This window comes from Agelaius phoeniceus, chromosome Z, assembly GCF_051311805.1.
Source record: "Agelaius phoeniceus isolate bAgePho1 chromosome Z, bAgePho1.hap1, whole genome shotgun sequence".
NCBI lineage: Eukaryota > Metazoa > Chordata > Aves > Passeriformes > Icteridae > Agelaius > Agelaius phoeniceus.
Genome location: NC_135303.1, coordinates 73,516,312 through 73,660,490, shown reverse-complemented (window position 1 = coordinate 73,660,490; position 144,179 = coordinate 73,516,312). Strand labels below are relative to the sequence as shown.

General features: G+C 38.4%; 1 protein-coding gene across 3 annotated transcripts; it reads left to right on the top strand.

Moving 5' to 3' along the window:
- Nucleotides 1-58,010: 58,010 nt before the first annotated feature.
- On the top strand, nucleotides 58,011-129,335 carry RNF180 (ring finger protein 180). 3 transcript variants are annotated; one of them, XM_077171504.1, is made up of 7 exons: nucleotides 58,011-58,141; nucleotides 62,919-63,057; nucleotides 65,257-65,352; nucleotides 68,933-69,877; nucleotides 104,979-105,204; nucleotides 109,838-109,963; nucleotides 126,147-129,335. In XM_077171504.1, the coding sequence occupies exons 2-7, from the start codon at nucleotides 62,956-62,958 to the stop codon at nucleotides 126,344-126,346; spliced, it is 1,695 nt and encodes a 564-aa protein (XP_077027619.1). In that variant the 5' UTR covers nucleotides 58,011-58,141; nucleotides 62,919-62,955; the 3' UTR covers nucleotides 126,347-129,335. The 3 variants fall into 3 exon arrangements, with proteins under 3 accessions (XP_077027619.1, XP_077027620.1, XP_077027618.1); XM_077171505.1 differs by having other exon boundaries at nucleotides 126,144-129,335; XM_077171503.1 differs by lacking the exon at nucleotides 58,011-58,141 and adding an exon at nucleotides 58,231-58,614 and having other exon boundaries at nucleotides 126,144-129,335.
- Nucleotides 129,336-144,179: the final 14,844 nt, after the last annotated feature.

The window sequence follows — 144,179 nt, the reverse complement described above, 5'->3', positions numbered from 1 at the left end:
TAAATACATGGTTGACAAAAGGAGATTCAAGGATTGTCACCATCATTTGCTGAATGTCTGAGGGAGCTGGGTTTGTTTGGTCTCAGGAAGAGGACGTGCAGGAAGGGACCTCACTGCTCTCTAGAATTCCCTGAAAGGAAGGTGTAGCCAGGTTGGGGCTGGTCTCTCCTACACTGCTGCAGTGAGAGGTCTTGAAGAAATGTCATTAAGCTGAGACAGGAGAGATTCAGATTAGATATTAGAAAACATTTTTTCACTGTTGGGGTGGTCAGGCATTGGAGTAAGTTTCCCAGGGAAAGGGTGGAGTCACCATCCCTGGAGTTGTTTAAGAGGCATCTGGATCTGCTGCTGGGCAATACGGTTTAGTGATTTAGAGATAACAGTGGTGGTGCTGAGCAGACGGTTGGACATGATAGATCTTAAAGGTCTCTTCCAACCTTGATGATTCTGTGATTCTACCTGGCCATTCACTAAGTGATCGGTAAGTAAATAAGGTTCAAAAAGTGATAAATGCCCATCCTTCCTTTCTATCACCAGAAATCCTTTCTTTAAGTCTCCTGGGATCCAAACACCATTTGTGTCTCTCCCCAGCACTTGAATGCAAAAAATCAAGTTGGTTGTATAGAAATTACTGCAGTGGGAAGAAGCTCCACTCCTAGAGACAAAAGATGGTTGAGTGACCACAAACTGGAGTTCAACAGGAAGGCATAAGCCCCCACTGGGCAATTATGCACGATATACCTACTGGAGAACTTTTGAGAGATTTTGTAGTACCCCACAGTTAATGATTAATACTCAAAAACAAGACATAATGTGTTCATATATCTTTCTATACATTTTTTACCCTAATGTAATTAAGGTCATTAAAACATCAGGTTCAAAAAGAAAGGATATTTTGCGCTTGGCCCTTATTTAGTATTTGGTAAAGTTTGAATAGTTGAATTATATATTGTGTAAAGGATTATAAATGAGTTTTTACATTTTTAATAGCAAGCCTTCTATTTGTACACTAAGAAAAGCCTAGAAACAACTTCTATATCTCTATTTTATCTGTCTCATATTTCTCCGTTGTGATTCTTCAGACATTTTCCCATTAGAAAAAAGCCTGTAAAGTTCTTTTTCCAGAGAGGTTTCATTTTGATAAATGTGAAATATTCACCTGAGGAGGTAATTTAGTTACTGTTTCCAATAACAAATTCATTATCAGTAACTAGTTTTATAAACAACTTTTCTCTTTCCTTGGGCTACCTTAGTCAGTGAAGGTAGTTTGGAGCAAACTTTTATTTCTGTACAGTATTTGGTTTCACTTGCACCCATCTTTTTGGTGGTTAGGTATAGAAATTTATTTCAAGCCTTTTCAATAAGTAGTAGCACTGTCCATATTTTTAATTGAGAGGGCAGATGGAAATTCATATCAGTATTAAAATTAAAAAGTTTAGAAAAATGTCCCTGGATTAAAAACAGTGGAATAAATCTAACTCTTAAGAGATGTGAGCTTGCTTTCCTAGCTAGAAATTTCCTTCACTGGAAATCAGGATAGCTAAATCAAAATGTAATGGCCACAAATTACAACAAACCTGAGAACACAGTAAGATTGAATGGAGTTTGTGACAGCTAAAATTCAATATCCTCAGTCACATGGACACAGGCAACATTGCAGCACTCATTGCTGTTGAAGATGGTGGGTAGGATGTGAGTGTAGGATGAAGTGAGTGTAGGATGAAGGTCTTGGCTGCTGTACCTATTAATACATTGTGCCATGTTTAAGTCAGTTGAATGGAAGAAGGTAGACTGAAAAAATTGCTGTTGAATTGTTTCTTGATTACTCTCTTCCACAATAATAGTTGTGTCTTTTTCAACTAATAAGCATTTTCTACCTTTCTTAATGAGATGCAAGTGAAGGACATAGTATCAGATGCAACATACTGAGTGCAAATGTGTCATTCCTTTAAAGCACATTCCTTTAAAAATGCATAAATCCAAGACTAATGAAATCCAGTGCATATATCCAAGACCAACTGCAAACAGTTTCAAATCACGGTTTATTTCTCTGTGATGCCTATAATCCTGAATGCATCACTATTCATCCACAGGATCACCTCTGTTAGGGCTACATTCCTGACTTTGGGCAAATACCAGTTTTTACTGTAATGTTTGTCACTTCATTCTGTTGGTGTTTTGACCAATGCTCACTCTATATCTGTTGTGACCTATATACAAATCTGTTTGCCTGTTGTTTTGCAGACCATTGCAATGAAGGCCACCTCAAAAACAGTTCTGGTTATGGTATGTACATGCTACTTTTCTAACTTATTTTTCCATTTTTTTATTTGCCTTCTGTTCGGGTTCATTGAAAGCAAATCTTTATTAGTTTAATTATGCTGTATTAGATTACTGTTTTCCTTCATACTTGAGGTGGATCTTACAATTCCTCATAGGGTGATGCTCACAGAATGGCCATAGCAGGAATATAGTTAGTCATAACTTAAAGCAATTTGTGCTTCAGGGTAACTACCACTGATTTTAGTGGAAGTTCTACAGCTACAAGGGCAACAGGTTTACCAAGTATATACGGTCAGCTTCTCAATACAATTTTTCTACAGAACTACATTAAAATAAAGACTGAGGTAAGCAAAAATCAATTAATAAATGGATTCTTGGAATAAGAGTCTTCATCAAATAACAAATAATTTTCTTCTGTTCTCAACTGGTGCTTATTTCAGCCAGAGAGGGTTGAGTATGCTGGTTTTGCAAAGCATTTTAAGCACATGTGTAATACTCATAAAACATATAGTTCTGCATGCATGGGTATGTCCCTCTGATATATATAGACTCCCCCAACAATATTCTAAATTCAGACAGAAGTAATAGATTAAGCTCTGATCATTTTAAAAACAAGATGATTTTGCAATGAATACAATTTCACTGGCTTAAGTAAGGACTTTAGTCCTCACAAAAAAAGTGAGGCTTTTTTCCAATATTTTATATTCATGTTTATCATTGCTAGGTGACACTAACTTATTCCTCATTTCTTAAATGGGTAAGAATAGTAAAACAAGGACAGAGCCAGAATTTCTCTCTCTAATTTTCTCTTAATCAAAAGTATTTTAATTTCTGTAAATAAATAAAGATTTATTAGTCCACAGGGAGAGTTATTCACAAGCAGGATCACCTTCTGTAGACAAGGCTGCTGAGAGTCTTATCCAGCTTGACCTCCAGAACTTCTGTGAGATGGGCATTCACAACTTCTCCAAGAAACTTGTTCCAGTGCCTCACCACACTTTTGGTAATTAATTTCTTCCTAATATCTAATTTAAATCTACCCTTTGTTAGCTTAAAGCCACTCCCCTTTATCCTAGCACTCCTTGCATTTCTAAAGTGCACCTTTCCATCTCTCTTTTCAGTACTGGAAGGTGCTACAAGGTCCCACCAGAGCCTTCTCTTCTCTAGGCTGAACAACCCCAGCTGTCTCAGACTGTCTTCACAGGAGAAACATTCTAGCCCTCTGTTCAACTGTGGATTTCTCTGGACCGGCTCCACCAGGTCCACATCTCAGAGTCATTGTAATCAGCATTTCTGCACTAGGATGGAGTTTTCCCAAAAATTTAGAATAAACCAAACTAGACAGGTATTTTCTTCCTGGCAGATCAGTTGTGGTAAATTAACATCTTTCTCTGGATTTGTAAGGGTAATCAGGTAATGGCCTGATTTTAAAGGTCCAGGATGCACACTTGTCTCTACACTTGTGATTTTAGATGGTAAACCATAATTTGTGTAAGAGACCAGAAGTTTTGGATATCTACAAGCTATATCTTCTTTTTCCACAACAGGATCCTTAACTGGACTAAATTGGACTAAAATTGATCGAAATGTGCTGGGCGTGGGTATTTGGTCACAACCTCTTTATCTGTTCACTGGATACTAAGTGTAGTAGGTTTGTGTTTTTCAAAAATATCAAGCTGCAGCCCATAGCTGCATAAAATGGACATAAAATATAAAATAAAAGATAGGGTAAAAATAAAATAAAGAGAGTTTAAAGTACTATTTTATTTGTTAATGGTAGAAGAAATATTCTCTTCCCACACTCCAACAGACTTTCTTGTGCATACCCTGGGGTGCACACACCACTCTAAAGACCATTGTCCTAAAGTTCTGTCATTGCTGTTTCTTTTTCTAAGCAAAGTCTTGTGTAATTCACAAGTCCCTATCTATGAAAATGTTTTTCTGCATTATGCTTTAAATGTTGGGGAGTATTCAGCAGTTTAAAGTGTACAACAGTAATGAAGCAAAGCCTGCCAGCTCGGCCATCAAGGTTTTTATATCTAAGAGTAAATGTCCTACTTGTTGCTCAGGAAAACAAAGCAGAGCTGTTTTTTCTGCAAAGACATCACACGTCACCATGTCAAACAATTGCCAGCATACAATTGCAAATGAAAATGTAGATCTCACTGTAGACACCACATATGACACAAGATATCTGTAAGTCAGAGAAAGAAACCAGAAAAGGACAAAAAATAATCTAATAGATAAGAGTATGAAACTTGTAAAAAAAATCCTAGTTCCACTGAAATTCAAAGTTCTCACACACTCCCACTAGGTTAAAATTCTGCATCAAATACAGATTGTGAGCAGCAGTCCCTAAGTCAAAGACAGGCAGCAGTCCCTAAGTCAAAGATTTCAAACAGGAACACTGGAAGTTAGATCAATGCATATCCTTAGAAAGATAAAATATGTTTTATTTGCTGGAAAGACACTGCTCTGGTTGAATGCATTAGGTAACAAGCTGTCAGAAAGGAACTCCATCTTTTGAAATTGAATGAAAATGTGCTTAAATGTATTTCACCTGGCAAATAGAAACTGCCAGCTTAATTAATTTTTAAATACATCTCAGCTGCAGGAAGGCAATCCAAATTTTGAGAATTCCATTTAGAATTCAGCTAATAGCTATGAAAAAAAGCATAGAAGAAGCAAAAGCTATGCCAGTTCTCTTCAGAAAGGTATAATGTGGAGATTGAAGTGGAATGGTAGATGTTCTGCTTTTGGCAAGCCTTTTTTTGAAGAGTTTGAAGCCCATAATTAGAGTAGCAAAACACATCCTTTAACATATAGTGATTCCAGGGACCAGAGATTATTTGAATGATGAGTGATAACTCCTGATTCAGCAAAATACTTACAAAAGTGTTGAAACTGCAGGCATTTACATTTTTCAGTGCTAGTGAATGAAATCACGCAGCCTGCTTGATGTTACAGATCAGAACTCTTCACTGATTCAGTGGTGTTTCTGCCTTAGAGAAGCACATAAATCTGTCATATCTCTAAATCAGATCAACACATTAAATGGTGATATGGACACAATAGGGAGTTACTTGAGCAAAGTAACAAACAAAGGTGGGTGAGAATGTCTTGAAACAAAGGTGGGTGAGAATGCCTTTAATATGTATGTGCAAACAGTGGCTGGGATGAAGCAACACACTGCGGTACTCCAGACAGGCATCTTTAGTTTTTCCTTTCAGACACATGTGATTAGCAATCAGTTATTAGGAAAAATTCAAGAAGTCTTGGAATATGTAATACCTAATCCTCAGAAGTTCCAGGATGAAACACTTCAGGTTTGATCTTGACTAATAGAATTTTGTAATCTTCCTATAAAGTTTTCTCTCTCTTAGTCATCATTTCAGTTCAGGTTAGTAATCCTAAAATTAAACCAGATCTCAGCTGCTGCCTGGGCTGCGATAAGGTACAAAGAATTGTCAGAGATGCTGCCAATACCCTCACGTGCCTCTGACTGAAATGGGTTGAAATTGATGTGGGAACTTACACAAACTGCTTCTACCTTAACAGAAGTGATCCAAGCACTGCAGCACCAGTGAAATTCATTGAAATAGATCTAAATATCAAATGAGCTCAGCTTATGTCATATAAACTCTAGGGACAACTTGTTTATTTGGGGCTGGGAAGGGGGATTTTTCTGTTGATGAAGTAAAAGGTATATTTGGTATTAGTGTGTATGGGACTGGGAGAATATAGGTTAGTAAATGTTTAAAGGGGAACCTAACCAATTAATTACAGACTTCGGGAAGTCAATTTCACAAAGACAATAGAAGCATCAAGAACCATTTTCACAATGTAGAAGAATCAGTTCATCAGCACTCTAATGAAAGAAGTGTCCCGGCTGACTTGAGCTGCTAAAATTCATTGTTTAGCTGGGAAACTGCCAAATGCTCCTCATATACACAGAGTGGAAATACAAAATAAATGAATGAACAAATAAAGGCTGGTAGGATATTAATCTCTTATGCAAGTAAGTCTGTGAGCATAACAGAATTAATCCGGGGAGAACTTTGTCACTAAATTATTGGTAACTGAACTTTTAATACCCGGGTCAAGGATTTATGCTATGTGCATTTTACAGCTAGAGTTGAAAGTACAATAAAAATTATTAGCTGAAATGAATATAATCTACCATCAAAGAAAGTAATAATTTAAAGAACAATCCTTCCTTTAAAAGGAAATGATCGAACGATTTTATGTAATACAGCATAGCTGCATATATGTTATTTATGGAAATACTGGAGCTTGTGAGTCAAAAACAGAAGACCATCTCTGCTTCAGAAGTCCTTTCTGCTCATACTCAGTAAGTTTCTCATCCTGTAGGCATAGAGGTCAAACAGTGCAGAATCTGACTATGTGCTAGTGTCAGGGTTTGACACTGGCACAATGCCAGTGCCCCCATGAGAATACCCTCTCCCTGGTTTCTGCTGTGAGATGTGACCAGGAATAAGCAAAGCAGGCTCCCACTTAGAAAAAAAAAAATTAACTAAACTATAAGGGAAAGGAAAAAAAAAAAAAGAAACACACAAGAAAAATGAAAACTTCACAAATACATCTCCTCCTCCTCCTCCCCACCAAATCCCCAGTACAATACATCCCCCAAATCATTGATTCTCAGTCCGGCACCACCCTTCAGAATACTCAATCCTCAGTTCATCAAGAGGAGAAGGAGTCCTTCTTGTGCCAATGGTGACCTCTTCCTTTCATGTCCAGTGCTCTCACCACTGAACACGGACCAGAGCTGCTTCTAGGGTCAACTTTTAAGGATGCTTTGTCCCACTCCAAAAAGGCACAGTCTCAACTTTGGGACATCTGTCCCCCCCATATTTTTCACCCCCTGGGGCCGAGGGGTACCCACACTGAACCCTCTTGGTCCTGAGGCATTGCCTCCCCCTAGAATGCAGTCCCTGTATCACAAGGAGCATGGTTCTGTCCATGGCTACACAAAGAGTCCAGCATAAGCTACTCCATCATCTCTTCCACCTGAGTTCTTCTCTATTTCTCTCATGGCCCATTTCCTCTTATCTCATCTCTATCTCTCTTCTCCTTCAGCTCTAGGAGGATTAGCATTTGCAAGGTTTCCATCATCCAAGGAAAGGGTTAAAAATCTGAGGGTCTGTCTGTCCAGAACTCCCACGGCTGCCCTGCCGGGCACCTTCTTGCTGCACCCCCCCTTCTCCTTCTCGGCCGGCCACTATTAAATTTCAAGGTGGCACAAGCACAGGCACAGGCTCTCTCTCTGTCTCTCCCGGGGGGTGGGTGGCTGCCCGATGCCTCTCAGTGCTCCTCCACCCTTCCCTCCTGCAGGGGCCTTCCCCTCCCTTCTGTCCAGGGCCCGGCCTACCTCACCCAGCCGCATGGCTGCCTCTGGGCCTACCTCACCCGGCCGCATGGCTGCCCCCGGGCCTACCTCACCCGGCCCCATGGCTGCCCCTGGGCCTACCTCACCCGGCCCCATGGCTGCCCCTGGGCCTACCTCACCCAGCCGCATGGCTGCCCCTGGGCCTACCTCACCCGGCCTATGGCTGCCCCTGGGCCTACCTCACCCGGCCCCATGGCTGCCCCTGCCCCACCCAGCCCGCAGCCGGGCAGGGCAGCTCTGAACCTTTCCCTGACCGGAACCCAAGAGAGCCTCCCAGAGGAGAGCCCTGCTTTAACCCCGTGCTCTCAGAGGCGGATCCAATGTCCCAATGGCCACATTAGGTGCCAATATTAAAATCTGAGCACCAATTGGCCTGCCCACAGCGTCCCAGAAAACATATTTCCTGTCAAACCACCACAGCTAGGACCAAGGGACAGCCAGCTCACATGTTTGTGTATACTCTCCAGGATCATCTCCCCTCAGGAAGCCAGGCTGATTTTGACAAATGGTGATAAAATGGACAAAAATATGTCTCATCGATTTTTAGCTACACATATCCACTATGTATCATTCTGAGATGTGGGGTCACAGTTGATGTGAAGTAAAACACACATTTTTGTAATTGGTTAATATTTATGGGTTGGGAATTTCATGGACATCAGGGGAAGAAATTAGGCTAATACTGAGTACAACTAAAAGTGTTTCTCTAATGGAAAGAAAGCAGTAGCAGAACAAGTAGGCATTTTATTGTATTTAATTACTACTTCAGTTCTTAGTTTCTATTAATAATTTAAGCAGTTTGGGAATCATCAGCCATTGACAGCACCTAGTTCCATAACCACATTCAGTATAAACTGAGGCAGGTGGCTCACACTCTTCCAGCCAGTTATACTGGAATGCTCTTGGGCACCAAAATGAGATGTGTGAAAGGCCCACAGCTGTGCTGACAAATTCTTAGCACCCAGAAGGTGGGAGCTGATACAATATCAAATCTTTTAGTGGTACCACAGAGGCACAGGAATAGGCTGGAAGTGCAAATGACCAGAGATGAAGGCATCCCAGGAGAAGTACATCTGAGGAAAAGTAGATTCCAGTGCATGGGCATGTTTTAGCTACTGCTTAGCAGTTGGGAAGAAGTGCTAATTCAGGTGTATTGCTACAGTGCAGCACCTTGAGTGCTGTGTCCAGTTCTGGGCCCTCAGTTTGGGAAGGACCTTGAGACACCTGAGCAGTTCCAGAGGAGGCAACAAGGCTGGTGAGGGGCTTGGAACACAAACCCTGTGAGGAACGACTGAGGGAGCTGAGGGTGTTCAGCCTGGAGAAAAGGAGACTCAGGGGTGACCTTATCACTCTCTGCAACTCCCTGAAAGGTGGCTGCAGTCAGGTGGGGGGGGTTGGTCTCTTTCACCAGGCAGCAACTCACAGAACCAGAGGACACAGTCTCAAGCTGCACCAAGGGAGATATAGGTTGGATGTTAGGAAAAAGTTTTTTATGGAAAGAGTCATAAAGCTCTGGAATGGTCTGCCTGGGGAGGTGGTAGAGTCACCATCCCTGGATGTGTTTAAAAAAGATTGGATGTGGCACTCAGTGCAGTGATTCACTTGAGGTGTCAGGGCATGGGTTGGACTTGTTGATCTTGAAGGTCTTTTCCAACCTAGTCGTTCTGTGAATTCTGCGAATTTGTAACTTGATGCCCAATCTATATACAAACCTGAATACCTACTGTTGCACACTTCAAGTATTTTCTGTGATGAACTGCCCAGACTCTGGGAAAAGAGGGATTGCTCCTTTATCTAAACAGATACAAATTCATATAGCTCTAAACATTGTTTATCTACTTCACTTCCACACCCAGATTTTCTTCTGTTCATTTTGTTTCACATTGGTACTAAACTAGCCTGAAGCCTTGGCACAGTATTGCTGCAATGGGATATTACACAGTATTGCTGCAATGGGAAATTAGCAATATTCATAAAATGAGAAAATGTGCAATGGCTGGTTGTGCAGAATCCTCAGCTAGTGAAAGTTCAGGTTTAGCAGTAGCGAAAAAAACGCCAACTTTTCCCAGAACTTTATAACAATAAATCCTGAAGGAATTTCAGATCATTCAGCCTCGTCCTTTACATGGCACAGGCTGTTCTGTTTCTGCCAATTACCCCAACACTTATCCAAATAATTTTGATTTGTAGGCATTGATCATTAAAAAAGCCCAAAACTTTGATAGTTTGTTTCAATATTTCATACTTATTTTGTTACAGCCCATCATCAACATCCAGTTTTAATTAGTCTCATTTCAGTTTCAAGTTCTAATTTACAGCAATTACACTTCTAAATTATTTTTTTATATAGACAGAGAAAAGAATGCTTAGTTGTAGACTATTCCACAGCAGGCAAATTGAAGGATTATAGTAACTTTTAGAATAATCATCTCTCCCAGTTTTGAAAAGCCTTTCAAAATTTTGTGGTACATTATTTTACTATACATCTCCTTAAAGAGTCATATTTACCAGCAGGTTTGGAGGTATTTCTACATCTGTTCATAAGCATTCAGCTGCTTCCCCTGGTTTATTGTTGGATCATTAAAGTACTCACCCATTTTAAAAATAAAAACATTCAAAACCACCTTTCTTTTCAAGGAAAAATCTGTATTTAGTGTATTTTTAACCTTAACAACACCTCTCCCAGTCTGTGAATATATAATCACTTGTAAAGTATATTCACACTAGCTGGATATGATAAATGCATATTTCATACACAAACTTCTCTGAATATTAAAAAAAAAAAAACCAACCAAAAACCTGAGATGTCCAGTGGCTTATTTGCTTTGCAGATGTTTTGGGGCCATCTGCAGAGTACCGGCCATTTCAGGCAATTTGAAAACTGGTAGACTCAGCGCAAAGACAAGGGTTTGGCTGCAGTCAATCAGTAGTATGTTACCCTGCCCCTTCCCTTCTTCTTTCCATGGTAATTTTAGTAGTTGTCATATATGGGTTTGCACCACTCCCACAATAAACCTTGTTTTGGCCAGAAGAGCTTCTTGGTTTTATTGTGCATGATATGCTACACACATCTGTGACTACTTATTCCTACCTCACACCTCATTTGTTTTTGCACAGCTTGGTGGAATCTGCAGATTTAATCACTGAAACACTGAAATTTCCCAGTCTAAAAAGGAGTGAACAAGGAATAACATTTTGGGGTACACTTAATTCCCATGGCCTAGGGTGCAGCCCTGCTCATGCATTCTGGCAATGCCAAAAGTGAGTGGTGACAATCTGCAATGTAGAAATAAGAACATGCATCCTGTCCTGATTTTGGCTGGAGTAGAGATCATTTTCTTCCTACTAACTGGTACAGTGCTGCATTCAGCATAAGAATAATGTTGATAACAAACTGATGTTTTAGTAGTTGTTACTTTGTGCTTATCCTAAATCAAGGACTTTTAAGTTTCTCATTCTCTGTCAACAAGCAGGTTCACAAGCACTGGGAGGGACCATGGCCAGGAAACCTGGTCCAAACTGGTCAAAGAGGTGCTCCATAACATAGCACATCATGTCTAGGATGTAAATTGAGGGAAGGTGGTTAGAAGGATGGGGAATGGGCTAGGAAGTGGTCAGCAGAGGGTAAGACCTTGTATTGTCTGTCACTTGTTTCTCTTGGGTTTTATTCCTCTCTCTCAGTCTCCCTCTCTCTCTCTTTTTCACAACGGTCATTACTATTATCATTATCATTATCACTAATATTGTTGTAATAATGGTATTTTTCTTCTCCTTGATTATCAAATTGTTCTTTTCTCAACACATAAATTTTACTTTTCTTTTCCATTTTCGTCCCCACTTGAGGAGAGGCAGGCAGCAGGGGAGTGAGCAAGCAGCTGCATGGTACTCAAGTGTGGGTTAAACCATGACACATGAAAGGAGGACTTTTTTTACCAGTTGGGTAATACTTGTAAAAATAACTTCAACTAAGGCATTAGTCCACAGTTTCATGACACACTGAGTCTGACTTTAGAGCTCCCAGTGCTAGATCAAAATCAGTACCATCACATGACACAAAGCAGTGAACCAGCACAAATTATTGGCATCTTGAGATATTTCTACACCTTTTGATGGGCTGACTTTGTACGATAAAGCGAGTATTATTTAACCTCCCATATCTGGCTTTTGGCTCAAAAGCTGTCATGAATTTCACAGTGTGCTTTAGCTAAAGCAATATAAACACAGCCATAAACTTCATGCTTGATTTGAATCAATTTCCTATAAATGAGTGATACAATAATGTGGTTTCTTAGTATTGATGACTATGAAGCTATGGTCTCACTCTAGAATGATACACTTTAAAACAGCAGTCATTAGAGATGTGCTACAATTATCTCACTATTATTTTAACTCTGACATCTGATATAAATTTCCAGGAAAAGGTGGTAAAATTTCCAATTTTACAGAATTTAGGAGGGAAGGGAGCTGGTCAAGTCAAATACCACCTTTTCTGCTATAATACACATACATATACTTCAATTATCCACTACTTTTTCTACTCAAGTATAGATTGGGTACAATAAACTGGAATCTTTCTCTGACTTAGGGATTGTGTAAGCAGGACAATGTTCTGTTCCACTCTTTTACCCTTTCTTAGCATGAATTCAAATAGCAGATTCTTTGTACCATATCATAAAGAATTATGTAATCTTTCTGATGACTGTTGTTCACATTATTCACAAAGGAGCAGTCTAGCACAATGATGAAGGAAGGGTTTTGTCCACACATTTCTCCTTGTCTCAAATCACTCTCTTTACAGCCCTCACAGGAAAAATGGACCGAGGATTCTACTAATCTAATGTCTTACAACAGAGAAAGTACATAAGGTTCCCCCAATATCTTGCCCCTTCACCTCAGAAAACATACTTACACAAAAAAAAATTACTGATAGAAATGTTAAAGGGACCCCCCTATCCTTGTTTAATCTAATGAAAAGCTTTGGAGTCACATCTCATGGAACACCACTGCAGACTGTATTCCTCCTTTTCACACCGAATTGTAGGTGGTCAGACATGCCTGAATCTCCACTGACACATTTCCAACCAAAAAGCTAATGCAGCTGCACTGCGGGAGCACAAAAGGAGTCTGCAATACCAAAAACAGTTGGGAAAAAGTTCACAGTTGATTTCAGAAGCCCTTTTCAACGGAGAAAATCCACAAAGGAAAAATAGATATCAGGAATATCTTGTTTTGCTGTGATGAAATTATTCTCCATTTGTATGAATTGGTGTTGCCAGTTTAGACCGCCTGATGGTGTGTTTAAGTATCCTCTCCCTAGCAGTAACAATATGGCCTGTTGTGCAGAATAGGACATTAGCTGTTCTTTTAAATTTGCTTTTTCACTGTCATCTTGTAATAATAGACTCTATCCCTTCTGTTCACCTCCCATCACATTCCAATAGTATCTCCCCTCAGAATAATCAGTTTTGTGCTTTTCCCCCACATATCTTATATATGCAGGGCCAGGACTTGCTCTCAATGATCCTGATGGATCCCTTCCCACTCAGTATATTCTGTGATTCTGTAATTCTGTGCTTATGTGATTATGCTTGATTGCTTGTTCCTAAATGGACACTACATCTTATTTCATCTATACAGCCTGGTTTGTTTTGTTTGTTTTTTTAAGTTACAATAGCTTTTAATCACGTCAGTTGTGCAATTAATAATGAGAATCTTACTCAGATATTCCTCAAAAAATACATAGACATCTTTGTCTTGTTGTGGGATTTAGTGCAGGGAATACCAGGGTTACTCAATTCTGCGCAGATGACTGACTGCTAATTAAGACATTTTTCCCTAGTGTCTACATACTCATGCCTTTAATTTAAAGAAAAACTAACCCTTAACAATATAATCTATACAAATAAAACTGGTATTATTTGCCTTTTTTTTTAAATTTGATTCACAAAAGGAATCCCAGGAATGTCCTTTGCCGTTTCAACTCTATTATAATAAGAACACTCTGAATGCCAGTCCTACTCTCTTCCCTCAAAAACATTTAAAACCTTCAGTATTCCAGAAATATCTGCAGACTTCCTCAATATGTTCTGTTTTCCATCCTGCAGGCCTTTAACTAAAATCTTGAACAGAAGCATGCTCTAGACAGGCTTATGTAATACTGGAATGATTTCCCAGACTGATAGCTACAGTTGAGAAGGGTACAGTGTTTCCCCACTGGATTACCATTTCATCTGGGCCATCTTTCCTTAATTTGCAAATAAGAATGTTAAGCAGGATGATGACGTACAAAAGCTACTATCTCATACAACCTGTTTGTCTCTCATCTTTTCAACCAAAAGAGGAATTACATTGGGTTGCATTATTTGATACTAGGAAATCTACTTTGGAGAGTTAATTGGTATTTGGTCCCACAGACACTCACAAAAGTGGTGGTTCTAGGACTTTAACCAATGCTAACATTAGGCTGAAAAACTTAAATTCTTCAAGTTTTTTTCTTGACACTTTTTAAGTTGTGTTCCAGAGATGCCTTATCTTTTTCACATTTGAAGCAGTAATCTCAAGCAGTTTCAAGACTGCTCAGGATTTTTTAAACAAACAAAACTGAGCATCACCAGCTCTTGCAACCTGTAGTCATGCAGCATATCCACATACTTTAGTTTTCTTTATGTTATGGTCTGGCTACCATTGTCAAGAGAATTCATTAAGCAAGTGGTAATAAACAGCTCTTTGACAGCTGTTTTGTCCTTTCCTGCACCTATGATTATTTAACCATCACTCCCCTTTACAGAATAAGTCTCAGTTTCATTCTCTTACAAAATAATGCCTGATTCTCAATGGGGTTTTTTGTTTCATTTATTCTCATTGAGCCTATTTAATTTTGACCTTGTATATCTGGTTTTTCTCATCCATTAAATGGCACATGCAGCCAAATTTCTTCCTTTCTGTTACTAATTTTTTTCCTCCACAGCAGGTCAGTTTGCCATCCTGATTTCAATACATTTTATTTTATATTTATTTTCTCTTATATATTCCTTTAAATGATCACGCTGAGAGCCCACTGACTAGCTCTTTGCATTCATTCAGGTGTCCTTGCAGGAACGTAAGAGCAGCTGAATTCTGTCTGATATCAAAGTACTCTCAATTTGTAGTCTAACTGTATTCTTACTTCTACTTTCATGGTTATGACTAATAAATATGTGAGTCTAAACAGTTTCTACTTGCTATATAGTAATTCCTCTTCCCTAAGAAATTTTCCTTTTTTCAATTATATTGTTATTCCAATTGGTTCTCTGATATAATGCATTATTAGCAAACACCTCCTACTATGAAACAGTTGTTTCCCAATTAGTTGTTTCCTAATTATCTATTTGTTTCTCCTAGAAATTACTCCAGACACAAAATCAGAACAATACCAGATTTGTTCAGGATCGTGTCTTGCAATAAAAAGACTTAGAGAAGAAAATATGTTATCCCTTATCTCAAGAAAACACAGATGATTCAAGCCAAAAGGTAATAGTGCTGTAGTTTGTGGGCTACTTATGTTTTATGCTATATATTGGGGGAACACTCACATGATTAGTAGATAAGATGCTCTGGTGTGGTATTCCACAGAGGTAATATTCTCACTAATTTGGTAGGCTAAATTAAAACCAAGCTGATTTATGAGTGATCAGGTGGATTTGCTTTAGAAGCAGCAGTGCTGTCAAGGAGCTAGCTGGAAGGTTAGGTCAGGAAGGTGTTTGATTTTGCTGTGACATCATCTGTGATATGTTAAAGGGATGCAACTGTGGTGAGTTGCTCGGGACTACTACAAATTTCGGCTCAATGCAGCCATTAGTTTAGGACTTTGCTCAGCAGCAGATTTGTTCAAAAATCCATCCTTCCATGTCTTCTTCAAGACTAATTTGAGCATTAGCAGCGCCCAGGTTTTACCACACCTCCAGTGTAGGCCAGGTGGTGAAAACTTAAAACACTTCCTGTCTCTAAGTACTTCTGGGTTCTCCTAGTGCTGAAAGAACAAGTTTTTATGACTTAGTGTTTTGTCTTTATTGTATGTAAGTCATACATGCCCAGTGTAACAGGGCAGAACAGACAGACTTGTGCTCAAATATTACAAAAGTATATAATCTTTAAAAACTCATACACATAAGTCTGTACTACACAGAACTTATTTCCCTCCTTGTGGATGATTTCATCCCTTATTACCCATAAAATTCTCCACTTTACAATAATACATAGCAAATGCTAAAATGCTGCAAATATCAGATGAAGTATTTTATGTTTCTTCTGCTTTGATGCATATCATATTATGCATGATAATAGCGACTTACTCTGTTAAGAACCTAATCTTCATATAAAATGTAGCAATAAGGAAGTTTCTATTTCACATTTCTTAAATGAGAATAGAAAAATGACACTCAGAGTTTGTCATTTTTGTCTGCCTAAAGGTGGTGAATCACTCTTGCTATGCAACACTTAAAAGCTGTCAGCAATATCTTTCAGAGGCATCTAATATTTTAGAAATCTCTTTGCAGTATTTAATGATTATAGAAATAATATACAGCTGCATGCCATGCATCACATGGGAGAAAGGGTCTATTCTTTAACATAGATACATAAGTAGATAAGATGCTCTGGTGAGAATAAATCTATCTAACATAGATTTATTCAGCCACTGTATAATAGTCTTTGCAGTGGAACTCATATTTAGTGATAGATCAGTTTCTACTGTATCTGCATGAAATCACTAAAATAATTAGTTAAGATTGAAATGTAAGTCAAATAAACTATTAGATGCAGCACCAAAGCTGTGTTAGTCTCTGTTTCTTTATATTTTTCTGGCTGAACAGGTTACCAGAAAAAGTGAGGCAGGTACAGCTTCTCAGAATTATACAGACTTTATGCAGTCAGAGACATGGCAACTACACAGCCAGGCACACAACATTAAAGTAAAACTCTTTCCATCAGCAATCCTCATGCTTGTTACAAATGAATCTCATTAACAGGGAAGGAGAAACCCCTTAAGTTGTTCCTCTTTCCTTCTCAGCATGTAGATCTGTAACACATTGTGACATCCTCCAAAACAAGGCAATCACCATGTTTCCGTAAGCAGGATCCCAAAGGCCACGCTGATGCCACAGGTGGATTGCCATCAGTTCCCTTGTGGGTGTTGCACCCAGATGTCTAGCAGGACTCATCCATTCACAGGTCTCCACTTGTGTTATTAGCATTTTCCCAGGCCCTCTTCTCATGTGCCCCAGGTAATCCAAATGGCAATACAATGGCATGAGGGAGGATGTTGTTATTGTCCCTTGTTGTTAATGTTTGCCAGGTGTACATTCAGAAGGAATCTGCAAATTCTGGCATATATTTATGAAAAGTGTAAGTATGAATCTTGCATGTCATTCACACTCCCATTGAACAGTTATACTTCCCTCCAGTACCTAAGAGCTTGTTTAGGGATTTTTGCTGGGTTAAGTAATTCCTGGAGATGCCATCATGTGTGTCTTCTCCTTAGCAGCTGTTCTGATCCGGGCAGGAAAAAAAAAAATCACCTTGTTATCACAGGTGTTAATTCCATGGTTAATCAAACCAGTTATAACTAACCTGTTTAATCTGTGGGAAATGCTTACCCCTTCTCCCCTGGGTTGCTTTGTTGTCTCATTCTTTTGCCTGTGTCTTTGATGATGACATTTACTACTTTTATGGTCAGTTTTATACAATTATAACTCAAGAAATGTAACTGACATTGAAATCCCAAACATACTTCCCAGTTTTCTCTTCCACAGTGACCTACACAAGCATATTTGTGGCATAATCTTCTAGGAATAGAACTTTCAGTACTATCTGTGAGAAGCAAATGAATATCTGCATGCTAATATTTTTCATGTGCTCTTCCCATGAGAACTTCAGGGTCTGTTTTCCCTTTAGTCAAGACACTTCCTTCTCAATGTTTGCCACTGGGTGATGTGGATTCTGTACCACCAGCAAATGTTAATAAGTATATTTTTATTCACCAGTACATAACAGTACAAGGTTTTGAATGAAGATGGACAGAGATCAAAGTGAAATATATGCAGGAAATATTTTCCCCAAGCCCAGAAAAGCAGAAAACACAGCAAATGTCTCCAAAATTTGCACAGTTAAAAAATAGAAAACAAAACATTAAAATGACATTATTATAATGAGCAGTTTCCTCTTTTTTTCTACACAACTCACAGCAGTGAAAACAACTTCTTTCTTCTCAAAAAAGGGCTTAGTTATAGCCCTAGTGATGAAAATATTGAATATTTTTACACCTTTATCTGTATCCACAGTATAAAATTTTATTCTCTTTAGATCACAGATGAGTGAACTTTTGCATTAATACAGAATTCTCTTATGCATTAACAGAAATGTGATTCTGCACATCTGTCCTTTATTTGATCAAAATTCATGGCTGATACACACTGATGTTTTCTTCACCTCTATTTTATCCAGAGTGATTTCTCCTATGCGGTTCACTGGCATAGAGTCATAAAATTAAAGAGCAAAATTAGGTTGTCCTTTGAAAACAGGTCTTTTGACTTCCCTCCAACTGTAGGAACTTTTCCCTGATAATTCTGTACTAAGCATTTACTGCAGTGTTGCTACCTTTAAAGTCCAGTCACCTTTAGATAACTATCTTTTCAAAAAGTCTCAATCAACTTCTTGTCCCAAAGATATTGGTTTGTTTTCTTGGCCATAAAACCTATTAACAACTATAATGTAGCACAGATCCTTATGAAGTGAGGTGGTTTTTTTGTATCTTTAACTTGACTCTTTACACCAGTAAGAAAATGAAGAGTCCATGATATTTAAAAAAAAAAAAAGTTTTGTGCTTTGCCTTAGGGAAAAAATAAACAAAAATCCAACCTTGGTACCAAGCTTGAGTAAAGTTGCACAGTCTTCTAGACCCAACAGGTTCTTACCTCTTAATAAAAAACAGTTTTTCAATATGCAGACATATGTTACAATTCAGGATACCAGAAGTTGTTTAGAGTAAGAGCAACTCCCTGGGAAAGTGCTATGGAGTGCAAAAGTGAAGAAAACAAGGAAGGAATTAGAAAATCAGATTGCAGAAATTTTTGCTCAAACAAGATATGATTTATACTCTAGAAAAACATGCCTCCAAAATTATTTTATTCAAATAATGGTACATTTTTGAGTGGCTAATAAAAGCTCAATCATTTTCCCATTAAGTTCTGTTGATATTTCTCCTTATAAATGTTACTTCATAAAAAGTGAATAGTATCTGACATTAGGATAAGTTAACTTGATATAAAAATTTTAAAACAGAAATTAGTCCTTGACAGTTGAATATTAACAAATCCTAGCAGAAAGGTCACTGTCTTCCAGAACACTAGGAAATAAAAGAACTCTATTACTGCAATATTTTCTTATTTTCTTATACTTCAGGCTTCACATGTACTAGAAAAGAGGTTTTCAGTTTTAGACCAGTGAACAGATAGTGGGGTATTAAGGACATCTTTGTCTTAATAGCTAGATAAAGATGATGAAACTCAGGGGCCAAGAATACTTGAGAACAAAAGCCCATGATAGCCTGATGACAGCAGCACTACTACACCATCCCTGGCCAAACTTTTAGAGATTTCATGTCTCTATTTTGCTCTACTTAAATATTTCCTTTTTCCTTTTTTATCCTGGAAAGTCCCATTCACAATCTATTGGTTAAGGTACTGAACTGTTAAAAAAATATCAAAAGTGATATTTTCCAAGGGCAAATCTATCTTACAGAAAAATCAGTATGATGAAACTGTTTTACAGAAAGCTAGCTCTTACTGGAAGTGTGTGTATTGCATTTGCATGGCCAAGTTTTGGTAGCCAGGGGGCAACAGGGATGGCTTCTGTGAGAAGCTGCAAGAAGCTTCCTCTATGCCTGACAGAGCCAGGGCCATCTGGGTCCAAGACATACCCTCTGCAGGCCAAGGCCAGGCCCATTGGTGACCCTAGTAGTGCCTCTGGCATAATGTACTTCAGAAAGAAGGAAAAAAACTTTGTGCAATTGCAGACAGAAGAAAGGAGTGAGAATATGTGAGGGGAACAGCCCTGTAGACACCAAGGTCACTGCAGAAGGAAAGGAAGGAGCTCATCCAGATGCTGGAGCAGAAATTCTCCTGCATCACCTGGTGAAGAACATGGAGAGGCATCTGAGGCTCTGCAGTCCATGGAGGTTCACAGGTGTCATGGTTTGGGAATGGCACTCCCCAGCTGAGTCCCCCCCCAAAGCAAGACTCTCCCAAACCCGATGCTGCTTGCTCACTCCCCCTGCTCCTCTAGTGAGAGGAAAAAAAGGCAGAAGTAATGGGTAGAGATAAGAACAATTTACTGGAAACAGCAACTGGACAAGTAAACAAACAGTACCAGAAACAATACTGAAACATGTACAAAAAGAGGGTGACTTACCAGCAAAAAACCCTCACCAACTGATTCAATGCAGCACCACCCTGAGACAGTTAACCATGATGGATGGACCCTCTGTGTCTGTGCAAGAAATCCCTTTCTTCTGAGCCCAGGGGTGATATGAGGTGGTATAGAATAACAACCTAGACATGCTCACACAGCTCCAGTCTCTTCCTCCTCATGGCTACTGCAAAATATTGACTCTGTCCTGGCCAAAAACCAGCACAACAGGGAAACAGAGTCCGTAAGGGTAAAGAAAAGATGTGATTTATATGGTTTATTGAGTGCAACCTATTATATGAGCACAGGGATGTCTTAATACTAACTAAACTGCAGAATAAGGACAACTTTTTCTTTGGAAAGTGTTTTGCTCCTGTGTACTTCTGCTAATCAGCCCTAACAAGATTGGATTTCTAAAGCCAAAGTACAAAACATATTTATGGGACTTCCATTTTCTGAGCCTCTGAAGATGAGCATTTTCACATTTTTTACATACTGGTCTTGTATTTTGTAGTTTAGTCATACCAAACTACAAAAAGGCCCTTAATGTAGAGACACTTACATTAGTTGAATACTTGTTTACATCTGTTTTGTATGAGTAACTTATAGACTCAAGTTAACTCAGTCAAATAAAAATTACCTCAATTTATTTTTAGGCCTTTGAACTGCTCCATGTAAACTTCAGTTTGCCCTACTGCAATATTTTGCATATGTGGAAAACCCAAAAGGATCACAGTTTGTAAAGGCTGCCTGCTGTTCAGCACACAAGGACAAAATTAAGGATTTCTGTAACTGGAAGAATCAATGTTGCTGCAATTTGAGCTAAGAATTGGCTCAAACTGCAATGGTTTGAAGGGGTAGGCACAAAGAGGAAATTCAAATATGTATGGAAGCATATAGTCAAGCCAGCCAGACAAATCTATTGCTACATGCTCTCCCACATGTGGGCAATCTCTAGGGTACGTCGAGCACAGCATTGCTGCAGAGTTGAGGAAGGTGATTTTCCCACTCTGCTCTGCGCTGGTACTGGAGGCTGACCTTGAGTGCCATCTGTAGCTTTGGGTGCCTCAGCAGAAGGAGGACATAAAGCTATTGAAGAGTGTCCATGGGAGGGCAAAGAAGACGGTGAAAGGCCTTGAGGGCAGACTGAAGAGCAGACAGCTTGGTCTGTTCAGCCTGGAGCAAAGCAATGGGGTGCCTCATCACAGTCTACAGCTTCCTCATGAGGGCAAGAGGAAGCAGGCACTGATTTCTCTCTGGTGAATATTGATACAACCAAAGTGAACTGCATGAGGCAGTGTTGGGGTGCTTCAGTTGGATATTAGTAAAATTTTTTTCACCTTCAGGGTGGCTGGGCACTGGAACAGGCTCCCCAGGGAAGTGGTCACAGCATCAAGTCTGTCACGGTTCAAGGAGCACTTAGAAATGTTCTTAGGCACATGCTGATTGTGTGATTCCTGGGATGTTCTGTGCAGGGCTAGGAGTTGGACTCAATGACTCATGGAGGTCTTTCCAACTCAAGGTATTCTATGATTCTAAGACTCTATAACATTATAATCTTCTAATATAATTTCATAATCATAAATCATAGTAAATATTAATAGTATCATTGTATTTACCATAAGTACAGAGACTTGATATTAATATAGTATGAAATAGAAGAAAGCATGTGGTATCAAATTCTTAGGCTCAGCTAGAATAAATAAATTCTGTACAAAGTCCAAAGGGCTGTCCATTTTATTGTCTACAGGTTTTCACCAGGAGACCAGGTGAAATTGAAGAAGCAAGAAAAGGAGCAAAACTCCAACAGATGGAGTGGAAGAAGAGAAATCAGGACATGTAGCAACTATCTCTTGCTTTTCCTATTAGAAAATTATTTACAATAGATACAGAAAAACTTCACAATTTACTCTTCTACACAGAAAAACTATTGATAATTTCTTTTTCTCAAACCATATTTCATTTTGGATTGCCATGTTTAGCTAGTTACATCACCTTGAGATTGTTCTTCAAATTATTTGTTTCATTCTACAATGTTTTTCTATGTCCTTCACAGTTACTTTGTCAGATATCAGCAACATCGATGCAATGTTTGAAAAGTTTGAACTCTGGTCCTCACAGATAATTTCTTAAATGTAACAAAAGGAATCCTTCAATGCCAGTGCAACTGTAAGCAAAGTGGTGGGAAGAAATTTCTTTTTCACCTATGATTTGCCTAGTAAATTTGACCATCAAATGAGTTGTTAGGTAAAATAGATAGTTCCAAGCCAAGGCTGCAATACAAAATCTGGTGTATTGTTGTTCCAAAAAGTGTCATAAGAATGTTTTTCTTGTATCTTTAGTGCTCTGCTTGTTTTGTGGCCATTATGCAGTGTTTTGATTTAATTACTTGATAGGCCCACTTTAAAAATCAGAAATTAAAAAATTAAAATATCAGAGTTCATATACAAAGCCATAGCTCAAACTCAAGAGAGTCATCAATATAATACAGTTGCTGCTCTATATAAGAGTGGACTCAACAATTAGTAGGATTCTGAACAGTTGTGCTTTCCCATTTAAAAAGCAAGGAATGATGTTCACTTTTGTATTCATTAGACTTCTTAGATCATATATAAAGTCTGACTCCCACAGATTTCAGTAACAAATAAGCCATAATGTCGAAACTCAAATATGTCAAGAGTTCAGTGAAAATCATTCAGTGAGACAAACTTGCCAGTCACTTTATTGTAATTTATAATACATCAGTATATAATATGGCTATATAATTTTCTTTATATGGCTACTGTATGTATATACTGATGTATATAATACAGTAGCCATATAAAGAACATTTGTGACTGTGTACTGACTACATACTGCAGTTCCTCTTCTCATCCATCGTCTTTTCCTTATGTTCATACTGCAAGTTCCTAATCTGGAGACTCTAATATTTCTTACTAATGCTTTGAACTACTGGTGATCAGTCGTTTCCTGCTCATCTCTCCAGAGCTATACAGCATACTTTACATGAGGAGAAGGATCAAAAGAGCTCTTCTTATGCTCCAAATCTTTTCTTTCTGTGAGTCCAACTGCTTTTGCTTTTAGCTTCTTTTCAGGGTACACTAGTCTAAGAATGATGAAAAGATAAAACTGAGGAAGGATTGCAAAAGCAGTTACATAAGTGTCTGTGTACTTCTTCTGAGGTGTTTATTATTTGTGGAATATATGACTTGCAGTCATTTTGCAATATTTTTTGCCTCCCTTTCTGTCAAATCCAAAAGAAGTAATTGTATTTCAAAAGACTTCCTAATACCTCATCCCTATGCAATTTTAACATGACTTTAATTATAAGGTGAAATGATGGAAATACACTCAACTTAAAACAAATACAGCATAGACTAAAGGTAGATACAGATATTGTCAATGAACAGACACCACACTAATATGCAATCCTCATTCCAGTTTTGTCTATATTTTGTATTAACTATCTTTAGAGGGAAGGAAAAAAATTTTGAAACTGGTATCTTCAAACAGATAATCCTTGAAACTACGGAAGTCTTCAAAACAGTTTTCCAGACAAGACAAAGAAATGCTGTTGAAAAATAGTCCCAGATCTCCCCACATATATATGTGGGAAGGTATAAGGCAGTAAAGTTCTAGCCACTCTTAATTCTGTACCTTCATTATTTGGCAGTTTGATTTTTTTAGAAGCTGCAACTCCACAAATGTAGTATATGACAAGCAGAATACTGTGCTATTCAGGAGGAAGGATGAGGCTGCTTCAGGATGTAAGAAGGCATCAGGAAAAGAGATAAAGAATGCCTTAAGAACTAGTGATTACAAAATGAGACTGGTGTCTTAAAAAAGGAATTCCTTTACTATCATTGGTGATGACATGAAATGTTTGACTACTTATCTTGGACTTTTGTAGAATCTATTTAACTTTGGCAGGTGTGATTAACTTGTAAATCTCTTTCCTTCTATATGCTTAAGAGTTTCTTTGATACCTTTATATTTAAGCACGTAGGAAATCGCCCTTGAGAATATAAGTTAATTATTTTCATTCAGCTACATCATTGTATTAGCAATTGTTTCTAAATAAAACGAATTTATCTCCCCAGAGTCCCTCACGTCAGAGTAGCTTGCGGTTTGATCATCTTCAGTAGTTGACCTAAATTGGATGGGTACGCACAGAACAGACAGGAACCTGTTTAAAAGTGATATTCAGAAACTTAGTTTGTACACTGCCTGGCTTATGTCTTTGGGATTTCTCTCTTATATGACCCAATGAACTTTCCTGCAATAACCTATATTGTCTGTTATTTTTAGCATACATTTTCAGTTTTAGGTTGGTGTTTTCTGCCTAGTTTGAATGAGAAAAGGCACTCACAGATGCAATTTAAGAAGCAGGATTACTACTTTCACACTAGTAAATCTTATGACTAAGAGCTGGTAACTCTGTAACAAGGTTTCTTGCACCTTAACAAGCAAAGAGTTTTTAAAATTAGCATCATCACTTCTAGTTGAGAGTTGAGGGAAGGAGATAAGACTTATGTATCAGTGGTCTTAAGACGCTCAGCCAGACATCAAGGAGACAAGGTCATTCTGGTTGGCTACTCTGAAAGGGGGAGTAAGTGAGCCTTACAAAGTGAGATTGTTACTAGCCCTTCCTTATGCCAATGAAAAAAATCATGTAGTCTCTATTGAGACTTTTCATATACTGCAAGTTTAGTTAAATGTGCCTGAGTTACGGTTGCTGACACCAAGTAGGAGAGAACAGCTTACTTCCACACTCCTAAATAATTTTAGCCTCTAAAGGTGCTTGGGGGCATGCAAACTGACTAGTGGAAATGATCCATAATATATCACAAACTGAGCTTGGAAATTATTTGGAACAGTGCAATCTCATGTGGGACAAGATAAACTAATGACTTGTGCTGGCTTTGGCTAGGGTAGAGTTAATTTTCTTCATAGTGATTGCATGGGGATGTGTTTTGGATTTGTGCTGAGCAGTTAAGAATGTAGGGATTTTTTTTTCACTGAACAGTTCTTTGTCAGCACCAAGTGCCTTTCTGCTTTTTGTAGTGCCACACTGCTGAGGATGTTGAGGGTGCCTGGGACACTGGGAGGAGACACAGTCAGGGCAGGTGACCCCAACTGACCAAAGGGACATTCCAGACCTTATGACATCATGCTCAGTATACATGTGGGGACAAAAAAGGAGGAAGTGGGGGGATGTTTGGAGACATGCTGTTTGTCTTCCCAAGTCACTGTTACATATGATAGGGCCCTGCACTCCTAGACATGCTGCCTGCCCTGCCTGCCCATGGGAAGCAGTGAATTCATTCCTTTGTTTTACTTCGTGTGCACAACTTTTGCTTTTCCTATTAAGCTGCCTTTACCTCAACCCACGAGTTTTTCAGCTTCTACCCTTCTGATTCTGTCCCAGATCCTGCTGGTGGGGAAGTGAGCAGGTGGCTGTGTGGTGCTTTGATTGCTGACTGCTGTTAAACCCCAACAGAACCCCAGCAAAAATTTCACAATATGTGCAATTGAATTTCAGCTCTCAGGAGCACTCCCCAGCACAGTTCAATTTACTAGAGGGTTTCAAAAAGACAAATCATAACAGTGATGTTCTTATGTCCCTTAGAACTGTTTGAGGTGGTTTATTCAGTTATTATAATTATTAACATAATCTAGACAATGATGCCAATGTCTCTGTGTATGAAGAATAATGGCTACACTTTCTTCTTGCAATAACAAACACTAAGACAAGGCGTGTGTTAGGTAGGTATCACAATGAAAGAAAATGGTTTTTGTTTTTCTCTACAAGAAATTGATAGGTATAATTGCATCCTTTTTTGAGCAATTCCATACAATTTCTGTGCAAGAATACTAGTAGCTACAAGGTAAACAGTATTGAGAGGCTTTTTTTCCAACGCTCCTATTCACATCTGTGCAAAGTGCCAGAGAACCAGGCAGTCTCTGATGCAGTAACAGTTGTCCAGACTTTCCTCAAAATTTAAGGAAGAAAGAAGGGGAAAAAAGCCTAGTCTGAAACATTCAGAATTCCCAAAGGTATTCTAAGCAAAAGAAAAGGGCTGATATTTAAGAAGTTCAACTTTTAACTGACTTAAGTATGTCTTTATGATCCATGCCCTTGCTGCTTATCTAAAAGTTTAAAGTGTTTGGGGTATTACTGCTAAAGCTGCATTTAGAAGGAAAAAGTATCTTAAAGATGAAAAGGATATACTCAGAATGAATTTTTTTTATTCCCATCCACCTTCCAGGCCATCTCCTATTTTCATATGAGCCTAAGAATTCTCAAACCAGGAAAAAGTAGAACTAATGAGCTTTCCAGCAGAAACCTTCAATGAGACAGAAAAAGGAATAAAATAATCTTACTTATGATTCTTTCACTGAGAAAATACTTTAAGAGAGATAAATGTCAAATGTTATGAAAATCCCGTTCAACCAAACAGATCAATGGTCTATCTGTGCCTTTTTATTATATCTTAAAATTCTACCTAGTACCTAAGCTTTCTCACTTCCTCTTTCCTTTTGTTTGTTGGGGTTTTTTTTCCCTCTTCTTTTTTCTTTTTTTTTTCCTTGTTTTCTATTTTTTTTTTTTTTTACTGAAGATGAGAAACTTCTCCATGTTTTCTGAATTTCAAAGATTTCTATCAGGACTTCCTTAAATTTTGTGTGCTTAGCAGTCTTGCAGATCAGGCCTTTCAGATTCTATTTCCTCTATATGCAGCTGTGATTCTGGGCTTGAAATGTCTGTGTGATCCAAATGAGAATGCAGATCAGTGATGGGGAACAAAAGTCCCGAGAAAAGACTTCAAATGGCTCATTTATGTCTGAGGTCTTAAATGTGGAGTCAAATGTAGACTTTTGAAATACCAATTTGAAATACCAATACTGTTAATTATGTTATATTCAGATGAGAAAAATTAATTCGAAAGGACATTCTCGGGGGGGGGGGATGATAAATCATTAGGCCTTCAGGCCTAACGTCTCACTAAGAATACAATTACCAGCTCCAGAAGTAGAGGAAACGTGGATGTTACACTGGTGTGTTTGCCCAGGGCTGGGGACTCCTGTCCTCTGGTGAACTGTGACAGTTAACAGAGGGTAGAAATGGAAGAGTTAAGCTTTAGATATACTGATCAGATTTCTTCTACAGCACTTAGATTATTCCACATGTTTTCAATAGTTCTGACAGCAAACCCATGCACAAGGAACAGGATTCTGTGAAAGGCAAGTAGCAACAGTAGCAACCACTTCTGAAGAGGTAGAAAATAGCTTCCTTCTGGTCTTGCTCTGCTGCATGAGCCTACCTCAAAAATAAGGAATTTTAACTGAGGGTTTGGAAAGTACAAAGCACTGAATGGTCTTTTTTTGCAGAGGTAAATATTATATAGAAATTATGTTATATAAATATTATATAAATTTATATAAATATTATATAAATATTTTATGTAGAAGCAATCACATTATATTGCTGGGCAACACCTAGAACAAAAGGACTTTACTTTGCCATGATCCCAGTTTCAAAAAATAGCCACAGCAAGGTGAAGTATAGCTTAAACAAGACACCAGTGTGCTTTCATTCTTGCATTTTCTAAATTGTAAATGTGGGTTTACAGCTGATTTGCCTTATTGCTAGATACTTTTGCCCACCTTCCCTTTCACCATGCTTTAAGGAAGCACTAGCTGTTACAATGACTTTTGAGTAACACCCTTCATTGTGGGAAAGGAGACTGTTGTCTAAAATTAACATGTTAAACCTCTTCCATCCACTGAGGAAGCTCAGGTGACCAAGCCTGAGGCAAATTTCAGCCCAGCTAATTTTATAACAAAACAGCAGAAAAATTCTTTTTGTCATAGGTTAATGGGGTGAGTAATCTGTTTGCCATCCAGTTACCAAAAAGGGAGACTGTAAATCTTAGAGCAGATGGTAGATTTATGCTATAGCCTGTTTTCTTTTCAGGGGATTTGCTACCATATGTGCTTCTTCAATTTTACCATCCTTCTGTTTTGATTACTGATACTACTCTACTGGAATGAAAGAAGGTTTAGGTCTCAGTGTAATGAATCCAAGACAGGTTCCAAAAGAGCAATAAGCAGTGCACTCACTCCTAACACAAAGATGGTATCCAACCAAAAGTTAAAATAATATTAAAGAAATTATCAAATTGATTTCGTTTTCTAGTATTTAATATGCTGTGACCTGGGATTTGAAGTCTCCAAAGAAGTGGGGAAAGGCAACCATAAGCTTTTAAGAATATTCATGTTAAATTAACATTAATTAGCATTAATATCAGCATTTAGCTACACACTCAAATCCATAAGACAGCTGGCAACTTCAAGAAGCCTTCTTGGGTGCACTGTAAGACAAGCATCTCCTCTGTTCTTCTTCATTCCAAGCTGCAGTATTATTACTTCTACTCTTTCTCAATGCCTTCATCCTCTTCTTGTCTGTGCTGTTCTTCATTCAGGTAGTTGACTTCTACAGATGAGGGAGGAGCAGCCAAAAGGCGAACTCATTCCACCAAAGATAAAGACAAATACACCTTTATATCTATGAAAAAGTAAGGGCCTTTCATTTGGTTTCAGAATAAGAAAAAGAATTGGAATATCTCACTGAAAGTCAGAAATAGTCTTGAAATAAAAATACCTAGAAGAGCTCTGTGATCTCCATATCAATTTTAGAATTTTAAGAAGGGCTCTATTTGACAACTTATGACTCAGTGTTCTTCTGTATATCTTCAAAATGAGGAAAAGAATGACCAGTATCTAGCCCTTAAAAAACAATGATGGTTGTGGTGCAATTTGTTTTGGGCTATGAAGTGTTTTAAGATGAGGCATAAAAGCCATCACCCTTCCTGACAGCCACTTGGTTTACTTTCGTTGAAGAAAATGGGCATCCACCTTTAGTTTTTTTTCCTTCAGCAATACTCTGGAAGGAAAGATGTTCATTGAACACTATTGATGGCTCATCATGGTCTTTTGCTATTTACAGAAAAATATGTGGCTTCTGGGCAGTATTGAAGAGCTAATAATCAAAATGTATGTGTTGATTTATTCTGCATGTTTGATGTGATGTAAATTCTAAAGTTATGGTAGGCATGTTGGGGAGGCCAATCACAGTGCACCCAAATACGCACACACTTCCCACAGGAAACCAGTCTGAACCAGTAAAATTAGTAAATACACTCTTGGAGCACCCAGTACCAAGGCACATTCCAGTTGTACTTAAAGAGACACACTAGATAATTAGAGGTGTCCGAAGAAGATTTATTCTTCAAGTTTTTTATATTTTTGATGTCTAACGTGAAAGTTTGGTGCTTGGGAAACCTCACATATACATGTCTGTGAATACTGATCCCCATTCAGCATAAGTGCTAGCAATCATCACGACAACTTTAAAGAAATTAGCCCAGGAACCTTTGACAGTCTAGCCGCAGCCACACAGCTCAGCAGAAAATTAATTTACCCTGGCAAATACTGGTTCTTAGCTTTCAGTGGACAGTTCTTGATTTTCAGGCTAGTTTTGGTACACCTCTACAGTTTAGAGCAGGTCATAACCTTTAAGAGCCTATGGAAAGAACCCCAGAATGATCAGAGCAGTATGTATTCCTGAAAGATACTCTACAAGAGGACACAAGTGACTTTTTTAAAGGGCTGCTAACCCATATCACTTCTTTTCATGGACACGCAGGAGTTTTGGTTGACTGATATCTATGTGTGCTAATATTTGTTTACCATAATTCACACATTGAGCATTTCTTTGAGTGTTTCTCATTATTGGAATTAACTTCCTAAACATTGTTCCCTTAGACTTTTTAGAAACTACACAATTACCACACTTTGCAAACATATTGCTACTACATGATACTCCTACTAACAGTGTGCTCATGGGCACTAAATATTTTAAATTGCCATAAAAGTCAGTATCTTTTCAGGAATAATTTCTTCACGGAAAGGTTTGTCAAGTATTGAACTGGTCTGCCCAGGGAAGCAGTGCAGTCCCCACATAGCACTTGGTGCTATCATTTATTTGATGGTGGTGTCAGTCAGAAGTTGGACTCAATGATCTTGGATGTCTTTCCCAAACTTAATAGTGATTCTATGGCTGTATGATACAAAGCAAGAAAAATCCATCTTCTTTTAAATCTACAACAAGTTCTTCTCAAGGTAAATACTACTGGTATTGAGCTGACAGCTAAATATACCAAATATAAATGATAACTACAGAAAATCTAACAAAACCCACTACATACACCTTAGGTAACTATCTAGAACAATGCTTGACAGAGCAAGGAAAGCCCGTCAGAAAGGTCTAATAGGGAAATAACACTTCTAAAACCACCAATTTTTACTAGTACTTGTTGCACTTGGGAAGACCTAATTATAAACACTAGGTTTTCCCATTTCTTTCATTAGATTCTGCTATCCCTTGAAGCCTGCCACAAGTATTTAATAAATGATATGTTATTAATTCCTGGGACTGGGGGGTGGGGTGAGGCGGGGGGAGGGGAGGGAACCACATGAATAACAATGTGTTGATGATTTCACAAACCATACATTTTTATTTCCCCTTGAAAGTATACAAAAGTTGAATACATGCTTTTTGGTCAATTTGCAATAGCAGCCTGCTCCAACATACACTATTTTCCTTGGAAAAAGTATCCCTAGAATATAAACAATGCCATAATGCCAGTGCAATCTGTACTTCAGAGGATATCTTGGAGACAGTTTGATGGTGAGACGATGATGGATGTTAACATATATGATTAAAATGTCATGATATATGTCACATTTTAAAAAGGTATTTCATTACACAATTATCAAAAACTTAACCTTCTGGTGACACTGCAGGAGATGATTTTTGAGGATTAAAAATCAGTGCAAATTCATACAGTTTGTCAAAATATCCCTGTGGATGAAAATTAATTAAGTATAGATACATGTCTGAATAAAGTCTCTGTCTTGATCTTGTCCTCATATACACCTAAGCCATTTACATCATGCTATTGGGATGCTTTCCTCAGTCTGTTTATATCTATTTTTAAAGAAGAGCAGCCTTTTGAAACACTGCTTAGTATTTTTTCTGATCATATCATTTAGCCTAAGATAAGCTATGAAAATGAAACCCTCCCTCAGAAACCTGTCCCCCCTCTCCCCTAAAAAAAAGGAACTCTCCCAAATATAAAAAATATCCTAAGAATGACACCTGCTGCCAAAACACTTCCAAACACTCACTCTGTCAGAAGCATTCCTTCACATATTAATATCATACTATGTCTTTTAAACTCCATATTTATATTAGGAAAAAAATCACAAGAATTGCTTTCCTCAATTCTATAAAAATAATTACAGAAGGTAGAGTCAAAAATAGCTAGTGGATCACCCACCAGTTATCATTCTGTCAGTATTTCAGTTTGCTCTTGTGGATGTTACATATTGTCCAGATCCAATAGTATAATGCAGAAATCTTCATGGAAATCTCAATAATCATCACATACTTTTGAGAGTTCCAGTGCATACAGTCTTTGCCATCTCTTAGTACTTCAGTTTTTGTTGTTTTTCACTGCTAAAAACTTCAATTTCCCTTATTTTTTTAAGTTTTGATTTTCTGTTTAGATCTAGATTATAGGTATTCTAGTCAAAAAAAGAAATTAAGGAAAATATTATCTAGTATCACCTTGCTTTCTGAGAAGAATACAAATTTGGCTAATATTATCAAACCACTAATTCCAAGCCTTATTTTCAGACTGCAACAGACTGTGAAAATAAGTCACAGGTGTTCATCACTTGATATCATGTTTCTATTTTATTAGATGACAATACCTGTATTACTCACTGATGGTTCACAGTTTCAGATGAGATTTTTGAGAAATATTCTGTCTTGATGTGGAGTGAAGCACAATCTGCCTCCCTGCCTCAGCTCTGGCTACTGTGAAATTACCACAATATTTTGCAAATAATTATGGTGAGCAAGATGCTTCTGAATTCTTCCTTTGAATTTTAATACCAGATATCCTTAATGTAGCTCCTAAAGATCAAAGCCATTCTGTGTTCTCTGGTGGCAGGTGCTGAACAAAAACATAGCAAGTAAGTAGGCAATGTTGATAATTTCCAGATAAATTTGCTGGGGGTTTCCATCTGCTTTGTGTTGAATTCTAGAAGTATTTCCAAATATTAAATGAGTAAAAGTTGTGCACACTTTATAACACGGGTTTTCATAAATTGAGAAAATGCTATAAAAACAATGTAATCCATTCTCCAACCAAATAAAATATCCTTTTGCTACCCATCCCACTGACAACAGTGTAGGTAAGTATTACTTTGGCATTTGGCATGACCTAAAGATCAAAAAGACTAAGCCTCCTTACCTTGCCCAAGTTTCAATCAATGTATACATATTATAGATTGGATTACTTATCCAGAACTCAACTAGGTGTGTTTTAAGTTGTAACTTAGCATTCCCTATTGTTAACAAACATTGCTGCCTTATGCTTTTTGAAAATGGACACACTGTTCTATAATTTATTTTTATCTTGTGTTTTGATCTAAAATGCTATCCTAGAACATGGCAATCCATACATTAAAATGTTATTTGATTGATTAACAAGTTTGTATTTTTTCTAACATTGACTTTTTTTGAATCTTGAAACTTACATCTGCAAAACAATTTGAATAATTTTTTTAGGTCATAATAACCAAGTTTCCAATCCAAGTTTTTTTTCCAGTCTAGAGGTACTAAAGGATTGTTGCTCAGCAGCCTTTTTTTTTTACAGAATTGAAAACTAATTTCAGTAAATTATGGAAGGGAGGAAGGATATCAAACATAATCAAAAGCTGCTTTGGGTAATTTAATTGCTGGGTTGCTTTTCAGGTTCGTTCACTTTTTCTGTCTCATCTCTAGTCACCCTTGTCTGCTTCCAGTCAAAACTGAGAGAAAGCAATAGCTAAATACTTCAGTATAGTCAACACCTTTCTTAATGCTAATTACACCTAGAGATCAATGACTGCTTTCAAAATGTTGACAACTCACGGATAAGTCAATTTGACTTTTCTGTTCATTCCCAGGACGTTACCTCAGGAAAATCTTTGGAGCTATTAATAACAAGCATTATGCAAAACATTCAGAGATTCTTGCCTTGCTACTTGGTCAGTACAAACTGAAAAAAATCCAGGCACTACCAGTAAATTAATTTCTCTTTACAAACATCAGTTTTTATATGTTGGGGTTTTTTTAATAATTTATTTACATAATTATCATAGCTAGTGGTAAAATTTTTGTTAACCAATAAGTATTCCAACAAAAAGAGGTAGCATTTCAGTTTACACTTTAATGAACTGGTATGATAAATTATATTTTCCAGTAATTAAATAAATTTCCCTTTCACAGACTTAATATCACTTCATCAATATTTGATTTGTGGCAATCATGAAGACAAATATCACCACAACTGATTAAAAATATTTCTTGCACAATACTTCACACTTCTGGTTAGCTGAGGTTTGGCTGGCATAGAATGATTTTCTTCTTAGTCACTGGTTCAGTGCTGTGTTTGGAGTCAGCATGAGACTAATGCTGGCAGCACACTGATGTTTTAGCTGCTGCTGAGCAGTGCTTACCCTTAGCCAAGGACCTTCAGTGTCCCATTCCCTGCCAGTGACCACATGCACAAGGCACTGGGAGGGAGCACGGCCGGGACAGTGACCTGAACAGGCCAAAGGGACGTTCCACACCACAGAACATCGTGTGCAGGATGTAAACTGCAGGGAGCTGGCCAGGAGGGGCTGGCTGCGGCTGGGGGCTGGGCTGGGCATTGGTCAGCAGCTGGTAAGCAATTGGATTGTGGGTCACTTGTTTCTCTTGGCTTTTATCTCTCTCTCTCTCTCTCTCTCTCTCTCTCTCTCTCTCTCTCTCTCTCTCTCTCTCTCTCTCTCTCTCTCTCTCTCTCTCTCTCTCTCTCTCTCTCCTTTTTGTTGTACTGTGTTCTGTTATCTGTTCCCCCCATGCTCGGTAATGGTTCTGCCCCGGTTCTTCCTCCCCTCCCTGTTAGTGTCTGTCACCCTAACTCCACCCCAGTTGTCATTGTGTCTTTTAAAACTCCTACCCAGTTTCCCTAGAAACCAATGTATCCTTTCCTCAACCCCTCCCCGGTGCCCTGCCAGTCACTCTCCATTCCCACCTTTGTTGCTAGAAGTTTCCAGCTGGAGAGTTGGATAATTGGTCCAGGGACCGGGGCCCCTCCTCAGAATTGTCCCCATTGGTGTTTTCCCCATGTCAGTCCTTTGGACCCCACTCCCCACTGTGTCTTTATTGGTCCAAGGACTAGCACCTCCCTTACATCCTCCACCCTTTAAAAACTGCTGTAGTCCCCCCTCCCCATCCTCTCCTGCTGGTTCCTGTGGGATTCATTAAAGCCTGGATTAACCGCAGTTGGAGTCTGCCCTCTTACTCCGCTGGTTGCAGCTTTGATACAGCCTCGTCCTGCACAAGGCAACGTCTACAGCCGCAACGCTGGCGTTGGCCTTAGGCGCTGTCCTGAAGCCGAGCTATGGGGACAAGTGCCCCCCTGTGCTGCTAGGGGTGCTGGCCAGCTAGCCGGATGTCTCTCTCGCAGCCGCACTGCTGCAGTTCCTGGTGCCCAACGTGGGGCCCAAGAGCATCGCTGGACCCTGCGGATGAGATTTTTAATCTCACTGGCCGCCGAACTACCCCTGTGGGAGCAGACTCCTTTCTGGTGGGTGGCGCTCCGGGGGACCGGGAACGGTGGCTCCTCGCGCCCAAGGAGTCATTCCCCCAGTGGAAACCACTGTTTTCAGATTTCTTTTGGCCTCCACTGGATTTTGTAAGTATTTCTCTTTTCTCTCCCTGTCTTTTTAACCACTTAGTCTCCAAAGGGGTTTTCTCTTTTCCTCTGCTGCACAGCCCTCTCTTGACAGGGACCGGTGTGGGGCTCCTTCTTGTTTTCTTTAACCTTTTTCCGAGCCGGAGGGTGTTCTGAGTCGCGCAGTTTAAAACCTTTTTAATATGAGTGCTCGCTTGTCGGTGACTCAAAAAAGGGCTTCTGCCCAAGTTGTGGGGATCCTTGCAAGGGGGGGTTTTGTTATCCCAAAGAAAGAGTTAAGAAAATTAATAAAATGGATGTCTTCCCAATTGCTGGAGGTTTCCCTGGACCAAGTTTGTGATCCCAATTTTTGGGACGTGGTTTACCTTAAATTTCAAAATGCAATTAAATCAGGGGATTCCTCTTTGGCAGAAATCACCTATTGGACATTTCATATTGTATCAATATTAAAATCAGCATTGAAATTGGGAAGACAATCCTCAGTTACCAGTTTGTCCCCCAGTTCTCCTTGTTTCCCTGCTCCTAGTCCTCTTCCCTCCCCTGCTTTCCCTAAAGCTGGGATCTTGAGAGGAGCAGCTTGCCCCAGCATGGCGCAGGGTGTCCATCGTTCCCCTGGCTCCCCTCAAGCTTCCCAATCCCCCCGCCTGAGGAGTCCTGGCCGGACTCCCCAGGATTCATCTCCTTTCCTCTCTATCTAACAGTTTGTAAGTCCCCAGTTAGAAGACCCTCGGTTCAGTTTTGGCTCCCCTCACAAGATGGCTCCTATGGAGCTCAAGATGGAGGGAGCCACATGGTTTTTCCCGCCCTTGCCGCTTCTTCTTCCCATAAGACTTTTCACTCTCAAAGAAACCCCTTCCTGCCCCCTGACTCCTCTCAACTTCCCTCTGCCCCTCCTCCCTCGTTGGTCCCTCCCATTCCTCCTCCCTCGTACCAAGCTCCGCCTCCTGACTCCTCCCTTGGGGTGGGAACCCTAACATTTGAAATCCCTGCCCAGTCCTCCAACCTCTCCCCTTCCCCTCCCTCTTCCAGTTCCCATGCTTCAGTGTTGGGGGGGGGGGGGGGGGGGGGTGCTGTGGTGAGAACCTGAAATCCAGAGCCGGCTTCCATTCCATCTGCGGCTCCAGTCACCTACCACCCTGAGGGGGAACGAAGAACCCGGGCTCAGTGGACCCCCTTTCCCCACCACCAGATAAAGGAGCTCTGCAAGGCACAAAAGAATTTCTCCCAGGAGAGTGAATACTTCTGGGGGATCCTGAGGGCCACCATAGCAGGGTTGGAGGTCACTCCTTGTGATCTCTGGAGCCTTTTTTCATGTCTCTTCAACCCCACAGAGTTTGTAATGTGGCAGGTGACATGGAAAGGGAGGTGGTGGAGGTCCTCCTATCTTTGTAGGAGAACCCCCGCACAGGACACGATGTAAACAGGGAGATCATTTCCATCGATCACCTGTGCGGGATGGGAAACTGGGCTGACAGGCACACTCAGGCCAGGGTCATCCCACCTGAGGTCCTAAAAGAAAGTGGCAAAGTGGCTGAGAAGGCCTTCTTGAGGCTGCCGTCAGCTGCACCTCATGTTTCATATTCTAAAATGATTCAGCACGCAGACGAGCTATTTGTTATTTTTGTCGAGCGTCTTTGAAAAGCCATTGAGTTGCAGGTGAAGAGTGAGGAGACCAGGATGGAGCTTCTTAAAGAGGTGGCCTCTACGAATGCCAATGCTGCCTGCAGAGATGCCATCCTTAACCTTCCACTGGACCCTCCACCCACTCTGCAGCAGATGCTCGGTGTCTGCGCGTGCAGGGTCTCCTTAACACCAGGTGACCCCGACCACAAGGCCCAACTACCACCTCGGCGAGTTGCTGCCGCAGGTACTGTGGATGTCTCGCCGGTAGACTCTGCTGCTCCTGCAAATGACCATCTGCCGCAGCCCAGCACCTCTGGACCGTCTAGGAAGACAGCTTCTCCATGCCACCTGTGTGGAAAGTTGGGGCACTGGATGCCAGACTGTCCCCTGAGGCTGGAGTTTTTAGACTTTAGGAGAGGGAAAAGTCATCGGGGGAATGCCTCACAAAAAAACTAATATCCGAGCGCAGTCCCCCCCTGCACAACAATACAAATAAGGCGGGCCTGGTAACATCTTGCAGGGAGGGGAAAGGAGGAGAACCGCCTGCGTCCACAACCTCACACAACTTCAGATTACCAGACTTGACTTGTTTGGATTGTCTCAAATCTAAACCAATTTTGACCACACTCTCAAAATCTGCTCCTTTCAGGTTGCAGCTTTCTTGACCGCTCCACCTAAGGAACTCCGACTTCCACCTCTTGACTGTGTGCCCAGAGTGCCCAGACCACTGCAGACAGATCGGACGCTGTAGGTATGTCGTGGTTGGAGACACAAAATTCACTCCACTTGAGATTAACGTTGTCCCGGATCTCCTAACATCAGACCCAGGGAAGTTCTCAATGGGGCTGTACTGTGTCTGCCCTGCCCTCTTCCTCCCCAAAGGCCAGTGGTGGCTCAAGCCATCCCGCTGCTGGAGCTAGGTTTGAGTCCAGAGCTACCTTTCCCATCTCAGCAGGCTAACCCTCCTACGGTAGCCTGGGCTCTGGTTTTGGGGAGAGAAAAATCTAGAATCACCTGTCAGCTTTAGAGGAGAGGAAATCAATCAAAGGTCTTCTGGACACAGGGGCAGATGCGACAATCATTCTCTCTCGGGAATGGCCGTCACATTGGGAATTGCAAGACGCGGTTGGATGCGTGCAAGGTGTTAGGGGCACGCAATTGGCCCGACAATCGAAGAGTGTCATACAAATTCAGGGTCCGGATGGGCAATTGGCGTCTGTACACCCATTTGTTTTAGACTACACAGAACCCCTGTGAGGGAGAGACCTCCTTGCCCAATAGGGAGCCAGAATTGACCTCCCAACAGCTCCCCAGGTTTTCGGGCAGCGATCACTGAAGAGCACTCTCCCCAGAAACTGAATTGGAAATCAGATGAACCACTATGGGTAGAACAGTGGCCGCTCAACAAACAAAAATTGAAAGCGCTCAATGAGCTCCTCCAGGAGCAGCTACTTAAAGGAAACCTGGTGGAGTCCATGTCAGACTAGAACTCCCCAGTGTTTGTAATCAAAAAACCTAATAAAGATAAGTGGCGGCTCCTTCACAACCTCCGCAAAATTAACAACATCATTGAAGATATGGGACCTTTCCAACCAGGGATGCCATCCCCAACGATGCTCCCACAAAATTGGAATCTGGCCGTAGTTGATACAAAGGATTGCTTTTTCCAAATTCCCCTACACCCTGACGACACACCACGTTTTGCCTTCACGGTTCCTTCCATCAACCATGAAGCCCCAAGGAAACGCTACCATTGGTGTGTTCTCCCGCAGGGAATGAAAAACAGCCCTGTCATCTGCCAGTGGTACGTGGCTTCCTTGCTGTCCCCAATTCATACAGCTGTGGAGGATGTCATCATTTACAATTGTGTGGATGACATATTAGTTTGTGTTCCAACTGACGACATACTTACCCATGAGCTTGACCTGATAATCAATGCATTGGTTGCTGCAGGGTTTGAGCTCCAACAGGACAAAATTCAGCGGATGCCACCCTAGAAGTACCTGGGCTTGGAGATTACCAGGTGGACCATTGTTCTGCAAAAATTGGCCATCAAAACTAATGTTAGGACCTTGGCGGATGTCCACCAGCTGTGTGGGTTTTTGAATTGGGTAAGGCCTTGGCTGGGCATTCCAACTGATGACCTAGCCCCCCTTTTCAATTTATTGAAAGGGGGAGAGGAGCTCAGTTCTCCCAGGTCGCTTACCTCGGAGGCACTGGCAGCACTAGAGAAAATCCAGGAATCCATCTTGGCCAGGCAGACCCACAGGAATCAACCAGGTCTGCCATTTAAGTTCATTGTTCTGGGGAAACTGCCACACCTACACGGCATGATTTTTCAATGGGACAAGTCAGCTAGGGGCAAGGACCAAGGCTCAAGAAACCCTCTCTTTATTATCTCAGTCACCATCGGTCCAAGAGAATGACACAGCCACAGGAGCTGGTGGCAGAACCGATCCGCAAGGCAAGATCATGGATCAGGGAGCTTGCAGGTTGTGATTTTGACTGCATTCACATTCCTATTCAATTACGATCGGGCCAGTTCAAAAAGGAAAGTCTTTGATGGACTGCTTGAGGAAAACAAAATGTTACAATTTGCGCTGGACAGCTACACCAGCCAAATTGCTGTTGATTGGCTGGCCCACAAATAATTCAATCAGGATGTCCAATTTACATTATCATTAAAAAGGGTTCAGAGCCGAACCCCTTTGAAGGTTTTTACTGATGCGTCTGGATCATCCCATAAGTCTGTGATGACTTGGAAGGATCCTCAAACTCAGCAGTGGGAGGCTGATGTTGCTAAGGTGGAGAGTTCTCCACAAGTAGCTGAGCTGGACACAGTCATCAGAGCTTTCGAGAGGTTCTCCAAACCATTCAATTTGGCTACAGACTCCTCATATGTTGCAGGTGTAGTGTCCAGGGCAGAAAATGCAGTTCTTCAAGAGGTGTCCAACATCCCCTTGTTGAACTTAGTCTCGAAATCGGTTACATTAGTCTCCCGCCGAGAGCAGCCCTTCTTTGTGATGCACGTCAGATCACACACCAACCTGCCGGGGTTCATCGCAGAGGGCAATCGAAGAGCTGATGCCCTTGCTGCTCCAGTCCAGATGGCCCCACTCCCTGATGTGTTCAGCCAAGCAAAGATTAGCCACCAGCTATTCCACCAGAATGCCCCTGGCCTCGTTCGTCAATTCAACTTACACGAGAACAGGCCAAGGCAATTGTGGCTACATGCCCCCAGTGCCAATCCCATCAGCTTCCGTCCCTCAGCTCGGGCGCAAATCCCAGAGGCTTGTCCAGCTGCGAGATGTGGCAAACGGACATGACTCATGTCCCTTCTATCGGCCGACTGGGTTATGTTCATGTTTCCGTGGACACTTTCTCTGGTGCAGTCTATGCTTCTGCCCACACAGGGGAGAGAGCAGTTGACGTGGAAAAACAGCTTTGGGCAGAGGGCAGTTGACGTGGAAAAACATCTTTGCTGTCCTGGGCATCCCCAAGGTCATCAAAACTGACAACAGCCCAGCGTACAAGTCCAGGGAGCTGAGGAGCTTCTTACAGCAATGGGGAATAGAGCACAAGACGGGCATCCCCTATTCCCTGACAGGCCAAGCCATGGTGGAGAGGACCCACCAGAGCCTAAAGAGAGTACTTGAGAAACAACGAATGGCTGGGAAGGTGGAGTCCCCTCACGTCCGGCTGTCAAAGGCACTTTTTACAATCAACTTTCTAAATTGCTCGTTTGATAACTTGAAGCCTCCCATTGTGGGGCACTTTGGTCACCATGAGCAGCTGCACCTAAAGGCCAGGCCTCCGGTCCTAGTTAAGGATCCAGAGACCTGGAAGACAGAAGGGCCTTATGACCTAATTACCTGGGGGAGAGGGTACACTTGCGTATCCACTCCCTCAGGCTTAAAGGGGGTACCATCTAAGTGGGTCAGGCCCTTCCTCCCTAAGAAATCCAAGCAAGTCAGTGTTGTGGCACAGGTCGAGGAGGTCTGTTGGAGGAGGAAGCGCAAGCCTTTCACTGAAACCTCGACCTCCTCTAGGGGCAGAACCAAACTTATAAATCCTGTTTTTGTTAATTCTTTCTCTTATTGTTCTAGTAACTCCCACCGGATGGCTCCTTTATCGGCTGTTCTTCTGCTGGTCACAGCCCTCTGGTCCCATCATTCCACCATCGGACCCATGGATCATCCCCCAGCCGAAAACCAGCGTCTGGCAGACCTTTGCCAAAGCCCTCAGCCAGGACCATATATGCCTAGACACCAGCTCAGCGGAGGACCCGATGTCGTCGTGCCTTGTGGGGATCCCTCTCCCTCCCGATGACTTTCCCTTTCCTTTGGCCACCTCATTTTCCCCCCTCATCTCTTAAAGAGATCACCCTCCTGTTACACTTCGATTCCGGGGTGGCCTGGAGGAATGGAGTCAAAGGGCTGATCCCTTTAGATTCCGATCCCCTGGAATTCGAGTTGCTCGGCTCTACCAACGCCTCTCTTTGTTTTCAGTTTCGCCCTTTACCCCGATTCCAACAAACCATAGATTTCAGGTGGTTCAGCAGTCTAAGAATGAGTACAGTGCTGAGAAATGGTGTAGAAGTACCATCAAAATCAATGCACCATCTGCCCCTGGAAGCAAGCCCCTGGCTCCACCCCGAGGTGTGTTTTTCATTTGCAGAGACTGAGCTTGGGCAGGCATCCCCTCTCACCTGGTCAGAGGTCCCTGCACAGTTGGGAGGCTGTCGCTGTTTACAACCAACATTGGAGCGGTGGCCGGTTGGAGAGAAATGCCCAGGCCAGAGAAATAGTGTCCAGCCAACCTCCAGCCAGTCAGGCACTGCCCCGACTCGTAGCCAAGGCCCTGTGCCTAAGCGATGTTGTGCTTGTGGGCAGATTGGCACGGTAAGACTCCAAAGGTTGCAGGCGAGAAAAGAAGAGGCGACTCTCAGGTTCTCCGGGTAAGGGGTTTTAATGAGGGGAGGTGTGGAGGCTAGGGGAGGAGAAACTCGAGAGCCCCGAGGCCGGGAAAACCTCGGGTTATAAAGGGAGAAGGAGGGGCCAAGGACAACAAATCAGAAGGGAGGTGAGAAAGATACATTTGAGATTGACAATGGCAAGGGACCAACAGAACTCGGTTGGGGGTAGAGCCCTGGCCCCTCAACCAATCACCCGACACCCTAGCCAGAAGCTTCTGGAAAAAGAGGCAGGGGTGCTGAGTGACAGGCAGGCAGCCAGGGGAGGGAAACAAACAAGATACATTAGGTAACCATAACAACTTGGGAGGGGTACAATGACTGACATAAACTGGAACCTGGGCAGACCCATTAACATAACTATGGGGGGAGAACTGAAAATTAGAGATTGGAAAACGAAAAGCATCACACAAAATTTGGCCGATTCTAAAAGAAATCTTAAGGATCTCAACCCAGAGTGTGACTCTGAAATTAATCATGGGTCGACGGCAAAAACGGTTGCAGTAACATTGTTTTTGCCCTGGGTATCTGCAGCTAAGTCTTTAGGTGAATTGGCCTGCCTAGAGTGTTGGGTTGTTAAGCAGGCCTATCTTACATCAGCCACTCTATCAGACCTCCTAGCAGACGAGGAAATAACAAGGAAGGCGACTCTTCAAAATAGAGCGGCAATTGACTTTCTACTCCTTCTACACAACCATCGTTGTGAAGAATTTGAGGGCCTCTGCTGTTTGAATTTGTCATCAAAGGCCGAGGACACGAGAGCGTCCATCAAAAGAATGCAGGATCTTGACCATGACATTAAGCAAGAAACATCAGACTGGCTAGGGGACATATTCAAAAATTGGGGCCTTTCCGGTTGGGTTGGTTTGATTTTAAGGACTGTTCTTTTGGTTCTTTTAATTTTATTTGTAGTTTCAGTTGCTGTTTCCATTATTTGGAGGTTAGTCAAGAGACTCTTTGTTAAGTTGACATCCTCCCCAGACATCAACCAGGTGATGGCCTCAGAGGATGGACAGCCAGCTGAGCTGCAGGATGCTGAGGAAGAGCAATGGGTGCCAGTCCTGATGAGCCACCCCTCGTTTACAGATCTCTATGCCAACTCAGAACTTGATAATCAAGAGCAGTTTGCTTCCTTTTAGGCCTTCATTTATTTTTCTTTTTTTTTAAACGAAAAAGGGGGAGATGTTGTACTGTGTTCTGTTAAAGTTGGACTGTTCTGTTCCCCCCATGCTTGGTAATGGTTCTGCCCTGGTTCTCCCTCCCCTCCCTGTTAGTGTCTGTCACCCTAACTCCACCCCAGTTGTCATTGTATCTTTTAAAACTCCTACCCAGTTTCCCTAGAAACCAATGTATCCTTTCCTCAACCCCTCCCCGGTGCCCTGCCAGTCACTCTCCATTCCCACCTTTGTTGCTAGAAGTTTCCAGCTGGAGAGTTGGATAATTGGTCCAGGGACCGGGGCCCCTCCTCAGAATTGTCCCCATTGGTGTTTTCCCCATGTCAGTCATTTGGACCCCACTCCCCACTGTGTCTTTATTGGTCCAAGGACTAGCACCTCCCTTACATCCTCCACCCTTTAAAAACTGCTGTAGTCCCCCCTCCCTGTCCTCTCCTGCTGGTTCCTGTGGGATTCATTAAAGCCTGGATTAACCGCAGTTGGAGTCTGCCCTCTTATTCCGCTGGTTGCAGCTTTGATACAGCCTCGTCCTGCCCAAGGCAACGTCTACAGCCGCAACGCTGGCGTTGGCCTTAGGCGCTGTCCTGAAGCCAAGCTATGGGGACAAGTGCCCCCCTGTGCTGCTAGCGGTGCTGGCCAGCTAGCCGGACGTCTCTCTCGCAGCCGCACTGCTGCACCTTTTCATCGTGATGATTAGTAGTAGTAGTAGTAGTAGGAAAAGTAGCAGCAGCAGTACTTGTAGTAGTAGTTGTAGTGTAATAAAATATTATTTTGGTTCAATTATTAAGCTGTTCTTATGTCCTAACATGAATTTACTTTTCCTTTATTCTGATTTTCCTCCCCACCAGGGGGGAATGGGGATCAAGGAGTGAGCAAGCAAGCAGCTGAGCAGTACTTAGTTGTCCACTGGGGTTAGACCACCATGCCAGTTAATCATTATTTTTGGATCTCCTCTTCTAAATTCTTCAAACTTTTTTACTAGTTAGATAAAAATTACAGCCGTTTCAAGATAGTTCTTTTTTTCCGTTTAGGTAGTTTCCATACTGTGTTTTAGCTCTCTGTTTTTGCTGCACATCTTACAAGTTCTACTCTCATGCCTCTGCCGACACGCTGATGCTCTGTCCTCGAGGCTGGAATCAAGCCATGCCGAGCAGAGGGATATTAGCTGAGGAAATTACTCCCTCTCCTGGATATTCGAGCTTCTTGCACTTATTGCAATCTCAATCCAGTGTTTATCAAATGGATCTCAGCTGAGGGTTTACATTTCCTCATGTGTTGGTGGCCCGCTGAAACCACAGCCAGTAGTCATCTCATATGAATTCCTGTAATCAGCAAAAAAAAAAAAAAAAAACAAAAAAAAAACCAGTCTACACGTTTCTGCTCAGCTCAGAAATTAAGAGAGAAAGAGAGAAGTCTGATGGAAAGAGAAGATACTTTGTAAATAAATGAAAGAAAAATGCACTGACAAATTAAAATAAAAAATAAAAATTGAATGCAAATAAGAAAATGGTAGGTAAAAACCAGAACAAAAGAATATTAGCACCATGCCCAAATGAGAGATATATGTGCAAATGGAACAAATGTTTTAAAATAGATACTGCAGAAAACACACAGGATCTAAGCAGGTATCAGAAATGCCTAAAAAATGCAATTAGGTGAAACATGGAAAATTAAAAAAAACTCAAACGCACATACCTACACTGGACAGCAAACTCCTAGAACTTAGAGGGGCCTACAAGAAAGCAGGGGAGGGACTTTTTGCATGGGTGAGTAGTGATAGGACAAGGGGTAATGGCTTTAAAGTGAAAAGAGAGTAGGCTTAGGAATTTAGGCTATTAGGAAGAAATTATCTTCTGTGAGGGTGATGAGATACTAGAACCAGTCACCCAGAGAAGTTGTGCATGTCCCATCCCTGGAAGTGTTCAGGACAGGGCTGGAAGAGTTTCTGATCAACCTGGTCTAGTGGGAAGTATCCGTGTCCATGGTGGGGGGATGGAACTAGATGATCATTGTGGACCCTTCCAGCCCAAGCCATTCTGTGATTCTGTGGCTACCCCAAGCCTGTGCTTTTTGCAAGGCAAGGTTAGAAATGCACGTATCCTGTGCAGTGCAGGATCCTAACTGTGCAGGACCATCAGCTTACATCAAGGCTGTACTGCTGTCATTCATTGACAGTCCAGCTTCTGGGAAGAATATGAATAGCTGAATTCAATTCAATTTTCCTGACATTTATATTTCAAATTTGTAATGTTAAAAATATGCCAAAGCATACATCTAATTTCCCATCTTAGAAGATGTGTGAACGTGGTTATGGACATGACTCAGACAAGAAAATCTATTTGATGCAGAAGTAGCATCTTTAGTTCTTTTGGTCTGTGATGCAATATTTCAAGGCCTCAGCACAGATGGGTTGCTTCAGGAGGTGCCTATGTCTCAGGATCATTCAGATGCATCCAGAGCAGTGTCAGATGTGCTGCCCACACTCAGAAAGAGAAAACTTTAGGGCAAGCATGTGCCTAGGAGGGAGAACTCCAGTCCACAAATTTCTCCAGCTATTGTCCTGGAGTACTAAAAACAATAATACACTCTACACCCTACAATAATACACTCTACAAGCATTATAAAGGTGGGAAATGTGACTCTTTGACACATCAGTGGTTTCAAATTGAAAGAGAGTAGGTTTAGATTAGATATTATGAAAAAATTGTTTACTATGAGGATGGTGAGGAACTGATACAGATTGCTCAGAGGATATGTGACTGCCCCATCCCTGGAAGTGTTTAAGGTCTGGCTGGATGGTGCTCTGAGCAACCTGGGCTGGTGAAAGGTGTCCCTGCCCACAGCAGGAGGCTTGGAATTAGATGATCTCTAAGGTCAGTTCCAACCCAGGCCATCCTGTGATTCTCTGATTCTTTACTGTGAGGGTGACAGAGTAGTGGAACAGATTGCTTAGGGAGGCCATGGAGTCTCCCTCCCCAGAAATATTCAAAATCTGACTGGATGCAATACTATGCAACATGTTTTAGGTTAACCTGCTTTAACAGGGCATTAGACTAGATGACATCCAGAGATCCAACCTCAGCCATTCATCCTGCAGCTTTGTGATTCTGTGAACAGACCCAGTTTCCCACCTATTATTTGCAGCAGGTATTTATGAACTCAGATATTTCTGGAGGCATTTTATCTGTCTAACATAACAGACTCATATTCTCTTGTGGGGCCACTTCTCAGTCTCATCCCAGCTCCTCTGGATGACTTCCCATTTCTCAGGTGTGCCAGTCACACCACTCAGCTTGGTGTCATCTGCAAATTAGCTGAGGGTGCATTTGCTCTCTCTGTCCTGGTCCCAGTATGGACCCCTGGGGACACCAGTCACCACTGATCTCTGTACAGACAGTGAACTCTTGACCCTTACCCTCTGGATGCAGCCATCCAGTCAACCCCTTAACCACTGTCCACCCATCAAATCCAGCTTGGAGACAAGGATGATGTGGGGTACCCTGCCAAAGGCTTTACAGAAGCCCAGATAAATGACATCTTCTCTTATCTACTGAGTCACTCTATCATAGAAAGCCAGTGGATTGATCAGGCAGGACTTGCTCTTGATGAAGCCATGCTGGCAGTCTCAAACCACTGTTATCCACAACCATCCCTGTTGTCCATGTGCCTTAGCACAGCTTCCAGAAGGATGTGTTATCATCTTCCCAGACACAGAAGTGATGCTGACAGGTTGGTAGCTCCTTTCATCCTTTTTAAAAATGGATTCCATGTTTTTCTTTTGTCCACACACCCAGGACATCACCTGACTGCCATGAATTCTCAAGTACCACAGAGAGAAGTTTGACAACTCCACTGGCCAACTCCCTCAAGACTCTAGGATGTACCTCATTAGGTCCCATAGACTCAAGTATGTTCAATTTACTCAGGTGGTCTCAAACTTGACCTTCTCTTACAGTAGGTATGACTTTGCTCCTGCGGGTGCTGCCTTGAGTTCCATTCACTTTAGAGATGTGAAAAGAGAGAGTTTCAGAGAAGGCTGAGGCAAAAAGTCTGTTAAGTACCTCAATTTTCTCCTTGCCTACTGTTACTGGATGTGTTAACACATATTTTACTGATGGATTTGTTTTTCCGTGGTAGACATCAGTAAGGTGTTTGGGTGATTGTTCTAAAAAAACCTACCACATAGAGAGATTTTATGACTGGTTTTATTTTTCATTTTTTCCTTCACTTCCTTCTTCTCATCTTCCTTTTCCTTTTCCTTCTTTTCTCTTTTTTCATCCTTTCAATTTTTTAATCTATTTATTTTATGGCAATCATGATAATTAGGCCAAGTTTCAAACATACGAGGAAAGACAGGAAAAAGTTTCTTGAAGTTCAGTCTGCTATAGCTTTTCTGTCCCATATATTGTAAGATTCTTCTGATATATGTCAAATACTCATCACCTACCAGCTCAGTATAAATCCTGATATTTTTCTCATATTTGGAAAGTCTTGTGTATAAAATGTTGTGACTAACTACTATGTATTTTGGGCTCATTCAACAGTATCTGTGTCCTGAGACATGACAGGAAAGCATATTTATCACAGAGTGAAATGTATGATGCATGCAGCCAACTCTACTGGACTAATGAGGCTGCCTAACTTCAGCTTCCTTAGTCTATTTTAAAGTCTGGGTTTGGCAAAGCAAGCAGCAGTCTGGGGAGTGAAAGCAGATGGAAATAAAACTTAACTGCAGACAACTGTTGTCTTACGGAAGAACATTTTCATTATCTTCCCTGGAATGTTTTTTATCTGCAGATTTTCCCCCCACTATTAACAGCAGATATTTTTTCTGTGCCTTGTTAAAAATTTTGACACTAAGCAAAGTTCCTAGTTTCAGCTTAATAAGTTTCATGATAAAATTAATGGGCATGTTTTTCATATGTACACAAAAGAGGGAAATTACCTGTGATACCAATCTGCATTAGAAGTCCTGTATGATCTCCACAATTGCTGGAATTTTCTCTGGGTGTAAGAAACTCAGGAAAGAGTTCTTATTGGTCCTCATGGACATACCTGGCCACATTTCAAAACAGCAAGTCTTCCTACCCTACTGATCTAAAGGTGGATTTTTGATACCTTCTTTCAAAAATGATGCAACAGTCAGTAGCTCCAGTGAGGAGGACAGTGTCCCTGTGTTCTCACTTCTGATGAGAAGGCAGACAAGAAAGAAATTTGGCTTTTGAGGGCTGACATAAGGGACAGACCCCAGAATGGTACAGATCAAGTACATAGGCTTCTATGAACTGTGTGGTTTTTCCATCGTCAGGTCAGAGCAAGTTCCCAAGAATTTCTGGGTGCAAGCATTGGTTTTGAAAAACAAGATGGAAACAGGAGGTCTCTCCCCATAAAAGGCCACACAAACACTTGCAAAGACTGGGGATATAAGAAGACAGTACAGACTGATTGCAGATGCTGTGAGCTCCCATATGTTCAGAAGCTCTTGCCAGGCTCCTGGCTAGAAAAGCTCTCTTTTCACACACCACAAAGAGCTTCCACAGCAGAGTTCCACACAAATACTGCTTGCAAGACACCCAGATTATGCTGGGAAGATGTTTACAGTGAAGAGCACATTTGCTAAATCCAGAGCATCCGTGAGGAACAGCTTGATTTAAGTCACTCCTGTCCTCTGCCCAGGAGATGAAAGCAAATGGGATTATGGCTCTGATCTGAGCCCCATCCTGCCTGCCTTCCACATGCCTAGGGTGGAAAAGGAGATCCTGCACCCCCATCTTTGAGCCCCATAACAGAGGATCAGGCCACAGCCACTGCCAGCAGCAAGATACAGGCTCTGCATTCTGCTCAAGACCTCACAGACAGACTGCTCAGGCATGCTCTGCAGGATGTGGTCTGGCCAGCCTGGAGATGGGCTCCACCTGGCTGAGCTGCCATAACACTTCCCCTTGTGACCAGGCAGCCATGGTGCTTCTACTGTAGTCCTGCTCACCTCATCAGAGTACAGTGACAGTTCTGCACAAAGAGCAGCACAAAGTTGTGCTTCTGCGCAGAAGGAAGTACTGAGTGCAACCATATCAAGATAGTAGTGAACAGAAAAGGCTGGAGAAGAGCTTCAAGATGTCAGCACAGAGTGAGGCATGGAGGAGGCCAGGTCTAGGCTCATGAGCAATGAGGCATAGGTTGAACCTGAAGGCCTCCCTGTCCTGGCAAAGGAGTACGTGGCTGTACCCCATCCCACCAGACAGGCCCCATGCATCTCAGGCTGCTGCAGACACATGAGGGGAAAGGTGTGCACAGAACCCAGAAAAAGAGGAAAAGACTTCACAAGAGGGCATAGCAATAACAGCTACACTATTTTAATGGGAGACCAAGGCTTTTCCTGCAGTTTCCATAGTTTTGTATTCTTTTACAAGTGCCTTCAGGTCCTCTTAGGGGCCAGCACGTTTCCCAGAACTGACCTGCCCCTGGTTTCACTGCCCTAGTGTTGCCAAAGGTATGACCTCCGGGAGGTGTTCTGGAGGCCACTGGCCCTTCTCTTTGTGGGGCACTTGCCTCCAGCAATGTTGATGAGCTGGCACACAAAAATGACTGTCTGGTTTTGTAGAAAGGTCTGCAACTTCCAAACCAAGGTGTCCTCACCCAGCACCACAGATTTACTCTTTTGCCATTTACGTGGCCAAAGCCACATCCACCAGTGGCCCCATACAGCAACTGTTTTAGCCAGGGCAGCAGGGCCACAAGGATCTCTGAGCAGTTCTAGAAAATGTCTGCTGAGACATCAGGCTGAAAGACACCCATGTAAGTCCTGGGCTCTTGCCCCACAGCACCTGGTGATCCTGGTGGCTGAAAACTGATGGATCTGAGGGTGCTGTTGAGCCATCTCAAAAAATTGAGTCCATTGAGTAAATGTTGGTGTTTACAGTCTGCCTGAAAAGGAGGAAACTCTGTTTTCCTCATTGTCCACCACACAATGCATCCCAGACAGGATTGGTAAAGCAGGGAGTAACATAAGCAAGATTCTATTGAGCAAGGTTCTATTGAGCAGATGGGCAGCTCCACCCAGTCTTCACAACCATGTTTGTGTCTTGAAACAGGTCAGAGAAACCTGAGGACCAGGAGCTGCTCCCCTTGGCTAGCACCACAACACACTGCAGAATGGAGAAGACCATCTAAATTCACTGCTTTCTCAGAGGGAAGGAAGAAGAGCCCAGGTCCCTCAAGAAGGATACTTATCTAGCTCCCCATGGCCCAAGCACTTCCCAAGCAGTCCCCATATGGACAGCTTCAAGCTCCGTCTATGGGAACCACCAAGTCCTATTAGGAAGCTCAAAAACAAAAGCATAGTTTACATGGAAAATGCCCTGAATTCAGCAGAAACACATATCTCACTTTACAGAGGTGTTCACTACTGGAAACTGATGCCCAAAAAAGGCATTCTCTGCTTTCGTTTTCCCAGTTGTCATTAAAAACGGAAATATTTAGGCAAATAAGAACAGTTACTTTTTAGGCATCTCAGATACACTTCAATGGAATATTCAGCTGCCAGTAAATAAACTCTTAGAGTCATATGAGATGCCCTCAGGTATGAAACCTGGCTTCTAAGTGCTGCTGTAGAGGACCATGTCATATGTTCCAATATCATAAACAAGAGAGAACTTTAAGTAGCACTGAAGACATATGTGTGGGTATCTCATTCAAGCCTTGCATTAAAATTGAAAAAGAGACTCAGAAGATGAGGTTTAAGCAACTCCTAAGTTGTTTGCAGTTTATAATGTCCATAATATAAACTACGAGATTTTTAAAATATTTAAGCCTAGAGACTGTGGGGACATAGCTTTTACCTCAAGCATTCATCCTATGGCTTAAGCCTGAAGTGAGAGTGTGACTAAACCATGTCAAAGGAAATAAAATCAACTGCAGTGTTAGTTTGTGGCAGTACTGCTTCCACGTGGAGCTCAGAGTCATGGCTACATGGTTGGTTGCTCTTACTGAGAGCTTTGGCAGTGTCCTCCTCAGTGCTGGAACAGAGAACATTTTAAGGAATCTCACTCTGCACTGACTCTGCAAGAATCATAGGTAAAGCAGAGAGCTTCCTTTCAGCTCATCAGTACTTAGTTTTGGTAATTGAAATGGTTACTTTAAGAGGCCTGTTTGTTGGGATAAAACCAGAGCTTACATTCAAGGATTGGAGAAGGACTTCCACGGCAAAAGCAGTGAGGAAAAAATTATATAGAATCTGGTAAGAGATAAAAAACTAATGTGAAAACACTATTTACTGTAGCATATTATATTACATTTTTTTGATAACTCTATTATAAGGATTTTGGATCTCTATGAGATCTGTCAGGAGAATTCCTAGGTATCATTTCTCAGTAATAATGAAAATAATATGCATAATGAGTGTAGGAGGTTCTTTCAACTACAACAAAAGAGTATTTGAACACAGTCTCATGTTAGAAAGCTTCAAAGATCTCTATTTTGGTTTTGTTGTGCCATCAAACTGCAAATAGCAAGTGCAACGTAGAATTTGTTCGACCAAAATTCTCAACTCAGAAACTGAAACAGAAATAATTTTCAAAAAAGTAAAGCTAGAAATTATCTCAAAATTCTTCATGTCCTCAACTAAAATTGGTATCTGAATGAGGATATTGTCTACTGAGTGTAAGACAAGTAAGTTTTTCATAATTATGTGACTGACACTAGAACACATACATTAGCAAGATAATTCCAGAGTAATTTATAGATTAATTGATTACCCATTGATTTATTATGTACTAATATTTTTATTTGCTAAGTTCCAGCATGTTCAGAGAATAGAGTTCAGAATGTCATTAAAAGGAAATAAAAAAATATATACTACAACATAAAAATACGTGGAAATCATTTTTTCTACAAAAATACTTTGTTCACAGTATATATCCACTCAAACAGGTAATATGAAATTAATATTTTGATCTGTTCTCAAGGATAAAGTGATTTTTTAAGTTTGAGTGTCTCCTAAAATCAAGAACAGGTTACATTTTTCTTCAGCAGTCAGCCAAATTAATAATTCTCTCTACTTACTATCTATTTAATATTTGTAAGGAATAAGATTAAATACATTAGGCATACATAAAAGACAAACACTACCTAAAAGATAAACTCAAAACAATTTTCAGTTTAAGAGGACAGTAACCAGGAAAGAAGCTGGAAAAAACCCAGCCACAGGCACTCCCAGCCCAGAGAGCCAAACAAGTCCTGGGCTGCATCCAGAGCAGTGTGGGCAGCAGGGGAGGGAGGGGATTCTGCCCCTCTGCTCTGCTGCGACTCCACCTGCAGGGCTGCATCAGCTCTGGGATCACAGCACAGGAAAGATGTTCTGTTGGAATGAGTTCAGACCCAAGATGATCAGACTGCTGAAGTACCTCAGCTATAAAGAAAGGCTGAGAGAGTTGGGGCTGTTCAGCCTGAAGAAGAGAAGGCTCCACAGAGACTTTTTTAGCATCTTACAGTACCTAAAGTGGGCACCCTGCAAGAGAGCCAGAGAGGGACTTTTTACAAGAACAAGTCGCAACTGGAAAAGAGTAACAGTTTTAAACTGAAAGAGGGCAGGTTTAGATTAGATATTAGGAAGATATTATTCACAGTGAGTGTTTTCAGACACTGGGACAGGTTGCCCAGACACTTTGTGGATGCCCCATCCCTGGGAGTGCTCAAGGCCAGGATGGACAGGGCTTTGAGCTACTTGGTCTCATGGGAGGAGTCCCTGCCCATGGCAGGAAGGTTTGGAACCAGATGATCTCTTAGGTATTTTTCAATCCAAACCATTCTATAGTAATTTCTTTATATCTCAGCCTAAGAACAAGCCTGGTACGTGTAGGTATTAGGACTAATGACCGAAGGAAAATTTCACTCTTTTCTACCCATTCCTATTGAAAAGTTAAACTGATAATTCTAGAAAAGAAATGCATTTCAAACTGTTTCATATAATGCTGCATTAAAAATATATTTACAAAGATGTCATTTACAATGGTAAAACAGAGGATGATGCTGCAATGTTATGAAAGATTAAACTTCACCAAATAGAAATTATTGTGCAGAGCTGTTCAGAATGTTTGAATGACAGCAACATTGAAAAAAACCTGAATTCCTTTATATTCCCTCTGAAGGAAGTAAAAGATGTTTTTACACTACTTAGGAAATATTATCTTTATATATGTACTAAGCACTGACAAGGCAGTGCCTCTCATGGGAAGGGAAATCAGGACTAAGAACACAGAGACAGAGTCATGAGGTAACAAATTACCAAGGATAATCTTATTTTCACAAAAAACATAAAATTAAAAATAAAAGTGCCACCACCAACTTTGGAAAACTTAGTAGGTGGTTTTTTTCTCCAATATTTTTCTTGTGAAAGTTTTCCATTTATCTCCCTGGTAGTACAAATACAACTTTTCAACAACTAAATGTCTTATTGGTCAAATAATTTTGGGTGTTTGTTTTTTTTTTTTTTTTTAATACATTTCCTAAGTTATACAAGGCTGCAATAATATTTTATTTCCTCAATTATGACCTCTTAAGAAAAACTTTGCACAGCATTTGTTTTGCTGAACTGAGTAGCAAAGCCAATTCTGTTTTCCCATAAGGCAGGCTCTATACATTTATTATCACCTTAGTATTTTATTTTGTGCCCAAACTTGCCCAAATTACCTTTTTAAAAAATTTATTATTATCATCACTATCCATATTATTTCAAATTAAAAATTACCAGAGCATTGATATTCACCTGCATGTACTAGAAATGCCAAGACAGAATTATTTTTTTCAGCACTACATCACACAGTCAATGGACAAACATCCTGTGATCAATTAATATACTCCATTACTTAACCTCTTTATTTCTTCCAATTGATGAGTCACCACCTGATAGCAGAAATTCTTGCCAGCAATATCAAAGTGCATAAACTTATATATTATTCACCTGAATCTCATTCATTTTCCAGCTCTGACAGCCGAGGTTATAAAGTAACATTCTTTGCAAGTTCAAATCCAGCTTCAATTTAAGCAGCTTTAATTGCTATTCCACATTCTCAAAAAAGATGTCATCTGCTGATCAGTATTTTTTGATTCCTTTCTGTTCTTTTCTATTTGTTGAAAGTCTGTTGAAAATACTGCTTCAAGTAACAATCCATTTCATTCTAACATTATTTCTGGAAGTATTATCTGTGCTGGGATAGAAATTCTTGGGTTTTTAAAGAAATTTAACTTCAGTTTCAGATATCTTCCCCAAATTCCTGAGCAGTTCAGATTGGCTGAATTTCTTTAGCTTATGTAAGCTCACTTTACAAGTCAAGCACTTAATACTTTGTTTTTCTTCACTAAAAACTAAACTGAACCAACTTAATCAAAAGACTCGATGAAAATTTACAATGATTGGCTTAATGGTATTACTTACACAAACTAAATATTACATAGTACAAAACCTCCTTCAAAGAGTGGTTAGTGCAATTTCATGTCTATTTAGTGAAAAACACTCAAGTTCTTCCTTGGAGATCCCAGACATTCCCTTTCTGATGTAAGCTCCACAATTCTTTGGGCACAGACATTTTTCTCCATCCTGTATATTCCCACAGAACATAAATTCTTTGAAACCATGCCACCATGGAGGAAAAAACCTCCAGTGCTTTTATTTTCAGCTGGATAACTAGTATGTTCTCCCAGGTTAAGGGAAATGTAGGATAAACCTCTTTTCTGTATAAGTAGTTTCCCTTCTAGGAACTAGCTTTCAACAGCTGATAAGCAACAAAGTTCAGTGACTTACTATATTTGCAGTATATGGTTTTTTATGTTTTCTTTGGTTCTCTCTCAAGATGGCAGGATTGACTACCAGGATTGTGAAGCACAGAAAGGATCCCTACATTTAACACAGCTCTGGATTCCATCCCAGGGCATAAGCAACCACAAATTAAGAAAATTATATCAAAAATTACTTTATTAGTAGTCCTATGTGACTTAAAAAATGTTTTCCCAAGCTATAATCCAGCTTATCATCACAATTTTAGATGGATTTGATTATTTTTCCAAAAGAAGAGAAAGCAAAGCAAAGCAAATGTTTTGTTAATTGATGGATAGTCTGTATAGATTTTACATTTATTATAGGAGTATGACAAGATTTACAAATCAAATATAAACCATTATCTTCAAGTAAAAGAGTATGAAATGTCATTTTCTTACAATTTACCTTGTAATAGGAAAAGCTTTTCAGCAGTGTGCTGAATTGAAAGTCAAGCTGTATTCTCAATAGGATAAAAGTACATGAAAATATAATCTCCATACAGTAAAAATGTTTTGTTTGATGGCTATTGTAGTGCCTAGTGTTAACAAAATTTTCCAACAGTTAATCATTGGATAGTGAAGGGTGAAAGAGGCCAAGGCTGCTCATTGGGCTTCTCCTGATACAATGTTGTTCAAATATGCAAGCTGCTGAAAAGAAAAGAAAAGAAAAGAAAAGAAAAGAAAAGAAAAGAAAAGAAAAGAAAAGAAAAGAAAAGAAAAGAAAAGAAAAGAAAAGAAAAGAAAAGAAAAGAAAAGAAAAGAAAAGAAAAGAAAAGAAAAGAAAAAGGGGGGAGGGGGGGTGGGATGGGACGGGGGGAGGGGGGACGACAAACAAACAAACAAACACAACAGAAACCAAACAATAAACAAAAACCCAAACAAAACCAAACAAAAAACCCCCAGCAGGTAATGGCAAAGATGATTTTCCTTCTATGCTCAATATCAAATCCCAAACGTTCTACCCAACAATTTCTATTTCTTCATTCTTTTCTCCTAATGCTCCCTCTCTGGTCATTTTCCAGAACATGTGACCAAAATAATAGATACGCAGATAGATAATCATAATAGATTATGACCACATAATGGAGCACCCTAATGGGTTGAAGAACCATGGATTACAGACTGGGTTAATGCCTTGGATGGTCATTAGTGCACTACTGAATAGCTGCAAAAATGTAACTTCTTCTAATAAAGAAGTATTTTGGTAAAGAAAGGAGCTCTACAGGAATGACAATTAGGTCATCCCTCCCCCTAGGCAGTTATATCAACACAACTGGAATGGAAACAACTTGTTCCTGGTGTGATTATTGGAATACATGACCACTTGTTAGAGGTTCCCATGGAGTACCTGTGAGCTGGATACACTCTCCATTGTCATGACATGAAAACAGAATGTGCCACTGTGTATGCAGCAGTCACTACAGCCCTGCAGGGTGCTTCAGTGCACAATGGCTCACTGCACAGGCCTTCAATGCAGTCCTCCCGAGACACAATCAATGCCTCAGAACAGCAAAGACGCTCTCTGGCTGCTGACTAACTGTGTTAGTTTGGCACTGATCCTTCAACTTCCACCATACACTTAAGGGGTTATCCCAGCAAAAGGCATTTCATACATAACCTGCCTTGGAATTAACTACTGCATCAGCCTGTCATGAGTCCTAAAGCCACAGCACAATTCATCCTCTCTAGCATTCCACAGTCCAGCTGCCTTGTGATAGACAAACACTATCTATAAGATAATTAATAAAGTTACCCACACAGTACAGCTGAATGGCTCTGAACATAGTCTTGTAGCCAGCAGCAAAGTTTCATTCTTCCTCATTCCATTTGCTGTTGCTGTGATGTAAGCCATATAGTCCTTTTCATCTCTTAACCCCAGAGCCACCTTCATGACTATTTCTTTTTATCTATGGAATTCCATTAAATTCAAGTAGTCCAACCCTACATCCTACTTAAACTGAAGCAAATGAGATGAAAAAAAATTAAAATATCTCTCTCCTAACATTTCCAACATTATTCTATGTCAGAAGTTGAGGCCTGAAATGTCTTGAACTCATTATTTTAATCTGCATTTTATTTCTTCCATTCATTGAGTTCATGTGTTGCTCTATAGTTTTATCAACTAAGTTTGCTAAAACTTGCCTTATAAGCTGCAATTCTTTATGACTGACAAATATTGCTTTTTCTAATAGTCATTTCAGTCTAAATTTGAGCATACTGTAGCACACTATAAATTATTTGAATATAAAATAGTCCATTTCTTCTACATATAGTTACTGTACTGCACGTGGCAGAATTAAACAGAATTTAATTATTGGGAGCATCCTACTTGTGATGTTCTTTACTGGGTCTACACTAAGAAAAAGTAGTAATTACCACAACATCTCACGATGTAGTCTTTGTGTACTTTGTAACCTTTGCAGGGCACTTTGGTCTCCATGAGAGCCCAGATGTTACAGCCATCTAATTATATAATCTTGTCTTGACCTGCAGGGATTGTATATTGAAATACAAGAAAGATCACAGAAACTATATATCATAAATATAGGTGAAAGCCTGAAATTAAGGTTTCATTTTTCCAAATCACCTCCACAGGCAAAGAAGTGAACAAACTCTAATTTAATTTTCGTCAGCAATCTTCCAGCCTTTCTTACTCTCACATTGCTTTAAAAATGTTCCATTCTCGTGTTTGAAGATTGTCATTAGTCTCATGAGCACATTGTCAGCACGTATCAGTTCCCGGTCAAGCCACAGTGTCACCGCGAGAGACCAAATCCCCGCTGAGGTGCAAGGGACGCCGCAGGGATGGAAGCGGCCAGCTCGGTTCTCTGGGCACACACGCTCACCGGCCTGGGGCCGCCGTGCCGCCTTTCCTTCCATGGAGCCCCGCCTGATGTGCAGCAATTTCCTACACCGATTCATAAGTGTTCTTCACTCCCCCGCCCCATTTCATTTAATGCATCCTCCTTTCTCTTGCTGTACATTAGGGCAGCCGAGGGCTCTGAGGACACCCAGCCTAGCAGGTGACGGCCGGCGGGCGCTCGCCCGTCTGTGCCATGTCCCTGGCCTCGCTCTATGAGATTACCATCTCTGGGTTTGGGTTGATTCCTCCGGCCTGAGGGAATGCAGTTTCTTCCCCAGTGCCCATTGAAAAGTTATCGTTCATTCCCTTAGCCTTAATTCTCTCCGCCTCTCTTCTCCCTGGTCACAGCTTGCCGCCGGCGCTGACCCCACCCCGCTCCATCTCTGCCAGTCAGGAGACGAGAGGACGTGCCGGCCTCAGGGCTCGGCGCAGGCTGGTGCGGGCATTGCCTTCGTCCCCGCGACAGCAGGACCGGCCCCGCCGCCGCCGAGGGCCCCCCGGTGGCCGTAGCAGCCGCCAGGGCGGCTCGGGCTACCGCCGTGTGCCTCCCGAGGGCAGGGGCCGCGCTGGCGGAGCGCTTTCCGCCGCCGTTTGTCTCCCGTCTCTTCCCGTTCGCGGGAGCAGCTGCTGCTGCGCAGCCCCTTCCCCGCCCGCCCGGTCGCTCCAGTGCCGTCGCCTCCTCCTCGCAGCCTCGCACGGCGCGGCCCGGTGAGCTGAGCGGGGCCGGGGCGGCGGGAGGCGCCGCAGCCGCCCGTGGGGCCGAGGTGGGCCCGGGCCGGGGGCGCGGGGGGCGCGGGGTGAGCGCGGCGGTGCGGACTCCCGCCCGCAGCCGGGGGAGCGGCCGGGCTGTCCGCCCCCGGGTGAGCCCGGCCCCCGCCTGACAGGCAGCCCCGTGCCTTCCCTCCAGGGGTTAACTCGGCGGGGCCGCCGCCGGCCCTAAGCACCCGGCGCGCCCTGTCGGGCCTGGGCGGGCGCGGGGTGTCCGGGGGCAGCGGCAGTGACAGCCTGGTGTCCTGCGCTGTGCTGGGATAGCGGCACCCTGTTCCTGCTTGTTTCGGTCTTTACTTTGTGCAACAACTAGTGCTAGTATGTGTAAGAGCATGAAACAGGCAGCTCTGACCTTGGGATCTCTTGGAAAAACGAGATAACACTCCATCCGTGGTCTTCCAGTGACCCGCCAGGTCTGTTCCCTGTCAAAGCCATTTACACGCTCTATATCCCAGCTGTGCCTGGACGACCTGTTGACTTAGGCAGCATGCAGCAGGGGATTCAGCAAGTCAAGAAATTTGTTGCAAGCAACTTTTTTTTTTTTTTTAACTTCGGTTTATTACATTGGTTAGTCTTGGTACAAAAGTACCATGCTGGCCACCCTCTGACATTAACTTCCATCATACGGAAGCTGATTACACAACGGTTGAACTGCTAGAAGAATTTGTAGAGGAGAAGGAGATGTCCAGAAGCAGATGGTGCATCTTTCTGCTTTTCTTTTTTGGCAGCCTGGAGACTGTCCTTTAAATTTTCTTTTCTGTCTCCCTATCTTAGTGCTATTTTATTGAGAATTATTGTTGAAGTAAGTTTTTTTTAAGCATTTCTTTAATCAGAAATACTTTGGAGATCAGAAAGTTGCAGGAAGTTTTTAAAGCATACCCTAATGTCTTCCATGGTTGTCTCTCTGTCTGGTAAAGTATCAGTTCCTCCTTTTCTGGGAACAGGAACTTGGGATATGGACTCTTGTTGGCTAGGACAGCTCATTTAGCTTTTCTCTGTCACCTTCCTACAAAGCTGACTCTCATCGAATTTTTTTAAGACTGTCAATAACTATTGCTGAAGTTTCAGTGTCCTAGTTTCTTACTACGGTGTAAATAGTATTGTAATTTTAATGGCTGCAATGCTCTGAAGGGGTCATAGGTGATTTTTGAAGAAAAGGCATTGATAACCACTTGTACTGCTACACTTATTTTCTCATTTTTATGTATTTGTGAATGAAGGGCAAGTTGAAATTCTAGACCGGATTTCAACAGAAATTTAGAGGATTGTGTTTCGTTCTTCACTGTGAACATATGAGAATTTTTAATAGGAGTCCTACTTCATGTTTTTTAGCAATCTTTTTGAAGACAGAATGTCCAAAATGTAATATATTATACAATTTGAACTTTATAAGAAATTTAGATGATTTAGATAATTTAAAGTGTTTAAAGTTTTAAAATGTTCTGCACAAAAGAAAAGGAGCAATTTTGTTCTCTGTATTCACAGCAAATAAGGGAAGTTAGAAGAAAATTCCATTTAAGTATTAGGGAAAAAGTTAATAAAAGATAAGAAGACAATGAAATAGTTTGGGAAGGCTGTAAAATCTTCATCAAAGGTCTCTAAGAGAAGATTAGACCAATGAGTTCCAAGAAAGGGAACTGAGACTGACTTGGAAAGGAAGTCTTAGGACTCTGCTATTAGTTTTACTGGGACTAAATAATAAAAAAGAGTTTGGAGGTCATCAGACAGTCACCATGGAAGAATATAGGCTTTTAAACACTCTGATACATCTGCATGCTACTTGGCAGGCAAGCATGAGCTCACACAAAGCAACTGGCCTGAAAGCAGTACAGCCACACGTGACCTAGTACTGAGATTAAAAGGCCCACTCAGGGCCTGACACTATTTTTGGAGTTCCAAGTGAAAAACTTTTTATGTAGACACTTTTTGCTGAAGGAGACCAAGACACTGTGGTTAAACTGCATTTAACTAACTAAAAAACCTTCAAAATTCCATGGTCATATGCATTCATTTGAGCTTACATGCAAAACAAAATAAAAGTGCATACTGATGCGATAAATGAGAAACATGATGTGTGTAGAAACTTCTGCAGTGTGTTGACATGCATCTGTAGAGTTTCTTCTCTCCTTTGTGAGGTCTGCAAAAGACAAGCAGATTTTTAATACGCCTACTTACTTTTTAAATACTCCTAGGCCAGTAGAACACTTTAGCCTGCTGTACCGTAATATTTTAAAAAGGATCCACTTGACTTGGATTTTTTCCATGTAGTTCACTATCAGCACTCTTGCTTACACAAACCACAACAAAATACAACCATGCTATGTGTGTCATTACACTTACACTATGCACTCATTTCTCTTACGTAAGTGTAATTTTAAATAAAAGGTATATGCTGAACTAAGAAGAACCTATCAAAGGGTATAACTAACTAAACAAAATAAATAATTAAAAGATGTTTTATTTTGGAGTAAAGCTTGGAAGATGTTATAGAGATGAGGAGGATGTTTACATCAGTTCAAATGCTAGTGAGATCCTTAGAGAGCCTTTGTTTGCATGATTTGAACCTTGGCTTTTAAATAGAGCAGGTGCTCATCAGTCTTTTATCTGATTATTGAGAGGTCTATCCCCAAGTGGTTTTTGCCCTGCTCCAGTCATCAGCTTCAAATGAAGCAGCTGTTCAAAAGATAGCAAGACATCCTGTTCTCTAAGGGGAACAGAATGTATATAGAGACTTAAATGTGGAGACTTGGATAAAAAAAATACAGCATAAAAAGTGATGCAAGTATGTATCACCTCATATCAAGAAGGTATTTGAGTAGATAAGGATATGGCTGTACCTAAAAAAAAAGTCTGAGCTAGCTGTGTGCAAAATATCTTTCAGTCCATTCTGGCTGATCTTAGATTTGATGCTCACACTGAACTGTTGTAAAATTAAATTCATTCTAGAAGTGTGTTATGAATTTGTGAAGAATAAATTCATTAGAACAGCTTTAAAGTGTTTGAGTGATATAAAGAAATTCATAACTGATAATCACTCTCTCAATACGCTGTGGTGCCTAGTGTTATAACAGCAAAGGGATACAAAGTACTTCTAAAAATTTTCAGAGAATGAATTTACTTTTAAAAAAATCATTCATAGACAGGTTCATTATTTTATATGTTACATTCTGAAATGTGTCTGATACAGAAAGTAGCAGCACTGACAAAGGTAGGTTAGTAAAAACTAGGTTTTATTTAAGTAAAAACTGAAGTTCTGTTTAAGTCGAAGTGTTTGAATCATTCCATTTTTGTCAGGAACAAGCAAGACAGGTTGCTAGTATAAGTTCTTAGCTTTTATGTAATTGTCTCTTGCATGATCTTTTGCTTGTCTGTCCTAAGATTCGTTAATGGACCCTTAATAAAAATTCATTTTAATGGTGATATTGCAAGGAGATATTTAATGTTTACCTTAATTTCACTTCTTAAGCTGAGAGTGGATCCATCTGATTGTTAAAAGCTGCGCATAGAGTCTACTATATGTGTACATGTTTCTGCTTGTCCTTGTCAGACTATATTTTGGACCTTTATTTTTGTAGAAAAGTAAAAAATGTGATGAATGAAGACCTCAGATGTAAATAAAAGATAATAAGTAACCTCTCTTTGTGTTTCATTGTCTTGAATTAAATCAGAAAACAAGGCAGAAAAAGGAAAGGTAGAAATGGGGAAAATGCAAAAGTCTGTATGTTTTCAACAAGGCAAACTGCTCTTCAGACAGCCTTTAGTGAAGACCTCAAAGTTTCTTTAGTTAGTGAAAACTAAAAAAATTTCAATGTTAAAATAGTTGCAAAATTAGATGTTTGGACTCTGAAACTTTTTACACTGATTTTTAGTTTTATAGTCCAGCATGCCCATCAATGAGTGCTATGCACTTCAGCACTTGGAGTAGGCCTGACTCTACTATAGGGCTTGAGTTGCTATGTAGATGAAAAAGATTTTCTTACTTTTTTTCATGTAGCTAGCACAAGAGGGTAAAAACATAAGTATTTTGAAAAAAAAGTTGGAGGGTCTTAAGAGAAAACATGACAAAAAGGGAAGACTTTGGAAGAAGCTAGAGAAGACCAGAGAGACAATCAGGATGCATCAAGACCCAAAAAGAGATAAATAGAATATTTGTCTTGTCCTTCTGGTGTCTTAATGTAGTCCTTGAAAAATGATTGCACCAGTAGTGTTCATCCTTGCACACAAAATAATTTAAGGGAGCAAGCCTCCAGGGGCATGTTGAGAAAGGAATCTGTCATCTATAGTTTTATGTTGGCATTCATTATTGTTATCTGGCATTATATCTGTGTATGTTTATTTATTGCTTAGGGTAGCAATGACTAATTGCTGTGGACATATTCCATAAAAACTGGAGTTCTCTTATCTTTTGTCCAAATATTGGACAAGCTTTTTGTTTGGTTGATTGGTCAGTTTTGGTTTATTTTATTTTGCTATTTATTTTGCTATTTTGGTTTATTTTTTGTTGCTATTTAGTACTTTTTGCAACCTGGAAATAAAACCAGCTGTTTCACATTACTATTAAAAACATCTAAATGCATGCTATATAAGATCAGAGTATGTTTGTAAGTAGAGTATTAGTCTCCACTACAGTGGTGAGAGTATTTATAGACTTCAAGGTCTCAAGAGAAAACTGGTGTTTCAACGGGTGACCAAATTGTATGCTTTGTGGTCTTTACAGGTCAACATACAGAGCTGCGAAATCCCAAGCTGACATAATGAACAACCAAGAAGCTGGTGCTCTCTGTTGCTGGAGATGTAGAAAATATATAGCAAATTCTGTTTTTCTTGCAAAATGTAGTGGGAAAAAAACACCCAAAGTAAGTACAGCTTCTTCTGAGGGAGTTTGTAAGTTCTTCTGGTGCCATTTATTTTAAATGAAGGAGAAGTAGTAGACTTAATGAAGGAGAAGTATTAGACTTAGCCTCACTTTGTAATTAATCTCTTGTATGTAGTAAAGAAGAGACAGTTCTGTAGAGAGTAGTGGAGGAAGTAATTTTAGTGAAGCCAAGTAGGCAGTGATCACCTTCATGTTCTGCCATATGCAGGCTGGCGCTCATGGACACTTGGCTACTAGCTTGTATAAAGCACTACCATTTCTAATATAAAAATGGGGTTTGGTTTTGATGGTTTTAAAGCAGTCTTGTTTTTGTTTTAAATCTCTTAATGGACAACTCTTTGTGTATAAGGTATATTTTAAAGACTGGCTCTAATTTCCACTGTGGTAGTTAACTGTGTGTAAAATATCCCTACATCAGAAAATTTTCCTCTTCATTTTTTAAATACGGGCCATAGTCTGTGCACAAAAATAGCTCAGAAGATTAGTCTGCCCTGAGCAGAGTTATACCCTGCTCAGTAATTTATATGGTTTTTATTAAAATAAACAGAAGGATAATTACACTAAATTAAATAAAATACACTACATTAAATAAAACCATGACAAAGTATTTCCTACTGTTTTATAATGGCAGCTACTAATCATAAAGAGCTAGGGTCTTTCCAAATGTGCCAAAAAAGGCTTACAGCCTCTTGAATCAAAGTTAAAAAGCAAATAGAAGAGAAGGTGGTGATGTTTTTTTATTAATGTGTTAGTAATGAAATAACATTCTTTTGCACACTAGAGAGGGGTACAGCCAATAGATGTAGAAACAAAGTTAGTTTTTAAGATTATGATAGTATTATCAATAAACCCCATTTTAATCACTCTGCTTACAGAGCTTGAAGTTTTAGAATAATTTTCTCACTTTATATTTGATGGTTCTTTTATGCATGGTTTGAAGTGATTTTTAGGGGTGGGAATGTGGAAATTCCAACTCCTTCCATGGAAAAAAAATGTAGTGAAAATAAAAAGATATCTTTGTCCAAGTTCTCTATGGTGGAGCTTTTAGTTGTGAGTGGAGATCCACCCATCATTGCACATGGCTGAGGTAGTTTCTCCTCCATTTGTGTAGATAGCAAATAAAAAAGTGTAATTTAACGCTGTATCTAAAGAGGTTGGGAGGGAAAGACAGTACTAGGATGAGAAGACTAATGTTTTCATCTGCATAAGCGTGTTTTCACAGATCATTTTTAGACCTTCACACAAAGACATAACTGAATAATGAATGAAAAAAAATGCGGAACAAATTTTAAAACAAATGTTGAAGTTAAGAACATGGTCTAAGCACTAATAGTTAAATGCATATTGACGTGCAGATGATCTTCACAGATAGGACAAAAAGCCAGCATAGACATGATAAATGGATCTGTCTTCTGTCAATACTTGGAAAATTTTTAAAAGCTTCTATCTTCTGTCTGTAGCCCCACTTCTAATTTTCAGCAGAATCATATTTTTATTTCAATGACTTTAATAACATGGGCATTGACAACTTTCCTTATTCATAAATTTTAACAACTGATTTTAGGACTTTCTCACCAGTTTCCTTATAATTTTAGCCATCCCTGTAACACTTATTTAGTTAGGCAATTGTTTTTATTTTAGTATCAATTAGTGAAATGCTACAGGTTTTTAGATTTCTTTTCTCTTCACTTGATCACGTTATTGCTGTAAAAACTCTAAAGTTGATAAGATTACCTCGTTACTCTGCTAGTTATTCTAAAAAAAATTAGAAAATTAATTCTACTCATTGCATTTGTGCGTTGCTGATCGCAGTCTTTATGTAAATTATAACTTATATTTTTCTGTCTTTACTGAAAAATTATGCAGGCTCACAGTGATTCTAAAATCAATTTCCAGATATTCTTGGAAGGCCTGCAACAGCATACTTTCTGTTCTTTTAAACAAAACAAAACCACCTCCAGATGCCTACATTTCCATAGGAGTTTCCCAATATTTTTAGATTCAGAAATAGAGAATTACTGACAATATCTATCTGATTTTTAGCTTAAAGAAGCACATCATATTTGAGATTTTTTATTTGTTAATGTTTACTGGTTTTGGGGAACTATCTTCTGGCTATATTCAAAGAATAAAAAGCTTACATAAATTTTGAGTAACAGTACAATTGTTTTATTAACAGATATCACAACCTTCAGCTGCTGCTCAGAATTCTTGCAATGTATGGCATGTGAGCTTAGAAGCCATTCCAGAGTGGGTGAAATGTGTGATTGAAAAGGTAGTAGATTTTTTTTTTCCTTGCATCTTCATTATTCAGCATGTAAAATAGTTAAGGGGGACAAATTTCAACGACACTATTCTGGCAAGGTCCATGTATGTTACAGAAACCTTGTAACTGAGGGAATTCTTCTCAGGAACTTCTATCGTTACCATTTACCATTACCGTTTTTTTCCTCTCTTAAATGCTGTTTAATTTTTGTTTTGCTTTTTAATATATGCAGAAGTGCTACAAGTGATAAATTCTGTTTCCTACTCTTTAACATATGAATGTGTTTATGGCTGTCCAAATAACTGTCATGGGCATCTCTGCATGTTTGTCAATGTTTAATATTGTATTTGTTACCTGGGCTTTGGGGTTTTCTTTGTTTTGAGCATCATATCTTGCAGTACTGACATATAGGTTGACAGGGACAACAGGAAGCATGTTTCCCCATAAAAGTGGACTCCAGATTTGTTAAGAGATCAGTTTTTGGAATATGATGTGTTTTATACTTACGTCTTTTATACTTAATATGCTCTTATGTCATATGAACATAAAGTAGATACTTTTCTGCCAATTCAAAGGTCTGATGACAAGCCAGTGACTGCTTTTGAGTTTTAACTGCCCATTTGTAAATAACAAATCATCTCATAAATTTCCTGTTGTACTGACTGCTTCAGTTGGTATTTTCTCTAAGTTGTTGTAGATCTAGAAGTTAATGTTGTGACATAGATATCAATAAGCAGAAGCAGTGGGGTTTTTTGCCTCACTGATTTTCTTTTATGAATCTCTGATTTTGATGAGTAAATTTTACTTGCATTCCTTAGACTTCTCCTTAGACTTCAGTGTAAAATTTTGCTGTATTTTAAGCAATTTCTGCCCTAAGCAAACCTATACTGAAAATAATGCTCAAAGAGAAAAAAAATTGTTATGACTAGAACTAAGGATACAGAAATTTAGAAAACCTTCATCTTCCTTCTTTGTATTCCTCTATGTGGGATTTTTCTGTTAAACATTAATTAAACTTTTAAATTAGTGATCTACTCTACTTCAATGAATTAAACATTGTTATGTTATAATAGTTATGTTCAGAATACTTATGTTAGAACAGTTATGTTCAGAAACACTAATCTTAAAGGTGTGTTTGAAAATTACGGTTCATGAGTTGAGTTATAGTATGAGTCACTTTACAATATCGCCTAACCATGAATCTTTAGTAATAAGAAGGCAGTTTTTTAGAGGTTTTTTTGCCTCTTAAATGATTTCAGTATAATTGAATTCAATAATCATAGTAGTATTATTCTTTTCACTTTTAGCTTTTAAATTATTATTTTGCACCTTTAGCTTTTGCATTTGAAAACCTGGAGGGTCAAACTGGGGACCGAGGGAATACAAAACCCATTGAATGCTTGACACATTTGCTTAAGGATGCAGAGGAGCAATTCTCCTCCGGTGAAAAAGGCAGACAATGCAATTCTCTGTGTACACCTTTGACACCTTTGTCATCTTTGTGTCACTTAATATCCTTGGAATATCCACTGTTCATTGTGTCACTTAATATCCTTGGAACTCTTGCCTCATTCACTTTGTCTCCTCTGGCAAGATCCTGTGTTTTTCTGGGTAAGGGAGGGGGTTGCAGGGTGTTAAACAATTCTGACTTACCTCCAGATCCTCCTGAGCTCTGAATAATTTTGTGATCATGTGTTATTTTCTCCTGTGTGACTCCTGAATCAAAGGCTAAATCATTCTGCATAAGCGCAAAGTCTATTTGCAGGCTGTAAAAACCCACTGCTTCCCAGCCGGTTCTTTTTTGCCATCTGTCCCTGTTCTTAACCAATCTCCTTGGATTTCATGTACATATTAGTATAGTTAATCTTCAATAATTATAAATACGTAGCTAGTGCTGCTAGTGACCTTTATTGACCTGGATTTTCTGTTACCCATCACTTATTTCTTGTTTTGGTTTCTTTTTCTTACCATTTCCATTTTTCCCTCTTTATGCAGTCCATCACTAAATCTATGTACCCTCAGCTCCCTTTCAGATCTTGCTGATTTTCCCCCTACCACCTCCTCCACTAGTAGGCTGTTACTTCTTTTACTGAGTCAGTGCTTCCACACTCCATTGCCAAACTCATGCTAAATCAGTCCCAGGCTCCTTGGTACTACACCTCATCTCCCAGTCTCTGTGCACATGGGGCATGGAGGTGTCCTTTTTCCTCCTGTGTCTTGCATGTCCATTTTTTCCAGGCTTCTGGCCTTCTGTGAATCACTCCGCCTCTCCATTTGAAGATTGGATGCTATTCCATCCCAGAGAGACCCAATAAAGTCACGAGAAAATGCTTTTCCCTTAATTTTAGTGTCTAGCCTCTGCCATCTGGGAAATGGACTGTGGGAGACTTAAGAGTAAATCTCTGAAGAAGCTTAACTCTTCTTTGGGAGTGGCCTGTGTACGCATTGGTCAGTCTTAGTAAACTGAGAGCGATTGAGCATGTTTACAGAATTCTCAAGAATTTGAAAACCTGTGATTATGTGTAAACTATTTTTTTTGAAAATAACTTTTTCCACACAAGTTGCTGGAGTTTTTTTCTGAAACTGCTAAATTGGTCTTTCTGACATTTTCTGTACTTTTCAATGGGACAAGCATCAGTTATGGACATAGCTGTCCAAATCACCTTGAAGGGCATTTGCAACTGAAAGCAATGCTTAAACTAGAAATGTTGTGTCCCTTCTGTATTCATAATTCTTCAGACACATAGTTCTTCAGTTAAGTGTGACTGGAGTTGATAATGTCATTTCTTATCTGGGCTTTGATCCTACAAACACTTGAATAACTTTAGTCCTCAACAGTACTGCTGACAAATGAATATAATTGCTGAAAATACTAATAGTTGTCTAAATATATAGGAGGACTAATAGTTGTATTAATATGTAGGCATTTATAGATCTTTGATATGTATTTCCTTTTGAAAAAGTGCCTTCAGTGTTGAAAAGAATTCATAGAATTATAAATAATGAAAATAACTGTCTCCCTATATATAGAGTATTAAGGATTTGTCATGGTTTCTGCACAGAGATTATGTTGTAATGCTACATACACCAAAATACAAATACCATTTTAAGCTTTTGTGGGGTAATCAAAGTAAAAAGCTATATTCTTTTCATAAGAAATCTTCTTCTACCATACTTAGTATGCAAGAAATGTATCAGTGCTCAGAACATTCAGCTGAGAAGCTGTCCTTGCCAGTTCCAGATTAACTTGGGAAATTGATTTCACTATTTTAAAGATCTAATGTTTTTATTAGTATTGCAGCATTATTCTATCTGTGGACAAATTTTAAACATATTTCAAAGCTCGTACATTTTACAATGTGTGTTTTAGTTTTCTTAGAATTTGTTATCCCTGCAGCAAGCCAAGCTTTGACCAGAACATTATTTATGGTGAATTTGCTTTCTGCTGTGTAGTATCTTTTATTCTATTTGAAAAAACAAGAAGAAAATCCTCTTACTAAAGGAGAAAATAACTTCAGTAATTATTTCTTGCACATTTATTTTCAGTGAACATGTTGTGTGTTCTATTTTTTTCTCTTTTTGTCAATAGGCTCAGTGGACAATTGGAAAACTGCACTGTCCATTCTGTGAGGCCTGCTTAGGGGGCTTTAATTTTGTTTGCAACAAAGAATGTTCCTGTGGACAGTTAGTAAATATACATTTCTTCAAAATTGGGACTGAGGATCCACCATCTTTCTCTGTTAAATTGTCAAAATCATCAGAGAAACATTTGCTTCTCAAAATTCAGTCTGGTTTTAACAAGGATACCTGCCATGAAGTGGTAACTGCAACTTTGGAAATCATAAATCAAGGGCTTTCATACACAGCTGGAAGTAATAATGGTGCTGGAAGATTAACAGAAGCACTTTGTCTAGAAGTAAGAGCTCCCAGATATGAGGTAGAAAGTAAAAAACTTCCCTTAAAGACATTAAATCAAAAAAGAAATCTCCCTTCTTCCTATCCTATAAAAGATGCATGCACTGTAAAACCTTTTCACAGATCATGTAGCTTGGACTTAAATATCAGAGAAAGACTTGTTTTGTCACCTGTGTTATATGAAACTTGCGGCATGGGACAACTTTACCACAGCCAAAGTGAAAATTCACCTGCTTTTGTACAAGGGAGCTTGCAATTAGAGGCCAGTAGAAAAGATGGTAGTTCTTTTCAGGATCTGTATAGTTCCAGGGCTGAGATACTACAAAACCAATTTCAAGTTACTTCTGTTACCACATTACTACACAGAGACACTGAAAGTGAGTGTGATTTTGAAGTTACTGGACAATCTTCTGGTAGTGTCATTGCTGATGGGTCACCATTTGTGATGAATCTTTCCTCGCCTACAAGGGCTGTAGAAGACAAACAATACATCACACCTGGTGGTCTTGTGCAGCCTACGAGTACCTCCTTCAACCAAAAGCTGAGTAAGAGAGAAAGAAACAAGTCAAAAAGCCTGAGGAGAAAACAAAGAAGGCGAGAACAATGTCTACAGAAGCAGGTAAGTGTTTAAAATTAATTATGCTACTTTTTTGGTATAATTTGACTTGCTTTTAGAAATAATTCTGATTTTTTTTTTTAATGTTGTCTTTTAATATTGGCTTAATGTGGAACTGTCTACAGTTCCTACCTGACCTGCAGTCAGGTATCAGGCAAGCAAAGATGTATGAAGCCTTCCTACATGTAGTTTTTTTCTAATTCCATCATATCAGGTTTTCTTTCTGTCCAAAATCAAAACATGATGGGTTTTCACTGGCCTTCTTATTGTTTTTTAATGTAATAGTAATTTGAAGTGGGAATAAACACAATGAAATTTAATCTGTGGGATTAAAGAAAAACTAAAAATTTGAATCTTCTAAATGAGGAACCCTACCATGTCAGAATTTTCTAACTAAATTAATGGCATTTTGAGTTAACTTTATAGTTAAGTATGTTTTAAATGCCTTTATTATTTCTTGTAAGAGATTATTATTACTATAAGAAAATATTTTTCTATTAGTAAAGAGTTGATTACTGTTATTTAAAATATTAGTCCTTAATGGGTAAATTTTTTTGCCTGCAAATCTTATCAAACTGTTACATTCTTATCAATTGTACAGTAATAGTTTCCTTCTTTAAGGCATGTAAAGCAGAATAGAATTAAAGGCAGTAGGCAGTCACAGTTTTTGGTGGAAGACTGGGAAGGAAAGCCAGTCTTGAAATGACTAACACAGTTTTGGTTTGCTCTCAAATTTAGTAGAATGACTAATAATAAACATGCCTTTAAAAGAAAATTTCTCATCATAAATTTCCTGCAAAAAAAACCTGTGTAGTAAGCAAGAGCAAACTTACTAAATAATCAGAGAAGAAGTATCTACTCAAGCAATTACTCCTCCTTTGAGTAGATTTGTCATTCTGCATTCAAGACTTAGGAAAGATACTCGGAGGGTGTCTCTCTCAATTATACATGAGAACCAACCTGAAAATGTAATGGGTCTGGGAAACATTATGAGTCTTTGCAGTATGGTGTGCATATATTCCTTCTTCTTTAAGAAGGCTTTTTGTTTTGCTTTAAGACTTAAACTGCTATTGAGACCTTTTGAAACCTTGTTCTTGTAAAATGCATCTATGAAGCTGAGAATGTTGATGTCTTAATATTGAATACTTGTTTTCTAATAAGACTATAAAGATTCTTAGCTGTCCAGATCCTTAAAATGGCTTTAAAAATTCCAGATCTCATTGTTTTGGTAAATGAAATGATGATGCACAAGTACAATGTGTATTTTTCATTTTCATCATGTCACCTACAGTGTCTCCAGACACTTTAATCTCGAGATGTTACTTTCAAGAATAAGACATTGTACAGATTTTCTGAATTTTTGATAGCTAAGGAAGAAAGATACTTTGAGAATTTTTCTTGTTAAGACATGCTTAACCTATTCCAACATTATTTTAATTACATTTGTTAAGATCTGATTATTGGAGAGATGCGTCTAGTCAAATTAAGGTGCAAACGAGACCATATGCTGAAGGCAATAGCATGAACTTCATCTAACAGTAAATGGGAGGTAGAGAGAGATAGAAAGAAATAGAGAGGAGGGGAGTGAAAAGAGTGAGACAGACAGATTAAGTAAAAAGGTGGTTCCAGACATCATCCCAATGGTCCTCTTCTGGTCTTCTCAGTAGTGGGAGTCCAAGGTCACTCAAAACTTCTCCCCATTTGTACATTTTAGCAAACAAAGGAATCAATGCTCATTGCATACAGAGTTCTCCCATTCTGTTGGTTAAATGATCTGCTTGTTTCCAACGCTGAGTGGTGCCATGCTCAGTTTTCCTCTTCTTTTGAGTCAGTGGGCCATGGCCTCTTCCTTCTGAGCTGAACCCAGCCAGAGCTGACTGTCAGCACAGTTACTGAGCTGGCTTTTCTCATACTACCCTGTGGCTCAAACACTGGGTTCCAGGGACTTTTCCTCAGTTCATGGGTTGTCCATGGGGGTGACAGAGATAGAGGGCCCTACAAGAAAATACAGAAAGAGCAGAAGCAATAACACGAGTAATCACAACCATGTACAATAGCTGTGCAAATCATTAAAAATACAAATCCAATTCCACTTATTAACCCAATCCTGATTAGGCACTGCCCCTACCAGTGATACACAAGGATCTGAGTGTTGTTTAATTGGTAGTGGATATGATGGATTCTGCAATACTGTGTCTGTTGCATGTAGGCCAACATTAGCCATAGAATTACAGAGAGGGTCTTGATTTTTAAATCCGATAGGCCAGTATCCCCAACAGATACATACATTATGTATTAAGATAGGTCAGTTGGCCTGCTCTGAAGTAGATTTTCAGGTCCCTTAGTACAGCTAATTACACAGTTGCACACTGGGAATAAGTGTGAATGGATTTGTTGAAAAGGTGTGCTTACATACTTCAAATTTTTTCAAATAAACACTTCAAAGTGTTGTCTTTCAACAATATCCACTGTAGTTGAAAGAATTTTATAGATAATGTTCCTGTCCAGCTGAGTAATTCTATAAACCATGGAAAATTAACTTCTAGATTAAAACTTTCTGATTTAGTTATATTATGCTAGATTGCTTCTTAATTGGGGGGGGGGTGTTGATTTTTGTTTGTTTGTTTGCTTGCTTGTTTGTTGTTTCAGGAGGTTGGTTGCTCGGTTGCTTGGTTACTTGGGGTTTTTTTGTTCGTTGGCTTTTGTTTGGTTGGGGGTTTTTTGGGTTTTTGTTTTCTTTAATTTTTATTTCAGGGTGCAAATGGCCCTTGTTGCTGCCAGAGTAAATTGCACCCATAACTGAGAAGCACATGTGGTGCAGAATGTACTAGAGTAACTATATTGATTAGCATAAATAAAATAAATTAGGTAAAGTTAAAATACTCTGTTAGGACACACAGTAAAAAGTCAGTGTATATCAGACACGTTCAACAGGGAATATAAGTCTCTGATTTGATTTGGAATATCTCATGCTTGATAACATATTTGGTTCCAAAACTGGTCACAAGTAAAGTTGCTTAAGATCTGGTAAACAGCCTTTTTCTATTTTACCCATACTCCTTTTTTGGTCCACGTCTGTCTGTCCTTCTGGTCTAAAAAGGAAATGTTCCATTTCTCATGGAACATTCGTTTTGTTCGGATTATTCAGCTCATGCATTAATATCTCTGTAAAATGTAGCCAAATCATCCTAAATCTTAAGCCTTTTGAGGCAGAAATGGTTAATACATATTTGTATGATTCCAAATATGCATAAATTCTTATGCCAACTCCCAGGCTAATTTTGATTTAGACAAAATTATACATTTATGAGACAAAAGTAAAAGCTCTTCCCACACCATTTTTTTCCAGTAAAAGACAAAATAAGCTTGGCAAAAAAATCAAACTAACAACACATAAAATGGTTTGGCTAATACGTGGTCTCCCAACAGGTTCACTCGCAATGAAAACACAAACAAATCACAAACATTAATAAGTTGATACTACAAGCAATTATGGTGGCAATTAAAAGTTTCATTGGTTTCATGCAGCTTGGTCTCATATGTTGGCTGGTTCCCATAACAAGAAAAGTGAAAATTCAGCCGACTACAGACAGATTACTGGGAGGATGAAAAATCCATCCAGTGTTGATTCAGAGGTCCTGTGTCTACCAGGGAGGATAAAGGCCCTAAAGGAAAAGTCGTTATTGTATCTTAGCTGACTTCTGCAAACTTTCTCATGTAAATCCACTGATTCACCCAATCTGAGCTGGTTCTTTTGATCTTCAGTTTTGGCAGGGAATGCCAGCACTCCTAGAAAAAGAAAGCAACACAAACTTCCTGGCAGATTACCCCTTAGAGTTTTAACTTCTGTTTCATGAAGTGTTTGGTGCACTCCTCTTGTTGTTTCCTTCATCTTTTCATGGGGCATTCCTCTAATTTATTTCACATCTGGAGGAAATAAGACTGCTTGCAAAACTTTGAGAAGTGTTGAATTTGTGAATTAGGGAGTACTTAAATGGCTTAACCCAGATTTCTTTTAGGGTTAAGATTAGCAGACTTCAGTTTCTCATCCAGGAACCATGAATTAACCTTATCAGTTTGGCAGATAACACTGGCTCAGTTCACTCCAGTGATTTTACCTCTTTGCCATCCTGAAAGTATACCCAGATTTTCAGTATCCTAATGAATTAGTATTAATGGATTTCAGTCTTGCCTGATTTATGACCAGGCTTTGATATCTTAGTAGATACATAAGGCACCATTTCAGTAGCTGTTTGCTGATCCTGGCAGTCATTTGGGGTTTCAATTTTAAGTATCAACATGCTACTGCCTTGTCATCAGATGTCAGTGTTAACCTTAATGTTACATTTTGCTCTTTTGCAGAACCACAGACTCATGCACTGTCTCCCAACTCCTCCACTGAACAAAATAATGTCGAGTTACAAGATCATGTTTTAGAGTATGTTAGAGGTTCTGCATCCTGCAGTTATTCCCCTAAGATTCTCCCTCTTTCTCATTCATATTCCAAAAGTTCTGCCTGAAGCATTTGGGCATCACCATGCTTGACAGCTAGCAATTCCTCTACTTGCATTCTTTTTTCATTTTCCTTATTTGACTGAAAGTGCTATTCTTTCACTAAATCTCATAAGGATACCATTATTTCATCTTCATATTTTTGAATAACCAATAGCTCATTATGAGGAACCAATAGCTTAATTTTCTTGTGTAAACCCACCTGACAGTTAGGAGGGAAACTAACAAATTTTTCAAGGAAGGATAAAAAAAATACTTTTTTTTGCACTCACTACCCTGGACAGCCATTTTTTCAAAAGTTCCCACAGGAGAACACATATAACCTTCCTCAGAGGAAAGCTGTGGCAAAGTTTCCAGGTGTTCCCAGGGAAGGAACCACACAACCCCCCCCCCCCCCCCCCCCCACAGGGAACTGTACTATTGTCAAAGACAATTCAGATCACAGTATCCTGCCAACTATGACAAAATAATGTTAAGATCCCATTATTTGAGAAAGGCCTCTGCCCAAATTAAGGTGCAAACAAGACCAAATGCTGAAGTCAATAATATGAACTTCATCTAACAGTAAATGGGAGGTAGAGAGAGATAGAAAGAAATGGAGAGGAGGGGAGTGAAAGGAGTGAGAGAGACAGATTAAGTAAAAAGGTATCACCAACCATGGCTCCGGACATCATCCCAATGGTCCTCTTCTGGTCTTCTCAGTAGTGGGAGTCCAAGGTCACTCAAAACTTCTCCCCATTTGTACATTTTAGCAAACAAAGGAATCAATGCTCATTGCATACAGAGTTCTCCCATTCTGTTGGTTAAATGATCTGCTTGTTTCCAATGCTGAGTGGTGCCATGCTCAGTTTTCCTCTTCTTTTGAGTCAGTGGGCCATGGCCTCTTCCTTCTGAGCTGAACCCAATCAGAGCTGACTGTCAGCACAGTTACTGAGCTGGCTTTCCTTGTGGATGCTTTTTGTTCATTATCAGTGCTCTCCCAGCTTGTTTACCTCTTCCTAGTCTGAGATAATTGGACAGTATTACCACCTTTATCTTATCTCTAGTTCCTGTCATGTGACTTAACTTACTGTCCAAATTTCCAGGAAGTCACAGGCATATCCAGCAGTGGCAGGGTGGGTGGCAGGGGGACAGGGTCATAACCAATGAACAGTTGCCTTGTGGTGTTGGTTTGCCAGAATGAGCAAAGTTCTTTGGTGATCTTAACAGTATTTGAGGCAATTTTGATCTTTAAGTCTCTTACAATATTATATAGAAAATTATATACCATTTATAAATGTTAGTTCTCATCAGTAAGCATAGTTTACAAAATATAAAAATTTCAAAATTAGTGTGTAAACTAAGTGATTGCTTTCAAGTAGTAGCTTTCAGAAGAAGATACTTTGGTTTGGGTTGATTATTTTATCCTTGGTGAGAGGTTGCAATCATGGCATGGAATGTTTAAATGGGTCTACTTCTTAGACTGTGTCAAGCTGCACATGTGGCTAGTGCAGCTGTGTTTCCCAGTGCTGAGGTATCTTCCCAGGAGAATGTTATTCTAGAAAGTCACATCCTCTCTACAGCCTGACGTGTCGTAATGGTCCTCTGCCACACACTCCATTTCATGGCTGCTTGCCTCTCATGTCAATCTGCTATCTTTTTTTTTTTTTTGCAAGTTTTACTTTTCATCTTTTTTTTTTTTTTGGTGCTCTAGCAATCCTCCTTGTAAAAATGTGGATTTTGTCACTCTGGTACTTCCAATAGAAAGCTGATCTGGGGTACTTTGTAACCATGACTGCTAACACACCTATGTGTTTAAGCAATCAGTAAAACTTCACAAAGAAAAAACCATAAACTTCTGGCTGGATGGAGTGAAAGAGTTTTAATAAATGGCAGTGAGAAGCATATAATTTAAGTACTTTTTTAAGAATTACTTTAATGCAGCTGAACCCTGATGTGACGTAAATATTTTCAAAGATGTCACAAAAGCACTGAGCATATCACTTTTATCTTTAATTTTCTGGAGAGCAGTCTAAGATAACAAGTCTGTTCAGACTTTGGAATTTCTTTGTAAATGCAAGGGCTGCTTTATTTTGTAATAAGATAAGTATCTGTCAAAGGTTTTCTTCTATCTTGCAGAAAACCAAAGTGCAGCCACAAACATTATGTGGCATCAGAATGCACTCTGTTATTAAACTGAACACAGGAACGTTCTGTGAGCTCCTGACCTGCACTTCTTGCAGAGGCTTGCAGTAATGCAGGTTCTGAGGTGTAGCAGCAGGACTGAACTAGCTAGCTAACAGTAGAGGGACCCAAGCTTCCTCTCTCTGTTCTGCAAAGGATGGCTCTTCATGCCTGTGCAGGGGATGCTTGCATTTCTAATGTGTGTGTGCACATCTGTGTTCATGGGGGATTTTTAGGCTTCTGTTAGGACATGATTATATATGGTTAGAACATGTTAATTATGTAAATTGTTGTGGTATGATAATAGCTGCTTAAGTCTAGGAGTTGCCAATATTAGTAATGATTCTTGTTATGGTTGCTGTAGCTAAGCAGATGAAGTACTTCTTTTATGAATTCCATTTTGTGTGTATCTTATATGTTTACATTGTTTGCTAATGAGGAAGCTTGTATTAGTTTTCTGGAAGATCTCAGAAAAATATGATTTGTGATTCCTCCAGATACATTGCATTTTTTCTCAAAATCATTTTACATAGAGGAAGGCTCTGTAATCAGCTTCAAAACTGCAGTATCCTCTTGGAAGGGATCCTAATTTGTAGGGAAAAATACTGGCAGTCTTGCTTCATTTCTTAATGACACTTCACTGGTTCTTTTGTATCTTTTCAAAAACATCAGTGTTTTATCTGACAAAGATGGCTAGAGGTCAGTTTCCAAAAAGTCCATTTGCTTTTCATGCTCCCAGGGATAATCTAAACTCTGGACAAATAGGTGGGTGAGATATAGTGTTGTTTATCCACACTGTCAGGTGTTGTTATCTTGCCCCACAGCCTTGAGTTTTCAAGTTCATACTGATACCTTCTAGCATTTGAGAGTCTTGTAGTGAAAGTGCTAGACTTTCAAGGTTTAGCTTGTGACCAAAGTTATCTTCATCTATGTCAGTCTCTTGTTAATGAGCACAATAGTTTACAGTTCTTCTTCTTGCAGTCATATTTTTATTGCAATTGTAAATCTTTCACGTGTCTAGTTATGCATTTATGTACTTGGACTTCATTCACTCTTTCTGTGATGATGCTCATAAACAAGATTTGTTCTCAGACTGCATATGGATCTCTCAGCTGGTTGCTGGGGGGCTAAAACATACATGGAACAACTGCTGTTAGTTGTTGTATCATATAAAGATAAGAAAAGTAAAACAAATTAACTGCAGACATCTGGTCAATTAGAAAAATTGCTGTTGCAGCTAAACAAAGTAAAGCTAAGCAGCAGGCAGGGCAAGGGGAATCAGCCACAGCAAGTGTGGCTAGCCTCAGCCCTGATGCCTTTCAAGGTCAGTGCTGAGCTAGTGGTTGTTCTTACAGCAGCAATACTGCATTACAGGGCTATGTGGGTACATGAAGTAGTGTCTTTTTTAACTTCCTGAATAAAGGAGGGAATAAATTTCAGGCGTGGGTTGCTGCTGAGCCAAAGTTTCTCTTTGCTTTTGCTCTGGTTGTAACTATTGTTGCTACATGACCTTGGTTATTAGCACATTCATTCTGTCACTGATTAGAACTGGATGAAGAAGAAGGTATTAGGAATGATGGGTTCATGCCCAAATGCATGGCATACCTTTGTAAAACTGCAGTTGTGGTGTGTATGGAAGTTGTATCTGTGTAAAATAGCATGTAACAGCTACTGTTCTCTGAGGTGCACCTAAATCTCCTGTCTCAAGCATTTAAATGTCAACATTTAAGAGTTCTAATTACTTTTAGCTGCAGTCTTTTTATGCCATTATTTGCGATTACAGCTTTTAAGGGTATTTTCTGACCTGACTTCTTCTACTCTTTGACATGTCTTCTACACAGCTTGGTGTTAATAATAAGTGGAATAGATAGTTTTGCGAATTTGCAGGAGGAACTTTTGCTTGCATTTGGTTATGAGTTGTGTTGTAAGCAACACTTGCGTTAGGAAGGAGAGAAAATTGCTCAGGATGCTACTGGATAAAAACAATATATCAGGATTGTCTGTATGGATTTTAATATATTTTATGATCATCTTGAAGCTAGATAATTTAGACTAGAATATAGTGTAGCTGCACTGTCATAGTAGCTCTAATGAAGGCCAAAATAGCTGGCTGTGCTGTGAATTTATTCCTTAATTTAAATGAAATACAGGTCATTAAGCTGCTTGTCTATAAAACGCTTTTAGGATATATAGAATGATCCCAGCACAGTGGAATTCAAGGAACTGTTACGCATTATGTGCCCATCTTACAAAAGACAGAGGGGATCATCTGCTATTTGCTGTGCCAGGCCAGCACTGGTGTTCAGAATGCTAGGATACAATAGTATTCACTGATCTATTTGTGCTTTTCTTGCATCCTTAGTAATCTGTAGTTTTTCTGAAGAGAGACACAGAAAGTCTGCAAATGCAGACACCTCTTAAGTAATAATATACTCAAAGTGCTACAACCCAAAGGGTCAATGGCTGGGGTAATGTCCCATGCCACAAATAAGATCCTAATCCATCCTCACAGGCACTGTATCTTGCTGAATGAAAACAACAAGAGAAAGAAACAGCCCATTGAAATTAATTAAATATTTTACTGTTGTCTGTAAAAAAACCAACCAAACAAACAAACAAAAATTAAAAAAAAAACAAACAAAAAAAACAAAACAAAACAAAAAAAAAACCCCAAAACCAGTGTGTTTTTTCAATAGATGATCACAGAATCTTTGCTGCTGTTCCAAGGCTCTATTGATTGCTATTCCAAGAAAATACTGATGATCAGCCTAGAAGCATAGAAGTACTGTACGCTCTTTTCTTTTATGAGCTGTAAGGTCTAGAAACTATAATTTTAGTTTCCCTAGAAGCTTACAGACAACTTAGATCATAAGACTTTATGAAATTTGCAGTCTCTCAGCTGAGAAAGAAAATGACCCTTTCACAGAGGTAGGTTGCAGTATTGTGCAGTTAGGTGAATCCTATAATTTCAGGAAGGATTCTTATTACATAGATAGAGTGAAAAGCACACTAAATTACAGTTACATAAGATGCTTTGTGGCAGATGAAAATCAAAGTTCAACAATGCTAGGAACAATAATACAAGAGTGCTTTCATATTACGATTTTTCCTGTGTATAACCAGAAGAACAACATCAAATACAAAGTAAGAAAAGAATTTTACAAAAAAAAAAACCACCAAATTTTGTGCTCCTAGTTCTTCCTTTCTATGAATTGTTACTGACTCATTCTCAGTGACTAAGAGTTTGAGTAGGTTTTGTATTTCTGATTAGTTTTCAGGGTATTAAACTCTCTCAATACATGTAACTGAAGTAAATTAAAGGTGGCTTGAATGGAAATTCGAGTGCAGGACTTGGTTCTCCAATTTTTTTTTAAAGTTTTTTAAAAGAAAAAAATTCCTAAGATCTGGGAGAATTAAAGCTCTCTACTATTTCACAGAATCAGAATTATAGGATGGTTTGGATCAGAAGGGATCTTAAAGATAATCTCATTTTCACCCCTCTGCCCCTCTGTCTTCCTTCCAGTAGACCATGTTGCTCAAATCACATCCAGCCTGGCCCTGAACACTTCTGGGGATAAGGAAACCGCAGCTATTTCTTCATTTTTAGCAGTCAATGTGTCTATGAATGTTATTAATCCACAACCTCTCATTAAATTTAATGGTATTCAACTCCAAAGCATTTTTTTTTCATCATCATCTCTTATGGGATAAAATAATGCTATCCAAAAATATTTTTTTTCTTTACATTTCTTTCATTATGCAGGCAATCACTGAGTAAAAGTCATTGTACACATCCAAAAGACATCACGCTAATAGAACAGATCAGATTTCATACAAACTGTTTCTGCAGTTGATAAGCAATCAGTGATTCTAGTAGGAAATGGCAAAGTTAAAGTAACGAATTAGTGAAAGTAATATATATAGTACTGCAAAATACTGAAGAGCTATTGTACGGTAACAGCATTTCAGAATTAAGGAAATAATTCAGAAGTAAGGAAAGATAGCACCTACTTTTACAGCTAAAGAAGCTGGCAGTCTTTTGGGCATGAGAATGTCTTTGTAACATCCAAAAAACAAGTTTGTACCAAAAATTTAGATAAAACAAAAGTTTCCAAGACCTATGCTATGATGTAGCACCCTTATGTCTGTAAAGCTGTGATGTCATTTTCTAAAGCTAGCTGTTGCCAAGGTTTTATTTGAAACACTGCTTTTTCTGATATCACATGATCATCTAAAGCTTTATATCAACACCTAAATTATAATGATTACATATCAGAAGGGAATTATTTCCTTTATAGATGATTTAGCTAAACATGCTTCACATTTACTACAGTTTAGAATTATGGAGGATAGAATGTGTGGGGAGTTTGTTTCTCTTTTAATTTGCATTCAAGAGCATATGTGCTTTATGTGAGAATGCTAGAAATTTGTCACTTCCCCTTATTAGTATTTGTAATCAAGTTTCTATTTTACCTTTCATTTGAGCATTAGGAGATAGGATGTATTGTTTCTAAAGGGTAGAGATTGGAGTATGAGCAAGAAATCATTTGCACATATTGAAAATGAGGAAAGTAAATGTCCTCATTCATTAAAGATCTTACCTTTTTGAAAATGCTACCAGTCTGAAGAAACTTATTCATTGGATGAGGCTTTCTCCCTATAGTCTTTATAAAAACAATCTTAAACTTTGACAAAATGTTAATCAAATCTAAATATTTGTAGGTCAAAAAGTTGAAGATGTCTTATTTTCATATCATGTATATCTCATTTTCTTCTGTCTAGAGTGTGAGGAGAGATTGCAGTACTTAGACTAATCAATCTTGTATGATTAGTAGAACTATGTACAACCAAATAAATATTTGACATTATGAACACTCAACTAAATAAATAATTTGATGCTTCTCTCTAATGTAATGGCATTATTTCTTTCATTTGTATTTTGTTCAATAGCTTTTAAAAGCTATTTTGAGTTTTACTTTGGATTTAGATTTTTTGCTAAAGTGCACTGCTAATACAGATTCTGAAGCAAATTGAAAATAATTAGCTAGCAGCTTGGGAACTAAAACGGGATTTTACCGAAGGGAAACTGAGAGGAAGCAACTGGTGAAGAGAGATGATTCTCACTTTCTTCCATAAATGCATAAATTTTAAATGATGTTTTGGTAAAACATGTATAGAAATTGGTGAAATGACTAACCAAAAAAAATTTACCAAACAAAAACAAACACACACACACACACACACCACAAATGTGTAAGAAACAAGAATTTTAGGGACTTTTTAAAAAGTAAAATTAGAAAATCAAAAGTAGATGTAATCTAGAATATCTAAGTTTCCATTTTCAGATTAAAATTAGTATGTCACAGGAAGAGGAGAGCTAGAATTATAGTGCAACTCTGAAATGCTCTTTACTAGGAGAAAAAAACTCCATCTGTCTGTTTATCCCGCTGTTTTTCTTGTCATACTAGTTTTCAAGCCAAGCAATTTAGAGATTAAGAAAGTAAGTAATGGAAATTATTTAATTAATAGGAAACAGAGGAAATAACATTCATTGAAACATCAAAAAGGTCAGACATGGTGAAGGATCTAAAATACATTAAATAATGAAAGAAACCAGGAAATGTGGAATGTTGCATTGAGTAGGCTCCCTGAATTGGAAAGAATAGATGACTGTGGAGCATTCTGACTCTGCTCCAATTGGATGTAGCAAAATGTTTGTTAAAAAAACAACAAACATATATGAATAGGATGAAACATTACACTTGTGATTCTTGGAAGAAGGTAAAAACTGCATGCCAGTCATTTTTCTGGAAAAAAAATAAAAACTGTGGGCTGATCATTTGTATGGAAAAAAATTTACAATCTTCCTTTTTGTGTGTTTCCTCAATGTTTTCTGACCTCTTTTTTCATTCTAGCTACAATTTATCATTTGGTAAGTTTTATTCAGATAACTGCTAATATTTAGGAAATTTTAGGAAATTAAGATATACATGGAAGACTCCTAAATGCTCTATGTAAAATGCTGTACAGGAGCTTTGTAATAGGGAAAGATACAAGTCACAAGGCAAAAATCTGTAGACATCAAGCCCCACTGCAGCAGACCAGTCAGCAGTGGCACATCCAGAAGGAGCGTGTCCTCCTGCATAGGACCTGCTCTTCTTCAGTTAGATTAATTTGCTTTTATTCCTCTACTCTGATGCATATCAAATATGTGGTTTAGAGAACTTCTTGTTTGTTTTATTGACAGTATTGGAAGATAGAATTCTAGAATAGCAAAGAGAAAAAGACAGCATTGCATGTGGGCAAATGCATATGGTTTTTATAATTAGCATTTTTCCAGAGAAACCCATGAAGTGGGTTTGGTGTTCCGTATCACTTTCTACAGGACAGACAAGGCTATAGAAGAAATAACGTGAAGAGATTTTTTAAAGAGTAGACATGGACACACCTGGTAGTTCCTCTTGGAAGCGACATGGCCTGTATTATTGAGTAGTCCTTTTGAGGTGGGTCCAAAATCCAGACTGCATGGGTTATGTCAATTATGTTATGGTAAAGAGGAGTACTGTTTTTGGTGTATTAGCAAACTGAATTTTGGGTTTATGCTTTAGAAAAATTGCTGAACAGAAAGAATTCTGATAGATAATCAATTCTCTTCATCAGGGAACCACTAAACTGAAAGGCAGAACACCATTTTTGCAGTTGCTGTGACAATATGCTGCTTTTTGTATCTGCAGCACAGCACAACAGACTGATCTGGTTTCTAAAAGCTGTTTTATGAGTATATAAATAATGTATTAGAATTACTACTAGATTAATCTTTCTGGATTGAAATCTGTTAATCTATAGAATACACATTTAGAACGGTATTAACTATCATGGGGATGTGTGGGTTTTGGACTCCTTTTGTTCTAAAAGTAACCCAATTCCCTTTACCTTAAGTATAAATGTAACATTGATTAGTGCATGGAAACTGTTTTAATACAGATGTGTGCACAGTACTGAATTTTTGGGATAAATGTGGAAAGCACAGTATGTGACCCAACACAGTGGGGACAGAATGTTTTGAGGATGTCATTGGCTTAACTTGAGCCACAATTAGTATAATATAATCTTACTTTATAATAGAAAGATGCAGTAGAATTTAGTTGCTCAGCCCTAGTGCTAAAATGTGCTCCCAGTTGTTCTCTGCATTTTCTCTAGATTGAACTTACGTAAAACCTGTTAGGGGCAGCAGCAGTGAACATCTTCTTGTCTCTAACAGAGCATTCTATGATTCTCTGTTTTTCTTTATCTATACCACTATTTCATCAGTTACATCTACAGAAATACATTGTTCCCTTGCTTCTCATGTCAATTCTTGACAGATTTCATTTGGCATTTTGAATCTCAATACATCCAGTGATCTGATGAAGTGAGATTCACAGTATCTGTTTATCTGTCCTAAGTTTCTCTACCTAGTATTCTGCCTGTGTTCTTGGCAGCAGTTCGCCTTTCTTGTCCTTCTATATGCTTGCTGTACATGATACCATATCAAAAGGCTTCAGACCACTGCAGCTGCTTTTTTGAATTCTCACGTGTTTTCTCAGCACTTTATCTTCAATTTCTTATTTGAACTTTAAAATACCTTGGGGTATTTTTCCACTTGTCTTCCATCAATCTTTTGCCACTTTTCAAATATGGTTGTGCATGTGCTGTGGGAACAGACTTGCTGTACTTTTGTATGCAGTGTGCTTTTTATCATCATTTATTGTACATAGCATGCAATTGTTCAAGTAATTCTTCAGAAAAAACAGGCAGAAAATGGGATTTTGCACATAGTGGAAAAAAACAGTTCTTATACCTCAAAATGGATACCATAAGAAACTTTGTCAGTATTTTCCAACCATAAACATGGTGTATGGAATATGAACTGTTGCATTTTAGTGCCATAGGTATAGAAACTCTGCAGCAAAACCCCTCAGGCTAGTGAATTATGACCCAAATGTCACTCACATCACTGTCTGCACTCCTTTGTGTCCCATTCTAGTTTGCAGTCCTTTATATATGGAGAGGGAAGAGACCTGGCACAGGCAGAGCTGATTGGAAGTTCATTGACAAACTGTACCTCTGGAATCCAAGAGTGAGACTACTTAGCCTAAGAAATAAATTCAGGTTTTTTCTTTCGCTGTCTCCTGTCTCTTTCTTTAGCTCTCCTGCTATGATGCATGGAACTGCAGCTGAAGATGGAGGAACAACAAAAGGTAGTGGAGCTTGAGTGCAAATGCATGTACCTTCCCTGCTTCTACTGTGCTTTGTTGTGAAGCTAGACTATAAAAAAATAAAAGGGGAATGGTGTGAAACAGAGCAAACTCACTGGAGGCTACGACTACTTACACCAGTGAAATCTAAGTAGAAAACAGGGTGGTGCCCATCAATTTGCACTTATGTTGAAGCTGAAGAAATAGACCATAAACCTGTGGGTATATATAGAACACAGGATGGAGTATGTCTTTTATTCATTTAGCTCTATCCTTTTACTTTTAAGAAACAAGTTAAGACATATTAGTAAAAACCAAAGTGAAGCCATTCCATAGTTGCACCAGAACTTCGTCTGTTTTTTTGTCTGATCTAGGGAATTTTTCTAAGGACAAAACCCCCCCTAATTTAGTGTAGAATGTTTATGTTTATGAATTTTTTGTGGTTAGTGTCAAATTTATTCAGAAACAAGACAGTGCTTTGTTTAACTTTTGTTCCACCAAAAATTTGTGCTGAAGTACAAACTTCCTATCAATGCCAGTAGCTCATCTTTCCTGATTTGGAGCCTGTTGGTTTAAGATGAATCTCCCATGACACATGACTGTGGAAGCTCACTGAGAGTTCAAGGTCTCTGTTACTTTACAGAATAGTCCTTTTGACAAGTTGCTAGCCAAGCTAGATCTTTAGCACAAGAAAGAATAAAAGGTATGATATTGTATTATGCTGCATCATGTTCCCTTCTGTGAGGCTCTTCCTAGTGATTTTTTTAGACTGTCAGAACAACACGAGGCTGTCAGAATGGTGGACGGGCACAGGGTGTTTGTGACTGAACCAGAAATTTCCAGGAATTATGTTCTGTTTTTCTCAAGCATGAACATCAATGAAAGGTGAATGACTCACCATCCTGCTGATACGCTATTGCAATTTAGTTTTATGAATTATATTCTGGGAAACTTGCACAGTTATTTGTTCAAAATACCGACACAATCAGAACCACATAGCAGAGCCAGAACATGCCAGTATCTGATGGCTTTTTTAGTTTAAATGATAGTGTGAGTAGGCAGCATAGGTGGTGGTTTCAAGTTAAAGTGGATGAAAAGGAACCCACATACAATTCCGGCCGGAACTGGCTGCTTCTCTCGTCTCATCTGACCCATGTTGTCCAGGTTCAGAGAGGAAAAAACCTAAAATTAAATATTTCTCTATTGCTTCTTCTGCCACATCAGATCCTGTTGGGTTTACTAGTTTGCTGTAGCCAGCATAATACTATAGTTGGAATGGTGTGATTGGAGGTAAACAAATGTTAGCTGGTAGATCAGCTAAGCTAGAACAGGAAAATATGGCTTATAGTTTTGAGTTTTGCTACTAATTTGTTCCATAGTCTAATCTTGATAGGAAATGTTCTTGTGTTAAAGTCTTGGTTGTTTGGAGTCATACTATTTCCTATCAGCTAATCATCTTCACTTACTGGATGTTTCCTATGATGGCTATAAAAAAAATGTAATTATTCTCAGTGGAAGTGTGTGAGACATTATCCAGAACTGATTTGCTGTGAACAGAATTAAGTTGAGGGCTAGAGTATTATCACTGTGTATTGAAACCCGTTATAATGTGAATATGAAACTGATCCAGCTTCTGTCTCTCTAAATTTTGAAGGTGGACTTTTGTATCTGCTTTTGAGATTTTCTAGCTTCACATATTTAATGTATTTAACAATCTGTGCTTAAATCATATGGCATATATGGTGACACATTGCTTTGTTGCATGGTCAGGGAGTTTGTATTTTGCCTCTATAGCATTTCTATACTGCTATAGAAATTATAGGGATTACGGGTGGGAGTAATGTTGGGAAGGACTACTTTTTCTGCAACAGAGTCTAAAATATAATTTCAAAATTTAAAAACTATGAAAGTAAATTTCCTCCTATGTTATGTAAGAAATCTTATAATACCTGGGAGGTGGGGAGGAGGGATGGGGGAGAGTGTGGATAGGGAGAACCAGTCTTGTGGAAAACTGTGTTGTTTCCAATTTAATTAAGATCAGTTTAAGCACCTGCACACTACCATTTATGAAGGGAATTTTTAAAAGATATTAATAGAAGTATTTGTTTTTTCATTTACAAAAAGACACATCTGAACCCCCAGTTCCAGCTGTCTGTTCCACTTCTGTAATGAAAAGTATTTAACAGTTAACACTTTAGAGAGCACTTCTTAGGCACTAAGAACAGCCTGCTCATCTAGTCATGCAATTGCCCTCTTTCCACAAGGCACTGAGGTTATTTTTGGGTTAAAAAATGGTATGGTAACACAGCAAAAGTACAATACAAACTATGTATCTGGTGAATCTGGTATTTCCTAAGATACTACAATAGTTAGAGGGCATAAATTTTAATTTATACTTAATGATGCAAGAGCAATGAAAAGGAGCATCCTACCTAGCAGTTGTGCCTGGGTGACCTTCATGCTGATAGTGTTGGGTAACCAAAGTCTGAACCCTAATGTCACTTAGGACACAAAAGAGCACAAGCGAACACCGCTGTTCTCAAGGTAAAGAAAAAAGGGCAGTTTACTTTCTAACTCCAACATTTTTCCAAAAGTGACAGCAGATTGGAAGGTGACAGTGACACCTCTCCAATGACACTGGTCAAACCAACAGTCCATCAACTCTCTCCTCCTCCATAAAAGAATGCAAAACAATGAGTGATTTACAGAAAGTGTGTGAGAAAGTTCACTGCAAGAATGTCAACATCAGAAGGCTTAGAAAATCTTAAAAAACCAGGGTGACATCCTAAGACTGAACTTAGTCCTCAGTTTATTCTAGGAAAGACAGTTTTTCACTCTTGTTTTTGCCTCCTTGCTTTGTACTAAATTTGGTTTGAGTGGACATGATTGTACATCATAAGCATATTAACTATAGAACTATAGAATTAACAACTCTCTACAAGCATTTTTAAAACTGAATTGAAATTACAGAACTGACTATATTTTTAACATTTGATAGCAGAAAAATTGCCTAGCCATTTTTCAGAGAACTTCAAGGCTTGAGGAGTTGGTTGCATTTTAATTTTATCTCTGTAGAAAAATTTTAGTGTCATTATCAGAATTTTGGAAAATTAAAAATATTGTCTGAAAAAGAGAGTGTGTTCTGGAAATCATAGTATCAGAATGGTTTGGTTTAGAAAAGACCTTAAAAGCCATCTGTTTCCCTGCCATTGGCAGGGCACTTTCCATTAGGCCAGGTTGCTCAGAACCCTATCCAACTTGGCCTTGAACCCTTCCAGGGACGGACAGCTACAGCGTTTCTGGGCAAGCTGTGCCAGTGCCTCACTTCCCCACAGTAAACAATTTCTGCCATATATCTGATTTAAATCGACCCTCTTTTGTTTTATAGCCATTCTGCAGCTGTCCAGCCAGAGAAAAGCGTCCCAGCTAGCAGCACGGGGGCACTTAACCTGATAGCCGTGCTTCGGTCAGCGCCTCAGGCGAATGCCCAGCGTTATAGCTGAAGACATTGCCAGATGCAGGACGAGGCCGCTGCGGGCAGGATGAGGGGCTGCGGGCAGCAGGGAAAGAAGAGAGCACTCTCCGGTCAGGGCAATGTCCAGGTTTATTGAACATCCGAGGGAGGCCAGCAACGGAAGAGAGCGGGGCGAGGGATTACATGAGATTATAAAGGGTGTGGGAGGCAGGGGTAGAACCAGTCGGGAGCAAATAGGAATCCAGGGGGAAGTGGGGTACACGGAATTGACATACAGAAAAGACCAATGAAAATAACTTGAGGGAGGGTGCCCGGCCCCTGATCCAATCACTCCGAGTGCTAGACAGAAGTTTCTGGAGAAAAGGGTGGTGGCAGGGAGTGACTGGCAGGGCACCGGGGTGGGGTTGAGGAAAGGATACATTCGGTTACTAGGGAAACTGGGGTGGAGTGTAAAAAGATACAATGGTCGCTATAACAACTGGGGTGACAGGCAGCAACTGGGAGGGGAGGGAGAACCAGGGAAGAACCATTTTAACCTAGAGGGGGAATGGAACAAACCAACACGATACAACACCATTCCTCCTCATCTGTCACAGTAAGCTCTTGTGAAAAGTCCCTCCCCATCTTTCTTCAGGTCCCTTCAGGTGCTGGAAGGTGCTATGAGGTCTCCCTGGAGCCTTCTCTTCTCCAGGCTGAACAACTCCGGCTGTCTGAGGCTCTCCTGAAAGGAGAGGTGCTCCAGCCCTCTGATCAACTTAGTGGCTCTGCTCTGAAGACCACTAGTTAGTTCAGTGAGATTAGAGCTGGAGAAAGTTTTTAGAGACTGGTGTGAGAGCAATGACATGCTATGGTGAGGCTGGAAGACCAGGATATGCCAATTGAAATTTTAGTTTGAACTGATGCAAAACTAAGCATGTCACATTTTCCAGGCAGTATTTTCTTTGAGACTGTTGAGTACAGTGTAGGTACTTCATCGGAGCACTAGGAATCCTGGGGTATTTCAAGAGACAAAAATGATGAAAAACCCAAACATTGATTGAATTATCATCTTACCCAATTGAGAGAATTTTCTTTTGCATATATGTATGTATATACGTATATGCCTGGTGCAAACCACAAATCATCTCCAGTCTTGGAGATCGTAATTTTATGTAGTATTTTTCTCAGATGCAGGAATGATACTACATTGATTTTGGTAATGTGGAGCAGTCTGAATTATTAATTTAGTTTCATTTTACAAGTAAAATAGTTTTTAATTGATTACGCTATAAATTACAATATATGATTTCACTGAGCTGTTATCTGTATTTGAAAGTTTTAATGAATATCTAATTTTGATATTCATAAATCAGGATGCTCAGAGCCAGTATAATCAAAACCTAAAAATAAATATTATCAGAAGTGTTTAAAAGGCTCTGATTCAGGGAATAGATTTTAAGTTCCGAGAGATTAATTGTTTGCTGGATTACTGTTGCAAATATCTTTGGAATGAGTAATTTTATTTAAAGCTTTAATTGGCAAATAACCTTTGTTAATTGGGTAAAACAAATTCACACTTAACTGTCTAAGAGCACAGACAGTAGCTCCCTATAAGGATAGTTTCTAATGGTAACATACATTTGTTTTGCCGTACTGAAAACTGAAGTTAAAACAGCTAAATTCAAATTTGGAGAGCCTGTGTTCTGTGAGGAGTTTTCCTGGATTTTTATGCCTTGTAAAAACTGCTGTAATTTTTAACTGAAATGAGTCATAGTTCTTCTAAGAATCTTGTTAACCTTTGAATTCTTGAAAGAATTGCAGTTCTAGAACAAGGAACTATATCAGATAGCCATATGACGATTTTTACTATGTGTACAGCTACACATTTTATAAAATAATATTTGAGAGTATTTTTTCCACTACAAAGTAACTTTTTCCATTATAAAATATTTTTCCATTATAGAGTAACTTCATGTGACACAAGTAGAGAGCTAAATTATGGTATTTGTTCTATAAACAAGTGTAAAGAGAAAAATGAGATGCCAGCATCTGTTTGATGTTAGTGTGTATACATTTTAAACTTCTGCAAGATTGTCCTTTTGAAATACAGACCTAGAAAACTTTATCATTTAGATTGTCAGATTATGTGCTTTTGTTGTAAACACAGAAAATTAAATGCTCTTCCTGGGAAAAATGAGAACAAAGTCATAATCTTTGTTAAGGGCGATGTCTGTGGTCCTTTCTTTTCAAAGTGTCATTGCTACCAAGGCAGTGATGTATTGTTTGCACTATTTGATTTAAATTTTTGTTTGTACCACATTTAGGCACTCAGAAAGTCACCAGTCATTGGAAATCTACAACACCCAGAGACAAGGCAGGCATCATATTTTGGCATTAATTTATCAGATTCTGTGTTGCTGTTTTATCTTTGCAATCTCAGGAGTATCTTAGTGAATAGATTTGGTGCCAGGAAGAACATAGATTGATCTAGTGAGAGCAGGTATATAATGCAGACCTAGGGACAAGTTCATAATCTCCTTTGCAATGTTATCTGTCATTGATCTCCTTCCTCTTAGTTTGAGGGGGCTTATGATAATGTGTTTTATGAAAATCATAGAAGTAAGATTTCACTGGGTTTTATTACATTATGGAATTGGTTTGGGCTTTTGACAAGATTTTTTACATAAAGTTTTAAAGCACTTAATATGAATTGGTCTCTTCTGGCATTGAAAAAATAACTGTTGAAACTCAAAGTTTACATACAGTAGTCTAAGGAGCAACATGAATGAACTGTGATTGAAGGCTGAAGAACTATTAAAAACTTGTGTACATCATTTAACCTAGTATTATAATGGTTTCTTATTTTTATTGTGCAATTATTATCCCTCATAATGGAACAAATGACTACTTTGTTTTGTTTTGTTTGTTTGTTTGTTGTTTTGGGAGATTTTGTTTGTTTGTTTGTTTTTTAATAAAATTATTTATGTATGCCTCTTTATTCCTGTCAAGATACAGTCTTTGGAAGAATAATTAAACACTTATATCTGCTCAGTTCTTTCAGAGCTGTGATATGCTGACCCCAGCCAGCAGCCAAACACCCACCCAGCCAGCCTCTTGCTTGCTCCTCTCTCTTGCAAAGGCAAATAGGGGGTCCATTCTTGTGGGGGCACATGGAAGGAAGGTGAGAACACTCACAGATCAAGATAGTGCGAATTTAACAGGCAAGGTAAAAGCTCTGTGTGCAAGCAGAGCAAAAAGAGGAGTTTATTCACTCTTTTCTATCAGCAGTTAGATGTCCATCTGCTTCCTAGGAATCAGGGATTCAGCACATGTAATGGTTGCTTGCACAGAGAAATACAACCACAAGCATTCCCCCCTTCCTCCTCAACTCTCTGAACATGACACTCAGTGGTATGGGTCACCTGTCTTGACTCTATCAGCTCCCAACCTCAAGCCCAGTCTCAGCGTGTTTGAAACAGGAAAGGAAGCATTCCAAGGAATGAAGCAATAGCCAAAACACAGGTGTGCTATCAGCACTACTTTGGCCACAAATACAAAGCACAGACAGATGTCTATGCCATATATCTTTATACTATGTATGAGGAAATTTTTTTATTTCTGCATTTGGTTCGTTTTTTGACACACCTTCCAGCTTTTCACTGCATTTTCTTCCCCCCAGCAGCCCCTCCAGTTCCTGAGTCTGTTTCATACACCATGTATCCACTAAATGATCATGGTTAAATGACTAAAGTTGACATTGATGGACTTCAGAACTAAGACTGCACTCAGGCTTAAGCAGGACAGAGCTCGCATCACTGAGTTTTTCTTTCAGGTTGTCTCCGTCAGTTAAATTTTATTACTTTTGAAGGTTTATCTGAGTACTAAAACTTCTTTTTAGCAACAGAATGTTAGGTACTAGAACATTTGAATTTGTCATGCACTCTAAGAATTTGTGCTGGTTGTACCCTTCACAAAGGCTTTTTGTTACATCTTCTGTTTAAAGGCTTTACTTGTGTCCTTTAAGATCCAAAATCAAGTGCTACCCTTGCATGGAGTGCACTGTGAAAGTCATAAAATGAAAAGTTTGTAGATGAACAAGTTTTATTCTTTGTAAGATTGGCAGGCTTTTGAACAGTGTAAAAGTGAGCTTTGTTGCTCCAATCATGCCCTGCTTTTTCCTGAAGAATGACATAAATAATACATCTAAAAATGCTCAGTTTGTCAGCTACAAACTTACATTAAGGAGGCAACCAACCCAGCACAATCAAATTAAAGGGCATTGGTTTGCTTTGTGTGCTTTACTCTGTTGGGTCTTTTGTCTTTGCCTATTACTTTTCCTCATTAGAAAATACTTTCTCTGTCCTGCTAAACTAGGACATAGCATGCTGCCCACATTAAGGAGATGAAAATTATTAGCTAACATCAGAAAGTTTCTAAGACCTTACTAGAGAGCCCTAGAAATTTGAGGGAGGCTATTGGGTGATGTCTGTCCTCTACCTCGGTCTGCTAGGATTATTTTTATAGTAACTCCAGTTTTCCCCTCACTGTTATACTATATGCAAACTATGTAATGTCTTTTCTTAATGTCACTATGGATAATTAAAAATGAAACAATCTTTACTTAATATGTTAATGGTAGTGGGCATCTCTTGGATTTTTCAGAAAAGAGATAGATAATTTAATATCAAACTATAGTACAGTACTTTGCCACAAAAATAAATTGCAGTTTATTTTACACCATGTAGAACAGTAAGTCTGAAATAACCTTTCCTGGTGGTTTTTTTTTTCATGTATATATTTTGAACTGTTCTTCAGTTCAAACTACATGAAAACATTGTAAGCTGTGTGTTCTAGTTTCTTTGTATTTCTACAAATTTCCAAATTCTTTTATATCTTCTTGATGTCAGTCTTGCAAGTATTTTTAGAATGTCAGCAGTGAAATTTTTGAGATGCCTTGTATTTTGATGATTAATTATTTTACATGTTGGCTATCATAGCCAGATCCAAGTATTCATTATGTCATATATCTAAATTGGGTCAAATATGTGAAGTATTAGGGCAGTGCATTCACTTTAGTAAATCCATGTATTTTGAGAATTTTAATGAATGTAGATAGCAATTTGTTGCATGAGCAGTTAAGCTTTTTAGATAAGGTTTACCAGTGCCAAGCTAAATACAAAACTATTCATTTTAGACATGAGAAGATGACCATGCTTATGATGATGGTTATGAAAGTGATTATGCTTATGAGTTTTTTTCTGGTCTACTTTTTGAAAAGTTTTAACCCTCAAACAAGAATTTTGCCTTCATCTAAAGCAAATCATATTTTGTGGTAATGTTGTTGAAAGGTAAGTAGCAGCTCCTTAGATTCAGTTTTCTGTTGGTGTGTTGCAACAACATTTGTAGTTGTATCCTGATTTTTTTAATCCAGGCAGAGAAATGTGAAATAGCAGATGTTCAGTTTGATTTTTCTGTTTCAGCATCCTGCAATTCCAAAGAAAAGCTTTACAGACTCCAGGTTTTTTTTTCTGGGAGCGTGGATTTTCATAATCAGTTTCTGAAAGACTTTGTGGGATACTTCATTAGAAGAAAAATCTGCACTATTAAACTGTTGCAAAGAGAAAAGATTGAAATCTTTAGAGGTCATTATTCAGACCCCTCAAGGCTTTTGTAGGAAGGCTCATGAGAAAGGATGTCACCCTAGAATTTAAAATGGCCTCACTGTCTTTGTAAATAACATCTGGGGAAAATGAAATAGGGTGCAATATCTTGCTTATACGACAGAGAAAATTTATGTCTTGCATAAAATAGAGTGACAGTGGTTCAATAGCTGTTCAGGGAATGTAGTTTGCTCTTCATGAGATGAAGTGTTTATAGATGTGTATATGAAATTACTAATAATTACAGAAAGATACATGCATACAAAATTGTTCACTTGTACTATGAAATAAAAAGTTAGCAATATTTTCTGCTCTGTTTATCAGACAGAAAAGATAACAGCAGCTTAATTTAAGTATCTGGAAAGTGAATTTATTCAGGTACCAGAATACTGACAGCTGACCCCTTTGAATCCCTCAATGTTTAGCACTTTCAGATTGTGGCATCTAACAGTTACATTTGAGGGAAATAAGCTTTTGTACAATTTGGATGACTTTGAATATGACCAAATAAAATACCAAGGAAAGAATGTATTGCTTATTGCTGATTGCTGCCGATACAGAACCACAGTTTACAATAATATTTCTGACAAAGTATTATAAAGATTAAGAGTTGAGGAGACAAGGATTAATCAAACTGAACATCTAGATATTATTTATCAGAAAGAAACAATGTATACAACATTTGGGCTGCACTTTATTACTGCAGGTCCACCTGGATTATTTTCTTCCATAGCTCAGGATAAAATTTCAGTGTCAGTCTCCAAGGTTTGCTTGAAAAGAAGAAACAAAAGGGACGTATTTTTTTTCTATTGCTGCATGAGAACATCTGAAACACTTTTGTATTTTGGTTGTTTATTGTTTTAATTTAGAATTGCAATGTCTACTACAGGAGGATTACAAACTGTAAGTTTTACTGAGTCAGATAATTATGTTATGAAAATGGAGATAAAGGTCTTGTTGTGGATGACTCTTAACCTTAAATGATTTTTTACTTTTAAAAATGTTTTTTACAACTTTGAGAAAATCTCCAGAAAGGCAATACAGCTTCTGTAAGAAATCAAACAGATTTTTACTTCTTTTATGTTTGTAGTAATGGAAAATCTAATGTAATTTTCATTATTTTTTTTCTAAGTAGAAACAGATACTTGTATGTTTTGGGGATTTGTTTGTTTGCATTTTGAGGGAAAACTGTACATTATTTCTTCCAAGTCATACTGAACTGCGTAAGAAGTGAATTAAATTATTTGATTCTGATGAATCTAGGATTATTCCATAGTCATCGTAGTAGATATTAAAAAAAGCAACAGTGATGCAATCTGCTAACCTTTACCTAAGTTTCTCATATATATAGTTTTTTTAAACCCTTTGTTTATCTTAATTTTCCTTCAGAACAGTTGAATGCTGTACTCTAAACATTGTTTAGTGATGGACTCTATTTAAGTAATCAATATTTTAATTGATTTTTAAAAACTTAGCCAACACACTTTAAATCGGTGGCCTGATTGTTCTAAGGAAGATGATCACCCAGTTGCTCCAGCCAGATAAGGAAACTCTTTGAAAACTGGGACAGTCCTTTAATTGTCTAAATATAGCTCTAGGTTCCTAATTTTAGGCAACTTATTTTAAAGCAATTCATCTCACTAAGTGATTCTTTCTTTCAATGTGATATCTCACAAACTACACTGCAGTTGTGGAAACAGAGGATGCTTGCAGATTCATAACTCTTGATTTTGGGGTGAGCAGTGAGCTCAATCTAAGGCACACAATGGTCATCCATCCCCAGAAAGAAGGATGTCACCTTCCACAGGTGTCCAAAAGAAGGGTCAGAGGTGGTTGTACCATAATGCACATCCTGGTGAATAAAAATAAAAGAGTTAATTTATCTGGGTTAAATACCTCCTTTGGTCACAGTTGTTATGAATCCTAACTAAAATCTCTTCTATCTGATGAATAAAAGGGAAGAATTTTGTGACTTCTACCCCAGTCTTTTGAACTTTTTCCAACCTATGTTTGAAACATGTTATTATTGTGTTAATAAAATTTGAGTGGTCATGTTACCACCACAGCTGATGACTGAAAGGATGGTAATGGCTACATAATAATACTGAGGAATTAGTTTAAAAATCATTTGAAGATATTTTTGAAAAAGTTTGTACTGAGAGTTCGGTTCAGCAAACTCATCTTTCTGTCCCAAATGGTAAGAAGTCTTCTGTAACTAGCAGCCAAAAACTGTGTAACTCTCATTATGTTGATCTTTTGCTAATTGCTAGCAGACAGATCTTTGTACTTGCTGTAGACTTTATGAGTATAAAGAACCTTACCTTGGAGCAGGCAAATGCCAGGAGCAGTAAGACTGGTAAGAAACTAAAAATCTGTACATTTATCTTACTATTTTGGAAAGCAGTGTTCCACAAATGGAGTGATGTTGAGTTATAAACAGTTTATAAACACTGTTCAGAACAGGAGCCAACCTCCACATCTGACCAACACTCTTCCATGTTGCCTACTCCACTTTCTGCTGTATAGTGCTGGGGGAGAGACCTTTGTAAATGGTGAGAGTTGGTATTCTTCACTAAGTGTCTGTTGTATGGTGTTACCTCAGATTGTGTCGTGCATTGCTGTAATTTGCCTTTAATTTATGCTGAATGGCCAGAAGCATTTCAAATGCATTCTTTCCTGTACTATACTTATGCAAAGATGCCAAAATGTAGCAGCACTGTTCAAGATATGCTTTTACGGACATTTTGTTATGAGCATTTCCCCTAAAAGTAATAGTGTATACTTTCACACAAATCCTAGAGAAAGAATTAAAAAATAAGCATTGTCTGTTATTTCAGTGCTGTAAATTTTTTTGCTAAAATTAAAAAAAACGAAAACAAAATCTGGTTTTGCAGGTAAAAAATTAAACTAAAGCCAAAATATTTTCTGATTCTTCATCTCAGTTGTATGTAAACTGACAGGACTATATCAGGACCAGAACAGGACTATACCAGGAACCAGAACAGCTACAGGTTTGTACCTAGAGGGGAGTTGCACTCACTGTACTAGAGAGGTGGGCTTCAGGCGTAGATATCAACTGTTTTGCTCTAACGAGAACCAGTAATTTTTTTACTTCTTTAGGACTCTAATTTGACCTTCCAGCTCCAATATATTTGTAAAATATACAACATCTGTAAAAAGAGAAAAGAGGTTGTTAAAAAAAAGTTTTCTCTGCAATTCACGCCAGAAGGGCCAACAGATCCTTTTATCTATCATTGAGGCATCGTGTCAAGGTTCTGTGAGATTCACAGAAGTTTCTGCAGGCCTCTGGGAATGAATTTTCCTTCTCTTTGTTTGTAATAGTCGTTACAATAAAGATTAATAATTGTTAATACTTGTTTATTCTTAGATCTAGTGACACTAATAGCTGTGCCTGGATGTTTATTTCTGGTGGGAAGCTTCATTTGCTACTTAACTATAAAGCTGACATTGTCTTTTTACATGCCTGTATAAACCATGTATGTGTTTTATGAAATGCAAAATGAAAACAAAGATAAGCTTGTAACATGGCACTAATTTCTTATATACTAGTTAAGGGTAAATATTAAGGTGTTTATATGATTGTGGTACAAGAATTTTGAGTAATATTTATTCCAGTGGCCCATCTCTCAATTATTCTTTATAATTGAATTATTTTAATAGGAATAAAACCTTATTATAAGCCTATAAATTAGTTGCATTTTCATAAAAGCTGTGTTTAGAGATGTTCCTTAAATACGATTGTTCTTAGAGAAATTTCCAAAAGGGTAATAATATGCCAGTTTAGATGTGTATTTCAAAAGCCTAAAGGCTGGTACTCCATAGAAGGAAGTGCAGAGATTAACCAAATTGCATAACAAAAAATGCTTTAAAAATTTCAAGTCTGTCATAATAAGAAACTGAAGTATATTATATAAGATGCTTGGAAAGAAAGGGGATAAGTGCATAATACTTATGTACAGTGTCTAGCACAAGATACATTCAGTTTTGTATGGCCTGTTTCAACTTCATTAAAACAATATGAATCAGCAATAAATGAAAATAGTCTTTTTTTTTTTATGAGGTATGGACACAAATGAAAAGTTAATAGATCATTTTCTTCCCCTTTGTTTTTTTCTGAGGTCTTTTCCCACTTCTTCAACAAAATAAGCCTTTGTCTCCTGACAAAGTAAAAATATTTCATTGAACCAAATTGGTTAACTTGCTATGTCTCAGGCATTTTATAATTCTTTTCTTTCTTAAAGTACTCTAGTATATGTGTCCTCTCAGTAGTTGCCTTAGAAGCCTTGGTCTACAATGCACTTAATCACCCAAGATCATAGCATGCTTTGCATTGGAATCTACTTCCAGCCCTTTTCCATGGACAGAGATGCCACTCACTAGACTGGATCACTCAGTACTCCATCCAGTCTGTACTTGTCCTTGAACAACTCCAGTGCCTAAGGCAACTTCTAAATGAGGCTGAATGAAAAAACAAGCAAACAAATAAAAAAAACCAAAACAACCTCTCCCCCCCACAAAAGAAAAAAAAAAACCTACAACAAAAATACAACCAAAATAAAACATAAATAAAAAAAGACTGTTAGCTTCTTAGCTCTAGAAAGAAATTTCTCTAGAAAAATAATGAACAAAATATCTTTCAGTTGTTCCCCCTAGAGTAATTTATCAATCCCAAATGCAGCAGAGAGAGTCTGAATGAGCCAGCAGTGCAGTGCCCAAGACTATCCTGGATGCATTAGGGAAGAGCATTGCCAGCAGGTCATGGGAGGTGATCCAGCCCCTGTACTCAGCCCTGGTGAGGCCTCACCTGGAGTGCTGTGTCCAGTTCTGGGCTCCTCAGGACAAGAGAGACATGGGACTCCTGGAGTGGGTCCAGTAGAGGGTTACAAAGATGATTAAAGAGCTGGAGCATCTCTCTTATAAGGAAGGGCTGGGGAACTGGTCCTGTTCAGCCTCACAGAGATGATTGAGAGGGAGCCTTATCAATGTACACAGGTGTCTGACAGGAGGGTGTCAATGGGATGGATCCAGGCTCTTCTATGAGGTGCTGAGTAATGGGACAAGAGCTATGGCCAGGAATTGATGCACAAGAAGTTCCACCTGAACATGAGGAAGAGCTTCTTCACTGTGCAGGGGAGAAAGCACTGGAGCAGGTTATCTGGAGAGGTTGTGAGTCTCCTTCACTGGAGACACTCAAGAACTGTCTGGACACATCCCTGTGTCAATCCTACTCCCTGCTGGAGTTGGCTGAAATGAACCACTGTGGTCCCTCCCAACTTGACTCATCCTGTGGTTCTGTGATTCTGAATGGAGAACATGGCAATAGGTGGCTCCTCAGAGCTGCTTGGGCAGCTTGGCTCTGCTTTGAAGTTTTTGGCTTGCCTTTGAACTTTTCTGAAATGTTGTATAGTGAGAAATTTAAAGTGCGGGGAATTTAGACTCAGTTATTGATTTGTAAAGATGTTTAAGCCATGGGCATTGATCTCTCTACCCTATTTTGATTTTTATGTTTCAAGCTTAGTTCTGCCAGACACCGGAAAATATGTCCTTTTGTATTCATTATACCAGTCAACTGAAACAGTGTTCAAAGGCATACAAACCCTGGCATACCTTATGGCCTGATTTGGAAGAACTTCTGCTAGTATAGCTAGCAACACATTTTTGAGTAGGATTTTTCTGCATTTTAATATTGGATCTATTTTTTTTTTCTGAGTTTACTTTTGAAACGCCATTAGAAGTCACTAATTTATTCTACAGAAATAAGTCTTGTTAAATTCCATTTGAAGCAAAAGAACACTAAAAAATTTTCTCATAGCGACAGTCATTTCAGTCCCTGTACCCAATATACCTGTCAATTTTAAGACATTTTCAGGAAGCAATGTACCTGATGTAATAAGTCTTGTACCAGTTCTGTTTGCAATTGTCTAAGAGGTTTAAAGCTGTTGTGGGACAATGTGAAGCAACTGATATTTTTGTCCAGCAGCAACCAAGAAGCATTTATTTCTTTTTGTTCTGTTTTTGTATTAAACCACATCAATATTCATTCTTTCTCACTTTTTCAGACCTGAGGTGTATGATTCCAATTCTGCATTATAATTGAAGAGTTAAAGTCTGGTTTAGGCTAAAAATCATTCTAGAGGCAGTTTTCTTTACAAGATAATAATGTGAAATATATAACTGATTTTCCTTCAGTCATCATTCCTTTCAACTGTGGACATTTTTTGAGCTAACAAGGTATTCTGAATAGGTCATTTTAAAATGAATGGTTTTGCAGGTTGGGTTTTTTTTCATAATAGGGCAGCTTTGTCAAATGACATATGTGCCTTATTTGGTTTTGCCACTGTTTTGATCATACTTCCAGGTTTTACTCTGAACTTCCTTTTACTGATAGCTTTCATACAAAATCTTTTCTTGTGTGTATGACCACTTGGTCTAGGTCTTTCATATGATTACAGGTAAACCATACATTAGATATTGTGTTGCATTAGATATCCAGTGATGCATGTATTCTTTCTGAATGTGAAACTGAATCAACTACTTTCCTGTAGTCCAGTAGCAGAGACTTCTCACAAGCTCCAATATCCAAATTTCATAGCTTCATGCCCCTTCTCAACCACTGCTGTATCAGACTCCTTGTTCCTTAACATGCTTTATAGGCTTCTCAAGCAGAAGTTGATTCCTCTCTTTTCTTTCATTAATATCCTTCAGATGTCCCACTATAGATGTCCCCCTATATAGGGGTTACTGTCAAAGCCGCATTAGCAGCTCCCAATAATGTGGGAAGATGAAAGGCTCTTACCTTTCCTTCATTTCTCAGGAGTAATTGTTTTGCTTTCAAGCCTTTTCTGTTATTATTTGACAATCTTTCACTGTCCTTGATGTTTACATGTACTTTCTTAATTTTGTTCGTACTATAATCCTGTGAGAAAACCAACCTGGTTTATGCTTGTTAAGTTTTCATACACCAAAGCCCTGACTCTAGTAATATATATAGGCACCACTTAATTGCAAACCAAAAAAATAATGACTTTTTAAATTTTTGTGCATTAGCTTCTTGCATAAGAAGTTGCTCTGGTTTTAGCTTTACAGTACTGAATAATGCCATGTGCCTACATAGATCTTTTGAAAAGGGGCGCAAAGCTGTAGAAAAGACGTCTCTTCCACTAAGAAAATTACTCCTAATTAGATCTTGTTTGCACATTAGAATAATTTTGATATTTTGATCAAATTGCAACCTTTGATAGTTGCAATTGGTTCTGAGATACCTCTGTCTGTGCATCTTACCATGATTGCAAACCTGTCTCAGAACCAGCTGTTACCTGTGAGTCCTCAGCAGTTTTGCCTCTGGCTGTCTTAGTTACTTAATTGCCATTTGAAAGACATTTATCTTGCAGTCAGCTCCTCTAGACACTAGGTATATTTTCTTACCAAACAATTCTCATGGAAACCAGTTAGCAAAAGCTTTCTGTTCCCTGTATATTGTTTTCATGCTAGATTTTTGTTTTTGACATTTTTGACATTGCATAGAATCATAGAGTCACTTAGGTTGGAAAAGACCTTTAAGATCAAGTTCCATCACTTAATTCAGCCCTGCCAAGCCCATGTGGCAGCATTGGAGGGGACTTTCACAATGTATTAGTGTTTCCTGATTTCTGCTGAAGTCATCAGTCATGTAATTACCTGAGATTACTTTCCTCACTTTCTCTGTGAAATTATTTGCCACTTTTTTTCCCAAAGAAATGGTATTATGAAGCTTCCTTCATTTTAAATTACTTAGCTGTAATCAATTCTGTTACCCTTTGCCATTCTGTTCTGGTGTGGGTTTTCTGTGCTGTATGTGTAGAGACAGTCTGAGTTAAACAGTTTTACTGATAGTTGTAATACGCTAGTATTTAATGTTGCCTTAAGAACATTTCCTACAGCATGGAGCTGGAAGTAATGGTCCCAAGCTCTCCCTGTCTGTATCTAGCTTCTGTGGCTGCTAGTGCAGCCAGACTTACGCTTCCTGCTTATCAGTACATCCTAGTTGCCCCTGTTGTAAATTTCAGTACACACCGAAGTTTTCTGCAGCCCTGTCAAGTGTAGAAAATCAAACTAGAGCAGTAAGTTCTAAGGTAATAGAAACTGTTGCTGACAGTTCTTAGACCAAGTTCTAAGGTAAGAGAAACAGTTACTGACAATCATGACAAGAGCTTGTGATTGAACACAGTGCAATGTGGTTTTGGCACAGCAGCTCAGAATTTACAAGCACTCTTGCCACATAATATCTTGGAAAGTGCAATGCAAAGGCTAAGGTAGAATTACAGAACAAGTGTTTGTCCAGAACTGATAAATCCTGGCTAAATCTTTCTGTATTTGAATGCGATCCACAGTATTGGATTGCATACTGTTAAGGATTTACTCACTATTTGCAGAGTTCAGTAACTCCCATAGAGAGAGATACCCTTTGGGACTAACAAGAAACACAGCAATCCAAACCATAAGCCATAAATGTAATAAGCATACATGTAATCTTCTCTGAAACATCTATAGGATCCCATATCTACATAACCACAATATTAACAATTGTCATTAACGTTTGGTACCAGTGTCAGGCAGTAGTGGTCTGTCATGGCCTATGAGTGTCAAAAGTGGTCTCTGTAATGCATAGTGGGTTGGATTGACCCTGGCTGGATTCCAGGCAGCCACCAAAGCTTCTCTATCACTTCCCACCACAGCTGCACAGGGGAGGCAAGGATTGGGAGTTTAGAGTAAGGGGGATGAGAGAAGTGTCTTGATATGCTCCTATCTTGGTTTTTCGTGGTGGATCTCTTGGTTATTGCAGTATATTGGGTTCTGTGATCTGTGAAAGAGAAAACCAGAGACAGAAACAAAGAAGATGGATAGAAGAGGCAGAGCATAGTAAATTTTTCCTGAGTGTCTCCCATAATGATTAAAAGATTGGTTGCTTCTTTAACCCAATATCCTCATTCCAATCAAGATAGGGTTAACTTTTGCAGTAGTCAGGAGGGGGCATGGCTAAGCTCTTCAGGGATTATTTTATTCTACCTTGTGTCATTGCTGGGGTCAGGGAAAGAGAGTCTTTTCCAAAGAGAAGGGCTTCCTTCCAGTTGAGTAAGTGTGGTGCAGGTTCTGAGCTGGAGGGAGGGTTGGATAACATCAGTTCCAAGCTGGAGGGGGCAGTCAGGTGGCACTGGTTGTGAGCCAGAGGGAGCAGTGTGGTATTTATGTCAGGGGTTTCCACAGTGAACAATAACCATGTTTTTCCTTATACTCTCTGCCTTTAGTATTGTTGCTGTTACTGTTCATATTCTTATCTCACTGCCATTCCCAGTTTTTGTTCTTATCTCAGTCAGTGATCTTCACCTTTTGTGCCTCGCATTCTCCTCTCCAGCGCTCCACAGAGGGGAGGGGGAGAGCTGAGTAGCACATGGTTTGGAGAATCTCAGTGGGAGCACAAAATTGAAGAGTACCATTCCTAAATCATGACAGCCAAAAACCCAGGGTGCCGTAAATACCAGATCTTCAGATTACTTGGAAAGGTTTAGTCATCTTACAGGAGCAAAGCTGGAACATGGCAATGCACACAAGTTGTTACATTCATATGGGGTGAGCACCATTTGGGAAGTCCAACTATGTCTTCCTACAAATATAGCAGTGCAAGGAAATTTGGAGCACATGTGCTGACAAAAGCAAGCAGTTACCAAAGATGATAGGAGACTTTCTACTCTAAGGTGCTTTGTAGTAATAAAGTTGTGGCTTGTTTTGAACTCATTCTTGCTGGAACATGAAGTAATTATTACAATTACAAACATAAATATTCACAAATTAATTTTTTTATTTTTGCCTTTCTTGGCACAGTAAAGGTATTTTCACACCTGAAGGATGGGATGCCATCCAGAGGAGCATGCACAAACTCAAAAAGTGGGTGTACAGGAATCTCTTGAGGGTTTAGTAAGACCAAGTGAAATGTGCACTGGTTGCAGCAAGTCCTGATATCAGTACAAGCTGAGGCATGAAGGAATCAAGAGCAGCCCTGCCCAGAAGGGCTTGGGGGTGCTGGTGGCTGAGAGGCTGGACCTGACCCAGCCCCATGTTTGACACTCCCAGCCCAGAGAGCCACACATGTCCTGGGCTGCATCCAGAGCAGTGTGGGCAGCAGGAGAGGGAGGGGATTCTGCCCCTCTGCCCTGCTCTGCTGAGACCCCACCTGCAGGGCTGCATCAGCTCTGGGGTCACAGCGCAGGAAGGACATGGACCTGCTGGAGCAGGTTCCGACAAGGCCGCCAAAATAATTTGAGGAATGGAGAAAGACTGAGTATTTGGTTTGTTCAAAGTCTGATTTTGTTTGTTGAGTATTTGGTTGGAAAAGAGAAGGCTTAAGGGTGACGTAATTGTGGCCATTCAGTGCCTGAAGGGAGTGTAAAGGATGGGGAGAGATTATTTACAAGGACATGTAGTGATAGAACAAGGAGGCATGACTTCAGTCTGCAATAGGGTAAGTTCAGATTTGACATTAGGTAAAAAAAATTTTATTGTGGGGGTGGTGAGGCACTGGAACAGTTTGACCAGAGAAGTTATGGATGTGCCATTATTGGAAATGCTCAGAGCCAGGTTGGATGGAACTCTGATCAGCCTAGTCTCAAGAAAGGTGTCTTGCACATGGCAGGAAGGTAGGAACTAGATGATCTTTAAGGTCCCATTCAAGCCATGCCATTCTATGTTTCTGCCTTTTTGTAATGCAGATACATATAAACTGTAAAAATTAATTTTAAAAGAAGAAATCTGATCATAATACTGTTTTACTTAGCCATGTTGGTTTTGTTACTTCCTTCTTTTACTGCCTTGTGATTTTTCCTTTCCCACAGAGGACTTTTTTCTGATATTCCTGTTTTATGTTTCATCATCTTTTTAAAAGTATTAACCTGTATTAAATTTAAGAATATCACATGTTTGTACTGTCTTCTTAACCATTACTGAAAATGATCCTCTGGACAATTGTTTTATCCAAAATAGTTATGAGCTGAATGTGAAAATATGTTTTCTTTTTCTTCTTGCAGCCTGCAAATGATAACCTGCATACAGATGATGAGCATGAACTCAGAGGAGATAAAGAAAGCTATCTCTGTGCTGTGTGTCTGGATGTTTATTTCAACCCTTACATGTGCTATCCCTGCCACCATATCTTTTGTGAACCTTGCTTAAGGATGCTTGCCAAAGACAATCCAGCCAGCACTCCATGTCCACTGTGTCGCACTACAATTGCCAGAGTCTTTTTCCAAACAGGTATAGAAATGAAGGTTTTTGCACTTTTTTATTTTTTACAAATAGAAATTATTTGTACTTTTCCTTCCTGTATGCATTCAGAGCAAATTTTGGTAATGTTAATCCACTGTGAGATTTTCTTTCCATTTAACTCCTCCTAAGAACATTCTATGCAGGTTCTCTTCAATGTCAAGAAGCTATTCAGGACATGTGCTTTTAAACTTTTTATTTTAGAAATGAGATTCTGATTGCTTTCTTTTCTGGTAGAATTCTTTTGTTTCTTCTTCCTGAATAATAACAAGCTCCAAACATAATAAACATTTCTCAAACTATCCTACTGGAAAAGTATTTTCAAAATTGCCCACTCTATGGCACACACAAAAAATACTCTTTTCATTTATGACATTAAATTTGGAGACAAGTGAAATTAAAGGCTGGGAGAACCCTTGATCATCTTCTTAAATTCTCGTGTCCTAGCCTCCTATACCCTCATCTCTAGTGTTCCTTACTCTTAACAGTAGGAAAATATGGTGGGTAGGGTGTTTGGTGTCAGATTGGGTATAGAAATAGAAGAGGGTAAGTAGTTCTGCAGATAGAATGTCTGGAACAGCATGAGTCAGTCTTTTATGTCCAAAGTTTATATGGTAGATTCAAGTGCCATTGATAAAATTGCACCATGTATCTGGAGTTAGATCATTTACAGCACTTAAAACTGTGCATAGACAGTTCACAAAGTAATGGAAATGACTCAGCCATGCAGGAGTGTTTGTTTCATTTTAGATGCTACAGAGATCTTGCAGAGATCTTCTTTAAGCTGTTGTGAGTGCTGTGATGATGACAGGTTAGGGATGCAGACTGAAGTATAGTTTCACATTGATCAGCAGAGCTGCCCACTTCTGTTTCTGGTTGTCCACAGACTCTGCTTTTGTACAGGCCCAACTTTGTATGATTTGATCGCAGGTCAGTTTGAGGAACTGACTGGGATAAAGAAGAACTCATTAGGGTGGGAAGGAAGCATTTTTCAGGTGAACCTATTTCCCCAAGGTGATTCACTGAGCAGCTGCTGGTTGCCAGGGTTAGAGACTGGCTATCCCTGCACTGATGCACTGCAGCAGAGAAAATGGGTGGAAAGCTGCAGCCTGAGCACTCTCAACTCCCTGCCTGTCTGCTGTATAGAGATTTCAAGCTGTTCTCATTTCATTTTCCTAATGTTTGATGCTCCCTTCAATTTGATATACAGATGAAGTGTGTTTCACTGATAGATAGTTAGGTTTTTCTAGGGCTATTTAAATTTTAAAAAAACAATTTAGCAGATTTGCTGCAGAAAATTACCACTGGGAGAGCACAAAAGGAGAATAAAGATGCATTCTAAAATGTATTTGCAAAACTTTTCAACATGTTACAGTTTTCTAAGTGAAATATTACTAGGATTATTTGTAGCCTTTGAGTACCTAACATGCAATGTGTAAAAATGCCTGGTGGGAGGGAATGAAGAAGAAGGAGCCAGATTCTTCTGAGTGGTGCTCACTGCCAGCACAAGAGGCATTTGGCATGAATTCAAACACATGAGATCCCATCTGAACACAAGAAAGAGCTTTTTGTGTGTGAGGATCTCAAGCAGTCTGGTCAGAGAGGCTGTGTAACACCCATCAAAACCCAACTGATTCTGGGCCCCTGTGCAGCTGACCCTGCCTTAGCAGGTTGGACTAGCTGTTCTCAAGACATCCCATTCAACTTTACCCACTCTTAAAATATTAAATGGGTATGTAGCTCTTTTGAGGAAAAGGGTTTATATGCATAAGGAGGACATGAGGTGTCATAGATTTGTAGATAGAGTCTACTATAAATAGTGGACCATAACAGTATATATGTTTTGTATTAACTACTTCAGATGAGAGAAATCTACAACTATTTGTATATTGCCATTCAGTATACAGCAATATGTGCTTGACTTAGCAATATATTTAAAAATAGCTACAGTTATTTAGCTTTGTTTTATTATATATACTACAAAAAATATTTTGAAATTTTTCAGTGTATAACATACTGAACAACTTTTAAATTAACTAAGGGGTATTGATGATGATATTGTATCCTCAGAGAAGTTAGTAAAATCAGCACATTAAGAAGATGAATGGCACCAAAGCAATGTAAAGCATAGTAATTTATTTTTTTCCACTCAGAAGAGTTATCAAGCCTTTAAAAACTTATGCTAAAGTCACTGCTACTATAGGTTTGTGCAGGCAGCAAAGCAAAGTTGCTTGTAGTCTTTATATACTTCTCTAATGATGCAGCTGGGATGTCTTATTTCCATCATTAATTTATTTTGGATGCTCTCTGCAGCTTTCCTTTTGTGTGAGTGCATTTATTTCACAAATATATGTCAAAAAGAAAAACATTTAAGGATATACTCAGAAGTTCACTTTTTAGCTTGTACAGTTTTGCAGAACATAACTGCAACAGAAGGATGCATGTAACGGGTCAAAAAAAAGGGCTAAGAGGTCAATTATCCATCAATTATGGAGAAAATCAGTGTTTAACTGAGAGCTACAAAGCCATATTTGACTCACAAAGGTAATTCCTCTGGCCAGTTGCCTTGGTCAGCTGAGCCTTTTTTAGAGGATCCCTTAAGCATGAGTTCCAGTCCAGATAGGTTGCTCTGATGGTGCTTACTATGTGTTCCCATCTTTCTTAAAGGCTTTCTTAGAAGCCCTTCTCCCATCAGTCTAAACTCACATCTGATCAGATGACAACGTGCCCAGGATACACCTAAGAAAACAGCTCTTGAGCTGATTCCACCAAGTAACTTTCTAAGTTAGCAAGTATCTTTTAAATGCTTCACTTACAGGGACAGAGTGATCTTCTGCTCTTCCATTAATAAAAATTTAATTTATGTTGTTTGCAAGAAGGGCCAGATCTGACACACATGTGCAATAAATCCACCACTTTGGAGAAATGCAGATTGAGGGTAGTGGTTGTGCAAGGGAGGTCCAGGCACACGGCAGGGAAAGAGGGTCATGTGCATACAGAGGGACAGGTGACCTGGCCAGCTTGAGGGGATCTTTCATTGAAAGCCCAGCCAAGCAGGCTTCTAGAAGCCAGTAAGACTTGTCACCACTGTCTTTCCTGAGAAACAGGAATTGGATGCCTCATCAGAGGTTTCAGTTTTCAAATTTGAATAAAAGTGAAAGATCTGTGTTGATTTCTGTGGTCTGTAGCAGGAAAATAAAATGTTCTCCGTGCTGTGAGAAGCAAGCAGAGTCTCATCAGAAGCCTGAATCTGAATAATACTTAATCCAAATATGTTCAGTAGCATATAAAGATCTTTCATAAAAATTTAAAAAACACTAGTGAAAAATACACAGTTTGTTCATTTTACATTTTGGAGAGAAAAGGCCCTTTTTTCCTTCAGTGACAGCAGTTTGTATGTGAATTAGCTCTATTTTCACATAACGGGATGGAGGATTTGAAGATTCTGTGCTTCATGTATTGTGTGGCTTCATTCCACCTGCATTGTGACATGGTGAAATAAAGGATAATTTTTAGAATCAAACTAGCATGGGGTTTTTACTTCAAATCTGTTAATGTCTTCATCTTACACAGAAAAAGCTACTGGAAGCAAAGGCATTTTTTCTTCTTTTTGGAGCCTGCTCACAAAAAGCTTAGCTTTCTTAAATTTGCCAGAGAAAAAGATTTTATCCTTTCATAAAATATTTATTATTGGAAAAGTATGTTCCATTACATTGGACCACATGAAGTAATAAGAAAAGCCTTCTCAAAAATCCTGTGAATGTCTTTTCTTACTTTGAAGGTACAGAAAGAATTATGGTACCAGCTACTATTAATATTTATCTGGAGCCATCTTGGTTTGGAGGCAGAAATTGATGAGCAGGAGGCTGAAGTTTTTCGTGTTAACTACTAGCTTAGCAACCCTGTTTGTTATCAGTAGATCAATTCTATGGTAGGAAAATACTGTTGTTTTTAGTTTTCCATTGCATTGCTATGAATATTTTAGTTCGGCAGTTTTAAGTTGCAATCATATAGGTATTTCCCCAAATTATACCCTGAGAAGATGTTGATTTCTTGAGATTAGTCCATAATGCCAACTCCTGCAATGTGTCATGAATCATTCTACAAATGTTTTCTTAAAAATTTATAAAATAATTAAATAGCAGGATTAATTAATTAACAGGATTAACTTCCTGTTAATCCAAAGTACTTTTTTAAATCTAAAAAAAATGTCAGGCTCTTCCCCTTCTTTTGCATTACTGACTATTACTGAATGGTGATGTTAAACAAAAAGCTGAGAATTAATACCACAGCCATTTTTATGGATATAATTTTTATTAAGAGAGATCATCATAGTTTTGTAAGTTAAATAGCTTGATTTCTTCAATGCATAATTTTGCCAGAAATTATCATAATGACATCATCTTTTCTAATTATTTTTTTTTCCAAAAAAGCAGAATGTTTACAACTTGCTCTTGCTATATATGGAAATGGTTGTGTAAATGTGTTTTTTAAATATAGTTGTTATAATCAGAAAAATTACACAGTAGATATGGCATTTTTATTTTGTTTAAATTTGTGCTCATTATTATTATGCTTTATTTAGGGCATTGATGTATGTATTCTTTCCCCTTAATTATTGTAGATCTGAATAACTCTACCAGATCTTTTTTCCCTATGGAATATTTGAATCTAAAGGAAAATTTTCAAAAATCCAATTCTGCTAAATGGCCTCTACCAAGCTGCAAGAAAGCATTCAGAGTTTTTGAAGGTAAGATTTTTAATTTTTGCCTAAATGTCATTCAAACTCAAGTGCAATATTTGAAAATAAGACTCTGATTAATACATGCCATTGGCAAACAGACAGATGATTCTTAAAGTAGAGATGAGTTTAATTCTCACGGGTGATTCATACACAGTGCTCTGAATCTAAAGATAAACTGCAAACTGTAAAAAGACAATTGTGCTTGTACCTTTTCATTTATTTTTGAATCTTTAATTCTGTGCACATTATCAGGATAATTTTATGTAGCTTCCTTCTTAGAAAAATGTCTGTCTGCATAGTGGAGTAAAGAAAATTACTCTAGGAGAAAAGTTGCTAGTTCTGAGTGTGGTAAATAAAGACCTCTCAAAAAAAAATCAAAAGAATCAGTCTTTTATAAAAGAAGTCAAATAAAAATTTTGAATAATATATATTATTCCATATATAATGCATACAAAATAGAGTAATGGGTATGGGTGTTGTCATTGCGTTTTCTCTTTATTGTATGAAGAAAACTTAGGCCTCTTGTTGCTACTTTAACACTAAACATTTTCAGGATTAACTGATCATGAACTGAACAAATTTAAGTTAGACCACCTAAATGCAGGATTCACCGTTTACCCATATTTCCCTGCTTTCAGTCTAATGGCCTTTCTTCACCAGGCCTCATGTAAATTTACTTGTAGTTACTTGATATACTTTTCATAGTGCTGATTCTAGCTAGCAGATGTACTTTTCCTGTTTGTAAGAGCAGATGCCTTCTAAAAGTATGTGGAAAAAATAAAACAGGAGTTGCATTTTATATTCCTTTTATAAGTCTATCCAGGGCTTTGTAAAGGTGAAATTTGATAAATTCTGGAACTCTACTTATAAAATCATGTCAAGTAATGTCACAATTTGATACTGATAATATCAAGAAATATTCTTGGCTATCAAAAGTAGCAGACTTGAGAAATTTGAGGACTCATAGATTATCTTTGGTATTACTCAGAGAAAAAAACGTTGGCAGGACAATGAGGATGACTATTTACTTTCTCTAACAGGAGTTAATACAGTATGAGTGTTAATGCTGGGCTTATTGGTTTATTTTAATATATGTTATGCATGTGACATAGTTCCTTTATGTTTTGTGGTCTTATACAAATTATGCCTTTCATAAATATCTTTCACAATGCTAAGCATTGTACAAAGCATAAATAAGTAGAAATAAAAGAAAGATCTGGAGACATCATAAAGCTTCAGTATTGTGCCACCTGAAAATTTGCCAAAGGTAATTTTGAGTGCTGGAATTATGTGTCTCCAAAGTATAGCCTAAAAGTCCCGCACTAAATGGAAACATGGTTAAATCTAGTTAATGAGACACACAAACCACAAAGCTGTCTGAAACTTTGTCCTTGCATTTCTCAATAAGAGGATTGCTGCCTTGTCTCTCTTCTGACTTTTTATTTCAATAAAAACTAATGCAGGTTGTGTGCTTTCAAAATGCAAATATATTGTATTTTCTTCCTGGACTATGTATTTGGGCTTATATCTAAATTGTGCTTGGCAACACCTAAAGTTCTATATTTGGTTTCCATAATTGGTTTTGTTCACTGCCTCAGGACACTGCTCAAACTTAACAGGCATAAAATGCTGAGAATAGTGGGAGCAAAAGTCTTCTGACACCATATTAGATTCCATTTCAAAGGGAAACCCTGATACCACTGAGATCTTAAGGGATAAAGACGGCACTTAGATTAATTTTCTTTTAATTAAGAACCTAATAGCCTAATAAGGTGTTATAATTTCAGAAGTCAAATATAAAGAATGGGAAGAGGAATAGGGTGGATACATGAGTAGAGTGACTGGAGTGAAAAGGGATGTCATTACAGTGCTTAGAAAGCAATGAACTCCTGCAAATTTGAACATGAAAATAACCACCTCTATATAAGAGTGCACTGTCAAATACTGCAGTACAATAACTGCATTGGCAAAGAAGAAATTCTGTATCCGTGTTAGAAATGCTTATGCTCTTTCACTTTCATATCCAGCAGGTCCAGTGTTCATGGAGTATCTGGAAGCTCTTTTCATATTATTCTAGCTTTCATTGTGACAAAACCTCTTCCACAATATCATTTTAATACCAGAGATGTAAAAATAGTATACTTTAGCCAGTAAATCACTCATTAGATATGCTAGATAAAATCAGACCTCAGAACTAGATTGGGACATGAGGAGACAAAAATTACTGTTAGGAAGTTTAGATGATACACAAAATTTATCAGGTTAACTAATTTTGACTTAATGAACATTGCAGGACTGCTAGATAAAATCAAGCACTTCTTTTTCCTTACTTTTTTTCCTGAACTTATTCACTTAGCCAAATATATTTGCTCATCTACATGTGAGACTTCTTTCATATGAGATTTTCCACAGGGAATGTAGAATTATCTTTAATAATACAAACAACCATAACTTTTCAGTTCTTATACAAAAAGAAAGAAACCTCAGCAATGCGGCACTTTTGGGCTTTACACTGATGAAAATTTCTCCAGATTAGATTGCCCTTGTAATGCACTGTATTTTTTTCCAATCAAATAATCAACAGAATTCCCACTTGTTTCATAAACATTGCTTATGGTATTGCTGTCTATATGGTGTTTGGTCAAGGATAAGTTAATGGGGAAATGGAAATGCTGTTCACAAAGGAAAGCAATTCTTCTTTTCCCATTCAGATTTTTAATACATGGAAAAGTTAACAAACTAATTTTAAATATTTCCCTAAAATATCTTTCATTTCATATGAGATAAACAAAGATATTATATTAGTTATTCTTTTGAGTACTGACAACTTTAAAAAATTGCAATTTCACGATAGAAATAACAATTAATCATTTTCTTAAATAGATTTTATAACAGATAAATAGTGTAGTTTGAACAGAAAAGTTAAATAGCAAACACACTCAATTGGATCTTATTATCATATATCATAATTGAATAACTTAAGTGTGGCCTTTGTATGCCATTAAATTGGAATTGCATTCTGTAAGAGCAGTACAGTCACAGGAAGTTCACCAACTAAGGGTAGGTCCCCAACAGTAATTTGATACAGAAATGTGAGCTAAAATAAGAGATTAGAATAATTTAAATTGCAAATATGATACTTAATTTGACATTGACTTCGGTGTAATCAAGTGCAGAAATTACAAATGACTGAGACATTTAGTACACTGTGCCTAAAAGTGTTATTTCTAAAGCTTTTGCATAAATCTGAGATAGAAATACATTGAAGAGATAAAGGATAAAGTAGTCAGGATAATGATGATTGCATTGTAGATAGATGCTGGCTGCCTGCATGTAGAGTAAGGTTGTAGAGATGGCTCAAGAAAAGTAGAAGTAGATGCTCAGAAGAGCAGAAGGGGATTATGGAACCTCTGAGTTACAGCCTTTGGTTACTACTTGGAATCATAATTATTCCTAGGCTAATAGGAATCCCCTCCATCTGTTAATGTTGCTGATGTTTTTATCTAAAACTCAGCAATTAAATTGAAAGTCTAGTTAAAAATAGAATGTTTGTTTCTATCTTTTCAAATGTTTAATCTAGAAAACATTCCTCTAGTGTTGTATACGATGAAATCTGTGCAGATTCTTTCCTGATCTCATCTCTTTAGGTACTTAATAAAAATATTGACTTCTGCATCAGGATTGCAATAGAGTGTTTTCCAAGCCTACTAAAACCTGGTAGAAATTACCATCACTTCAGTAGGTCACATCTGCTATGACCTTTTATGTAATCATTCTCTAAAGAAAATGGTGAACCATTTCCTTTAGAGAAAGCTTTTAATAATGCCAGTTGGTACATTTCTTTGTATCTCTGTCTTTAAAATAGGGGTACAATACTAAAATTTACTTTCTTCATTCAAGATTCTTCTTATTGTGATTTCAGTTTGATGGGTAACAAAGGCAGGATGTTGGAAACAAAAAAATGTACAAGTTTTAAGTTAAATCTTCCTTGTATAAACAAATGAAGTGATACTGGTTTTCAAGTTCAGATAACTGTGATCTACTGAGAAGAAACAAGACAGGTGTTACTGAAAATAGAAGGTGCAGCATTTAATTTTAGCTATAAAGAGTAATGCTGGCAGAAGGCTCCCAGAATAATCCTTATTTTGGAGTATTCTTCTCAATTTCTTCTATTCCATCCCATCAGGGTCACCCAGAGCACATGACTCAGGAACTCATCCAACTGGGTTTTGAATATCTCTGGCGAGGGAGGCTATACAACCTCCCTGGGCAGCCTGTTTCAGTGTTCTGCCACCTTCAACACAAAGTTCTTCCTCATGTTGAGGTGGAACTTCTTGTGTTTTAATTCATGGCCATTGCTCTTTTCCCAGTCTCTGGAAACCACTGAACAGCCGGGCATCATCCTCTTGACACCCACTTTTGGGATATTTATATATGTTACTGATCCTCCCTCTCAGCCTTCTCCTCTCTAGACTAAATGGGCCCAGCTCTCTCAGCCTCTCTTCACAAAATTCTTCAGTAGAGCTTGTCAAATCACAAAAGTTAATTTGCACACATCTGTTTGTCACAAAATGCATTTGTGATCTGCAGTCTTCACATAGAGTGAATTTTCTGCCCAACTTCACTGGGAAGTGTTGTCTCAGTATCTGCTAGGCTTATAGTACACTAATACAGAAAAGACAGAATCCGAACCTGCTGGTTGAGTGTCTTAGCTCAGCTCCACCGATGGCCACTTTGTCATTTTACTGATTTTTCAGCACTTGAGCCCTAACTCTTGCACCCATTTTCCTTGCCCACAAGTTCTGTCAGCTCCTGCTGGTAAAAAATGCAGCACTGATTTCTTGATTCCAGAGTCCCCCTTGGGTCCCATGGAGCAGCTATGCTCTAAATAGCCTTTATTCTTCTCCTTCTGCATCTTGCCAAGTAGAAGTCAATCTGAAAGGAAAAGAAAATGGAAGGGAAGGTTTAAAATAAAAAGGTCTTTGCTACAGAGAAGTCTTAAGCTTCAGCTTCAGGGCTGCCACTTCCTTCCCTGTTACTTTGCCAACAGTTTTAGAACTAAATATTGTGTATCAATAGCCTTGTTTATATTTTAAGCTGTTTTGCAGAGGCTGTTCTTTAGGGACTCCTTCAGAGCCACATTCTCATTGAAAAAGACGTTCCAGTCCTAAAGACTGCCTCCAGCACTAGCCTGTGCAGGAGAGTAATTTACTACTCAGAAATTATGGTTGCTGTTTTGTCTCTATTGGTTCATCAATGCACTGGAGGGAATCAAATTCTATCTAGTATGTATGTGTCATCAGGATTGCTTATTTCCATTTAACCGTGGTACTGTAAGACTGGTGTGGCAGGAATATTGGTAGCTGTAATTATGCAACACCAAGGGTTGTGCTAGAATGGCCATGGCAAAAAGGTATAGTGTAACCTTTCCCCACTTGACATGTCCCTGAAAGGATGTTAGATTGGCATCTTTAGTTCTGCTTAGGCAGCCAAGTGTTCATGCTGGTCAGTGAGACAAACTAAGAACGTCTTGGACCTACTTTGGAGCCATGGCCCACAGCTCTACCAGAGACACCCAACTTAACTTGTCGGGGAGTTACAGGTATCAGGGGTTTGACTCTGCAGCTTACAATTCCTAAAAACTCTTAAGGTCTTTTTCTAAAGATGCTTGATAAAATATAGCTGTGTTCAGGATTAGAGGGAAAGTCCTTTGAAGCATTAATAGCCAGTTAAAAGATACCAAACAAAGAATACAAATATATGATTAATTTTTCTCACTGAAGAGATATCATATGGGTCCTGTATGGGTCTAAATTACAGCTTGTATTATCCAGCGTATTTTTTACAAGACATGAAGATGTAAGATTTGCTTACAGTATGAAATATTTGGGATAATAAAAATTAAAACCAAGTGCAATCAGTGGCAGGAGATTGTCTTGGAACCTAGTGTTCTTCAGCAATGTTTACATTGTTTTCTTTTCATCACAAAACAAGGTAGTTAGCAGGAAGGGTACAGAAAAGATAAAAGAGAAAGTCAGTTTTAAATTGTTTCCTGATGAGTATTATGTAAATGGACTAGAATACTTCACACAAAGAAATAGATTACTAAAAGAGGGGGGATGATTGCGGTAATTAAGATCACGAAAGGCATGACAGAAGTGTATGTCTGCTGCTGTTATTCACTGTCTCATAATAAAAGAACTAGAACTCTGCAAAAGAACTAAGAGACATTAAATAAAATTATCATTACCCCAAAGCATGGATTCAAATAAAGACAGATTCTTGTTCCTGTTAAACTCAAAGGTACCACATTTGTCTGCAGAGATCATGGAAATGCAGTCCCTGGGACTGAGAGGGAAAAATGTTGCAATATGCTTGCCTTGTTCTTACTTTTTTTCAATCCTGACCAATTCCTCATAGTCTGACTTGTCAGGGAAAGAACGATAGGGTAGGAAGACCTTTAGACTACTCAGTATGCTGTTTTATAAGATGTTCTGCAGTTTGATAAAATAGTGTCTTTCATTATGATTTTATTTAAGCCATCATAAAAGGGTTTCATTTTATTTATTTATTAAATAAGATCACATAAATATTTACTATTTGCTCTCTAGAGACAACTGAAAACAATACATAATCTTAGTTTAACCACATTGGGTAAACTTTGAATAATTAATTTTTTTAAGTGGTAGTCTTTCATTACAGAATTTGTTTAGAGCATAAAATATCTCTTGATTTTAATATTTATGTTTTGTGTAAAGTTCTGCTGTGATTAGTTCAGGTTCAGATTGGTCTCTGTGAACAAGTGAAAGCAAAGATGCCTTTTTTCTTCACCAATGACAGGAAATAACAAGTATTTTTTATGTGTTTTAGTGGAAGTGGAGAATAATCCTTGGCAGCTACGCCAAGAAGAATAGAGAATAGGGAAAAATGATTATATTATATTCTTAATTAGCTGTTAGCTCTACTATTACTGTTAACTATAGCAGCTATAGCTGTTAACTATTATGTTTAATAAATTTTATGTTGTGCATTCTTCCCCAGCGCTGAAATGCATGGCCTAGAGACCAGTTTGTACTCATGTAACCACTAAAGAGTTTCAACTCTGCTAGTGTAAATACATCTTAAATTAAAAGTTAAGTTTGCCTGGTGTTCAGTTTGTTTATTTGATACCTCACAGAAACTCTGTTTGCTATAAAAATAATAAATTTTGGTTGATAATAGATGGTAGATGTATTAGTTGGCTTCATCTCTGTCAATGAGTGGATAGGGAAGAAAGAAGGACAACCACATACAGTGTTTTTCCTGCCCAATATGCTGTGATTACTACTTCATACACCTGTACCAGTGACAGATAACTCTGTACCCATTCCAAAGCTGTACATAAGCAAAAATTCACTTTGATCCTGGAGCATTTATTGGACAGAAACTTGACAATATTTTTGGAAGAATGTGGTGCTTGCACAACATAATTGTAAAAAGATAGGCAACATTTTTTAGGCAATACAGAGTCATGGAGACCCTTTAAAGTGAAAACAAAAGCTGACACTTTGATTTGATGAAGGACAAAAGAAGAACCATGAAAGCACTCAAGGTGATGAGTGAGAATAATAAATATGAAAAGGTGATAATATTTTAATTAGTCCAGAGCCAGAATAGCCATACCTTCTTAAAGAAGCCAGAGATTTGCAAACAACAGAGCAAATTCAGGAGCTTTGGTGCATATACTTCCTGAGTAGATAAAGTTGAATGTTTGAAATTGCATCAGAAAAAATCAGAGGTAAAAACCATTACACAACTAAACAAGGATTAAAGGAAGTAATTTTTAACAGTTCATAAGCATTTTCTTTTTATTTCAAAATACTTCTTTCCAGGTAACTTTTTAATAAATCTGCTTTGTGAAAATTTATTTTTAATTTTATGTTGAACAACTATGAAGGCTTTTTAGACAGCTCATTCTGTGAAGTCTTGGCTAACTTCCTAAAAACTGGTTAAGTACTGTCAGCCTCAGAAAAGTTTCAGTTCAGAAAAACTGTGCCAGCTTTCTAAAGATACAATCTTGTACTTTGGATTTTTTCATTATCTGGAGGAACATTTCTTTTATTTTCTCAGATGGGAAATAAAAATTTTGAGCATTGACAATAGCTAAAGCTGAACATGCCTTTTTTAAAGACAGATGCATGGGTCCAAGAAAGGTAATTCACCAGTTTCTCTAGAGAAATTACGGGACTCGTGTTGCCAGATTTGCAAATGAACTGAATGTTTTGTGTAAATGCGCAGAGACATGTCTTACAGAGGGGTGTGGTGAGGCATGCCTATTACGGGTATTCCTTCTGATCTCTGCCATCACACTGCCCCTGTCTTAGGAGAAGTAGGGACAATTCATTAATTTATTTTAAAGAAAGTATTTGCATTACTATTATCTACTGTTATCACTGACACTGGCTTAAAACATTGAAGCCTTAAGCACTGAAAGGGTTTTAACAGTAGTTACAAAACTCTGCAAAGTTTTTTCTTAAATCATCATTAGTATTAAATATTATGTTTTGAAAAAATACAGCAATCATGCAGGTTACAAAATAAGAATCTAGAGAGAGTTAAGCATCATGCCAAGTAGCATTCACATCAAAGACAAGAAACAATATGACATATTTTTTAAACGCTATTCTATACTTATTCAGTCATCTCTTATTATATAATAAGTCTACCTATCAATATCGATAGTGTTTGCCTCTCTATATATTGTGAGGTAGCAGTCTGTACAAATAGAGCCTAAAGGGATGTAAGTACTTAGTGAGGGAAGAATGAAGCTAGAAGTAGCCAATGCCATTACAGCAATATGACACAAACAGGGGAAGGCTTTTGTGATGATAACTTAGCAAGAGTTGCTGGCAGCTGAAATACAGTATTTGATCATCTGGGAAGATGACAAATACAACACGATGTACAGAAACGTTCAGTGGTAAAATGTAGGAACAGCAGGAGAGAGATGAATGATGTTGATGATGAGTAAGAGATTAGATAGAACGGAAGAGAAGCAGAAAGTAGATTAAAAATAAGATGAAATCTCATTGATTTAGAATATTCAGAATACTTTTTAAAATTATTTTTCATATAGATTATTGATGCACATACCGCAGAAGCAGAAGCAACCTCAAGTTGCTGTTTGAAATTCCCTGGTTTTTGTTGTCTGCATGGTCACGGTAAAGAGAGAAATTGTCCACAAGTTAAATTCACTGTTAAGATACAATTTATTTACAAGCAAATGTGAGCAAAAGTCATTACAACTCCCCCTCCTGAAGGCAAATGTATGAAAATTACCATAACTGTAATTTGTATGTCATCAATATACATGTACAAGTCTTACCTTTAAAATCAAAGTAAGACATTTTATGGTCTAGAATGTATGCAACCTATGCATTTAGATCTCTATGACATGCATGAGACCATGCAGCTTCATTCCTTGATATCAGTCCTTGGCTGTTACATAATATTCTGACTGTTTGGTATTTTTGTGTTATGATTTGGGGGAAGAAAGAAAAAGCAAAAAGGTAATCCACCTAGTTACTTAAAAAAAAAAGGGATCTGCTTGCTGACTATCTTCCAAAATTCCTTCAAGTCTCCCAAAGTCAAGTGACTTTTACACTGAGATATGTGAATTAATTACTCCCATTTTAGTACGTATCCTAGCAATTGAACTAGCCAAGTGGCTTCTATTTGTGAGTATTGATAATTATAGAATAATCACAGATGATTATGTTTTCTGTGATAATAATCACAGGCTGAGCATGTTTTCTAAGGTCATCATGCCCTCCCACAGTCCTCTCGTTTCTTGATTCTGTTATTTTCAGGAAAATAAACAGCCCAAGACAGAAATTATGAGTTCTATTTTTTCTTTGAATTTCTGAGAGGGACTAGATACAGTAGCTATTGAATAATTTGCATAAAATTGGTAAATATATTTCTTATTTAATAAAGAGTGAGATATTTAGTTATGCAGAATAGCCTATGTAAAATGTGTATGCATGCATTTAATGTGACTTTATGGCTTTTGGCATTAATTTTCAAACTCACTCATTTTCTCACAATCTGCTTATTTTTCACAATATACAAGCTAACTTAATATGGGTTCATATTTTAATTTGTAAAAGCTGAATTATTTATCTATAAAATAGCAAGAGGTAACTGTCTTCAGACTTTTTATTTCTTTATTTGCTTAGTATTCTGAACATCATTGCTAACTGGTAAAGTGGTGCTATATTTTATTCTTAGAATTCAAACTAATAGTAGGAATGTGCGAAAAACTTCACTTTTAAATAATTCTCACTGAAATCTGACAAGCTGTATTTGAATGGAAGAAGATCTTATATTTATTTCCACTCTAGAGTAAAACCATCAAATTTGTCAAGTGAAAATAATTGTAATTGCGATGGAATGCAATTTACAGTATTTCACAGAGGAAAAAGTCCAAATTATAAGTTGTCACTCTGTCCTAAAGGCCTGAGAGATGTTAATTTAAGGGATTGACCATAAATGATCCAAAGAAATGCCAAATTAAGGTATGGCTTTTATGTGTTGATTTGTAATTAATAACCTTAAATTCTACATTTATTTTGTTTACACACCTCTGAAGAAAAACTCTGAGATTAGCTACCAAAAAAATTGAACTTATAATTTTGAAAATTATATGGGAAGTTAGAGCTGTATGAAATAAATATTTTATTTTTAAGAACTGTTATTGCCGTTGGAACCTCTATTAATTGTTTTGGTTGGGGTTTTTTATCCTTTTAATTTTGTATATTTCTGGTTCATTTTGTTATATTCTCTTCTCAGATCCACAAAGGATTTATAAAGTTTTAAGAGAGGGGAGATTATTCTTAGATATAAATCCCAATAGTTTTGCTAATACCAGACAGCAAGAAGCATTGTTTGGCTGGTGCTTGATTCTGTAGGACTGACGTTTTTGCAAGCCTTTTGTTTTGACAAATGATATGTACATCAGTGACACTTCCACGTTTTGGGATTTCTACATAGTTTTGTCTGTAGCATGTTGTTCTTCTTTTCATGTTAAATGCCTTACGAAAGTCACAAAGCAGACATGTAGCTGTAGCAGTGGTTCCCAGCTCTGCCTTATGGAAAGGAGTGTCCCTTATGGAATCAAGTCTTGTGTCCCATATGAAAGGCTTCAGGACATTTTCAGATTTTCACAGTAACTGATTGCTTATGTAGACTCTTTCAGATAGGGGTCTTTGACACCTTTAAAAAGCAGTTTCTGCGTGTTTCTCATTAAATTGCTGTGTGCAACTGATTTATTAATGTGCAGAGGCCGTCAGAATCATATGCACAGTGAGTTCAATAAATCACATTTTAAGCATGCACAAATTACTGCTTAAACACAATTTACCTCTCTGAGACTGCAATAGAATTTAACACTTAAACCAAAAGCCCAGAAAAAGTCTATAACTGGTAAGACAGACAACATAGTGGAAGTAAAAATGGTTTCAGGAAAGGAAAGTACATTTTTACACCTTAAGTACATTTTACATCCAGGTTTTCTAGAGCCCAACAGCTGTCAGAAAGTAGGACTTGGATTTTGGGGATGGAAAAGAAAAGGGGAGATGTTTAAGCTATCATGTAAATTTAGTCATGGGTATAAGGTGCTGGCAGCCAGCAAGAGACCACAGATAATATCAGAAGGGCAAGAGGAGTGAAATATACAAGGAAAGCAGAGAGAAAGTGCGAGGAAGGTAAGAGCAGGATAGTGAGGGAGGTTTAGAAAGATGATTTTGCTGTGGAAAAGGCCTTGGAAGATGACAGTAGAAGTTTTAACATAGGAAAGCTGAAGGTTCTGGTATGCATCCTGGAGAAAGAAAAGTTTGTAATTTGATATGTCTCTCTCTAGATAAAAAGACTTCTGAGACAACAGGTCTGTGGAGCTGAAATACTGAGGCAAGAGGGTGGTGAGGTTCAAGCTTTTCATGCAGAAGAAGTAGACCTATGGATCTGAGAAGGATGGTGGTTTCATTAAATGGCCTTAGTTTGGGGAAGGAACTGGATATTTTGGGAACTTGAGTCTCAGTGGAGAGCTTGAGACTAAAAGTTTGGGGCATGAAATGAGAAGTTAATGGGACATGCTTGCAGTCATTCACACAGAATAAGTGCTGCTCTCTCATAAACCTTTCCAGCAGTATATGATTTTTCTTTCTTGGAAATACAAATCTCACAGCTCATCTTAACTAGCAAATCTCGCAATTTAGCTATTATGTTAGCATAATCAGAATATAATGCCTCTTGATGTGCGTATGGGAGAAAGCTGGCATTTATGCAAGAAGTTTGGGATGATACCTTGTTTGTCAAAGCATGAAAGCAACATAAAAACGCCTGTATACTTGAAAAATTATAGAATACTTGGAAATTTTGTTCTTTTCCTCCATGCTGTCATCAAGTCTGCAGGTGACAACAAATTGGTAGACTTAGTGGTGGGGCTGCTATTCAGAAAGGACAAGAAGTTGGAGAAATGCAGGTGCTGCATCAGACAAAGACCCTTTTGCCAGGCGCCTAAAAAAGAAAAACAGACCCAAGTAGGAGATGGGAAGTACAGTGTAAAAGAGCACGTAGCAAGTCAAACTGAGACCTTGTCAGAATGACACAGTGGTCTGTGTAAAGTGATACATATACTGCTGGTAAAATTTATAGTGATATTAAATTATTCACTTCACTAATGATAGTAAATATGAACTTGACAACTAATAGTTGTCAAGTTTTGATCTGTGACCTAGAGATAGCATCAGAACACATTTTCATCAGGCCTGCAGAGAACAGCAAAGTTAAGGACAGATTGATAGACTCAGCACAGGGCTACCATTCAGAGATACATTGACAAGCTGTAAAAATATTTGGGAAGGACTCTGAAATTCAAAAAGACAAATGCTGAGACCGGCACCTGGGAAGGAAGAGCCCTTGGCAATGAGACAGGTTGTGCACTGAAAGCCTAAGGACAGATCTCTGGAAAGAGCCTGGGCATCCTGGTGGAGAGCAAGCTGTGGTTGAGCTGGAATTATGCCCTGGCAGTGAAGAAAGCCAGCAGCATCCTGGCTGTACGATGATTTTCATACATCCAGTATGATGTATGAAAACCTGTAGATGAAGCTTGTATCCCCTACTGCTCAAGACACCACATCTAAAATCCTGCAGTTTTGCCTTCCTTCCTTGTACAGGGAAGACAGCAGTAGACTGGAGCAGGTTTAGCAGAGCGACCCAGGTTTAGCTGGGATGCTCAGAGGCCTGGAGAACCTGACCTGGAAGGAGAGGCTGAAAGAACTGGCTTCTTCAGAAAGGAAAGGGTACGCTTTCGGGAGGATCTCCAGTCAGCCTTATCCTACCTGTAAGGAGACCACCAAGAGGACAGACCACCTGTTCACAGTGGTGTGTGGCAAGAGGATGAGCATTAAGGCATATGAAAAGTTCAGATTGCAAGTAAAACACTTTCACTATGAGGACAGTCAGGTGTACACAGAGGCATTAGTCATCTCCATAATGCATAATATTCACTGTAGTGTGCTGTAAATCAGCTATTGCCATTTAAAAAAAGACATTTGGATAGTACTGGGATTAATTTTTTGAAAACATTTCATGCACAGCCACAGTAAAAAGGTAAGCAGGAATAATAACAAAATGTTTTGTCATTGTCTGGATTTGTGGTGATCCCACAACTCAAATTTTGCACATAATTTTAGATTACATCTCAGAGAAAAATAAAGGAGGGTGGAATAATGTGGAAAGGATAGTCTGAAGTTTTGAAGCTTTTTCCATACAAAGGAAATTCACAAGTTCCTTTGTTTGGAAAGCATATTAAAGAAAACAGATACTAGAGATCTGTAAAATTATGAATGGCATAAAGATGTTGTAGGAAAGATTATTCCCCGTCTCTCAGAGGCATTCTTGCATTAGCAATTATATCAGCTATAATAGAGCACAAAAATTGATGCTGTGAGGTCAGATGTCCACATTTGCATGTGAGGCAACTTGCAGTCCCAAGGGCTAAATGCCCATTAGTGGTTGAAGCATATTACTGGAACACTTCTGAGCTCTTAGAGCTCATCTTCTGTTTCTAGTTTTACCTGAAAGGAAAACAATTTATTTACTCCAAAACTGCTCCACCAAGGGACATAAAGTGCAGTAAATGGAGTCAGTGTGAGATCTGGTTCACAAGCATGCAGAGACACATGCAATGCTGTTTTAACACATTGTTCTGGAAAAAACTTCCAAAGATCTAGCTCACCAAGCTGCCAGGTGCTGCAAGGGCACATATGGGAAGGTCTCAGTCTGTACTTGCATTTTTTCTCACAGTCTTTCAATAGCTCTTCTCATCCATGCAGAAAGAAGAGGCTGTGCCAAAATTATGTACTTTGGTATATCTGATAACCTTAGAACACTTGTTCATACATAATTTAATTTTACATGAGCACTTTTAATGTAAATGGTTATTGTAACTTGCATATTATTCATTTAGGAACATTTTTAGTGTAAAATTTTCTATCTGGTACCTTTTATTTTTGAGTTTAAAAAAAGTAGGTCAATTTATAAAATTGGGAGGATATTTTAATTTTTTTGTAGTTTTATTTTGTGCTTTGCTAGTACTTCATCAGAAGGTTGCAAAGTGCAACAGATGCTTACTGAATGCTTACTGAAAACCTTTTTGGTTTGCACACTTTGGTGCATATAAAAGTGTGATTTGCACACAACATTGTTTTTGTTATCTAGTAACAGGTTCCCACTAACAGTCTGCCAGATTCTGCCAGCACTGTGCATGCATATTCATGTGATTTCAGTAGAAGTTCTTGTTCAGAGTATAGCAACACAGGCATATGCAAGAAAGTTAAATAAAATATACTTTTGCACAAATACATGCCCATGCATTAATTATTTGGGGACTATATTAGGGATTGAAATCATGTATGATAGGATTTTTTTTAAGAAGTAGAAAAATACATTAAAAGGTGTTTGGTGCTCCCTCAGGTCTTCTGTTTCATAATTCAAACCCCTACTCTATGTTGCTGTTCAGTTTTTGAGGAGCTCTATAGCTCTCAGCTTTTATCAGCAGATGGTTAAGAAATGTGGTTTACACTCTAGCTGGAAATACAAAAGGTATTTTTCTGTCAGAAATTATTAAAGAATACAGACTGCATCATAAAAATTTCTCATTACATGAAAACAGAGGAAAAATCCAGAGTACAACTGTCCTTTATCAGAATTGGACAGATTTTCTGCCTTTGCACCACAGCTCCCAGGCTCTTTTTTGTGCCACAGCCTACTGTTTGACACAGCTGCACAGACTCTTCTCCAAACTCATGTCTTGACACAGGGCAGAGGTCTGCTTCCACAGTACCTCACTTGCTACATGGAGAAGTCTGGCGGACAATGACGAGGACCCCACACTCAGGCCATCTTGGAGACACAGGATTTTTACTTCCACTTGACTTGTTTGCATCTGCCTATCTATTTTTAAGGTGTTATCAGCGTACAAACAGTGATTTAAAAGTTGAATTTTCACCTGGTATGCATTATATTAAACATAATGAACATTATATTTAAGCAAGCACAATTCATTTAGAATATTTATTTATTTTAATTTATCTTTGAAAAATAATCTCAGACTCTAGTAAAAAGGAATTCAAATGTGTATCAGCTGTTGAACTATGTATGTACAGATCTGGATATTTTTGATTACTGAAGAATTCAGATGAGTAGAACCCATCTTAGGGAACCCATTTTAACCAATTACTGAAGAGATTGCTTACAGTATATGGAGCCTTTCACTTCTAGATCACTGAGTCAAACTCTGTGAAAGAAGGCACCAAAAGAGAGGTGTTGATAAATCTAGAAACTTAAGCAGATATTATTACTTTATTATGGTAGAGAATTCCATATCCAAACAAACAAACATATTAGTTTCTAGACATGGAACACAGAGCTACTTTTTAAGGAACACAGTGTTACTTTTTAAATCCTTCAAAATCAATTCCAAAGATAGCTTCTTGTCCAACAAAGTGATGAAACTTAGCAGTGAGGTGTGAGATTTCCTGCTTCTGTTTGTCTTTTTGATAACTGGAGGAAGGAGTGTTAACTTTTTTTGCTAGTCAATCTGGTTCCTTTTAAAAAGATTTTTAACTCCTTGTCTGTTTTTCAGCAGGTTTTCGAAGGCGCTCAAATACTGTGACCAGGAGGCATTTCCCACATGCTGCTCACAGGATGGACTTCATGGACTTCGAGGATGATAGCCGTGGATGGCGGTTTGATATGGACTTGGTGATCATCTACATTTATTCAATCAACTGGATAATAGGATTTGTTGTTTTCTGTTTCCTTTGTTATTTCTTTTTCCCTCTTTAGGCTGTAGAAATAACAGTTAAGGAAAATGAGAGTCATGTGAACAGAAAAATTGTGAATAGAAAAATATTGAAAAAAGGTTAAAATGTTTGATATTGCATTTTTATCATTCAGAATTGGAATAGACTGCATCAAGCATGCTGTGAAGCTGTTCGTTACTTCTCCTATATGTGACAAAGTGCTTGAGTTTGGTTACAAATGTAATGTGAAATCCACATCATACTTCATTCAGTGGGAGTTTTGCCTTTGGGAAATTTTGATGGGAAAAGAATTTACCCCTAATTTATAAAATGATTGCTCTGTAGAAGTACTCCCAGTTTTTAGGGAGGTCTGTGTACTACAAAAGAATGTAATCTATAGAGTCATTTAGGGGTTTGACTCTGTGTTGACACACTTCACTCACTCATTGGTGCTTCAATTCCTCATACATAAAAGCAATAAACATGCTTACCATTTTTACTCAGATCTTTTGGGAGCAGGAGAACTGCTGTACATACATTGCATAGACATTCATCAGAGCTATTTCAGTGCCATGATCCAAATCCTGGAAAATTTTGACAACTTATAGACCTGTCAGCATTCCACTGTGATATTTTGAGCCTATTAACCAAAAAGAAAAATTACACTGCAGTGTGCTGCCAGTTCATCTTTTCAGAAAATATTATTCAAAAGGAATCAACTAACAACCACAAGTTCTGCACAATAACAGGACCATTTTTGTGCAGATTCCCAGTGTAGCACCATACCTTTTTTACCCATTCAGATGAGTGTGTTTGGACCCTGCAAGACTAATGGAGGGCAAGCAGCAGGCCTGTTGGCTATGATGCTGTGAAACACTGACCCAAATAAATACTGGAGACAAAAGCATTCTCCAGTATAAGAAATCAGTATCATTATTAAATTGCTGTAAAAATTGAGGATACTTTTAAATGTGGGTTCTCCAGGACTTTATGTCTCATGGGACATGACATAAGAGGGCACAGTATTTATTTGCACCTTTCTTGTGAAACTATTCTAAAGCACTTTATAGTTACTCTAAATACAAATTGATGAGTTACAGTACCAAACTGCAGCCAGTTCAACAATAATTCCAGATTTGCTATTTACACAGTATTTTCAAGTGGAAGAGCATCTATTAAATTATAGTACAAGATGCTAGAAATGGATGTGAGAATCAGGTTCTGAAGAATGGCACACAGTAGTTTAGGGCTTCACTTTTCAGGGAGGTACAAGGAAGTTTTTATTTCTAGTGGCATGACTCTTCAAAGTACACTGTACTTTCATCTAGAAAAGCATGTGAGTGTAGGTATATTGTCCTTCTAGTATCAGAATTTGTGTGGGAGACCTGTGGTTTTTCAGTAGGTGGTGTACTCCCCTGTTCTAGCAGAGAACAAGGAGAAATATGTTGTGGAAGGTGCCATCTGCCAAATGTGATGGAATGAAATCAGAGTTTTATTAAGAATGATCTTATATTCCTTTACTGGAGCAGCTCCAGCATGGTCAGCCTCTTACAGGCTATGAAGAGATCAGGAAAAGAAACTTTCACTTAATCTGAAAATCAGCAGTAAATCAACTACAAATATTTCATTTTCTAACAGGCTGCATAAAACAATCTTTTCAAAAACATATGAGTAGAATTAAAAATTACAATAACTACACTGATCAGACTAAATAATCTGTTGTCTTTTTTAATATGTGCAAATTTAAAGAGATGTAAGAACTGAAATTCACTATCACCACATACTTGTGGCTTTCCCAAAAATACATTTTTGTAATAAGAATAATCCACATCCAGTTACTTTGTCTCTTCCTAAAAGTGACTAGCTCTATTATTAGTGACATTAGGCATAATGTTTTAAAAGCTTTAAGCCTGTAATAAAACATTTGGTGGAAGTATTTTAGAAACTAGGGGGTATAAGTCATAGGCTCCTGTTTGGCTACATGCAGATGTGTGGGTGTGTATGCTAAAATATTATCCACAAATTTAAACAGTTCTCTCATATATGCCAGGACTGCCATTCTAACAGCAATTTTTGTTTGCCTCTCTAAACTTCTGAAATTACAGTTCATATGTCAGAAAAGGGAGAGACAAACTCCCTGTTAAGACAAAATTGCTTCTACATTTTGATCTCAAAAAACCTAAAATAAAAAAGTCATGAAAAATTACTTTAAGTGATATAGTCTAAAATTCCAGTAATAATATTATTTAAATTTTTTTAACCAGGATGTCTGGTAAAGCAATATCCTTCAGTAAATATTCAAAAATATATTAATACATAAGAAATGTAATATAGAAGCTAACTAGTTATATAAGAAAAAGTTACATCATTTTTAATAGCATGTTACCATGGCTTTATTTGAAAAAGGGTCACAAAGAAGAGTAAAAATACAATCTAATATTGGCTTCTTTTGTACATTTTCAACAAGAATTGATGACTGAGAGAGACATTTTTCTAAAGTTAGTAGGACTCACAATTTTGCAGGACATTTCTAATTGTTTAACTCTACCTTTCTTCAAGGCCTAAACTGTTTCTTGAGCAATATTGTTTTATTTTATATGGATTGTTATTAATTCCACAGAAAGATTATGCTTAAATTATCAAAAATGTACATTATGAAGACTACTCCAACTCTTTGGATCAATATGGATTGATATGGATCAATCCAACTCTTTGGATCAATATGGATTGATATGGATCAATCCTCCATAAGAGGAAAACACCTAAGAAGCATAGAGTGGAGATGCACATTTTTTGTCATATATTGGGGTTTTTTGAGCTACATACTTTTGTAAAAAAGCAGAAACAGTTTAAAGGCTTAAATTTGGTTTTTCTTGAAGTCTGCTGTAAAATGCTGTCAATATCTCTTTGAGCAAGAGCAGGTCCTTTGTAGGCTATTTTCTGGTTAAATTGATCCTGATCAGCAAGCTTGTATTTATTAATTACCATAGTAATAAAATGTTTACAATAAAATTTGAGTTGTTTTTAATATTTTGCAGTCATTTCACTAGATTTTGCTTGGTGGAGCTATTTTCTTTCATTCATTGTCTTCTGTGGTATCCCTTTTGTTTCTGCTTGGGGAGCATCAAAGGTTTGCTGATTTTTTCACTACTGGGATTAACTTTTTTTTATATTAGCAGCCTTTTATTTGTTTCATTACTTTCCAGGCATCTTTTGTCAGAAATCATCCGGGGGCATGTCTGGTTCTTAACATATTCTGATAATGAAGAATTCTCAGTACTGGTGCTGTTAGTCAAGACCATTTAGCTGTTGAAGACAGCAGAAATCCAGGACAAGACTTGGGTATCACTTTTACAGGAAAAGGACCTTCATGCCTACTCAGAAGTGTGTGAGTTTTTTGTCAACCAGTGGGTATGTTTGTAGCTCCCCTACCTGCCAAAGGTTCAGTCATCTTGCTTCTCTCATGAGACAATTCTAAAAAAAAATCCCAAAAAATAGCTGCTCAGGGAGCAGCTGCTGTGAAGCACAACAGAGTCTTTCATGGCTTGTGCCTGCCTACAGAAGCTCAGATCCAAGTGAAGCTTTTCCCAGTATTCTGCATATACACCTCGTGTTTTTATCACATGTCAACTGCCTCACTTAGTGATACTGAGATGGAAAAGAAGGAAGAACCAGTGTGTTTTGTCATTTTTAGAGAAAATCATTGCTGATAACATGAAAGTCTGGGAGTAAGATTATCTATTGTAGCTATCATCTGACAAGTAACTGTCTTCAAGGTGTGTAGTGTTGCTTTTTGGATGTGTTTTCAGGATCTTTTGTTCTTTGCTATCCTGACAACATTATGAGATGCACACTCTCCTTGGGGAATTCTAGGTCACAGATGAACAGAAAAGAAAGATAGGACATCAAGACCATCTGCTGATGTTCAGCCCCATACCCAGGCAGAGGCTGTGAGGAAAGATGCTTTGGATTGCTCTGCATATGGACCAAGAGCAATCCAAAGCTATCCTTAGAGATGCCTTTTATTTACCAGAAAGTTCTAAGGCAGACAGGACTAGTATAAGGACTTAAAGATCAGAGTTTTCCATCACAAACACAGTTCCAAAAAAAAGACTTTTCCATGAAATAAGCACAGAATGGAGTGACAGAATGACCTAACTCCAAGCCTGCAAGATCTAGCTATCACATCCTGGGTAATCAGAGAAAAATTCACACTGTGACAAAGTGTGTAAAGAATCTGCTGCTCGTATGCTTGCACTGGTCAAACAAAGATCCTGATCAGCAGGTTATGGGACAACTGGCATCTGCAACCAATGCCTCTGTGGCTGTGAATAAGATACCTGGGCTGTGAATTAAGATACTATGAAGAATACATGAGACAAGATAAGATGTTGTCTGAGTGTTATCTCAGGCCTAGAGGGAAGTTAACAAAGCTGGAGAAGAAGAATGTATCAGTGATAATGGCTGAATCTATGGGCCCCAAGGAAAGCCAACTCACCTACTGTGCTGAAGCCAGCTCAGGAGCTCAGGCTGGGTAAAAGTTAATTCTGGCAGGCAGAGGTTGCAGCCACCAACTCTCAACCCAGAGGAAGACTGAGCATGGGACTAATTAGCATTAGAAGTGAGGGAATCCTTTAAGCTTTAGAATAAGAGAACTATGTAACCAATGACTATTAGTTCCTTTGCTTACAAAAATGTATAAATAGTGAAAAGCTTTGAATGACCTCAGAACCCTACCACCAAGAACCCTGGGTTAAAAAGGACCAAAAGGACACTTCTGGATCCATGGGTGGTGACTATCTTCTGCTCTCTCTCGCTTTCTTCTCACTTGCTCTCTCCCTCTCCTTCTGCCTCTCATTTTATTGTTAAATAAAATCTGTTTGTTGTTAAATAAAGTCCATATGGTCCCATTTGCACCTTATTTCAGGCCAAGGCTTCTGTCAGTAATAGTATCCTTAACAAACTGTGAGGTGGATTTAAAACTGACTTGAAGAGCAAGCTCATAGTGCTGTGATTAGTGGCACAAAGTCTACCTGAAGGCAAGTAGCTAGTGGTATATCCCAGAGAACAAACCTGCATCCTATCCTGTTCATCATCTTCATTAGTGACCTGGATTCTGGGGCAGAGCACACCCTCAGCAAGCTGCAGAGGACAAAATAGGAAGAAGTGGGTAGTACACCAGAGGGTTGTGCTGCTGTCCAGTGGAACTTTGACTGGCTGGAGAAATGGACTGACCAGAACATGAAATGACTGTTCATCAAGAGCAGTCCTGCACCTGGGAACAGCTCCCCCGTGCCTCAATACATGCAGGAGGTAACCCAGCTGGAAAGCAGCTCTACACTCCCAGAAAACCTGGGAGTTCTGGTAGACTTCAAATTGAATATGAGCCAGCAGTGCATCCTTGTGTCAAGAAGGCTAATGGTGTCACAGAAGATGGTCCTGCCACTCTGCTCAGCACTGGTGAGGCCATCTCTGGGGGGCTCTGTCCAGTCCAGGGCTGCCCTGTACAAAAGGAATACAGAGTTATTAGTGAGATGCCAGCAAAGGACCACGGAAATTATTAAGGGAATGAAGTCTCTCTCATATGAGTAATTCTGTGAAGTCATCACACAAGAATTGACTGGTTGAGGACTAGAATAAGTTAATTCCTCAATAAGGGGTAAATAAAACAGAAAAGTCTGAAGAGAACATCATGTTTTCCCTTAAAACCAAAAAGCAGTACAATGCTAGAAAAACTTGGCCTACATTTTTGTCCCTTTCTGTACTTTTCTGTACATATCCATCTAGAATTAATTACAATTTTCTCTTCTTTCACTGTTATTTTGATTCAATACAACCAGTCTCTCTTTGGTAACCAGTTCAATCTTTAAAGAGTTATTTTTCTTTCTACTGATTGAAATCTGTGGTTGTTGCAGTTCTCTGCAGTACTCAGAAAAGTACTAAGGAAAGAATCACAGAAGGTTTAGTTATATTATTTCCGTATTAGTAATCTTAGTGTCAGAAATTGATATGCCAACTTTATATCTAAACTTATTATTTAAATGTTCAAATGTAAAATCTAATTTTTTACAGTAAGGGTTTGAATTCAAATTTCAAACAGTACCTCCTAATTTTGTTTGCCTCAATTTGTCATTCCCAATATGAGACCTTCCTTTTAAAGTGACCTGATGCAGAATAGAAGATCACATTTCTTCAAAATGGGTTCTTTAGGATTTCAAATGCTGGGATCTTAAGCCTTAAATAGGTGTGTTTAGGATGGATTTCAGCAGTGATCTGCATCCCAGCAGAATCAATGAGAGTCATCACTGTAGAATATGGTTTCTCATATACACGTGCAGCTGGATTTGTGTCTTACAAACTTTTTGTATTACTGTAAAACGTATTTTGATGGCATTTCTGGAGTTTTCAGAATTTCTCATGAAAGCAAGTTCAAATTTTGTGTTTACTTATATTTGATTATTCTATGACTGAAACTAAACTGAACCTCCAGAGTGTTAAATGTATTAGGATTTCTTTGTTGCTGTGATATTACCCTGGAAAAAAATACTATAATAGCTTAGTAAAATTACTTAGTTAAAAATAACTTAATAATAATCTGTTTAATTTTATACCAGACATCTTCTTTGGTTGAAATATTTCTACATTTCTGATGAGGCACTAAAATGTAGACCTATTTGAAAGTACTTTCCACCATTACACTGTGGAAGTTTAATCATAAAATGTAATAATGTATAATTGAGGACATTCAACTTTTCACTTGATCATAATTTTTACAGGTTTTTTTTTTATTGTAAAAAAAAGTTCCTAAAAGAAGACCAAGGGTATGTATAAGCCCACATTTAGGTTTTACTAAAATTATTTTATTACAGACAAATCCTACATGACAAACTTCATCTCTGGTGAATACTGCAGAAAATGTCCTGACTAAGCCGACAAATTTGATCAGAGGAACGCTTCTGGATAAGTCATCAGACTGACACTGGGGAAAAAAATCTCAGGGCTTGCTTCTCAAGGAAAGACTCTCATCAGGGCAGAGTTATGTAGGAGACCAAATGGATTTCCTTGTCCTTTGAGTGCCGTCCAGGGCACTCTCCAGTCTCCCCTGGCACTTTGGGGTCCTCAACTGAGCAGGTGTCCTATAACAAGTCCTCAGGAGCTATCCAGGGCATCTGACAGCACACACTGATTTTCCATTTCTGCTACATTAAAAGATTCCCCAATATTCCCAGGTTTCTTAAGGTATTTAGGTTCACCTATGACTGCTGGCATCTATCCAAAGAAGGCAAGATTATGTACTGTTATTTTTCATTGCTTTCTGTCCTCTGGAGCTGCTCTTCTATTTCAATCAGTTGGTTTTGCTAAGGCATGATATACCACTCTCCCAAAATTCTGAACTTATAACCAGGTGGGAATCTTAACCTGACTTATTCCACAGCCTTTAATGAAAGTTGTGGCATATATAAATGGAAGGAAAATATATATGCATGACAAAGAGGAACAAAACACCTTGTTGTACTAGATATAAATAAAACCTCAGGATGTTTTCAAAGGAACTTCTGTGTCCCTGTAAAAAAGATGCCAGGAGCCAGAGTATGGTTGGTTCTTGCAAGAAAGCAACCATGAAAATGTAAAATAGCAGATAAGCAAAGGACAGCAAAGCAACTGCTTCCAGCGAGGTACTGGATATCAGTACTGGGTAGCAGTGCCAGGATAAATGCCCTTCAGCCTGGCTTAGAAAACTCAAGATCAATATTAATAACACAAGATTATTTTACTGACCGCTGCCTAGAAAACAACTGACTGTTCCCTCAGTTCTGTTTGAGGCTGGTAAGAACAGAAGAGTGGCTTATGAGCCTGTTTGCTCATGGTGCCTGTGAAGATGAAACCCCTCAAGGTCTTGGCTCAGCCTGGCTAGACCTGATCTTCTTAAGGGCTCTTTACACATTGGTCCTGGGTCAGGAAAGTATGCTGCTTCATTCAGGATTGTTCATGATACATGGAAATGTTACTGAAAAGGCCCCACGGGACTGCTTGAAATTTAAAATCTATCTGTTAGCACTTCCTGTAATATTGTAGCAGCAGTCATTGTCCTGTGTGCATGTATCTAACTAGTTTTTGAGTTTAAAAAGTATTCTGGAACTCAATACTACAGAATATTACTCTGGTACTCAACGGTAATGCTGCCTTCCCTCAGCCACATTTTTTATTGTCCACTCTACTTTACAATGTAATGAAAGACTCCTTCAGCTTCATGCCTTGACATCTCAATACTAATTTACAAATTAAATAAATTTTCTCCCAGGATTTCTAGATTGATGATATACAAGTGATACAAATCATTATGCTACTGTATTAGTGATGGCTTATTTAAATTTGTACTTTGGTTTTAGGATGAGAAAACTGCAGTAATTATATTCTGACTTTTCAGTAGATACCATTTTAATTTATGAAAAATCTATTTCATTTTCCATCAAACATTTTCAACATTTAGTTAAAGTATTTCTACATTTCCATTAAATCATTAAAATGTAATCAGGCAATAACTTGAAAATACTCCATATGCAATATTTTATCCTCAAACAAGACAATGAAGCAGAGAATGTAAATGCCACCAATAAAAGGATTATGATAAGTCATTTGATACTGATAAAAACATTAAAAATTAATTATTTCAAATCCTTTTTTATCTGTCATTCAAAAAAATAGTATTAAAATGCTAATCATGTAATATATTCCACTGTTTCTGAGCTGGAGAATGAAATTCAGACTATAGAGACAGGAAGTCTCATGTAGCTTTACTGTATTACCTGTATAAAGTGAAGGATATTAGATATTGACAGAAAAAATTAGCTGACCATCCTGGTAAATTAAAATGGAAATGAAATACTTTAAAAATCCTATGTAATACCTATCTACCTAAAGTCACCCCTGGTTTGGGGGAGAGTAACATTTCATATAATCAGGCTGCTACCCAAGAAATTATGTTTACACTTACAATCGAAGTGAGAAAATAACTGAAATTCTCAAAAACCTGTCCTTAATCCATGCAGTATAAATCCTTGGGGAGGTGCAGGATTCCAGAATTCATTACCAGTCAGAGCATGGCATCAAAGGGTGCCTGCAAGACAACACGTTCTAATTAGAAACATATGAGGTAAGAATGTGTTTGCCTTGCAGATGGCTCTAGATGGCTAATGTATGCATTTCAGCTGTCAGAAGTTAAACTAGTTCTAAAATAATTTGAATTAAATTTCAGGGGAGGAAGAATATGCTAATTTTCTTTTACATTTTATCAAGCAGAGAATGTGTGTAAGAAGTTAATATTACAGTCAAATTATATCCCTCTCTGGTTCCATCTTATAGAATTGGATTCCACCTTTTATCTTTTTTAAAATTTGGGAATTAAAAAATTAATAAACGTTAGTAAAACAGCTCTATGGTCACAGATTTTTCCAATTCATATACTGCAATTTCACATGAACAGCAATTGCAAGACATACAAAATCATCTGATAGTTTTCTTTACACTCACCTGGGAATCAAGCCTCACAAACTAATTTTTATTTGTCATGTAGGTTATGATTTAAATTCTAAACTACAAAAATTACATAATGGTATTAAACTGTCAAGCCATACTACTATTTTATCTCTAATTCGGCTTAAGAGAGGAATCTAGTCTAATGGTAACAATAGCATAAATGAAGATATCCTTCTCTTTCCCTGAGTATTCCTGAATTGTTTTATTTTCAGAGTAATTTGCAGGTTTGATTCTCATTATTTTTAATCTCTATTTTCATGCAGAGTCTAGTAGAATGTTCAATGTGCAAATCACTTGGGGCTTCTCAAGTTAAAGGCACTCTTACAAACACTGGGGAATATACAAATATAAGTATTACTGTGTTAATATAACAGGTTAACATATTTTGTGGCAACAATAAGGAAATTATCCTCTTACCATAATTTAAATCAAAGGGCAGCCAAATTATATATGCATGACTTGTATAGATACTAACTAAATTCTTTATCTACTTAAAAAAAAAAAAAACCACAACACACCCCTACCCCTAGGGTAGCATTTACTGCTTTACAAGAAGTTTAACATTAAAAGCCTTTCAGGAATGTCTGTGACCCACTGGCTGGAAGGACATTTCTGGAAGATTCCTGCTAGCTTCCACATACTGCTTAGCTAAGTACCCTCATCAAGAAAAAGAGAAAATGTCTAAACCCTTAAATAGAGCAGAGAGCAAATTGTTTCAGGCAGCAAACTATAAATCACAATGTTATTTAGTAAACAGAGTTTCTGGCTTTTGCACCAACTGAAAAGAAAGTTGAGTTTATTTCACATCTCAGCTTTTTTACAAATACAAGTAAAGCAATCCAAGAATTATTACACAAAGTCAAGAAATATTTCCATTGTCAGCATCATCAGTAATCAGCAATGAGATCATAGCAATCATACTTCTTTATTTAAAAGGATGTTAGTAAAGACTTGGGACTGTCTCTTTGAAAAACACTGACATAATCAGCATTATGTCAGAAAAACATTACAGCTGTTACATAGAATTAATATAGAAATTATATTTTTAATTTTATTGAAATTATTGGGGTTTTAAACATAAATAATGGACAGGTTTCATTATCAGGTAACATTATCAGGTAACATTAATCAAAATGTAGTAATAGTGCTAAAATTTTTTAAATCTTCAAAATGCAATAACAACTGTGGGTAATTTTCTTCCTGAAAGGCGAAGCAGTGGGTTGAAAAACACGTCACAGTAAAAGTACAAAATCAAGGACTTAAAAGAGAAAATATCAAGTCCTAGAAGAGAGTCTTCCAAAGAGATAAGGATGAAGTCCTGATTCAGCAATGAACATTGTCCATCAGCCCCCTCTTTTTAACCTACCATGACAGAGAAATCTACTCTCTCACTAGGCCATTTTATGTGCTGTTGCAGCAGCCATGCTGCACCTGAAATTGCTCTGCTTTTCCCACCTTTTGGTGCAGGAATCCTCATGTGGACTAGAGCCAGCATAGCTGGCTGTGTGCTGTACCACTTGGCATTAGGAATCATACAGATGGCAGGCAGCATGGTCAGGTGACAATGCAAAGTGCCTGTGGTCTGCCAGAATAGGCTCTGAGTGACTGTTTTAAAAGTGGATATTGAGTGTCTGCACTTACCCAAATATTTCTTGTTTACTCAGAGGAATGAACAGTAATATAAAATTAAGTCTATATTTTCCAAAGATCCTTGACACCTAGCTGCCCTTAGAATAGCAGTGTCTGTGATGGATAATAATGCCTGTGTTAATCACAGATAACAATAATCTTTTTCTGCGGTTTAGTGGCCAGAGTGTTTCAGGAAAATGGGTTAAACATATCCTCCTTCAATCAAAGGTTTCCTTGTCCACAGCAAATGCTCTAAGCACTAGATAAACATATAGATATGTCAGGGAGAAACACCACTTTCTTTCATTGTCAAATGAAAGAAAGGCTCTGTATTCGTTGGACTTTATGATCCTTAAGGGTTCCTTTCAGCCATAATAACACTATCTGAATTTAAATTCTTTATTAAGTACAGAAGATGGAGTTTCTAAGTTTCAGTTTCACTGAAATTTATTCTGTAAGTTAAATACTTTAGTCAGGAATATATGGGAGAAGGGGAAGAGAGACAAATGCTGCTCTTGGATATGCCTTTCACATTCTAGAGACTGTTTCCCCAAGTCATCAGACTACTGTTGTCACCTGTGTTGAAAAACTAGATGATCTCAGTATATTGATACCTTAAGCTTTTTTAAATCATGATCTTTTATTCATTCAGCTCCTAGACAACAACTATTGTTTTACATCTTAGAAGAAACTAAGTGTTCCAAAAGCAACAACTTGATGAGGCTACTTTATGTGAAATCTTTTAAAAATTAAATAAATGCAGCTAAAACCACTGTCTATTTAAAATATCTTCATATTTAATTAATGCAATAGTATATATGAATGCGCTTACTAGGTCTTTTTATAGTTGGTATATGTTGGCAGAAGATATAATTATAATACTAAGAATATCAAAATCAGAGTATATCAAATTAAAACCCTGCAGATTTAAAATTGTCATAGGAAAAATATTGTGAGATGAGTGGATTGAGAGAAGCCCTGCCCAGAAGGAACTGGGGGTGCTGGTGGCTGAGAGGCTGGACCTGACCCAGCCATGGGCACTCCCAGCCCAGAGAGCCACACGTGTCCTGGGCTGCATCCAGAGCAGGGTGGGCAGCAGGGCCAGGGAGGGGATTCTGCCCCTCTGCTCTGCTTTGCTGAGACCCCACCTGGAACACTGCATCCAGCTCTGGGCTCCCAGCACAGGAAGGACAGGGACCTGCTGGAACACATCCAGAGGAGGGCACCAAGATGATCAGAGGGATGGAGCACCTCTCCTATGAGGAAAGACTGAGAGAGCTGGGCTGTTCAGCCTGGAGAAGAGGAAGCTCCAGGGACATCTTACTGTGGCTTTTCAGTAGGATCATCTAAAAAAGATGGTGACAAACTGTTAAGTAGGACCTGTTGTGACAGGACAAGGGATAATGGTTTTAAATGGGGAAAGAGTACTCTACAGGTGGTGAGGCACAGGAACACATTGCCCAAAGAAACTGGGGATGCCCCATCCCTGGAAGTGTTCAAGACTAGGCTTGATGGAGCTTTGAGCAACTTGGTCTAATGGAAGGTGTCCCTACCCATGGCAGGGGGTTGGAACAAGATGATCTTTAAGGTTCCTTCCAGCCCAAACCATTCCATTCTATCATTCTATGAGTTTTAACTAAAAGTTAATCTTCACTCTAACTACTACTGCTTTTTTTCTAAGCATTTCTTATATGCCAGGTATATACAACCCTGTTTTAAGATTTTGGACTGCAAATGCACAGCTTGAAAGAAGGTGTGTTGCAGTGTGCTGTAATAGCCTGTCTCAGTCATCCCGGTTCTTTTCCCAGGTGTGCCAATATCCTCTCCCTTCCCCTCCCTTGCCCCCTGCTGAGTGCTGTCCATCAATCTTGGCATTCTAGAAAGGGCATCGTGTGATTGACAAAGTTCAAAAGATGCCTTTCAACCCTTGGGAACATTGGGCCATCCAGGTGTCATTTGTCCCCTGAGACTCCCCCCGTTACCTGGTCGGTGGGACCCTACCCCTTCCCTCCCCCTCTCCCCGGGGTTCAGAGACACAGCAACCACGCGGTTCCTGGGTTCTGTTGGAGCTGTTGCTGCATTCAGAGGCCTGTGGGCCAGGAATAAAGCTCTGGATCAAAATCCTCCAGCAGAACCCGACTCCTTTTCCTTCACCTTGCCTTGAAGGCTCTCCGCCAGAGGTAAACCTGAGCTCCTGCATGACTGGACTTGTCCCAAGCGCCCAGCTGCAGCACCCAGCCAGCCAAAGGTGTCTCTGAGGTGGAACCGCCACAGCTGCTGCCCTTGGTCAAGCAGCAAGGGCCAGAAGAGCCCAGGCACGTTCCATCCGCCTATATTGGTATTTAATTCCAATAAAGGTGCTTCAGAAATACCATTAACATACCATGCTGTGAGTTGACTAGAGATCTCTGTACATGCTGAGTCTAATGCATAGGGTGGACATGAGAATTTAGTGCCCAGGAGCTTTTCAAAGTTCAAAACCTGCTGATACATAGACTCAAAACAGTACATGTATTGTGCAAAGTGAATATGGTGATCAATTAATTCATAGAGGAGAGTGAGTTGAAAAAGTACAACAACAAGAAATAAGAGAGAGAAAATTGTGAAAAAGAGTAATTTAATTTTCACTGTCAGGAAAAGGAGTTTAAATATGATGTGGTGATAAGGAGGGAGCCAGTATGGAATTCAGGGAGGGAGATTAAGGTGGCTTGTCCTGTATTCATGTATTAGGAAGAGAGCCCCAGCCCACTGTTCTCATGAGCTATTTAAAGGAATGTGTGGACTATGTCAGCTTTGCCCAGGCTGTGAAGAGAATGACTTGACGCAAGAGGATCAATAGGGAAAAGAAGGCCCCTTTTATCATCCATCAAAAGATGCTTGTGTTAGGAGTGGGTACAGTGGGAGGGAAAAAAAAAAAGATCACATTTTTTTCATTAACTTTTCAAAGAGAAAAAAATGAGAATTGAGGCATTCACACAGCAGTACAGACATAAAGAGGCACAGCCAATAAACCTAAGGGAAGACAGCAAAAGAAAAGGTTTAGAGGGAAAATGAAGAGCTTCTGTTTCCCACTGAACTTTGAGACATCTACTTTAATCAGCAATTAATTCATTATTACATTATCTGGAGTTCTCAATTGCAAAATCCTAATAGTGTTTCCAGTTTTCTTTTGTAGCTTTGACCTGATTTCCTTCATCCTTTCTAAAAATAAAGCCATCTACTGCCAAAAGAAGTTTTGAAACATTTACAGAAATTGGTTAAAAATTACTTGACCAAAATTACAAATAGATGATTTTAGCTTATATGAATGCTTTGAGACAGACTTTTTGGTGTTTTCAAACACCATTCATGTGACTTGGCTTACATAATTTAGACCTGTGAAAATGGTTTCAGCTGTCTTTGCTTTTCACACCCTTCTTTGGATCAAACATGTGTGTGTAACACATACTTATCACAGCATGTCAGGTAGAATATAGACTTCCCCATCCTGTTCTGGACGAGATTAAAACATATTTGCTATTGCTTCTACTACTAAGTGATTTCTCTGTCTCTCTGTACAGTGTACAGTACATTTTAAAACCATGCACCATATTCTGGATTTCCCTCCTAGGAAGCAAAACAATATCCTAAATAAGAGGCATCATTGCAGATTTGCAAGGTGAGACACAGCACTTTTTACACACTCTTTTGGGTACTGGGAAAATTGATCAAGACACAAGGTAGCCAGTATTAGAACAAGACATATAAACTGTTCATTTAAGTTAAAAAATGTAGATGACAAGGAATAATGCCTCATTTCTTGAAACTAAAGGTTTGTCTGTTGATACTGAAATCAGCCAGATAGAAACTTTCTGACACAGTTTTGAGTATTAGAAAGCAGGCATTCTTTACTGCAGCCTAGTCACTCAGAAGATCCTTCCTCTAACTCAGTGTGCCAAGTGTCAGGTGAAGAGTGTTTACCATACACATTGATTACAAATTACAAATAAGCTATCCCTGCTTATCTGATGTGTCTGTATCACTTTATTCACATAGTTGCACCCCTCATTGGAAGTCCTTCTATGGTTCTTTGGGATCTGTCTTCAACACCTGGTGTCCTTTTCAGGTGGCTGTTTGTCCACCCCTACTTCTAAGTAAGCACAATATAATTGTTTTTGTAAAACTTACTCTTTGTCAGCCTCGCAGAGCTGAGCTGGCATCCTGCTTGCATTTTGAATGGGTTCTGTTTGCCTGAGTTACATCCTTTATCTATTTCTCCACAGCGGTGCTGTTGTTCTACTGTCCTTATCAGAATAAAATGCTGTTCTGTTCTACTGTCCTTATCACTGTCTTTGACTAAACTTATGACTTATGTGATGGACAATTGAAAGGATTTCATTCATTGCCTAAAGTGCCTGTATGTAAATTCCAAATTTTAGCTTTTTCTTGCATGTCAAACTTGGGAGTTTGCCTTGACAAAGGCATAGTTTATTGGTATGAAAAAAAGAAGAATAGGTCTGTAAGACTTATGAATAGGTGACAAAAGTCTCTTACAGAGAACACCTCTAAGTATTGCAGTCATCTAAAGAATTTCTTAAATCAACATTAATCCCTTCTTGTAAGTAAAAAGTGCTTGGAAAGAAACAACTTCATTCAACCATTAAAAAAAACCCTAAGAAATCCCTTTAGAGCTGTGTTTATGATGGTAAAAAATAAAATTGTAGGTGGGCTTATTTAGACCTCCCCAAGTGAGTTAGGCCTTAAAGTCCATGTACCCCACCTTAATCTCATGTATATCAAAGGTGAATGTGTTTTTCAAGAAACAGTAAGGTCATAGCTTCCTTTGAAACCTTTTTTGGCATTAAAATTATTTTAAATTAACTACAACTTTTGTAACCATGGAAATCATGGTACAATAAAACTTCAGCCATTGGTGTCTGGAGGAGATAGAGCAGTAAATCTTTGCTGTCTGAAGATATTTATAGATTTTTATTAAGAGTTTTTAGAGGCTAACAAAGAAATGGAGATAGATGGTGAAAATGCTAGGATGTATCAGCAGACCTACATCCTGCAAAAAATTTCTGCCACAGATTTTTTGTGAGGGTAAAGAGGCAAATTTTTCAGAAAGGTTTCGTTCCTTGAAAGCCCTATGTGCTGAATCCAAAGCCTCTGTATGTCTAATTCACATCCCTGCAAGGAGACTAGGATTTCAAAACAGGTTTTAACATTCTTAAGAGTCTTTTTTGTCTCCTCCATTTTCATATCTCTTCAGAACACATCTCTACATGCATGCAGGAGTAGTTGTCCCAAAATGATCAACTGTGAAAAGCCTGTGAAGCAGATTTTATCTGAGGAATTATTACCATATTCATAACATAGCAGCTCTGTGGACTTAGAGTGTCAAGTACTCAAAAGCTGTCATATATCTTTTCTGCCTTTTCTCAGCTACACTCTGAAAAAGTGTGTGAAGTTCCCATTGACTGGTGCCCAAATATTTTCTATTTTCTGTATTACATATCTTTATTTACTTTATTAAAATTTCCACGATTCTGGATGACTAAAAGATGATCATAAAACCCAAGTCTCTTGGAGAAATAGTCACACTCTTATATATGACAATTGTGTAAAAGTACACATTTAAATGCCTATTTGAAAATTACTTTAAACTGTAAGGTTCTAAAAGCATTAGTAAGAAAAGCATTCAATTTTTGATTTAGTATTTTTTTTTATTTATTCCTTTGAAAAGTAAATTGAAATTGCTTGGAGCTACCTTCTTAAATAACTTCCCAATTGAACATGTACATTTTGCCTGCAAATAAGATAAAGAGACTGCGACTACAAGTAGCTATACTTGATTTGAATATGCAAAAATAGTACTTGCGTGTGTGAACTTTACTAGAAGGCAAGTAGGAGAGTTTTAAAAACAATGTATGCTTTTTAATCTTCTGCAGGATGAATACTTATCAAACTAAAGGCACACATAGGAGTGTCAGGAAATCAACAAATTTTAAAACTGATGGAGAAAAAAAGGAAAACATCAAATTATAATCCAATATATTGTCATGATTTACCACTCAATCGTATTTTACTTGCTTCACAAGCACTAATAATAATAATAATAAACATATCAAAACTTAAATTAGCCAAATATTTCTTAATAACAAGTTGGTAGATGTTGCTCTCCTTCAAATGTAGTCCCTGATGTTTTACTGAGTCTCCTACAGCTCTATGTCCTGATTCTGCATCTGGATGGAACTCAAATTCTATTCCTGCTACCTGAGGAAATCTGGAAGCTCAAAGGTTTTCCCATCCACAAATACTGGATAGGACAAAGGAATAAATCAAATCAATGAACCATTCAGAAAAATAGTGTAAGAGCCAGACTCAGAGCAAAAAAGACGTTGCTCTTAAAATAAGACTAATCATCATACTTGCACCAAATATTCAATATTTTAAGGTTATTTGAAGCCGTAGCTGTTAGCTTTTTTGCCAGCAGTCTCTAACTGATTATCTGTGTTAAGACACTACCAAATGGAAGGTGTCTACATTTTTATATTCCCATGTTAGAAATGTTTATTATAGGGAAGTAATAATCATACTTTGCAAAAGTGTAACACAAGTTTAGTGATACCATTATTACCATTAAATCAAACTGTGTGAAAATATTTTAAGTATCTAAGAAAATTAATTTTATTATACACAGGTCAAACAGACTGGATGATTACAGACTT

Bases quoted from the DNA above. Each gene is read 5' to 3' on its own strand.
- RNF180 (XM_077171505.1), top strand. From the start codon at position 62,956: ATGAACAACCAAGAAGCTGGTGCTCTCTGTTGCTGGAGATGTAGAAAA. The intron at 69,878-104,978 runs GTAAGTGTTTAA...TTCTTCTTGCAG, and splicing joins AACAATGTCTACAGAAGCAG to CCTGCAAATGATAACCTGCA. The intron at 109,964-126,143 runs GTAAGATTTTTA...TCTGTTTTTCAG, and splicing joins AGCATTCAGAGTTTTTGAAG to CAGGTTTTCGAAGGCGCTCA.